Below are 144,179 nucleotides of genomic sequence, written 5' to 3'. Positions count from 1 at the left end.
CAATCCTCAGCTCACTGCAAGTGCTCCCACATTTGGAATGTGTTCATCATCCTTTTCTTGCTGCCTAAAAAAGTCTAATTAATATGTCATTTTTGTGTGCAGATTCACTCTTACAAAATGCCTATACTTCAATTCAATTCTGCATTACAAGGCACTAATAATTAATAATTGGATGATAGTGGTCATCAATATTTTCTCTACACTAATATTGGTTGCGATGCAATTAGTACGCAATTGAATATTTTTTTTTAGCAAATGACAACATGCAAATAAGTTTAATCTATTTATTTTAGTTAATATAAAATATAATGTGGTGGAAAAGCTAATTAATGTTTCCATTAATTACGGGTTTGGTCTCATTCAGTTCACAAGCACATAAGAATTTTTCAGGTGTTATTTATGTAGAGTTCGCACCTTGCTAACGCTAGTTATAAATAATATCACTTTTTGTACACCAAATAGCCAGTTCACAGGGATCATAAAAAAACAGTTTATACAGGTCTAGAAGTGGGAATCTGAAGGATACCTGGCAATCTCAAAGAACAAACTAGAGGAATCCACCAATGCCACGTCAAATTGTTGGGATGTCAAGATCCTTCAACCTATGCACAAAGACCTTAATATTGTAACTGTGTATCTTTGTGATGTCACTGCTTTTTACAACTGTACTGTGTATAAATTGTTCACCTCTGGCTTTGGAACCCAGAGTGTTCTGCTAGAAGCTTGTGTTGGTGCCAACAGGTGCAAGCATATGTATGCCAAACTTTGCCTTGTAATACTTTGCGAATAAAACCTTTTGTTCTTTGGAACCACAACGATAGCATCTGAGAATCTTTATTGCAAACGATAGTAACGGACATAACAGTTTGTTTTAAAACACACGTAAATCAGTTCTGCGTACACCTGAATTCAACAGGGAACGAATCTGAAGATATCATTCGCTGATGAATTTAGGTATAGGTCTGCTCTGCTCTACTACACAATACAATGCAGGATATGTCAAATACCTATGTGGATTATAAATTCACAAAAGAATGCACATAAAAATATATTGAATTAGTGTCACCTGTTAATAATATAGGCATTAATTATAAAACAGTAAAAAAAAATGTTTTTTTTTAATTTATATTTTACATGAAGTACATTTATTAGGCTGTCTACTGAACATAAAATAATTACAGTTGCTCCTGATTGCAAGCACATGTTATAGTATGCATACGAGACCGTCATCACTAGTACTCATAACTTAGACTAGCACTGTAGCCCAGAGATTGATTTAGATCATGGTTGTCCAACCCGCGACCCGAGGGCTGCATGCGGCCCAGCATGCCTGTAAATGTGGCCCAGCAGGAGTTTTGGTTGTGGCAAGGGGGCAGCGCTGAAAAAAAAAGAAAATACTTACCTTTCGGTCACGTCAGCTGGCGCTCCGGCTCCCTCCCTGGTCTCCTCCTCCGTGTGGCGCTCGCAGTGGATAACGGGAGTGACGTCATCACACCCGACATCCATTGCGTAGCGCAGCACAGAGGAGTCACCCGCGCGAACTATCAGCAGCAGTGAAAGATTATCCAGTATCTTATTGTTGTTACTCTGAATTTGGACTTTCTGAACCATGCAATTATGAACTAGCTGTGTTCTCTGTATGTATCTAATATAAATATTAAGAGATAAAATTGTATTTTTAATATTTTAAACCATTTTAAATGTGCAGTGCTGAGTAGGGTGAAAATATCACACACTGTTACCCTCATCGGAGGCTGCTCCATGAGCCATTTTTCCCGCCACCATATCTTTAAATCTCTGTAGATTTCTATTAGTCCTCCTGATGCTACCTATATCGGTGACCATTTCAAACTGGTCAATAAAAAAAATGATTAATGGGTGGAGAAAGAGAGGGAAAAAATTTTTTGCCCACTAAGGGGCAGATGCAAGTAAGTTAAATTTTAGCTGGTAATGGGACTACTGCTTTAATCATGATTCTGCAACAGGTTTCCTAACTCTTACTAACTTAATTTCCAAGTAAGTTTAATATGTTAACTATGTTTTCTATGTTTTTTTCGATGATCAGCTATCGTTAGTGTTAGTGTATTTTATGTGCGGCCCAAACCAACTCGTCGTCTTCCAATGTGGCCCAGGGAAGCTAAAAGGTTGGACACCCCTGATTTAGATGTAGCTGCATGCGCTTGAGTTTGGCATGCCCTTAAAGTAAACTGACTACAGCCAAATGCCCTTAGCCCGCCCCACTCACTTCCCAAAATTGTAAACTATACTAATTGTCCTTTGCATTCAAAGACGGAGCAGACATGGCTGTGTTTACTGGTGTATGGTCTGGTTCTGGGCAAATTCGTCAGATACGTGCCTTAATGAATTAGGCCCATAAAACATGTATACATGGTAAACACACTATAATCCAAGCAATATTAAGCACTGTTTGGATGAGAAGATTGGTCCAGCAGGCTAAACCCCTGTTTTCAAGGTCCTGAAACCCCTTATTTCTTCACAAGGAATAAACTATTTCCAATATGCAGAAGATCTTGACTGTGCAGAAGCAGAGACTGGTGAAAAAAACCTAGAAAAAGTCAACCAGACTCTGGAGAATGAGCATAATGAGCTAGCAAATGAGGTAAAGGCTTTTCTACGGGGCACAATGGCAGCTCTCGTGAAACAGTGTGGACTTCCCAATAAACTGCCACAAAAAATGTGATCTGATTATGAGTTGTCAGTTGGTGAGAGCCTCTAAAAAGAATCACTAATGAAACCTGTTACGAACCAGATCAAGTTGGAGATCCAGAAAGCACAGTGTGTATGAGTGTGATAGCGTGTATGATGACATGCAGAAGAAGGTGGCCAGTAAGAAAACTGACCAAGATTACTGTTTGGTGAAAAAGGGCCTGATTCATTAAGGAAAGTTAAGCATAAGTAAGGAAAAACCATGTTGCATTGGAGGGGGAGGTAAATTTAAAATATGATGGCAGATTTATATTTGGGGTAGGGCATGTCCTAGATCAACTTTAAATTTCAGTATACAAATAAGCTAACAAGTATTTGCATACTAGATGAAAAAACAGCCAGTATTTTCCTTATGTGCAAAATAATAAACAAATTTGCACCCCTTGCATTGCAACATGGTATTGTCCAGAAAACTTGAGTAAGAAAACTTACTCAATTTTTTGCTTAACTTTCCTTAATGATTCAGGCCCAAAGTGATTAATTTGTCTATGAAAGAGGACAATCTGTTTATCTCTGGTCAAGGGTGTTGCATACAGATTGCAGTTTATTTCTGTATGGTAATTGCAAAGAGGAAAGCAGAACGAATATGAGCAGAAACTGGCTGATGCAGAGTTGGTCGCAAAATGGGAATAAATTACTCTGAATAAAGACCACCGAAAAATTCCTCCCATATGCAGAGCCATACACATCTCAAGATGCTCCCACCTCTGATACACAGAGCGATTTCACACAAGATATGCTAAGCAAACTGGTGTACGTCCCACTCTCTGCATCAGCCCCAATGTCTGTACAAGTGAATTAAACAATAAGTTGTTACAAACTGATGGGGAAAACCATATATATATATATATATATATATATATATATATATATATATATATATATATATATATAAAAAAAAGAAGATAGGGCGCCTCATAGTGCAATATTATAGGGATCAAAAACCTATAAATATGGTGATAATATTGTGCGTACCAAATACTAACTTGCCAGTAGACGTATCAGATTATGAGTCCTCACATCTGTCGGGATGTTGTACACCCAGTGATACATATATATTTATGACCAATTAAACCTTGGTGAAAGAGGTCTACCAATCGTGTATATAGTTTGGGCACCAAAACAATAGAAAGCGTGGTGTCAAATGTCCGTGCTCATTTATCACCTAATGGTGTTAAGCGTACCAACAATCAGAATATGAATCGCTTATCTGTCAGCGATCCTGATGATACCTGTCCTCTGGACATGGATACAACTTCCTTATATATCCTGGCTGTTGTTCTCCATTTGTGATCTATATGAACAATAAAATAAAATATATAGTGTAGTATATATTAAAACAGATATTTATTGAGTATAGTGCAATCAATGCACTCACCAAGATAAAAGAGAAAAAGGTGCTTATCCGTTAGTCATTCCTATGGATGTAGTTGCAGTGTCCCACAGTGATAGGAATAAATGTCCACAGCTTACTATACCAACAACAGTTCCAAGGGGCTTCCATCAGACAGCGTCAGTAAAAACAAACTGATAGAACATCTCAATGCGTTTCGTCTTTCTAGTACAAAGACTTCATCGGGAGAATATATATGTGTATTTTTGGTGCTGCTTTTTATAATGCGCCTCGCCATTTTCGCGCATGCACACTAGCTAATTCCACACAGTGCGCACGCACGAGCACGTGATACAAATTTTTTTATTATTCCTGTACAAGACAATATCGAGAATGTAGCACAAAGTTACTCCCCATGTGCTAGGATGGTTAGTAAAAAAACAAATGTTTATATATAGCTAATTTTCATTAAAATACCTGTATGTAACAATGAATAGCAATGAATAGATATTATTGTGCAATCTCAATATTGTATAACTTTTAATGGGAAGATGTGTCCCATAGCGGCCATTTTTGTTACTGGCGGAATAAACAGTAATCTGCAAAAACCACAAATACAGCATACTATAAAATTATACAGTTATAAGAACAAAAGAATTTTATAAAAATGGAGCAATTTCATAACTTCCATTGAGACCTGATGGTGCTAAAGTGCCTAATTCGTAGATACAAAACATTTCATGTTGTGAAAACTTCTTTTGCAGATCACCACCTTTTACATTTAACTCAATATGTTCAATAGCTTTAAAGTTGATGAACTTTGGGTTGGCATTATGTTTTTCAAGTGTTTCGATACAGAATGGCTCTCACTTTTATTTTTTATGTTGCTGATATGTTCCTGTATGCGTAATAGCAATGGACGTTTTGTTTTTCCAATATATTTAAGACCACAGGAACATTCCAGAAAATAGATCATAGATGTGGTCAAACAATTCATCAATGTTTGATTTCAAATTTCCTGTTGTTGTCATGATTGTAAAAAATCTTTTTTAAGTGATTCATATATTTACATATATTGCAATAGTTACATTTCATTGACCCCTTTAGATCAACCATAGTAGAAGAAACTGTTTTTCCTCTCCTTTCAACATGCTAGAAGCTAAAATATCCTTTAAACTTTGGCTTTTTTAAAAAATAACTACACATTGCTCCTGGAGGATTTGAGTTAATATGGGGACCATTCTAAGAATGCCCCAATGCTTATTTATAGTGGATCTAATTTTGTTTTCCCCACTATTAAACTGGGTTATAAAGGATACATCATCTGTACGTGCCTTTTTATTAGAATAACTTAACAGATCCGTTCTATCTTCCATTTTTATTTTTTCAGTTGCTTCCTTTAATAGTTCCACCAGGTATCCCCTTTTCTTGAATCGATCGAGTAAATAGCTATTTGCTCCTCGAAGTCTACAGGATTGCTACAATTTTTTTTATCCTGTTAAACTGTGAGAAGGGGATATTTGTTTTCCACCTTTTCATGTGACCACTTTTAAAATGGATGTAGCTATTTGTATCCACAGACTTTATGTAATTTTTTGTTACCACTGAATGTTCGTTACCTATTAGAATTAGACCTAAATATTCCACTTGTGTTCTGTTGGAATTGGCCACAAACTTGAGATTGTATTCATTATTCTCAATGTATAGTAAAAAATCCTGTAGTTGTGTGGTATTACCATTCCATACTATTAAAATATCATCTATATATCTTTTATACAGTAGTATGTTGTTAGAAAAAAGGTTAGACTCATATATATTTCTCTTCCCAGCTGCCCATGTGGAGATTGGCAAAACTGGGCACCAAAAGAGTGCCCATGGCAGTCCCACATATTAGAAGATAAAAACGATTGAGAAACCTAACATAATTATAAGTAAGTATAAAATCTATAAGATCGCATATGAAAGTTTTATGTTTCTCTGTAATCGAGAAATCAGGATCAAAAAATTGTCAACCTGATTTCATACCACATTCATGTCGAATGGATGTATAAATTGACTGAACATCTATGGTCACCCACATATAGTTAGGATCCATTTAAACTCTCTAAAAATCTGTAGCACACTAGTAGTGTCTTTAGGATATGACTGAAAACTGAATATGTATTTCCTAAGAAATATATCTATATATTTAGATATATGAGATGTAAGAGAATCAATTCCTGCAATTATGGCTCTACCAGGATAATGAATCAAGCTTTTATGGATTTTTGGTAAAAAAAATAGAATATCGGTATATCTGGACTAGTTACCAATAAAAATTTAAATTCATCTTTTGTGATTAGATTATCATACAGACCTTTCGTTAATATATCTCTTAATAGTAAAACATAATTCTGTGTGGTATCACTATCCAAAGGTATATATGAGGATGTGTCCTTCAAAAGTCTAATTGCTTCATTTACATAATCTATTCTGTTGAGGATGACCACACCTCCTCCCTTGTCAGCTTGTTTAATAACAATGTCATTATTTTCTTTTAAACTGTTCAAAGCTAAAGTCTAATTCTTAGTCAGATTCTTCATAGATGTTGTTTTAAAGTCGGAATAACATAAATCCTGTACCACTAGATCTTGAAAAATGTCTAAGTGACTACTTTTAGATTGGATAGTATTTCAACACAGGTTTTAATCCTGATTTTGAATTTGATTCATAATTATTAGGAATAGCAAGATCTCTTCTAGCGAAATGTCTTTTCAGAATTAATTTTCTTATATATTTATTAGTATCAACATACAATTGAAATTTGTTGGTTTTTTTAGTGGGTGCAAAAGATAACCCCTTACTAAGTACTGAAATTTCAGATTTAGACGAACCATGTGTATATTAAAAGATCAAAGTTATAAGAAAGATGTATGAAGTGCCAAGATGGCGGGAATTAAGCCAGTGAAATGCCAAGAAAGAAGGCATAGCAGTCACAGATTGCACGCTTAAAAGACACAGGAACATGAAATATGACACCACCAGATAGGAGAAGAATAGGGATGTTATTGAAGGTGTGAAAAGACCCCCAACCAAGTAAGGAAAAGGGAGTGGCATAAGAGGCTTCATCCCAGAAACACTCACCAAAGAAGTTGTGAGCTGAGGATTTAGATGTATGGTGGCTGCAGACTAGGTGGGACTAGTTTGCAACCTGCTTATGTCCTGGAGCTTTGGATACCTGGTTAACATCACTGCTTAGTAGTCTTGGACATTTGTACTTACCATTTTTTGACCGTGGAGATATAAGTTTATACAAATACAGTGAGCCTGATTCATTAAGGAAAGTAAGGCAAAAAAATTGAGTATGTTTTCTCCTGGGCAAAACCATGTTGCAATTCAAGGGGTGCAAATTAGCTTATTTTTTTGCACATAAGTTAAATACTGGCTGTTTTTTTCATGTAGCACACAAATACTTCATAGTTTGATTTTTACACTGAAATTTAAAGTTGATCTAGGACATGCCTTATCCAACTAAAAATCTGTCCCCACATTTTAAATTTCCCCCTCCAAAGAAACATGGTTTTGTCAAGGTGAAAAGTTTGCCAAACATTGAGTAAATATATAATTTTACACATATAGCTAGGTATGTTTATTTATTTTTTATTCTTATTATATATTTAAATAGCACCAACATATTACGCACTGCTTTAGAGATAATGTATTAATCAGTGAAGTAAACACTGGGACAATATACAAAGTCCAAACAGATAGCACTCGGTCAGAATAGTACCCAATGTCCCAACACTAAGGGCTAGATTTACTAAGCTGTGGGTTTGAAAAAGTGGGGATGTTGCCTATAGCAACCAATCAGATTCTAGCTTGCATTTAGTTAGTACCTTCTACAAAATGACAGCTAGAATCTGATTGGTTGCTATAGGCAACATCCCCACTTTTTCAAACCCGCAGCTTAGTAAATCTAGCCCCAAGTGTCCACATTTCTAACCAGTTTGTCATATTAAAAGTTTATTTTCAAGCAATGTCTTTGCAATAGTTATTTGCAGCCATTGTAGTATTCATAAATATGCCAAACACTGGGTACATGCAACTCTCAGATATACCTGTCAATGTATGTAATCATATTTTTTTTTATCCTTTTTGGTGCCAGAATATTAAGATTAGATTATTAATGTATTTTTTTTACCATCATATCATTAGTTCACTGTAATTATGGACCCTATTACCTCCCCATATTGTTTCATTTAGTCATTCTATCACACACAGCCAAATGCCTACATGGTATCACTTGTACAATTAGGACTTGCAAATAAGTGATAGATTTATTAGCCGAACATAGACGTTTCGGTCCTCTATGGTACCTTTAAATCAAGACCTAACCAAGCACAGGTAAAACACAAGTTAAATACCCTGCAATAAGCTACTCCAGTTTGTAGTACACTTAGTTTTCTCACAAGTAGTTCATCTATTGCAAGAATGTTTTTTTCTTAAATTAAATTCCTTACAAAACATCACAGACCCTGTAGAGGGATTGGAAAGGTGTGCAGACCGAGCTGGAGTGAATTGTTAATGTGCATAAACTCTTACTTTTATAGATGAAGACACTAAGGCCCTGATTCATTAAGGATCTTAACTCAAGAAACTTCTTATTGCAGTCTCCTGGACAAAACCATGTTGCAATGCAAGGGGTGCAAATTAGTATTCTGTTTTGCACATAACTTAAATACTGACTGTTTTTTCATGTAGCACACAAATACTTGATAGCTTATTTGTACACTGAAATTTAAAGCTGATATTTGTGTGCTACATGAAAAAACAGTCAGTATTTTAACTTATGTGCAAAACAGAATACTAATTTGCACCCCTTGCATTGTAACATGGTTTTATCCAGGAGACTGAAATAAGAAGTTTCTTACGTTAAGATCCTTAATGAATCAGGCCCTGACTGTTTACTGTTAAGCTGTCTAAATCTTTGGGCGTTAAAAATATCACTACTATAGGGTGTATTAACCCAGAATTTGATAGGCAAAAGTAGTGACATATAGACATATCTCTTTGGCTCTTTTTTTTTTTAAGTCCATAAGGATTTCATGGACAAAGTCTGTTTTAATCTGACCTTTGTTTGTGGAATGGATCATGGACAATTGACTGTTGCATTATTCCTAGATTTTGTTAAAGTGTTTGACTCTATGAATCACGGTATACTGATAAGAAAGATAAATTTTAAAAAAAATCTGGAGAGCCAGTTTGTGCCAGTCTCTGCCTCCTATTCTAGTAATCTAGGTCATCAGGTCATTAAGGTTTTCTGCATTTAAAATAACATACCAACAGTCTGTCTTCTATCTGCTTTAATTGCTGTTACCTTACATTATGGAGTACAATCTGATTTCTGTCATGCAGAACATTGGATAATTTCAAAACAAACTTTTTTTTATAAACTGAAATAACTGTAAATATATTTTAAAACTTGTTATTTATTGGAGCATGCCAAGTTAGTATAATACGTGTATTGCACTAACAATAATAATTGTACAAAAAATAAACAAAACATGTACGTTGTGATATAACATAAAGAATAAAATAAAATATTTGTTTAGCAAATGATGTAAACAGAGCCAGGTAAGCAAATTTTATACCCAGGTGTGGTCAGTATTTACTAGTTACAGGTTTAACACATTTGGATATGAATATCTAAGCTACAGATCAACAAGTAAGGATTCTATATTAATTATATTTATAGACTAATTCTGTCTTCTCTCTTTCTAAATAATGTCTCATACCATATACTGTTTTTAAAACGGGTGTAGATTTGTGATTTTAAAGTGTATTGCATAGTAGCAACAAAACTTTTCCAAATTTATGTAAGGAAGTTTCTATCCAATTCATTCTAAAGGCATAAAATAATTTATTCTTAAACAGGGACATAGTTGGGGGAATATCTTGAATCTACATTTGCATGATACTTTTTCTAACTATTGTATAAGGGCCTACTGTGTCTCATCCGGCTTACTTGACACTGACACTAATCTTCCAACAACTGTTCTGTACACGCTGTTCTGTTCCGGCCTAGCAGTGCGGGGAAGAGGGAATGTCCGAGGTGATAGGCTGGAGTAAGGTAACTGCACCTCACCCCAGTTGCAAATACCTTGATTTTGTAATGGAACGGGGGACACTCACCATAGGGACACCTAAGAAAGGAGTGAGATGCAACAGCCCTACCACAGGTCTAACTATGCTTTGCATAGTATTTACCATTCAGTCTAGTGCTAGCTACAATACAACAATAGCAGTGCCCATGTCCTACCAACGGTATAAGTGGTGAACGTTATGCTATGCAACAATAACTTCTAGTACTAGGTGTAATATATTACCTTATCTATAACATTCACAATACAATATAGCCACACAAGGAGAATACTGACAACAACTATCACAGATAAGATACCAAAAACCTACCTTTAATGGAGGCCTGATTAATGGATCCTCTAAACAGGGGCACACTAAAGGGGAGGGCTGACTAAAGAGTGCTATAGTGAAGGGGCAGAATAGAAATTACATAAATAACCACTGTACATACTACTAATGTGTACAACAAAAATGGCAGAAAATGTATCTAGAGTGTACTCTCCAAAAAGAGGGACTGAGTGAACTTAACAAAATTTCCATGGTGGTCACCCGCAATGGAATGGGGACACCCGCAATATAGTGGGAAAAACTGGAACATAGACTCTAATTGTGCAGCCGGCCTAACGCCTGAATTTGAGCTCACTAGCCTAGTGTCTGAATAAGCGCCTCACAGGTTTAGGGCTAGATTTACTAAGATGCGGGATTGATAAAGTGGGGATGTTGCCTATAGCAACCAATCAGGTTCTAGCTTTCATTTATTTAGTGCTTTCTACAAAATGACAGCTAGAATCTGATTGGTTGCTATAGGCAACATCCCCACTTTTACAAACCCGCAGCTTAGTAAATCTAGCCCTTAGAGTCTGATTAAACTGATACCCATGTGCATAAAATTTTATTCAACTGATGCCCACGGTCCTAACGGCCGATTAAATGATGCCACGGACATAGCGTCCGATTCAACTGGTACCACAGGCTTAAAGCCTGAAGTGTAAGTGCTAGAAGGCCTTACCTGACTTACCTGCAGCTAGTGTTGGCAGCAGGGGGGAACCTTGACAGCTCTTTGGCGTCTCTTTGGTGTTTTTTCGTTAGATCTCTTCCAGCAGTGTTCTCCGCTTGAGCCCGACGTCTTCGGTCTTCTTGGCTTGATCCCAACATCTTCCTCTCTGTCTTTCATCCAAAATGATAATCCTAATCTTATATTGAAATGATCAAAACATGTGTGCAGTATTCTATAATGAGCAGCAGGGCCGGACTGGCCATCTGGCACTTCTGGCAAATGCTAGAAGGGCCAATGGTCAGATGGGCTGGTCCGCATGCCCGCCGAGCAGCAGCACTCTGCACGTTGCTCAGCCGACTGAAAGTCAGTGAAGTGCCGCCTATGTAATCACATGGGACGGCACCACGTGACAGGTGCCGTCCCATGTGATTACTTGCATAGGCGACACTTTACTGAGCAGCGCGCAGGAAGGAGGTGCTGATGCTCGGATGTAACAAGGTAAGTGTGGCTATAGTGTATCTGTGTGGCTATAGTGTATCTGTGTGGCTATAGTGTGTCTGTATGGCTTGTTATGTGCGTATTGTCGCTAACCAATAACGATTGTCGAACCGCGATTTGTGTTTCCAACGCACAAAGATTTATTCGCAAATAGTAGAATAATATGCTCAAGCGAAGTGGTAATAAATACAGCCGTTACTTATCGCAGGCGCTCTGGATCCAGTGTGCAGTCATTCAATCCTGAAGTCTGGGGACAAGATGTCTGCACACTAGATGTGAAGCTGCTGCTTATATACACACAGAAATACAGTAATACAATGAAGGTGGTATAGCTTGCATCTATTGGTCCAGGTCTCAGGAAGGTCCAAGGGGTTGTCAATCATTGGCTAGTTCATCCTAAGGAATCCAAAGGAGGGGGTCACCTCTCCAGGGGGTATGCTCGGCTCTTCCCGCCAAGATTCCTTAGTCTTAAGTAGTTCATAATTCCCTATCATTCATAACTTGTGTATGCACTCTGCGATTCCTTCGCAGAGTGAACCAAACAGTAGCAAATGGAAAGAGGTTTATTATGATACCACTCATGATATGATTCCTTCAACCTGTTCCGTATATTTCACTAATATGCATGTAACTTTAATATAACATATAAATACTACTATATTTCGACATAACTGACTATGTGTTGCAACTACCATTAATGTGTACTATTTTATAAGTATGCGTGTTTGTGCGAATGTATGGTAAAAGACCAATTACTGTTGCTGCCACGTGTAGTGGATGCGTACGCCCTTTCACGCCGTAGCGTGACCTTGTATGTCGTAGCGTACCGCACGCATCTTTTCAGACAAAGACAACCAAGTTAGCTCGACTTTAATTAAAATGACTTTATCCAATTTGCTGACTTCAACAGCTCCACCCTTTGATAGTGTAATAAACTATCACCCAATCACCGGTTCAAGTTTAGGATTATACAATACTTCTTCACAGACCATGATCTCGGTATCTGGTACCACCCTTTCAGTCTCTTTCTCACTGTTACTCCTATGAGACCATTTTCCACACTTCAACACAGTAGGAACACATTTGACAACTAAACCAATTGCTAAGATGACACCCAGTATAAGGAGAAGGAGCTTACCTACACTAGCAACCATTTCCTGTACCCACTCCCCCAGACCGGAGAACCATTTCACAGGGTTCAACCACGAGAACCAACCACCTTTTCCCGACCTCATATAACGAAGAATTATGGCTCTTTCGAAATTCCCATTTCAGCTGCAAAATTTCATCCATCTTCCGGTCTATAACCTCTTTAGGGTCATCCGTATTATTAGTGATGTACGTGCAACATTTGACACCGAACTGGGTGGCCAGTGTCACACAGTACCCACCAGTAATAGAGGTGAGATAATTTAGTACCAGTCTATGTTGCACCAACTCCTTCTTGTACGCTTGTAGCTCCCTTCCAGTATACCTGAAAGTGTCATCATACATCTCGGTGATATTATCTATTAATTTAGCTAGGTCTTGGATATATTTAAAGTTTAATGTTCCCCGAGCGGTCCTGGTGAGATCTAGAGCAACCATAACTTGGAAACCAGCAGTTTCACTAATCAATTTTGTAGCTATGGGTTCCTCAAAAGGAATCATATTTCTCTTGCCACGGTGTTCATACTGTGTGTGTATGTATGGTGGTGATGTAGTCTTGTGAATATCTACCATTTCTTCATGAGTAATAGTCATGATTTCAGGAACCAGTTTAGCTAAGAAACACATGCCCTTGGAACTCAGAGTCACCCAGGAGTAAGCTTTCCTTCCACAAACAAAATACACATCATCGGGGAGAACATAAGGAACAGTATGCCCATAAATTATATCGCACAGAGTTTTGATAAAACTACCCATGCCGGATTATGGACTCTCCTGCAGTGGGTGGAATGGACCCAAGTGTCTCTCTCTGCAACCTTCAGTGATGTAGTACTGGTCAGCAGCACTTGGTACAGGCCTTCCCAACGGTCTGTTAAACAACCTGAACGTAAGAAATTGCGGATCATAACATAGTCTCCAGGTTCAACATCATGACAGTTCGTTTCTGACATACCAGGTGACAGCATTTTTAGTTTTTGTTGTTGTTGCTTTAGCTGTCTACTCATTCTTATAAGATATTGTACAGTCACTTCATTATTACACTTCAAGTCGTCTTGTGGACTCACGATCAAATGAGGCTGTCGTCCGAACAGTATCTCAAAGGGGGACAAATTAAGAGGAGGTCTAGGAGTGGTCCGAATGCTATGGAGGACCAATGGCAAAGCCTCAGGCCATGCCAACCCAGTTTCAGCCATTATCTTACCAAGCTTGTTCTTTATAGTACCGTTTACTCTCTCCACCTTACCACTGGCTTGTGGTCGGTAAGGGGTGTGAAGTCTGCTACTGATTCCCATGAGTTTACACATATTTTGGAAGATATCACCAGTAAAATGGGTACCCCTATCACTTTCAATGATTCTAGGGATACACGCAAAGTCTTGTACAATTTTGTTTGCAGTGAACACAGCAGTATTAGTGGCTGCCGGATATGCTTCTACCCAACCGGAAAACACATCAATACAAACTAACACATACTTTAAATTCCTGCAAGGTGGTAATTGGATATAGTCAATTTGTATTACCTGAAAAGGTCCGTCTGTAGGAGGGATGTGGGATGGCTCAGTTGGAATAGTTTTCCCGATATTTTTCCTCAAACAAATAAGACATGACATTGCCTTCTTACCAGCCTGAGAGGAAAATCCAGGAGCACACCAGTATGCTCTCACCAGTTTGCACATACCTTCTTTACCCAGGTGAGTCAGGCCGTGTGCTGCTTCAGCCAGGCTTGGATAGTATGTTCGGGGAGCTACAGGCTTACCTTGTCCATCCCTCCAGAGTCCTGAGGACTCTTGACCACATCCCTTCGCCTTCCAGATCGCCTTTTCCTGCAGGGAACACAAATCTTGCATTTCAATTAATTTCTGCATGTCTAATGTCTGAAAAACCATCATAGTCTCGATCGATACAGTCATAGGTTGCCCTGCTGCCCATTTAGCAGCTTCGTCTGTCCTGTTGTTGCCCAATGACACTGGGTCTTCTTCAAAGATATGGGCTGGGTCTTCTTCAAAGATATGGGCTTTGCACTTTATGACGGCTACTGTTCTGGGTAACTGTATCGCTGTCAGAAGTCCTTTTATGTGTTGTGAGTGTGCCACTGGTGTACCTGCTGCTGTCGTAAAGTTTCTAAGACGCCAAAGGGCCCCAAAATCGTGCACTACCCCGAAGGCGTACCTAGAGTCAGTATATATATTGGCTGATTTACCCTCTGCCAATTCACACGCTCTCCTTAGTGCTACTAGTTTCGCCACCTGGGCTGAGTGAGGTGGGCCAAGGGGTTCAGCTTCTACCACATCCTGATCGTCTACAACAGCGTAACCAGTACATAGCTCTCCTGTCTCTGTCTGTCTATGACAACTTCCGTCTGTATAAAACGTAAAATCTACATTTTCTAAGGGGGTGTCACGTATGTCGGGCCTTGCAGTAAAGGTCTGATTCAGGTGTTCCATACAGTCATGCGTGTCAGTATTCTTGCCTAACTCATCATCAACCAGGGTCTCCTCACCTCCCACCCTTTGTGTCTCTAGAGACACATACGGAAGGCATGTAGCTGGATTTAAGGTGCTACATCGTTTGATGGTGATGTTTGAGGGTGCCATCAGGGCTAGTTCCCACTTTGTGAATCTCGCTGAAGAAACATGTCTGGTTTGGGCTGAATTTAACAGAGCTGATACAGCATGGGGTGTATAGACAGTTGAATTATGTCCTAATACTACGTCCTCGCTCTTACTTACCAGAAGAGCCGTTGCTGCTACACTTCTGAGACATGTTGGGAGTGATCTTGCCACATTGTCTAATTGTGCACTGTAGTATGCTACCGGTCTGCTAGCGTCACCATGTTTCTGTGCGAGGACACCTGCTGCACAACCATCAGCTTCTGTACAAAATAGCTCAAAAGGCTTTTCATAATCAGGTATTCCCAATGCAGGTGCTCTAGTCAGACTGTCTTTAAGATTAAAGAACGCTTGCTCTGACTCTTCTGTGTGTACAACACGTTCTGGTTTTGAGGAAGAGACTAGCTCCTGCAATGGTAATGCCAGAATAGAAAAACCTGGGATCCAGGATCTACAGTATCCACACATCCCCAGGAAAGTACGAATCTGCTTCTGGCTCTGCGGCAGAGTCATGTGTTGTATGGCCTCAATCCTGTCGGTTGTCAGGTGTCTTAGCCCCTTAGTGAGGCAGTGTCCTAAGTATTTGACCTTAGTCTGACATGGCTGTAATTTATCCTTTGCCACCTTGTGCCCTGTTTGTGAAAGATGAAGCAACAACAATTTAATATCATGTAAACATGACATAAAAGAATCAGAGCACAACAACAAATCGTCCACATATTGAATTAGAACAGACCCATTGTGTGGTTGAAAGGATTGCAAACAGTCATGTAACGCTTGGGAGAAAATACTGGGGCTGTAAATGAACCCCTGGGGTAGTCTGGTCCATGTGTATTGCACTCCCCTGTAGGAAAATGAAAAAAGGTATTGGCAGTCAGGGTGAAGAGGGACTGAGAAGAAAGCAGAACATAGATCAATGACAGTAAAATGACTGGCAGACGGTGGAATTTGCATGAGGATGACAGCTGGATTCAGCACTACGGGGAATTGGCTCTCAACAACTTTGTTAATTCCCCTTAAGTCCTGGAGTAATCTATAGCCCCTCAACCCACTCTTCTTCACAGGGAAAATGGGACTATTTGCTGTACTGGCTGTACGAATTAAAATCCCTTGTTGTAACAGCCTCTCAATAACAGGATATACCCCTAGTTCCACCTCCGGTTTTAATGGATACTGTGGGATTTTTGGAGCTATCCTACCACTTTTTAGATTGACCATGACAGGGGCTACGTTTGCCATCAGTCCAGTGTCCTGTCCATCTCTGGTCCATAGTGAACCTGGTATTTCCAGCAACATCCCCTTTACTTGAGATGGACTTTGTTCTATAACAGGAGAGTGTAACATTAACCTTTGAGGGTAGTCCAATATATCTTGTACCTCATGTGCGACCTTCTCTGGTATATCTAAGAACACACCATCAGAAGTACAGTGTATGACACATCCCATTTTACATAACAAGTCTCTCCCTAGCAAGTTAGTAGGAGCCGCCGCAGCCAAGAGAAACGAATGCTTGGTATGCAGGGGCCCGATAGTAACCTCAGCTGGTTTAGTTAGAGGATAATGTAACACTTTTCCCGTTACCCCCATAGCTGGAATAGTTTTACTGGACACCTATAGATTGAAAGGAGAGGTTATTACAGATCGGGCCGCCCCTGTATCTACAAGAAAGGTTGTTTCCTACTAGCTATGTCAACTATCATTGTTGGTTCTTCACTCTGACTCTCAGTTAACCTCACTGGCTGTAGACTACAGGTATGACCTGACCCCTAGCACTGACTATTGCTTTCCCGCGCAACATTTGCTGCTATAACATGCGCAGGTAACTGTGTGTTCTCTTGCCTATGTGTGTTTCTCCGTGGAGGATACCTATATGATTCCCTATCCATATGTCTATCCTGTCTCGCTTTTTTACAATTTCTTGCAAAATGGCCTTCTTCGTTACACCTAAAACATCTGATCACTTTAGGTTTCTGGTTGTATGGGTTGTATGCTGGTGGTCGTGTATGCATCCCCTCTAGAGACTGTATACTTACCGTCATTAACCTATCACTTTTTTCTTCCTTCCTCCTAAAAAGGTTTTTGTCATGCTCCACAGCAGACTCCCTGAGAGAATCTACTGTGATGCCTCTCCAATTGGGTAATGTGGTTTGTACCCTCGTCTTTAAATTTTCTCTAAGGCCATTCATTAACACTCCTACAGCTACCTCTCTGTGATGTGGGTCCTCACTTATGTTGGATATCCCAGTAAACCGTGTTATTGCTGCTATAGCTCTAGCAAAGTAATCTGAGGCTGTTTCACTATCCTTTTGTTTTATGGTGAAAATCTTACTCCAATTTACTACTACTGGAAAATAGATCGCTAAGTGTTTGACAATTTATTCTATATGTTTTTGGTTAATCTCATCAGTCAAGGTGTCATCTTCCTCCAACAAACAATCTTTAATAAATTTTTGTATGTCAGTATTAGGAGGAAGGCACGCCCTCAACACTACACGCCAATCCTTATTGGTTGGTTCCTGGGCATTTCCTAAGTCTTTAACAAATTTCTGACACTTTGCCAACTCTTTTCTAGGATCTGGGAATTCAGTCATAATGGAACGTAATTCTGATCTAGTCCAGGGACAATGCATTGTAACATTTCTTAAAGGAACTACACTATCCTTATCCGGTTTCCCATTGGGAACTGCTATTGTGCGGACTGGGTACGCACCCTCTGGTTCACTAACTTCAGGGGACACTACAGGATTTGCTGGTTCAAGATTTAGAACGCTTTCACTCCTAGTGATCACGCTACTCTCACCTATCTCAGCCATTTTCTCATACTTGCGCTGAGCCTCTAGTACACTAACAGCATGGGCAAGGGCCGAAATCACAGTGGGTTCATCTTCAGATACACTTGTTTTAAACTGGCTTAAAACAGGATACAACTTAGCAATTTTTCTTTTTTCAGTTTTAATAACGGCTGTACTTACCGCTCCCGTCACAGAAGGTGGCGGGGGCGCGCTTGCGCTGAGTCCGCCACGCTTCTCAACGGCTACTTCCGCCGTGCGCCCGTTTTTCGCCACGCCTTCTTCCGCTGTGCATTTGCTGCTCTGCCACGTGTTACCTTCCATTTTCCACAATTTTAAACAATCATTATGTCTATTTCTCACTTTTGTTGATTTAATCAACCACACTTTATCTTTTACATTATTTAGTACCTCTGAATAAAAACTTCCTATTGTTGGGAAAGGCCTATCACAATCTTTGGTCATCTTGACCCACGTGTCGCAATACGCAATTGCGTATGCACCATATTTCCTAAACATGAGAAATCTCGCTGAACCAATAGGACCTTCCTTAGGCAGTCCACTGACCATCTCTAACGTATGCTTAGCACCCATGTTGAACACCACTCTACACGGAACACAGACACACCGCAATGCTCTGTTCCTTCCGACCAACAATTTCAAACCTGTTGCTACAATCACCGCTAGAGATCTCTAATGCCCTTGTGAACGTATTTCCAATAGTCGCGTCCACTCGCTTTCTCTTGTTCCGAACAAGAATCCCTAACACAGAAATAGTTCCTCAATAGCCCGGCTATCTCAAATTCCTGTTGAGTTTATTATCGCTGGGAGCACAAGTTGATAAAATCAACCTGCCTTTCCAGTATAATTCCTCTTAGCTGCTTCACCAATTTGCACTAACGGTGCGGTTAGATCGCACTGCCTACCAATACTAATTATTAGCAAACCTTGCGATCTATTGGTAGCGCTTTGCGAAAACCCGGTTTTCGCATTCAGTATACCTGCCCTGTATACCGTCCTTCAGTTGGGCAATCCGCCTCGTCAGACAGCAACTGAGCACAATGAATAATAAACAGTGTATCTACGTTACAAAATCACACACTATACACCTTTTCTGCGCAGAAAATCAAAAGTTCCCAACAACAGTAATAATGTCTCAGAGGTTTTCACAAGTAATTATACTATATACATATAATACCTATCAAAACGATTGTTTAAACCTGTGGCAAATCTACCGGAAGTTCGCGTGCGCACAGCAGGAAATACACATATGCTAAGCAATGCAATACAGTTAAAACGCACAATGACAGTAAAAATAAACAGTTTTCTCTTTTGTCCCTAGGTTCTAGTTAGCGTGCCCTAGACAATGCAAAACGGACATTCGGTTTCACAACACAGAGTAAAATTCAGGTTTTGAACACATTGCGTTCTTACCCGTATATGTCGCGTCTCCACCCTTTGTTGCGGAACCGAAATCCGTTGGTCTTGCGTATCATCGGCAACGAAACCTCCAAAGCTCACGAGCCCCCAAATTGTTTTGTGCGTATTGTCGCTAACCAATAACGATTGTCGAACCTCGATTTGTGTTTCCAACGCACAAAGATTTATTCGCAAATAGTAGAATAATATGCTCAAGCGAAGTGATAATAAATACAGCCGTTACTTATTGCAGGCGCTCTGGATCCAGTGTGCAGTCATTCAATCCTGAAGTCTGGGGACAAGATGTCTGCACACTAGATGTGAAGCTGCTGCTTATATACACACAGAAATACAGTAATACAATGAAGGTGGTATAGCTTGCATCTATTGGTCCAGGTCTCAGGAAGGTCCAAGGGGTTGTCAATCATTGGCTAGTTCATCCTAAGGAATCCAAAGGAGGGGGTCACCTCTCCAGGGGGTATGCTCGGCTCTTCCCGCCAAGATTCCTTAGTCTTAAGTAGTTCATAATTCCCTATCATTCATAACTTGTGTATGCACTCTGCGATTCCTTCGCAGAGTGAACCAAACAGTAGCAAATGGAAAAAGTTTATTATGATACCACTCATGATATGATTCCTTCAACCTGTTCCGTATATTTCACTAATATGCATGTAACTTTAATATAACATATAAATACTACTATATTTCGACATAACTGACTATGTGTTGCAACTACCATTAATGTGTACTATTTTATAAGTATGCGTGTTTGTGCGAATGTATGGTAAAAGACCAATTACTGTTGCTGCCACGTGTAGTGGATGCGTACGCCCTTTCACGCCGTAGCGTGACCTTGTATGTCGTAGCGTACCGTACGCATCTTTTCAGACAAAGACAACCAAGTTAGCTCGACTTTAATTGAAATGACTTTATCCAATTTGCTGACTTCAAAAGGCTATAGTGTGGCTATTGTGTGACTGTGTGGCTATTGTGTGGCTATAGTGTGTCTGTGTGGCTATAGTGTGCATGTGTGGCCCCGTGTTGCTATAGTGTGCGTGTGTGGCCCCGTGTTGCTATAGTGTGCGTGTGTGGCCCTGTGTTGCTATAGTGTGCGTGTGTTTGTTTGGCCATGTTCATATAGTGTGTGTGTGTGTGTGTGCGTGCACGTGCAGTATTTTAATATAATATGTGAAGGGAGGATCTTAATATAGTGTGGGAGGTAGGCTATTTAATGGTGGAGTCTAGGTGGGGGCTAATTATTTAATGTGAGGTGAAGGAACCTTTAGTTTAATGCTGGGGTGGTTTAGGGCTATCAATTGAATATGGGGCTGATTTTGGGGAGGAGGGCTATTTATTAAATGTGAATATGAATTATTTATTGTGGAAAATGGCTATATTTATTAAACTTTAATGCTATTTAATTTATTGCTGGGACTGTTTTGAGGGAGGGAAATATGTTTTGAGCAAATGGGTATACTGTTAATTTAATGTTGGGGCTGGTTGGAGGGAAATAGCTACATATTATATGTGAATATTATTACTGTGGGGACTGGAGGGAGGCCTAATTATAAAACGTGAGTGTTATTGTTTTAACACCGGGGCTGGTTGGAGTGTTCTAAATCTCATGTACCCATTTTTTTTCAAAATATGGCATCCAATATTCCGGGATCAAGACAAGAAGGAACTGAGCTAAACAAACCAGCTGCTACAAGTGGTGAAAGTGACCAAAACAGATAGGAGTGAGCAGGACAGTCTGCCAAAGGTCCTGAATCTGGTGGGGCAATCCTGAATTTGGGTGACTGTCTTACTTAGTCTGGATTTGGTCCGACTGCAAGGACAGTTGGGAGGTATGTCCCGCTTTACAACGTACTGCTTGTGAAGGCAGAGCTGTGTGCTTCTAACAGTAGTGCCTGTGTATTTGGCTAAAATGATAACCATTTTACATAATAGGGGCCCTGCTGTCTTGAAATACCCTGGGCCCCCTGAGCCTTAATTCAGCTCTGGTTAGGGGAAGGGAACTAATAGCTGCTCCCAGGTCCCAGGACAGGACACAGACTGCAGAGTAAACTGAGGAACTCTAATTATCTCAAGATTTTGTAATCTCGTGAGACAAAGAGCTTCCCTGCTCACTCTACAGGAAGTTCCCACACTTATGGATGTCACAAGCACCAGAAGCATAGATAAGTACAGTGGGTTGGTGGTGTCATAATATGCCTGGTGGGGTGGCATGATGTGACTGGGAGGGCATGATAAATGTAATGTTTTATTATAATGTATGTATCAATGCCCAATGTTGACCACACCCACAACACAATGGGGTCACGCCCTTTTCGGCAACTCCGCTGCGTAGCGACACATGGTCTCTTTTCTGCTGGAACTGAGGTGGGCCTGTGTACTTTAAATGCCAGGTCTGATTTTTAGTCCCAGTCCGGCCATGAGGGGAACCTTCTACCTGCAAACACTACTACATGAGGACAACATTCCACAATCAGCCGTGAGCACTGATATCTTGTACCACCTGCATTTTCAACTGCCTGGACACTTCCTGCTGATCTGTTTCTCACACTTATTTTTGCCTGGTGCAGTTTTAATAGGACTTGTTAATTCCACATATGCTGCTTGTATTCCCATCTTTAAACCGAACTGTTGCTTCACTTAGCTTGAATTTTTAACAGGCTCCCTCTTGTCCTGTGGACTTACATAACCACCTCAGTGCACCTTGTATTATGCCTTATGTTATACAATTGCCTTCCAATCATGTCTAATGTCACTGTCTGATCTAACTGTTTTTCTAAACACACAAATCTGGTATCTCTACTGTCCTTACTGCTTCTTATTCCCTGGCTCATACTTTACATCCTTTCTTCCTTTTTTCTCTCCTTTTACCGCTGTACTCTCTCGCTTTACTCACCTTTCCTGTTTTCACCATTTCCTCACTTCACTTGTAAGCCCTTACCATCCTTGATTTCTGTATTACTTTCAACTGTCTATTTGCTCCTCTCTCACTTCTGTCCTCTCCCTCTATCCCCCTGCTTCCCCTGTCCAACCTTTCCATATTTTTCCTCCTCCTCACTCCCCTCTCTCCCTTCCCATCCCCCTCGCTGTTTGACTCCTCTTCTCTTCTGTGCCTCTGATCTGTCTTGCTGTCCCCTCCACAATCTTTCCCATTCTCCTCCTTTTTCCCACTCACACCTTTCCCTCTTGTCCACTTCGCTGCTCTTCTCTCAGCGTCAGTCTGTTCCTACCTACCACCTCCCTCTCTTTTTCCCCAGGAAATCTATTCCCTCACATCATTCTTTCCTTCTGCCTCTCCCATTTATAAACCCCCTTATCTGCCCCATCTCCACTCCTCCACCACCTCTTGCTCCCCTGCCTTTCATCTCCTAACTGCTGACAAGTCCCCTCTTATTCTGCTTCTCGTCCAATTTCCACGCTCTCTCCCTGTCATGCCCCACGCTCCCTTATCTGCCCCATCTCCACTCCTCCACCACCTCTTGCTCCCCTGTCTTTTATCTCCTGACTGCTGACAAGTCCCGTCTTATTTCTGCTTCTCGTCCAATTTTAACGCTCTCGCCCTGTCATGCCCCACGCTCCATATCATACTCACCCTTGCAGTAAAGCAACCCCAACAATCTCCTCCACATCTCTCCTCTTCCCTCTCTTCCTCTATTCTGTGTTCTATGGAATGCTAGGTCAGTCTGTAACAAATTGACCTTTATCTTTGATCTCTTTATCTCTAGATCCTTCAACCTACTTGCCATCACTAAGACCTGGCTATTCTCTCTTTCGGTTGCTTGTCCTTCTCCCACACACAGAGACCTGGGGACCGGCAAGGTGGAGGCGTCGGCATACTTCTTACCTCCTGCTGCTCTTTTCGGGTTCTTCCCCCTGAATCCTCCCTCTCTTTTTTCTCCATTGAGGTACACTCTATCCGCCTATTCAACTCAGTCCACCTCCGTGTTGCTGTTATCTACCATCTTCCTGGTCCTGCCTCACAATTCCTTGATCCCTTTGCCACCTGGCTCCCTCACTTTCTCTCCTCTGACCTTCCCTCCCTCATCTTGGGGGACTTTAATATCCCTATAGACAATCCATCAGACCCTGCTGCCTCCAAACTTATCTCCCTCTCCTTCTCCCTTGGTCTCTCTAAATGGACCTCCTCTCCCTCCCACCGCATTCACCACTCCTTTGTTGTTTTTTTCACACCTCGGTACTGTCTCTGACCTCATTAATTCACCTTTTCCTCTCTTGGACCACCATCTCCTCTTTTAGCATCTCTCCACCCTTCTCACCTTCCCTATCCTCCAAGGTTACTCTCACCAGGCGGAATCTTGACACAGTTGATCCTACCACATTCTCTTCCTCCCTGGGCTCGCTCCTCTCCCCTATCACCACTCTTTCTTCCTCCGATGAGGCTGTCTCCTTTTACAATCACACGCTTACCACTGCACTTGAATCTGTCGCCTCGGCGCTCCCCGCCTCAACCGTGGCACTCAAAACTTACTAGCTTTCTTCACAAATGATCCTGCAATACAGAACGACTCTGGAGAAAGTGACGCAGTCATGTTGACTTCCTCCACTTCAAGTTCATTCTTGCGTCTTACAGTTCGCTCCTATCGCTCTCTAAACAATCCTTCTTAAAGGCTCTCATTTCTTCCCAATCCTCCAACCCCCATCGGCTTTTTGCCACTTTCATCTCCCTCCTCTCCCACTCCCCCCCACGCTGTCTGCTGTCGACTTTGCTGCCCACTTCACCTCCAAGATTGAGTCAATACGTCACAACATCTCCCAGCAGTCCCCACCCTCTCATCCCTCCCTGCCCACTCTGTTCCCCTTCCCACCCTCCTCTGCAGCTATCTCCTTTCTCCCCTTAGCTCACCCTCCTTCTCTTCATTCACTCCGGTGTCTGCAGATGAAGTCCATACCCTTCTCTCTTCCTCACCCCCCTCCACTTGCCCACATGACCCTATCTCCTCCCACCTCCTCCACTCCCTCTCTCTTGAGGCCTGCTCACACCTTGCCCACCTTCTCAACCTATCCCTCTCCTCTGGAACCTTCCCCTCCTCTTTTAAACATGGTCTTGTCTCCCCCATACTCAAGAATCCATCCCTTGATCCCGCCTCTCTAATTACCGCCCTATTTCACTTCTTCCTTTTGCCTCCAAACTCCTTGAACAGGTTGTCTACAACCGTCTCGCCTCCTTTCTCTCTTCTTACTCACTCCTTCACTCGCTCCAATCCGGTTTTCAACCCCTCATCTCCACCGAAACTACTGTCACTAATGATCTTCACCTCGCTAAATCCAAAAGACACTACTCCCTTCTTATCCTTCTTGACCTCTCAGCTGCCTTCAATACCGTTGACCCCGCACTCCTTTTGCAAACTCTCAAATCTATAGGCCTCTGTAACCCTGTCCTCTCCTGGTTTTCCTCTTACCTCAACAACCGCTCCTTCTCAGTCTTTACACATGACTCTACATCCCCCCTCTTCCCTTACTTCTTGGCATTCCCCAAGCTTCCGTTCTTGGCCCCCTGCTTTTCTCCCTCTACACCTCCTCCCTTGGTGTCCTCATCCGCTCCTTTGGCCTCCAGTACCACCTCTATGCTGATGATACCCAAATTTATCTTTCATGCCCTGATCTCTCCCCTTCCTTTCTGTCTCGTGTCTCCTGCTGTCTCTCGGCCATCTTATCTTGGATGTCCCAACGCTTCCTTAAACTCAATATTTCCAAGACTGAACTTATTGTCTTCCCTCCTTCCAGGACTCTCCCACCTCCCCCCTTTATTTCTGTTAATAACACTACCTTCATTTCTGTCCCTCAAGGCCGATGCCTTGGGGTCATCCTTGATTCCTCCCTCTCCTTCAAACCTCACATTCTATCCCTCTCAAAATCCTGCTACTTCCACCTTCGGAATATATCCAAAATACACCCCTTTCTCACCACGGGAACCAGGAAAACCCTTGTTCACTCGCTTGTAATATCTCGCCTTGACTGCTGTAACCTCCTTCTCTCTGGCCTACCTGATTCTCACCTTGATCCTCTTAAGTCTATCCTCAATGCTGCTGCCCACCTAATTTTTCTCTCCCGCCGCTCTATCTCTGCTGTCTCCCTCCAACAGTCACTACATTGGCTTTCCATGGCCTACAGAATTAAATTTAGACTCCTCACCCTCACCTTTAAAGCTCTTAATCAATCCTCCCCTCCCTACATCTCCAATCTCATCTCTACCTACACTCCTAGCTGCCCCCTCCACTCTGCCTGTGACCTCCACTTCACTACTTCACTGATCACCTCTTCCCATTCCCGTCTGCTCCCTAGCTGTGGAACGATCTTCCACGTTCCATCAGGTTAGCAACTACTCTCAAAGGCTTCAAGTGTGCCCTTAAGACTCATTTTTTTATTCAATTCTATCAGTCCTCCTCCTAACTCCCTTGTCCCGGTTTCTCCCCCAGTTAGTACCACCCTATTTGTGTCTTCCCCTTTCCTTTAGGATGTAAGCTCTCAGGAGCTGGGCCCTCCTTCCTTGTGTGCTCCTTCTACTATTCCATCACCCTTTGTACCTCTTGGCCTGCTTCCCTAGCTCTGTTAAGCTTTGGCCTACTTCTCGCTGATTTCTACCATCACTTTCACTCATTGTCCCAGAAATAATTTGATTTGCATTACCATGTTACCTATGTGTATGTGTATATATTTAGATTTTTGTTCTTCATATTTTGTTCTTTATGTATCATGTTGTGTCATAGGTCACTGTTTTCTGTATATGTCATGTACGGAGATGCAGACCCTTTGTGGCACCTTATAAATTAAAGATAATAATAATAATATATAAATAACCTTGAAAAGCTCCCATTTCACTGGGTACGATTGTCTAATTTTGTTTCTCATTTATTTTCCAATTAATCAATTTATGTGAAAAGGTGATTTACCATCACTTACAGATTTATTATATCCATAGAATCCTTTAAAGGCAGGTACCAATGTTTAATCATGTACATGTTCATTTTGATGTTCTGCTCCAGTATGCACTGCTAATAATGGTGCTGTTTAAATTGTCTATGTTAGATTTGGAAACTAAGGGATATTGTCATTAATTGGAGGACAACTGTGTTGTGTTTGTTATGATTTTGTCACAGAGGCCTCTGAAGTCCTTAGAATGAATACATGTTCTTAAGTTTTCAAATATTTGTACTTATTTTATCATTTCTTTTGCCAATGAGTTGAAAAATAAGTGGGAAGAAAACAATAGACCACTGTGTTGCTGTCATTGCATTCTGCTTAGTCAGTGGTAGACTTTGGTATATGTCATGTAAGTAGCAACACAAAACAGTTTATCAATGTCGGCAGGGGGTGGTGCACATTTAGTGTACATAGGGGCCTATTTATGAAAATAAAAAGTGTCTTCAATCCCCGAAAACTGATGTATTCCGGGATTAACCCCAAAATTCTTATTTACTATCACTGCATCGCAGCTTTGCATATCTGTTCGTTTTACTAAGCAGTCCCCATAACAGTGTATGGGCACTTCTCAGTATCGCTATTTACTAAAGTTTGATAAAAAAAAATGTTATTATTTTTTTAGCATGTTAATGTATGCCAGCTGAAGTTTTCAATCCTTATCAATGCGATGAGGATTGAAAACTATTTTTCAATTTATGCGGTGGTTGATAAATGTGCCCCATAGTCTAAATAACGACTAATAAAGATGAAATTGCCAGCTTCTACATAGCTGCAACACTATCACTCACGTTTACTGGTAACAGGGCCGGACTGGCCATCTGGCAAAAGCCAGACGGGCCGATGGCTTAGATGAGCTGGTGCAGGGACCTAGCCTATGATTGGCCGGCCCCGACACTCACTGGCTTCCTGGTAGCTGGCCGGAGGATTGCTGCTCTGTTCCTCTCCTCCACTATCCTCGCCCGCCTCTGCCCTCTGTTAGTAAACTGGAACTGTGCCCTGCAACCTGTACACAGTTTCCAGTGCTGGACTGAAGACTTTTTTTTTCATAACGGTGGAGGCGAATGGGAACGTCAGGGATGCAGCTACCATAAAACAAAAGTAGTAGTGAAGGATGGGAATGCACAGAGGGGACAAGTGTTAAAAAAAATTAAAAAATCAAGCCTTCATTCTCCATTCACTTATATTTTCCATGCCCCCACTTCTAAATTTCCAATTCGACCACTGCCCTCTGTCCATGCACCCGACTGTCTGTGTGAGCTGACAGCTGTGATCCCGCTGCGCCCTGTAGGAGAACAGAACACAGGATGCTATAATCAGGTAAGTTCATATATTTTCTCATGTGCATCCTTTCTTGAACTGGGGGTACTACTATGTATGGCATAATGATTTAGGGCACTATTGTGACATAATATGATTTAGGGGCACTATTGTGGCATAATATGATTTGTGGGCAATGTTGTGGCATATGATTTAGAGGCACTATTGTGGCATAATATGATTTGTGGGCACTACTGTATGTCATAATATGATTTTAGGGGCACTATTGTGGTATAATATGATATGTGGGCACTACTGTATGGCATATGATTTGGGGGCACAACTATGACATAATATGATGTGGAGGCACTACTATGACATAGTATGATTTGAGGGCACTACTGTATAGCATAATATGATTTGGGGGCACTATTGTGGCATATGATTTCAGGGCACTACTGTATGGCATATGATTTGGGGGCACAACTATAACATAATATGATTTGGGGGCACTACTATGACATTGTATGATTTAGGGGCACTACTATATGACATAATATGATTTGGGGGTACTATTGTGGCATAATATGATTTCGGGGCAATACTGTATGGCATAATATGATTTGGGGGCACTATTGTTGCATAATAGGATCTGGGGGCACTATTGTATGGCATAATATGATTTGGAGGCACTATTGTGGCATAATATGATTTGTGGGCACTACTGTATGGCCTAATATGAATTGAGGGTAATACAATGTGACATAATATGACCTGGGGGCACTACGGTGTGGCATAATATGAACAGGGGGCATTACGGTGTGGCATAATATGAACTTATTCCAAATGCAAGTCTCTCATTGTTGACTATGACGGGGGCCCAAAGAACTTGCTGTACCAGGGCCCAAAATTCCTAGTCAGCCCTGTCTGTGAGTCAAGGGGGTAGATGTATCCAGGTAAATAATCTAAATGTTTCCTATCTGATCAAACTGATGGATCACATCTAATTAGCTCTCAACCACCTGCTCTATCCCCCTTAATTTATATAGTGTTATTTAAAATGACTAGAAAAGACGCATATCCAATTACTGTAGTAAAAAAAATATTTTCCTCTGACATTTCGCTGTAGATGAAAATACTTTTAATGCGGCAGTGTGGGTTCAGGTGATCATTTATCAGTTATATTTGTTAGAGTCTTGTTTCGTGTGGAATGATTCATGAAAATTCTGCCATTACTATTTAATTGAGGGAAAATGGTACCTGTTAATTATATGTGTGTAAGAACTCTATTGTTGCTATTTTGTGGGAGATTTGAAAAAAGCAGAACATTGGTTTCCTACAGTGGTGCCTGTATAATTGGTGGTATTGCTGTAGTATGGGGTGGCGTAGTGTTGGTAATGTTGTAGTGTGTTTGGGGGTTAGTATTGCTAATAAGTGGGAGAGGGTATTGCTGTAATGTGGAGGGTGATGCCGGTTGCAGTAATGTGGGGAGTGATGCTGGTTGCTGTAATGTGGGGAGTGATGCTGGTTGCTGTAATGTGGGGGAAGATGCAGGTTGCTGTAATGTGGGGGTGATGCTAGTTGCTGTAATGTGGGGATAGTGCTGGTTGCTGTAATGTGGGGGTGATGCTGGTTGCTGTAATGTGGGGATAGTGCTGGTTGCTGTAATGTGGGGGTGATGCTGGTTGCTGTAATGTGGGGTAATGCTGGTTGCTGTAATGTGGGGATAGTGCTGGTTGCTGTAATGTGGGTGGGTATTCATGTGTGTGTGGGGAGGAGTTATTTATTGCTATAATTTGGGTACTAATAATGTATTGCTGTGGTATTTATTGATGTAGTAGGGGTGCTAACAATGTAATGTTGAGGGTCTTTAGGAGAAATAAATACCCCCCCAACACACACACACTCATACTACATCATGTTGTACTGCAGCAGCTTCATCGTGCAACAACATAGTGCATGGAGCCCGCAGCAGGTGGTGGGCCTGTATGCTTTAAATGCCAAGGGCTAAATTTACTAATCTGCGGGTTTAAAAAAGTGGGGATGTTGCCTATAGCAACCAATCAGATTCTAGCTTTCATTTATTTAGTACCTTCTACAAAATGACAGCTAGAATCTGATTGGTTGCTATAGGCAACATCCCCACTTTTTCAAACCCGCAGTTTAGTAAATCTAGCCCCAAGGCTGATTTTTAGTCCCAGTCCGGCTCTGACTGGTATTGTGGTATATAGCTATGCTGGATACATAGCAAATACCACACTTCCACCAGATTATGTTTACTTATGTCAACAGCAAATATGTAAAAACAGATAGTGGATGGCATTTATTATATGTATTGTTTGGTGTATTTACTCGAGTGACGTGCTGTAGGTCATGAGATTCTATTTCTTTATAGATATGAGCCAGCACCCAGTACGCAATTAACTAATTATTTATTGCATAAACAACGCTGTTTTGACAACCAAATGAAAGACAGGGTAGTAGGGGACACCTATCTACCAGAATGGTTATATTTTCCGATATTCAATTGCTCTTTAAGTAAATATGAATAATTTGCTTTCAATGAACATAAAGCAATGCTACATGGAAAAGAATCGGCCGCAGTAGCTGCTTCCCCAGATGATTTGCTGTGCCAGTGACGCAGCAGCCTCCTTGCCTGCTCAGCACGACGCAAATATCGCGACTTCGATCGGCTAATGGCAGCAAACCGTTCCTATGGGTTAATAGATGCGGCCGACGGAGACGGTCCAGCACGGTTTTCCCAACCTGCACAGGAGGAGATATATGTATCGAAGTTAACTGCGGATTGATGGACTGCACCATCCTGTGGCAAGAGGGGTGGACATATCACCGCACAGAACCCTCCGCCTCGCTCAGCCTCCATTCCCAAAGCAGCAATACAGAACACACGCCATCTCCCCAGCAGTGCTGCCAATGCACAGACCGCATTGGGGCTTGTGAGTGGAGTAAGAGACGTGTAGTTGCCATTCCAGTGTCCTGCTTCCCTTTCTCCCGCTGTTGACCTGTCCCCGCCCTCTCTCTCCCATTACAAGCTGCTGCCCCTGCTGCAGGGCAGGCGAGCACTTCTGCTGTCCCCTTTCGTTGTTTGTTGTCCTTGTGTCGTGGGCAATCCGTGACAACGGGGGCAGAGATGGGGTGCAGCTGCTAACCGGTCACACGTGACCCTACTGGAGTGACCGAGAGGAGGATGAGCGACGAGCACTGAACACCCGCAGACCTGCCCGTAGAGACCGCTTCATTCATCCCGGGGCTCAGTCCTGCCTGCAGGTATATTGTATTCTGCTATATATTACATACTGTATTGTAAACACTTAAGTGCTCGGACATTGAATGTGGGCACAAGTCACAAGATTTTGCAGTCTATGGATGTAAGTTCTTTTGCCCTTGTATTTCTGTGTATACATATTTGATCATCAGAGGCATCTTTCTTTCAAGGGTCTGCAAACTGAAATTAGATCTTAAAATAGTACCATACAAATATTGTTTTAAGTTCACTTATTTTTTTTTTTCAATATCTGTGCTAATACATTTATGAACATTGTGTCTATCTGAAAGTGAAATCTCATTCCATATGCATTACCTTACATATCATCTATATCTGGTTCAGCCGGGATTCACACATTCCTATGTCATTTTTCAACAATTGAGTTTAATCCATTAAGGGCAGCTCTCTTATTACTGTATATGCTGGATGCTCTGCTCCAGTATGCCCTGCTAGTTGATCAATAGTTTAAATTCTCTATGTTGGATTTATAAATTAAGGGATATTGTTATTAGTTGGAGGTATAATGTGTTGTTTTTGTTATGATTTTGTCAGAGAGGCTTTATAAGTCCTTAGAATGAATACCTGTTCACTTTATAATAAAAAATATTTTTTATTTTACCTATGATCTCCTTTACCATGGAGTGAACTCAGAAGGCTAGACAACAGGTAATTTTCCTCACATGCTCCACACGTAGTGGATGCCAAAAGCTTTAATTGGCCCAAGATGGACCTTAAGAAAAATGTGACTGGTATTTGTGAATAATGGATCCCAATTTCGTTGAATAGATCAAACCGATATGGCTGCTTTATATGTCATGATTAAATGTGCCAATGTTAACAGCATGATTAAAATGGTGGATGCATGGTTGTTTATATTGTAGAGGTGCTATATGGTAATTTAAGTCACAACGGTAATGTAAGGCACCTTTTACTCTTATATTTAATTTTGCTACCAATACTGGAATCCACTTTTCTGCTTGTCTCTCATATGAACTGCAGGAGACCAACATATTTACTGTCAAAATATGTACAGGGGTTAGATTAGAGGAACCATAAAACTAGACTGCACTTTTCAAAATGGATTTATGCATTACTGTTATCTATGTTCACAAAGATATCTGACTTTGGCTATGAGTTGGGATTATGTAACTGCGTTAATTATTTGAATGTTAAAAGCATTACCGTAAAGTAATCAGAAGCTGTGATAAAGATTAATAATTAAGGACTGAACCGGTTGTCTCCAGAGTTCATTTGATAGTAATAAGCAATCAGCATTTGACACACACATAGCTGTATAACATCTACAGCACACACAAACCGGCATTTCACTTGCAAGGTGTGTGCCCTGCATATAAATAATGCTGTGTCATAGATTTGCACTGGTATCTGATTAAAGCAATCCGATCCTTTCTCTCACCCACCCCCACCTGCCCATTCTTCCTGGAAGAGGAGGGGTGAATTTCACTGGTATCCTGTCTCCTTGTGTCTTGTCACTGGATTCCACAGGATTTTGTGAGGGATGACAAGAGAAGACCTCTGTTTATAATACCTGCTTTTGTGAGAGAGGCCTGCTGTGATGTACAGCTGTAAATAACCATAATTATTTAATGCTTAATAATATTGAGGCTATGATTAAAAAGCAGGGAATTACAGTACAGGCCTGACATCCTTACATTAATTATTTGTTCCTAACTGTGAGACTAAATGCAAAATAGTATGAAATATCTTGCTGCTCTAACCTAAACCTGGTCGTATTGTACACTAGGTTCTGTTTTAATTTCAATATGTAAACTACTCATTTTAAATTCCTTTACTGAACAAGCATATTTAAATTTACTGTGAGGCAAGTACTGCATCATTCATTAGAATTCTTAAATGAATCCGTATTGGGAGGCGTGATCTTGGGAGAACAAGCAGTAATATGATTGTTTTGTTTCTTTTTCCACAAGAATAGCAGCAGTGCAATTGTCATACGGCAACTGTCCCTTTTGGCGTCACTAATTTCTGTTCAACTTGCATTTTAATCAGGAAAAACTTAGTACATGCTTTGGAGGTGTTTTCACTGCTGAAGGTGCAGATATTATTGACTAAAGTTTTGTCTGTTGATTACCATTTTTTGTTTCTGAAAATCCATCATTATTGTCTTGCGAATATGCCATGTAGTGCTTACTCTGTGGATTTGCTGTCTTTCTGGAAGATGCTATACAACGCTGAACAGCAATGAGTAAGCAGCGTTGCTATAAATTATTAATGCTCTACATATTGTATTGTAAGTTGTTGATGGTCACATTAACATGCCAAGACCAAATATAACCTAACATCTTATCTTTTAGTTTTTTTTGTTGCTGAAGGTATTGTGATTCTGCCATGCTCGCATCCCAAGTTCTGCGTACTGATTATCTTGCGAACTGATTTCCAGCAGTGCATGTTGTGAGTGGACTGCCTAAGAGGGGCAGAAATTGGACAGTGGTCATAATCAGCAGTGTGGGGTCAATGTGTGGTAGCCAGAGTCCGAATGTGCTCCTAGTGCACAGTGCTAATATAAGTGCATGTGGAAAGCAGCATGATCAGCTGATCTGCCTCTTGCAGTGTGAGTTTTCAGAGCTCTGTTCATGTGAATTTAGAGCAATTAAAATTTGTTTGAGCAGATAACTGGTGTGTGTGTGATTTTTATCTGTAATGACTGTGACACACATTTGTAGATAAAAATAATCATTCTAGACAGGTAATTCAAGTTCTGCAGGTCGGTCTACATAGTCTAGTTCTGCTAAATAGTAGCTTCTAAAAATAAAATCTTTTTTTGTTTTTTTTGTCTTCACCTGTCATATTTTTATTATTGTTGCGAACATGTTATTAAATGTAATGTTTCCTTTTTATCTTCATTCAGAAAAGACCATTGGAACTCCAGACAATTTGTACTTTTGAGATGAGATAACTGTTTAAACATTTACGTAATCAATTACTTTCACCTTGATGAAAACATTCCTTTGTAGATTCAACTGTTCAAATAAAGTTACATTTTAAAGGTGAAGGCAACATCCTGCATTTATTTGTTGTGGTTTTAAGTAATGGGACGCATTCAAATAACAATTTTTTGTTTATTTATTTTTGAAACCCAAATCTAATAATTTTTCTAATTTTTCTTACCCCAATCATATAGAAATGTACTCCCCACAGCCGGCTTTCCTTTTTGCAGATATCAAGGATGGAGTGTCATGATACATCCCAGATACAGCAATCTGAACAGCTGGCCGTGACTGGCATCCCCTCAGTCACTTAGCAATGAATACACCTTTTCTACCACCACAAAGGATTTATTATGGTGTCCTTACATTCACCAGAACCACTTATTAATGTTTCACACTTAAACACATACACATGTAGCAAGAGCCTCCCTGGGCTTTCTGAGTTTACAAAGAATCACAGAAAGTACACTAGATTAAATTTATTTAATCTGAAAAATGTTTCCAAGGCTTAATTACAAAAAATAATAACAAGACATACAATATGTTACACAAATGAGTTTCACAAAAAAAATGGGAAATAAAATCAAAGTACTGATTTTATTTCCTAGGTAGACTTGATGTGTGTGAGGGAGCACAATGGAAGAAGATGGGACATTTCAGTCTTGATAGACTCCCTCATGAAAATGCACAATGTAATGTCTAAAGCAGAAGATTTTAAACCCCTCTTACAGGCTCTTCACCCCCACCTTAGGAATTACACTTTTAATTAAGTCAGATTGATTACCAAAATGACGCAGAGCTTTCCGAAGTAAATTATCTATCACCAAGATATATGTTTGGGCACCTCAGAGAATCTCTCACCTCTGATCTGCTTTGAGTTGCTACATGGTTTTCAACTTTGGGGCTTCAAACCCCCCCAAGATCCTTATCTATCTGGCTACTTTCAAAAGACTCTTTGTTAATTGCACAGCTCGCCTAGGTCAGTCAGCAAAGCATACTTTGAGATATTACATAAAATATTCACATTGTCATACATGAATTCAACAGAAAATAACAATTAGTCATTGGATATACTACATAATCATCACCGCGAGTAATCTCCAGCTGCACTAGCTACTGACGCGTTTCGATTTTAAAAATCTTTATCAAAGCATATTGGACCTCCTCACATGAGAAACCATGTGTTGAAAATCTTTATCCAGTCATCCAGATGCAGATCCAGGTGGGGAGTACATTTATATATGCGTATATCGAATGTGATTGGGGTAAGAGTCCACGTTTTATCCGTGTGGATCAATCTCCATCTGGGGATCATTGTTATTTTTATAATTTTATCTTTTTAATAAACGTGTAAACGATAATGCATTATTAGTGGCATTTCTTTTTTCCTATACGTGGAGTGAGCTGATCTTAAAGGGATATTGCAGTTATTTGGCTATAATAAGAAGATGATACATCTTCGATATTACAATCAATACTCTGTGAGTGCATTCATAACAGGGGTGTTGAGTTGCTCACATGGTGGTATTGATAACTATTATTAATCACCTAAGAGAAGAAGATTAATTTTGGGAGCATATCTATGAGAATTATTATTCATTTTTTGCAGTATTACGCGTGTGTGTGTGTGTGTGTATATGTGTGTATGTGTATGTGTATATATATATATATATATATATATATATATATATATATATATATATATATATATATATATTATATACGTGGGTGAAAGATTTAGGAAAAATTGTTGTCACAGACACTTTGTTGAACTTTTTGATGAATTAGAAATTGGACTACACGAACCTTGGGACTGTTGTACATTTTGGATTTTGTACATTTGAAGTTTTGCTGTTTTTGTAGTTTTAAGTACTTTTTAGCATTTGATTTTGGATCACATTTATTACACTTTTTCACTTTTTTTAGTGTATATTCTTTTCGAGTATAAGATTGTTGATCAGCAGTGCCATCTTTGTTTTCGAATTTTCTGAACAGTAGGCTAGGTACACACTGGAGAATTTACAGACCAATCTGTTTATCTACAGCGATTGTACCTACAAATGAAGGTCCGACCGGTCGGTCGATTCATGCATGCACAGTACACACCTTCAGATCTATGCTCTTCATCTGGTCCTCTAGTCGCTTAGAGAATGACAGCACAATAGTCATTCATTCATTCCTGTCTCACTGATTAAAACCCCATTGTTATAGCTATACACATGTCCTAACCAATTTTGTTAGCTTCTGTGATTCTGAAACAAAATATTTAATCTCAGAACGAATAAACAAATTATTCCATCTACAGCACTCTGTACATTTAGTCACCGGTGCATTGCCGGCGTCTGCTGAAAAGACCATGACTCTGTAAACTCTATGGAGATTGTGAGTACATACACTCTACATGATCGGAAGGAGATTATTAAACAGTACGACCAACCAAATGAAATGTCAATCGGCACTTTGGAATGATTGTCGTTCATCGTGTGATAATGCACACTAGTACGATATGTATACGAGTGGTCGTTTATCTGGTGATTAGCCAGATAATCGGGTGAAAAACCTGCAGTGTGTACCAAGCCTTATACAGCTGTGCAAGGTCTCTCAGCGGGTACTAGAAATCAAACTGATGCCTGTACAGGCGTCCATTCTTTTGAAGCCATGGTACACCTCCGAGACTTGCTATGTTTGTTCCACTGGTATTGTTAAGAATAAAAGCATATCAGCACAACTAGAGGACAGTGTTTTGGTGGATTTTTCTGCCCTGAAACTGGCCTTCAGGCTGTTGTGCTTTAAGGTGGTGCTGACCTAGGGACATGCCTAGTAGTGCTTCAAGGCCTTGGAACAAGAGTGGTTAATTATAATTCATAAATTACATTCTAATATCCATTAGATCATATACACTTTGTATAATACTGCTATGAGCCCATATGCTGAGTAAAAAACTGTCAGTATTATCTCTGTATAATATGCTATACCTCACTATCCCAGTATGATACCCTATATCACATGTTCTCTTACATTATCCCAATGTAATACCATGTACCTCGTATATTACCTCAAACAGAAATGGAGGTAATGCATTACACATGCATCCATGATGCCTTGTAAAATCCTGGCCCTACTGTAGAGTCTCACTTGTTGTAATATGCATGTTACTGGTCATAGCATATAATGTCTATAAAAACCTGCAGAACATCTGTTGCTAGGGGCAGAAGCTGTTGCATTGCTAAGGATGCTGGCAGCGGCTCTGCCCCTTAAACAGAGCGTGGTGCCCAATTCTGCCTGCTCTAGTACAAAAGACACTTGGAGCTGCCCAGTGTCCAATTATGTTGAGTTGCCAATATTATGCTATACTCAATCTTTGGACAGGAAAAATGTTAAGTAGTTTTACTCCCCAGGGAAAAAAAATCTGGTGTGACCACTGTCTGGAACTCTTTTAGAACTCTTATTATAGCATTCAAGCCTGAGGCGAGGTAGCTTGATCTCATGAGTTGTGTACATGATTGCAGAGGAAAAGGGTGAGGTTGTGAATAAGTATGCTGAGAAGAGGAGTGCTCTAAGGCCTCTATGCTGACTACATCCTATGTCATGTGACTTGTGGTTGCCATGGTAGTTGCATTATACTTGTCAATCTGTAATTCAGTAATAGCAGCTTGAAGAAAAAAAAAAATAGAGAGAAAAGAACACCATTTTCTTTAAGTAACCCATAGTGATTTATGTTTTAAAAAAAAAAAAGGAAAACACTTTTTTCCCCCCATGTGATTGTAGCATTGGGTTGAGAGTGATTTTGTGTTTTTTGGTTTGACCCTCATTACAATGTGGTACTATCCAAGGGAGGATTGAAGTAAAATTCTTACACCCCTAAATGCAACACTGCACTAAACACTCTTCCCAAATTATCTTGTCGATTAAAGACAGTTTGGTCCATGTTGTCTGTCCAGTTTGCTTATTTCCAATGTATTCATATACTAGACCTGCATTTATTGCAAGCCTAGTGTAAAGCAATTATATTGTCCATCCCCAAGACTCTCCCTCAACAAATAAATTAATTAAAAATGATTAAAGCAAAAATAAATATATATATATATATATATATATATATATATATATATATATATATATATATATATATATATATACATACATAAGAGAAAGGGCGCCAAACATAGTGTAAAACCATAAAATTATGTAACATAAAGTAGTGTGCTTCATAAGCCGCGTACCAAATATATAAAATATATCAGGCTTATCTGGTTAATTAATCCAATTCCAGATCCTCCTCGAGAGATATCAGGTTCACAGATGCACTAGAACTCAAAGGATAATGACATAGTGTAATACGTCCATGTATCAATTTTAAAAGGTTTAATTGCCCATCTGGGTACAAAAGCAATTAAATGACCGTACATTAAAACATATAAAAAAACAGCTTATCTGAACAGATTCTCAGAAGCATGGAAGTCCCAAAGCTCTTTTCTCCAATGGGACCATAGATAGCAAAAAAGATGCCTCTTCAACTTTAACGCGTTTCGTCGGGAAGACTTTATCAAAAGGTAATGTCCGTTCATAATACAGGGTCTCCTTAAATAGTCAGCACATCCAGATAGCGCAGTTCCGCCAGAGCCGCTCTGACTTCCGACTACCGAGCCATGACGTCACTTCCGCCATCCGGCGATAGTAGTGGCTCGGTAGTCAGAAGTCAGAGCGGCTCCGGCGGAACTGCGCTATCTGGATGTGCTGACTATTTAAGGAGACCCTGTATTAAATAGGTGTCATTAAATAGAAAATTGGGACAGTCCATAACAATAAATGTTATTGACCTTAATGGGAAGATTATTAGGTAGTAGCTAAACCTATCTACATTGCATCATATCTATCCATCTTTCATATGCAAGTGTTGGAGATACACTAAAGGAAGATGTTACCATTTACATGTTTTTTGGGACTGGACTCTCATAAGGTGTTTCGGGGCAGCCATTCTTAATTTACTCGTCCAAATAATGGGCCACTGACTTCCAGCAGACTCTACTTACCATGTCCTGGACCTTAATTTCCCCCAATTGCCTAAACATGGAATTTGCTAACCGCACAGATACTGCTGGCAGCCATGTGCATGATAGACTGTTATTGGAAATTTGAGTGCCCTCCCATCTTTCAAGTAAGTAAATGTAATTTGGATTGTATGGGAATTGAGACAATCGCTGCCTAGCTAAATAACTCAATTTCTTAATTTGAAAGCATTTAGTTTAACTAATTTTATGCTCTAAAAGGAAGTGTGGGGTATATTTTGTGGTGTGAAAAAATTGCAGGTCACATGGGTATTATGGTCTTTTATAATTTATTTACCCTGATCAAACCAGTATATGCCCCTGAGTAAATTAGTTTGTGCCCCATGCTAGTCTTACAATACCCTACAATATACCAGTCTTTGCCACCACATATGCCAGCCAGTGTTTTCTCTCAAAAAATCCATCTATGGCATTGAGTAAATCAGTGTGTGCCAACTACTTCTAGAAGCCAGCTAGTGCCCCTCACAGTAAATCAAATGTGTTCTCCCCCCCCCCCCCCCCCTCCCCTCCTGGACACATGACCAATGCTCTGGAACACAACCTAGTTCATAGCCGCTGCCAGCACTTGAAAACTCGTTGTCTCCAGTGAGAGACTTGGAAAAGCTCAGCAAGATGTCTATTGCCCAGACATCACCATGTAACCAGCAGGTGTTGGGTACCTTTCTTTTTATTTTTTAATTTCCTTTCCTTTCCTATGGTTTTCACACGAGTCTGTCAAGTGCTACAGTCACCAGAATGCTTTCTTCAGCCTTTGCTCAGCCCTAGGCTATATTCTCATAGTTATTTATCAGCCCCAAAAAATGGCTGCATCAATTTAACATTGATGTAAGTTCTTGGCTTACTTTATGTAGCAGTGTAGTTCTGTCATATCTGTTATCTTCTGAATAGTATTTTTGGACAGTATTTTCATAGATTTGTTTGATAAGTTCTCTTACAGAGTCTTAAACATCTGTATCAGGACTGTAAGTTGTTGGAGGATTAAAGGCGAGAGATGCCTTTTTTTGTGTTGTGGTGACAAATGCACGTTTAGCAATGTACCGTCATGCAGTTTACAGGTGTTTCTGCAGGTCCCAAAATATTATCAAATTGCCAGTGTCGTGTTTCATGTAAAGAATAAAGGTCTATGTCTCATGGCATATAGGTGTGTCTGAATATGTGTTTGTAGCCTATGATGCTGCTTCTAGCTAGGAGTGGTCTTGTGAACACTTTATTTTGCCATTGTGTGTGTCACAAATTGCTTTTCATTTGCAGGCTTGCTTGTTAAAACTTGCCTTTAATGTTTTTTTATTTCTTCAGAGGATCAGACTATTAGCTGTCAGAGGCATCTACGTTTTGTAATCTATTTTCAAAGAATACAACCAGTCATCATCATTTATGTATATAGCGCCACTAATTCCGCAGCGCTGTACAGAGAACCCATTCACATCCGTCTCTGCGCCGCTGGAGCTTACAGTCTAAATTCCCTAATAAAGACACACACTCACACATAGACACAGACCGAGAGGGAGAGACTTTGGTCAATTTTGATAGCAGCCAATTAACCTACCAATATGTTTTTGGAGTGTGGGAGGAAACCGGAGGAAACCGGAGGAAACCCACGCAAACACGGGGAGAACATACAAACTCCACACAGATAAGGTCATGGTCGGGAATTGAACTCATGACCCCAGTGCTGTGAGGCAGAAGTGCTAACCACTACCAGTCTTGTACATTTAAACTGCAACGTTTTGTAAGCTTATATAATACAGCCAAGAAACAATGTGTGTATATATATATATGTGTGTGTATATATAGATATATATATATATATATATATATATATATATATATATATATATATATATATATATATATATTTATTCAATATTCTTTAAGGCCGGTAATGCAGAAGCCAATGTTTTTGAAAGAGTTTATAATATTGGAGAGAAACACCATCTGGTCTAGGACATTTCCTATTAGGTGTTTACTAAATAGCTTCACCCACCCCATTCCACCAACCCAAAAGGGATAGTAAGCTGTTTTGAAATCATCTATAAAGAAATGATCAATTCAGATCATGGGGTTTGTGTTTACCCACCCCCTCAAATACATCCAGGTTGTATAATTTAGCGTTGTACCATGCACTATTTTGCACTGCACATGGTCAATGTAAGTTCTCTGATTTAGTGTATCAGAACTCTTCTTCCTTCCCCAGTATTTCTTGCACTCTGCATCTGGTTCAATTATATTGCCTCTGATTGTGGCCTTGTGAGTTTCACTTATATGGATTGCAAGTTATTATCAAAATTATTTTCTGAAGAATATGAAATAACTTTACACATGGATTTCAAAATGGGCTAATATTTGGCACATTAAAGAAATATTAAGTTCCCCAACTAATTCTGGTCTAATAAAGTGGGAGGCAGAAGTAATACGATATATTGGTGCTTGAGAAGAAGATTTTACTTAGGTCTACTTAGGTTAATTCAGTACTGGTGTTTAAGGAGAACATAGTTGATAAGACTAGTGGATACAAGAGTAGAAGGCTATTCTTGTGTCAAGGGAGATCTACTCTCCAGCAGTGTTAGCTTAAGGTCTTTCAACACAAGCTTAAATCTTGGATTCTAATGTAAATTTAAAATCCACTCCAATAAATAAAGATATAATTTTGTTTTAAAATATCTAGATTCTTTTCAATCTATATATGTTCCTGGTGGAAATTATTCATATATAAATTCGCTGAAGTGAAGAGTGTCCTAGAAATTAGCATTAGGTTCCTGGTAGGATGAAGTATTTTTACAGGAATGTTTTTAGAGAATAAAATATCTCCTATTCTTTTATCTTCTATTAATAGTTGTAAAATCTTTTTCCATTTTGTAGGTTAGAGCCCATCAAGTGAGTTAGCTATAGAAAAGCTACCTTGATCTGGACTTTGTCCATAAGATGGAATATCTTGGAATGCTTTTCAGATAAGCAGAAACTCTGTGAGCATGATTCATCAGGGAACGCAAAGTTAATGCAATGTGCATTTTTGTTTTTTAAACTAACGGAAATTGCAAACACGTAATTCTTTGTTGAAGTACAAGTGGTTCTGAAAAAAACCTTTCCATTTGAATATGGGTATAAGTGCGCTTTGGCTATGTGGCATGATGACACACACAACACACTGCATATGTTCAATATAAAATCCCATCCGAACACACAGAAAAAAATAAAATATTAAATACATTACCACCTGTATATAATCATTAATAGAAGTACATTTTTTACATGACATATACCAGAATATTGTTAATGCCTGCTGTACATAAAATTAAGTTTTACAGTTTAAAAATTGTTCTGGCATGCATACGTGAACATCGCCACACTCACTCTGCGCTTACACCTGCCCTGTAGCTGGTGCAAGTGATATGGCTAAAAATCATGTATCTGAGAGATGCGCAGAGTTTGAGTCGAATTAATGTTTGTGCACTCGACTTTGGCACGTCCGTACTGTACATACGTTCCTTCCCTCTCCATTCTACCCTTCAAACCGTAGACTGTCTTAGGCTGTGTTCACTGGCGTATAGTCAGTTTGTGAGACTGTGCAGAGCAAGTCCTGTGCTGTGTTTTGCATTCCTTAATGAATCTGGCCCTGTAAGTCAAGATCCCAAGTTTTCTGCAGGGGTAAAAGAAAAGTGGCAACATTAGAGAAACACAGAAGAAAACACTGAAAGAAACAATATACCAACGAAACACCATCTCGGATGGTCAGTACATATTCACAAATGCTGCTTCTCTGAGTTTGGGGAGGGTTGACTTTCCAGAGGGGGAACGTACATACTCGTCACCGAACTAAGAAGACCGTCCCAATTTCTATGAATAAACACTGTCAAATAAGACAAAGTGGAAACTATATATACTCAAATAACGGGTACAGTATCAATTAGATCATCTTTGTTGTTACTAAACTAGTTTTGACGTTTGCCTTTTCTTTTGCACCAGAACACTTAATCGGAAACTCAAAGTTTTTGTGTCAGTGAGAGGTTTAAATAGGTAGCATTGTTGCAGCATTATCCAGGCCACATCAGAGTATACGGTGATGTGTAAAAGAAAGTACTCCCTCTTTCGTATCTGGACATAATTGGCAATAATGCAGTCCTCGCCAATTACGAATAATAGATCTATTTAATCTCCTGTGACAAATATAACTCATAACAGATTTGACTTTGCCATTATGTATTCAGCAAAAAATAAACCAACATGAAGAAGCCATCTGCAAAAAAGTAAGTATACCCAATGAATCAGCTTGTAAATTCACCTTTAAGCAGCCAAATGCCTTGTTTTCGTATATATATGTTCATCATCATCACCATTTATTTATATAGCGCCACTGATTCCGCAGCGCTGCACAGAGAACTCACTCACATCAGTACCTGCCCCATTGGAGCTTACAGTCTAAATTCCCTAATATACACACACAGACAGAAAGACTAAGGTCAATTTTGATAGCAGCCAATTAACCTACTAGTATGTTTTGGTTTTTTTTGAGTGTGGGAGGAAACCGGAGCACCCGGAGGAAACCCACGCAAACACGGGAAGAACATACAAACTCCCCACAGATAAGGCCATGGTCGGGAATTGAACTCACGACCCCAGCGCTGTGAGGCAGAAGGGCTAACCACTACGCCACCATGCTGCCCAATATGTTTATCAATCTCTCACATAATATTTGAGGAACACATTTCTCCTTGTCATTTTGTTAACACAAATCTGAATGCTCCATATCGAACCGAAGTTCTGCTTTTATACAGAGGTGGGAGCACTTCCTGATGATCAAATTGACCAATCAATCAAAAAGATCAACTAAGTGACAGCGCCTGGCTCAAATTGCCTCCTTTATGGACATTCAAGCAGTAAGGTTTACCTATACATAACTACTTCTTGTTTGGCTTATTTTGTGGAAGATATAATGAGAAAGTTAAATCTGTTATAGGTTATTCGTCAAATGAGATTAGTTAGCAAATTTTATGTCTGGTGAGGACTAGGTGATTGTTGGTTATGTACCTGTATGTAAAACTGTAGTAGCGCATCTCCACCAGCATGTGTTACTGTTGACGACTTGTGTGCCTTGGAGAATATTTCCTGTTTAACACAAAATTGTCCACACTCCAGATGACTTCTCACTCTCCAGCAGAAACAGTTAGGGTTGAAGGCCTAATAATATATTTTTTGGAAAGTGTGTATTTTAGAGAGAGGCATAAGTCAGTATCAGGGATGCCTTGTTATCCTGATGTTGTTTCTCCTTCCCCTGTTATCTATGTCATCCAGATTAAGTTGCAATTTGTGAATCAAGTGATCGTGTCGTCGTGCAGTGCTGTATAGTACCACGATTTCTTGCATCTATGCTGTCTGCACCTCCTCCGTGTTCATTATCCTGTCAATTAGGGGTGTATAATCTTCTTTATGGCTGTTGTTTAAAATCTGTGATCTATAACAATGTAATGTGATGTAATAACATAAACTTTGATCTGTATAATATTATCCTTTTATTTATAAAGCACTTACCCTCAAAATACAGCACTACATAATATGTATCATGACACAAATTTCATATAATGACAAGAAACAGCAGGTAAAGGTGGACCTGCCCAAATGAGCTTCAATCTAGGAGATGGAGAATGCTTTTGTAAGGTATAAAGAATTAACAATTGTAGCTGCTTGTGGGGAAAGTGATTATTGTAAGTCAGGAACACTATCAGCCGCCAATAATAAAGCATTTCTATCTGTCCATCTTATGCTCATGCTACTGGTAAATTATTACACAGGACAGTGCAACATTTTCATGTGCATTCAATAATTTTTCTATGAAATGAGATCATGGTTCAACACATGATAGCGGTAGAGGCACGGCTGTCCCAAGCTGTTTGTGTGCCCAGGTAGATATCTTCTGCTGGGATCACAGAATAGAAAGAACCAAATTAAAACATGTGCTGACATTATAGAATGGGAGGAGTCTGTCATCCCAGAAGGCCCAGGTCATAACTTAGCTGGCAGTGGGTGCAGTGAGGTGCTGTACTCTGATAGTGTATTACAGAGGGATTGAGAGGTGTACTGATATCATGTATTATAATAAAAGGGAGGTACTGTGTGTTGATGCAATGTATTATAGCAAATTAGGTATAATAATAGTGTGCAAGGATATCGTTTATTGCAGAGAAAGGAGGAGGCTATGTGATCAGTGCCACAAATGATTGAAAACCAGCTTTGATGACAAGGATCTTGTGATTATTTTTAGTAAACTGGTCTGTATATGAGCATCCTTTGCCATCTTGGCTTTTATCATGGTGGGAAAGAGATTTTTTTCCTGGAGAAAAGCATTTTGAAAGATCTGTAGAGCTCTTTGAATGTTTCTGTCACTGAGGTGTGTCCGCAGCAGGGGTTTACCTATACATGACTGTATGTGAGACATCTGATTGTATTGGACGTGGATGGAGCTCATAGCACAGACCTCCATGTGGTGCCAACTCCAAGCCCCACCCTCCACAATCACAAATATCCTCGATTTGGCTACACTCCCAATATATTTTCATGTATGTTGAATGCTCTTGAAAATATATTTAGTTTTTATAATATATACATTTTCTGTTAAATAACTTTCAGTAATAGTGCATATTACCGTTATTACTAATATATTGTCAGGACATTATAAAGTACATTAATGGTGTTTATCAGTTTTGAAAGTATTTTCCATGTATAGAAGATCTTTTATTAAATAAGGTCCGTGAGGGAAGTTTTTTGTTTGTTTATTTTTCAAATTTTCTTGCAGCAAAAGAGAAATAAAATAAATCATATTAAGTTCCGTAGAAACTGAGGACTACCTTTTTGTTTTATAATCTTTTTAAATGTGCCCATATTAGAAAGTACATGAGCTAAAGTTGCATTGAAATTTGACTTGAAAGAGTACTTTTCTTTTACACGCCCTGTTTGTGGCAACTCCTGTTTAGAGCTTTTGTAGGGCCTGTTTAGTTAAGGTTTTTTAAATGACATTGATAATTCCTTTAATGTTGAAAGAACCGCATTACTCCCTACAGAATAATGATACTTTGCTCATACATGCAATAGTTAAAGGCAATTTAAAATAATTTGACACTGACTCTTGTTTATGCAAGCAAAATTTGCAAAGCTAAAACAAACATCAGTGTTGAAGACCTATGGTTTATTTGTAGAATGTATTCATAGAGTAATTTATTTCCTAAGCTAATTGTTAATTTGCGTAATAAGTTCAAGCATTAGTAGTCACAGCAAGCAGAAGTTTTTCAATCACTTTTTTTCACTTTTATTTAATGCAGAACATTCTAAGTTTTACATAGTAAAAAGTGATTGACATATGTGACAAGATAGACCGCCTATGCCACCCTGTCTGTTGTTGCTGGGGATCGGCTGGGCTTACTTTGCCACCATCCCCTTACGTTATTCCGAATACACCCCTCCTGCCGCAGTGGGAGGAGCCTGCTGCCACCACTGAGCTCCTTTTATGGCGCTAAGAACCACGTTCCTTCTGGGTAACTCACTGTTAGTGTACTCCTGTGCTGGTACTTCGGACCTCTTTCTATAGATCAGGGTTGCTGTGGATGGATCCCCCCTGGCCTATCACACTGACCAGGGCTGCAGGGTAGCAGGCAGAGTGGTGGTACTGGAGAGCTGGGTCCAACCTCAGAAACAGCCGGAGAACGGATTAGATTTGGGGTCTAATCTGCAGGTCACAGCAATATTGAAGATGTTATCAAGCAGGTCTTTGAAGCAAGTGATGTTTATTTGCCCTGACACTGGTTTAAGGTACCAGGTGATCAGGTCAGATTGAGCACCAGAATGATGCATTTCAGTGTACAGGACAGTGCTTTTTATACAGATTTGGACACAGGCTATTTTTAGAATCGGGATGTAACCTGTTTACCAAAACATAGATTTATATGCATGGCAAAGCTAACAATAGTTACTTATCTGTGAAATTCTAGAAACTCTGTGATGTCCTGCATCTTGTTTTTAGATGCAAGAAATTTAGCAGCACATCTTTAATTAAACCTTCCTGTCTTCAAGTGAACCCTCCCACATCAAACGATCCAATCAACATATATCCTTTCTTTAGACAGTTGCAGAATACACATTCCTAAAGACAGGTACAACACCAAACAAAGCATTTCCTTACACCAAGATATGCAAAAGGCTTTCAAAGCAAAGGCTTATTGTATCAGATATAAACATTAGAAATAAGGCATTTCCTCTAGAAAGGTTAAAACAGAAAAACTAATTTTCTACCCTGGTCTCAGAAATAACTATTTCCTATCTTAAAACATACACATTATCAAAAATAAGTGCATCTGCAATTATATAAATAAGCGCCCTGCGCTATTTCCTTTTTAAATAAATTTATACCAGAAGATATTTATCAGTGATCCAGTCACAACATATAAATACACATTGGAAAAACAGAGGTAGTGTGTGGGACAATGAAGGAAGCAGAAGTGCATGTATGGTGTCAGGATTTCTAGAACTCTGGGTCAGCCTGTTCATAAAAATTGAGAGGGGATAGGGATAATGATGTTTGCTTTCCATCACGCACTCATTAAATGCATATAGGGTTCACATATCCTGCACTGCAGCAGGAGTCCTCAATCTGTGATCTTGGAGCTGAAGAGCTTATCAACCTTTTGACAACTTTTAACGTAATGGATTGTGCATGCCATACCACAACTTTTTTCCTAAATACAATGGTATATCTGTCTAGATTCCCTATATGTCCTGTGCGGGGGTCAAAATGTATCCACAGAGCTTATATATATATATATATATATATATATATAATATATATATATATATATATATATATATATATATATATATATATAAATTTATTTTTTTTTTTTTTTTTAATCGCTGGCCACACACTGGGCAGAGCAATAGGACTTGCTCTTCCCAGTATGTGACTTTTTTTTAATTTGATGACTTGTACGGTGGCTGTTTCAGAATTCAATATTAGGTGCAGTGTCACTTTGAGGTCTGGTAGTGTTGTGGTAAGCTTATAGCACACACAGGCACGCTTAATAATTCTCCAGTTTTCCATTTATCATTTGCATTCATCGGGTTTATTTTGTGGCCACACACAGTGATATTTTCTGATGTGGTGTTAGGGCAATATAAATGAACAGGCCTGCCTGAATGACACAGAAGAAAGCCAAACAAATAAAAGGAAATTTTTTTAGCAAAAATTGCAAAAGGGCGCACGGTGGATATAAAATGTTTATATTCCTAAAAAAAAAATATTTTTTATTGGAATCTCAATAAGTGGGGGAAAAAAGCAAATTATATAGATGTGCACACCACTAAACTAATACTTTGTGTAAGCACCTTTGCTTTTATTATAGCAGTGGGTAATTATGAATAAGGCTCTATCAAATGGACTTTGCAATTCTATCCCACTCTTCCCTGTCTCATAGTTAAAAGTCCATCAAATTGCAAGTGGCTCTCCTGTGCAAATTCCTCTTTAAGTAATTCCACAGGTTTTCAATGGGTTTGAGGTCTGGGCCAGTACTTTGTTTCAGTACTTTGATTTTTCCTTTTCGGAAGCCATTCATTGGTTAACTTGGGTGTGTGCTTTGGATTGTTAGATTGTTGAAAGCTAGGAAACCATCAACATCAAAAGCCTATTATAGAGCATGGATCCCCTTTTAAAAAAGAAAAGAAAAAGTACAAGTATTTAATCCCTCCCATAAGATGCATGTTATATTTTCTTCAAGAGGGGTTAGAAAAGGGGCTAATGCCTCTAATGTCTCTAATGCCTGTGAGCAGGTATCTAGTAAAGTTGTATCCTGATAGTGGCTGTTGATATAAAGTACTACCCTTTCTGAAGACTACCTCAGTACCGTTAATGTAATAATAACCGGATCCTATTCTCCTAAGCTTATATACACTATCAGCCTGAGTCATAGTATAATTAAAGATATAACAGCAAGCTCAGCGTAATGCTGACGCGCGTTTCACTTCTGAGCTTTTACAAGGCAAAAAGGTTGCCTTGTTAAAGCTCAGAAGCGAAACGCGCGTTAGAGACAGGGACTAGCGGTTTATCCCCTATGTTAGATTGTACCTTATTACCAGACCAATACTTGCCTATTTAGGAACTACATACAATGCGTATATTATAACTCTTAGGATATTGAATGGTTATGTACTAATTATACCCTTTAATATATAGACAACATTCCATAAAAATACTTACCTCAGCCCATTTTGAATCCAAAAATATATTATACGGACTTCTCCCTGTCCCCCATGATAACAATACCTACTAGGGAGAAAGTACAGGATCTCCTACATATCGATCAGTATTTCCTGAAATTATACTATATGTAATTCATTCTATCAGTAGAATTAGACATTTATTACAAACAGCAAGCCAGCATGGTAGAGTTCTACCTTTTAGCTGATTAATTATTAGGTCAAACATTTCAATTAATATTTTGCTTTAGTATTTTAAACAGTTTCTCAATAAAGTTTAGGATTTTATTATTCATTGCAAGAATATAACAATCGAGTATTTGTATAAAAGAGTGCCCTTCAAATACTAATTTCTCTTTCTCTTCCCCTAATGATTATTTATGAACTATCCATAATCTCAATCACATTGCTATTTGCAAAGATTTAGAGACTACTTGTGTGTCTCTGCATTTGACTTTGTGCTAAATTTGCACATACATTTCCATAGGAATTGTCTTTGGGTAATGCAAAACATTTTTCTTTCTGAGTGTTTTATTCTAGCTTTGTTTTTAATTTTGTTTTATCTTAGACTTGGCAGTTTTACACCTGTGCTCTCTGCTTTCACTGTGGTTGCTTGATATTTGAAAAGGAAAGGACTGTGCTTTATGCAAATTGCAAGCTTCAGTATATACAAAGCTGTGCTTTTCATAGAAATGAGTAGACCGGATACTATGGCCCTTTATTGCAAATAGCAGAAGACAATCTAGTGTACCTTGTTACAGAGCAATCTCTGTGGGATGGGATGAACCAAAGTCCTTTTGTAAGCATGCTTCCAGACTGTTACCTGAGACTCGAAAGATCACCATTTAACACAAACTTTGAGACTTGCTCCTTTTATTTAATAATTAATTCTTAGTGCAATGAAGCATCTTTATTTTCAGGCCATAAACATATAACACACTTTCATCGGTTTCTGTAGTAACATCCACTTTCTTGGCAGCAATTACTGTGTGTTTGTTTGCTTATTTAAACATGTTTATTATGTATCCATGTTAAATTATTATCTTCCAAATATCTTGATTTGTGAGCACATGGATTCGTGCAAGTAAGTGTTGCTTTAAAAAAACTAAACCCTCTCTCTGGCAGCTTGTGGACATGGAGAAAATACACCCCCCACTGCCACTAGCTACAATGTTAAAGGTGTTAACCCCTCCAGGCTGATTCACGTCATGCTAGCTGCTTGAATCCACCTGGATTGGTTAAAGCAGCAGGAGGCTGCATTACCTCCTGCCAGGTTATGTGTTCAAAACTGTATAAAAAGAGCTGTTTTGTCTTTGTTAAAATATATGCCATCTATACTTCTGGCGGATCACGTACCTTTTTAATGGTCCTTACAAGCACCCTTTAAGAGCTATACTCCATGACTTCATGATTTTGCCTGACACCTATTGCCTGCTGTATTCTGTGACCAACAGATAAATAATCTGTTCCCCAGGTGTGTTTAAACCCAGTGTCTCTGTGTCCACAATCTGCCCGTTACACAGCAGTCCTGATTCATATTAAGCAGTCAGGAGGAACCAGCCAGCCCACAGCAAAGAGGTGCTGCAGCTGCTGTACCAACAACCCCAGAAGTAAGCTGTGCTGGTAAAGAAGCATGGTGGTGGCAGAACTCTCCTCCTACAACTAGTGTGCAGTTGGCAAGTGGCAAGTAACACAAGTAGAAGTGGTCAGTCAGTCAGCCAGCCATTTACAGATGGTAAGGAGGAGTCCTAGATAAACTGTGTAATATCCCCTTTCCAAAGTCTAACACCTGTTGGCAAAGTAAGCCCATCGGGTCACAGCACCTTTTAGATGTAGTTTGAAATAATTAGATAATCATGCAGGTTATTCTCCTTCCCTGTGGAACTGAACTCCCCTGTGGCGAGTAGCAGGTGCCTGCAATAAAAAAAAAAATCACTAATTTGAACAAGCTTGAATAGAGAAAATGACTTCTCTTGTTTTGGGTCAATGTCTGTACTGTAATGAGCATGGAAAACATAAAGAAAGTCAGACAAGGTCAGACAAAAGATTGTAGCCAATCATGGAGAATCTCAAGACTATAAATCCACCTCCAGAAACCCTGATGTACCAGTTGCCACCATATGTAATGTTATTAGGAAGTTTAAGACCCATGGCACTGTAGCCAACCTCCCTGGAAAGCGGAAACTTTATCGAGGTTGCAGCATAGGATTGTTCAAATTGTGGAGAAAACGCCTTGCTCATACAGATTCAAGCTGACCTTCCAACACAAGGTACAATAGTTAAAACTCTCACCATCCGTTGCCAACTTGGTGTAAGGGGGCTGTACAGTAGGAGGCCAAGTAGGACCCCACTGCAGTGGGAGAAAGCTCAACTGGAGTTTGTCAAAGTAAACCTCAATATGCCAAATTTCTTCTGGAACGCCAACAGTCAAATATGGAGGAGGTTTGGTGATGTTTTGAGGTTGCTGTACTGCATCTGGCACTGTTTGCCTTGAACTTGTGAAGGGCATCATGAACTCTTGAGATTACTAGGCCATTTTGGAGCACAATGTTGAATCCAGTGGGGTTCAACATTGTGCTCCACACCTCTATCAACTGGCCAGCAGGTTCAAGCTGACTTTCTGACACAAGGTATAACAGTTTCAACTCGCACCATTTGTCGCCAACTCAATAAAAGGGTTTATATGGCAAGAGGCCCAGGAGGGCTCCACTGCCTTGGAAAGCCTGACGTTTGCCAAAACACATCTGAACAAGCCAAATTCTTTTTTGGACAGAGGAGGCCAAATTGGAGCATTTTGGTAAAGCAAAAAATAAAAACCACCTATCCTACAGTCAAACATGGAGGAGGTTAGGTGATTTAGGTTTGCTGTGGTACACCTGGCACTAGATGTCTTGAATGTGCGCATGGCATCAAGAAATTTGTAGATTACCAGACTGACCATTTTGGAACCCAGTGTTGAACCCAGCGTCATAAAGCTGGGCCTCCTTCGAAAGTCATGGGTCTTCCAGCAGGCAAATTACTCCAAATACACTTCCAAAAGCATCAGGAAATGTTTCAAGACAACACGCTTGACTGTTCTGAAGTAGCCATTCTTCCACCATATTAGTGAACACTGTTTTGAATTTTCTTTGCTTTTATTTGGATTTGGGTCATTCCATGGTCTTGCCATTGTTTTGCAAGTTTACTCTATTTCCTTTAGTAATTATATCTTCATTACATTTCTAGTCAGATATTTGGGATCCTCTGACTCTTCTTGCTAATCTTTCCTCTCATCTGATCTGTTTTTATTGGTTAACTTTGTAGGCATTTATTTCATTTTGACTCATCACTTGCACCACTTTAAGGTGTTACGTTTAAAAAAAATAATACAATCTGAACAGCTAAGATGCTGGACTGTTTTTTGAAGTGGAGAGCAATGAATCCAGATCCAAATCTCATAGAGCATCTGTGGAGAGATCAGAAAGCGGAAAGCACCCTTCAAATCTGGAATAACTGGAGCTTTTTGCACAAAAATAATGGACCAAACAGCTTGTAAAGAGGTGCAGAAAGCCCATCCATGGCTGTAGGAAGCAGTTAATAGCAATTTTTTTGACCAAAGTCTGTGCTACCAAATTTTAAGTCTAGGGTGTCAATAATTTTCTGATTTTAAAAGGATGTGCAGGATTCAATTCAGAATCAATAACAAAGGTATTGTATACTAACAGAGAGATGATTGTGGAGACCAAATAATGTTGTTTAATTTAACCTCTTTTCAAATAACGCACCATTAGTTCTAAACCAAGTGCAATGGTGCCAATATTTTTGTAGCTTATAACATTTGTTTAAAATGCCCGCTGATATGTTATTACCAATAGGTGTCTTTGAATAAATGTATTGTTTTAACTTATTACTGAGATTAAGGGTAATGTACAACCCTTTTATAAAGGTTAAAGAGCTCCCCGTGTGGCCCCTGAAGTGTATTTGAATGCTCATCACTGCACTGCCTTACAGAATGCTTTGCACATTATATAGACAGTATTTCTTGAGACACTGGTGAAATGAAAAATCTGTCCTCTGATTTAGACAGTGGGATCCACATCCTGACACTTCCAAGATTCTGGAGACATACACAATTTTTTTGGCACAAATCTATTGGCAAGTTGTGTGTGTACAGATGATTACAGTAATTTGTCAGAAAAGTTTGTTGCCCTTTCCGCACAAACTACAAAGCTCTCTCACCTTGACTGATAAATAATGGTTCAGTAGATGAGTTTTGAAATACTCAGTCACCCTGCTTCTATTTCTCTGTAGATTAAAATGATTTATCCAGCTTCTACTGTCGTACATTTATCAAAACTATTCCCGGTTGTGTTTTCAGAACTTCAAATCAATTTTGCAAAGGAGTCTGATTTTGATATTGTTTTAAAACTGCAATAAGGTGAAAAATTTGTTCTGTATGTATGTTTTGGTTGAAAAGAAAATTACTTAAGTATGTCCCCTTTACCTACAATGTTTTAGTTATGTGATTTTAGGCTTTGTTTATACTTAAAACATAGTTAATTTCAGGTGTTCAATTATTTTCCTACCTTTTTAATATATTTACACCAGGCTTTCAGGAGCTTCACCAGAGCAGATTAAGGCTTGTGATCGGTTCTCATGCTCGCACCCCCAATGGTTTTTGGCCACGACTGTGGGAGAACAGTGGACCCCATCTTGAGATTTGTAAGATCACTAGACCTACATATTAATAAATAGTTACATTCATAGGTTGATAACAATAGTTTGCACTGTGTTCACGAATAAGGGAATGAGCACGTCAGCAAAGGTAGTGGTTACTTTTTTTTTTTTTCAATTATCCTGTGTACAGTAGTCGCACAATGCGTAGGATTTAACCCTACATTATATTTTTTGTATTGTGCTTCAATTTGAAATAAATTATGACAGGTGGTCTCAGTGTTCTCCAGCAAAGGAACCTGTATAGTTCTGGTAAATGGTTTGCTTCACCAAACCTAATCACAGCATGGGAAGTCATGTGAGCAAACATTATAGGAGAAAATATATTTAAACAATGAGGCAGCTTTTGTCTAGGTCTTGCTTACATAACTATGTGTACACAAGCATTAATGTTTGTTCTTCTACGTTCCCTTTTAAAAATGACAACTTCACCTAAAGTTTGTTTTTCCAAAATAGATCAAAGAAAATATCACAAATATATATGTAAACATTCCAGATCTAGACAATTGCAGTAAAACTTCAATTACAGGCAAATACTTTTTTTTTCTATTTGTACGTCAGATTTTTTTGTCGGAAAGTCTGACCGTAAATGTGACTTACACAGTGCTATTGATTGCCACACACAAGCTGATTCTGCTCTTAGCCCACACATAGGTGACATAATAACTTCCATCATAAAGAGGAGCTTGTTGGTGTGGTTTTGAAGATAATAGTACACACAGGCCCGTAAGGGTCCTTTTCCAACACAATTTCCAATGTGCCCGATAATTCAATTTTTTAAAAAAAATTTTTTAATGCTGCTTGCTCCATTTCAAGGTACTCAAAGCATGTCGCTGCACTTTTTAAAAGTAAATTTATCTCTCAGGGAGCGCATTGTGTAGTTAAAAGCTAGGCATTGACTGGTATTGTGATAGTCCCCCCATTCATTTTAATGGGACTGTGCACTGCACGTGGAAACTCATTGAAATGAATGAATATCCTCGGCAGCATTAATTGTTTTCTCCTTACATCTACACAGATGTAAGTAGTCTTTAATTCATATGCAATCAAAGCAGGGAGTCTCCGGGACACCATTGAATCAGTTAGCGTGGGAAACCTCCTGTGATTGGCCAGCGACAGATCTGGTGAATTCATTCTTATTTATTTTTTTGAAGATTTCACTGGATTACTAGTAAAAAAACGTTTTTTTTTTTTAAAAAATAAAAAATATTTACATGTTTATTTAAAACTGTTTATGTACAGAGTTTTTCCATTTTATTTAAATGTGGTTTCTACATGTAGAAAATGCGGGAAACTCCATTGAAATGATTGGCCTATTGAAATAAATCATGAGATTTGCACTTACATTTTATAAAGTGTCTTAGTTATATATCCTAACTCCTGTCATGGATACATTTCAAATGCATTTGTGAATCATACAAGATATTTATTTTCAACTTGTGTTTCATGTTTAATAAAGTTTTTAAATGGTTAGCATTTTTATGCAATCCATAGTATGATGTAAGGTATACACATACCTCCCAACATTTAGGCAGGTGGCATCGGGAAACGGGACCACGTAACGATGAGAGTGTGAACACACACACCCTGGGAGCGTGCTGCTCCGTTTTATCCTCTCCTCTCGAAACACATTCAGTGTTGTGCGCACTGTTACCCGTTCACTATTGCTCTGCCATGATGAGCAGCAATGAACAGAGAATACTTTCCAACTTTCCCACATACGGTACAAAGCTGTCCTAATCGGGATGATGGGACTGAGCCCTCAAGTCAGGACTGTCTCGCCTAAATCGAGGCGGTTGGGAGGTATGTGTATGTGCATAATAGTTATGGTGCTGATGAGCATGAAAAATGGACAATGTGTTTTAAATTAGCATTATCCTGAAACAGCATCTATACAACATGTATTTACCAAATATCATAGGTTATCTGACATAAAGGACAATTTGGTTTGTTGCCTAGCAGCATACTATGGGAAATTAATGCTTATCTTAAACAGTGGGGAAATCTTTTTAAGTTTTCATTCTTCAGTTTTTGTGTATCCTATTTTATTGTGACAGTTTTTATAATGTAGATGTGCAGTGCAACGCTTTTTAATTGGATGTATTTTTGTGAATTCTATAATATATTTATTTTATTTGTTAAATGGGATTGCCATAGAGTATGTAGGTAACTTGGTGTAAACAGAGTTAAGCTTGGTACACACTACCACTTATTATTCAACTCTTGATTAAACAACTGTTAGGTCTGACATTGCATTAGTGTGTACGCTCCCACGATCATGTTTTATTGTACCACAACCATGTCTGGCAAATGTGGAAGTGTGTATGCCCTCACGACCAGCGGTATAGGTAAATCTCTATAGAGTGTGCAGGGTCACAATCTTTTCAGCAGATGGTTATGGTTATGACAGATGAAGAGCACAGATCTGAAGGTAATTGGTGTAGGTCGTTGTTAAAATCGTTACAGAAATCGTATCTGCAGTATCTTTCTGTAGTGGGTACCTAGCTTTACTCTGAATATGACTGCTATCCTCCTGTGTTTTCATTCACTTCCAACCACACTACTAGACACCATAGTGGTCTAGCTGCATCCAAATCCAAGCATCCAAATATTTGACCAAGCTGCAAAACTAATCCAATGAGGCGCTTGGGCAAAGTGGCAGGATCAGACTGTGTTTGTTTGGCTCCATTCTGGTGCATGCTGCACTTGCTCCATTAGCGTACAAATATAATGAAGTCTAATGCAGCAGCTAATGGACATGTTTCCATAATAGATTTCTTATCTTTTCTTTTTGTAGGTGAGTTTCTGACAGACTGTAGATGCCAATATATATACTTTTTTTTGTTTTTTTTGTTTAATGTAGCTTTAATTTTAACTTGCGCACTTTTATTCTCTGGAATGATGTTGACTTGCTATAGTACCAACACTTGTTTTATGTTTGGATTTTAGTCTCACATGTTTGCACAAAAGAACTCTGTCTTATAGTAAGTATTCCTGACATGATGTATTATTTAATTAGCATCAGGTTTCCACTGTACAGAACAGCCGACCCTGTAAAATCCATGTGAAAGAAAGTATTGCTTGTTGAACTTTGTCAACTCTGCAGTGTCTGAGAAAAAAGTATTGCAAATTCATAGAGGATTGAATTTTGAACTGAATATCTTCATGAGAATCAAGTGTTTACTGCAAAGACATAATATTAGGAAGTAGATACAGTTATCATGTATTTTTAGTGGTAAAAAGGTCCAGAAATGTACATGGTTAGTAAGGTTGAAAAAAAACAAAAAAAAAAACGAGCCCCATCCATAAAGTACAACTTTTAATGAATTCTAATTGTGTTGATCCAGATGAAAGTGGCAATTCCCCAGTGTGACAATGGCCAATTTTTCTTCAAAGGGGAAAGAAAGAATATATTTCTTGACCCCAAAATGGAAATTGCATACATTTCTTGGATCAATTCCCTATAATGCCCTCTTTTTTTACAAGAAGACATCACTTTTGTAATGGACAATGCTACCAGAACTATTATGTAGGTAGATTCTGACACACTGCAGTTCAAGTGCCAGTTGTCTATTCTACATCTCTGTTCCCTTTCCTAGTATAGCAAAGAACTTTACACATTCATATTTCAATCCTCTCATATTCACAAAGCAAAACAAAAAAAACAAACTTTGTGGTGTTATTAATCTTTCAGTTTTCAAAATGTATTCCTTACAGAGACACCTTTTGTTGTACCTGTTCTTCTCAGTTGTGAGAATCTATAAATCTGTTTTCTTACAGGTGAGAAGGTATTGTGCTTTGACCAAGGATGCCACTTGTTAAGAGAAACATCGATCCCAGGCACCTGTGCCACACTGCCTTGCCAAGGGGGATCAAGAATGAACTGGAATGTGTGACAAATATTTCTTTGGCAAATATTATTAGACAGCTGAGTAGCCTGAGTAAGTACATACATGTGTGTGCATATATATATTATTTTGTTGCTAACTCTTTGGTTATGTTCTCTGAATTTTTAATCTGTACATTAGCAGGGTTTAAAATATGAGGAATGAAGGTACCTACTCCTTTGTGTCCACATCAAATCGCTACCTGTTCTGCTAAAAATCAGCCATTGTCAAAATGCCCCAATTAATCTCAAGCTAAGTGTTTTAAAACACTGTACTGAGTGCATGTTCCCTGTGTTGGTCAGAGCATTGTGTTACCTGTTGCTGTGTTCACGCATTAAATTAGTGTTCACAAGCTATATGTAACATTATTAGTTAATTGTAACTGCAACAGTTTTATCATTGAGTATGAACAATAAATTGGAATTGGGAATAGTAGTTGAATCTTACCAGGTTTGTTTGTTAATAAACAAGTTATATTTTTTTATTATAATGTATGGTGGATATCAATTGATGGTACAGTGTCGCCACAAAATTGGCATGTCAGATCGGTCATTTAACCCCATCGCTGTTGAGCCTTTTTTTTTTTTCGTCCCCATGCCAAGCTTGTTCTGTCAGATTTTTTTTTAGTTTGTTTTTGTTTTGGGTTTGTTTTCTTTTTCTTTTTCTTGTGTTTTTTTTTTTTTTGCAAGAAAATGAAATGCAAATTTGTAGAACTGTGTTTACAGGTTTGGTACCAATTTACTTTTCCAAAGTGGTGAAATTAGGATGATACACAAGTTTTCCTAATAGAATCAGTATTTGACAATGATTCAGCACATTTTTATTTATTTTGCTAGTTGGCACTCTCTCTTGCATATAATGCTTAAAATATGTAGGAATCATATGGGCTGGACAGCCAGGCACACCATTTTAAAAAAAACTAGGCATTTATCAAATTAGATGGCATGTTAGCTTGCCGGAAACAGGATGGACCAGTAGTTGAGTTCTCTGCAGCAGCTTGGCTACCTAAATTAACCCACAAAAGGCTGACCAGTTTAGCTCTGATCTTTTTATGAGATTGAACAGGTTGTGAAGAGCCAACAGGCGATTAAGGCTATATATCCATCTAATATATATATATATATATATATATATATATATTATCTCTATCCAGTTTCATTGCTCAGCAATGACATTGAATTATACGCTAAAATCCTTTCCCTTAGACTCAAGTATGTACTTCTCTTCCTGGTTCACAATGACCAAGTGGGTTTTGTTCCTTGCAGGAAAGCATGGGGTAATACAAGGATAACATTGACCTTATCCATATTCTAAATACCAGAAAAACTTTCTCAATTGTTGCTTTCAACAGGATTTCCTGGACTTTTAGACCTTCGCTCTCATAGACCTTAATGCACTTTGACTTTTCCAGAAATTGGTTGACTGGTATCAAAGTTCTATACTTTCAGCCTTCGACAAGGATTATGGTCAAAGGTTCTCCTTCGGATACGATCTGTATTAGAAATGGCATATGCCTCTTGCAGTTACCATCAAGGCCTTCCCCGGATATATAAGGGTTAGACAGGGGGAGCTGGAAAGCAAGTACTTACTGTTTGCAGTCTGTCTTGCTAAGTTCAGCAACCTAGTATTTCCCTTCCCAACTATAGCAACCTATCGGGTCATAAAATGAATGTTACAAAATATGAAGCCGTGCTACTCGATATTCCAGCCCTCCCATTGAAGGTCAAAAGGATATTTCCCAATTAAATGGCAAAAAAAAAAGGATACAATCCTTAGGAGTCTACATCACCAGCTTCTGAGTCTATCTACCATAAGAATTACCCAGGTCTGTTTGCCAGAATCGAGTCAGATCTATCCATCCGGCGCGCTCAGATCAACTTGTCTTCCCCATGCTCATTTATCTTTTTCAAGACCTTCCCGTTACAGTAAGGGGGGGGGGGGGGGGGGATAGGGTTAGAGAGCTTCTTGATTTAAAAGCCCCTTTTCTCGGGCGGGGTTAGACTTGGAAATTAGGTTCGCCAGCAAAGTTGGCTTCTCATATTCGCTGCAGACTAATTGCCAAAACCTTGAAACGGAATGATCACCCCTACATCTTTACAGTAACATGTACCTCTATAACCCAAAACTGCAATGCCAGCGTGTGACCACCAGCATGGAAACACAAGAATAAATACAATTCAATTGGTGGTAATGCATAAGCAAAATAGTGATATCTAAATGGTGCAAATTTTGTATTTTCTGGTGCAAGGAGCTTGGTTGTTTAGTTCTCGCTGTGTGGCGGCTATGCATGTATGCAGTTGGTTATGTACCTACATGCATAAATGTGTATGTTATAGTTCACTACAGTGCTTTGCAAATGTACTTGACCATCTTATTTGTTATGGTTTCACAGCTGCCCATACATATTTTTTGTATTATTATTATTATTATTATTATTATTATTATTATTTTATTATTATTATTATTATTATGTTTTACCTTTTAGACTTTGTACACCTAGCTGCCTTAATTTCAATACTAAAAAATAAAAGCTCTCAGTACTTACATCTGTCTGACAGACCATGAAGGAATGCCATGTGAGTAACAGCAGAGCGCAGAAATAGGGCAGCCATTTTAGACCTGTCCATGGTCCGCAAGCAAAATTATGGATTTGACTAGAACCAAATATTAACTTTTGTGTTAAATACACATATGAATACATCTACATAGACATACACACACTATTAAGAAAAATATTATGGAATAGTCACCTAATAATGAATAATGTAATTTAACAGTAGAACTTATATAATTGCATGTGCTTACAATTGATGCAGCTGAAGTATTTCCATTTTTTTGTTGTCTTGCATTTTCACATTGTTAGCATTTGGACATTCACACACAGCAGCTATTTAGGATGTTCCTGCGAAGAACATGGCCTACTTTTGCTTCTTTCACTGTGAATACATTTTTAGATTATGCATTTAAAATATGCCTTTTATGAAGATTGGAAATGGTACAATGCAATGTAGCGCTTGTGCTACAAAACATTAAATGGCTATCAACGGTCAAAAAAGGAAAGCTGCATAATACTACAGTCAGCAGGTAACAAATCTAAGAGCTATGCAAAAAATAATTAATCCTGCAATTGGCCAAAGTGTTGATTGTTATACAGATCTTGTCAAGGTGCAGCCCATACATTTTGCTGTAAAATTAATGCATCTCACGCAAGCTGAAGTAAAAGTTTTGCAATATTTGCATAAGGTGTAGCCATTTTTCATTCTGGCAATATCTCAAAATGTTATAATGGCAAAATAATATAAAATATCTGATATCTGGAAAGTGTGTGTGTGTATATATATATATATGTATATGTATGTGTGTGTGTGTGTGTATATATATATATATATATATATATATATATATATATATATATATATATTCACAATTTTATATATTAATCACAATTTTGCTCTTCTATGTAAGTAACTTTTGCATTATCTTGTAGCAGGTAATAGGAGAATATATCCTGCAAAATGGGATGAGAGAGCTCTTAAAATAAGCTCCAGTGATTATTGAAATGTATTGCAAAAAATAAAAGCATGTGAACTGTATGCATACCATTTATGCTGATGGAAAACCTGAACCACTAACTTATTTGGCTTAGTTGGTCTTAGGAAGCTCATATAGCATGCATTGGTTGAGTGTATTGCTTTCGCTGTATGTAGTACTAGGAAAATCAGTTGTCGCACCAGAGATGAGATTCAATCTCATCATACACAGTTCTGTGTCCTCACAACATGCTAGGCAAATATCATTTGAAGGTGAAAATCCTCTGTGACTAGACTTTTAAAGCATTTAAACTGTGCATGTTAATTTTGCCATGGGATTCAGGCTATAATAAATATATATATATATATATATATATATAATCATTTTGAAGGACAGCAAAAGATCAACACTATTTTTGAAGCTATATTAAATTATAAAGAATTACATTTTAATGCCAAACTTAATCAAATAGGAATGATTTAATTAACCATATTTAGAGATATGCTATTTAACTATATATAAATATAATGAGCAAGGCACACACTTTTTGTGTCTGTGTATACAAGGGTCATGTTGCCAGTTCCTTGAAGAAAAGAGTTTGTTCGAGGAACTGTTGAGCCAGTGTGTGAAGAGCTACTCTTCACAGCTTAACTTTAGTTCTGAGATTATTATTTCACTAGACTGTATTTAGAGTATGTAAGTTTAAAAAGGTAGTGGAATGATATACATGATGGGAAAAACAAGTAAATGTGTGATTGGTCACACAGTAAATATAGAAATGGTTAGCCAATTGGCCAATTTTGACCATCCTGGATTTTGCAACTAACTTTTTATTTTGGTGTTCAGACTCCTCATGCACTTAGATTATTATAATTAGTGGACATAAATGGCAAACTTTTAAAGCGCAAATAAAGCCACTATTTGACATTTAAATGATATATTCACTCAGATGGCTTAACAATATAATTATTTTTCCGTTAATCATTATATTTGGTACCACAACCAACAAACTCAAACATAGCTGTTGTTTCCATTTGGCAGATATGATAAGCTGATACTCATTGGCAACATCTATAACCATGGAAATAAAGCTGTGGCCTGCAATAAGCAAATAGTCTTTTTCAGCAACTATTTAATGTATATGAAATTAACGTATTTTGGGGGGAAATCAATTTTCAATGGCTGTGAGACACCTTGCGTGGATTGATTTTTTTTTTTTTTTTTTTTTTTTTTTTACAGAAGTAAGGGGTCTTGAGTTTGACATGCCTGCCTTAGAGATGTTATGATGTTCCTAGATAATATTGTTATTTACTTGCACCTTTTCCACATTTTCCTTATGCTAGCTATACAATATCAATGAATTACTTGCAGACAATTGCTCCTAGTTTACAACTGTTCCTTTTTTATGTATAATGTACTGACATGTTTGATATATTTTTGTGCTGATCTTTTATAGAGTGTTATTCTCTTATGTTACTTTCTTTGAGTTCATTTTCCTCTTTGCTTCCTCTTTTTTTTTTTTTTTTTCTTTTTCCTGTAATGTATACTGTTTTTCCTAGTGCCTTTTCCTAGTTTAGTTTCTGTTTGTGAGAAGATGGGCTTACGTTGCCTGTGGGGGGTGGAAGGTATGTATGTATGTGTGTGTGGTGGTGGTGGGGGGGGGGGGGTGGTGGCGCGCTTACAGATTGTCTTGAAGTTTTGCATATGGTCAGTAACCTGTTATCACTGACTTTTCCTACTAGTGCTGCTTAGCTGACTAAAGTGTCAACTGCACACCTCCATGGTATCCATAGTTGAAGGAACATCATGACTGCCACCACCAGACTCAATTACTGCCACTTGGACCCATTTGCTTATAGCTGGCTTGATCCTCTTGACAGCTTTCTGTGGATAAGGGCTGCTGGGTAGTGTACATAGTGTTGACTCAGGGCACTGGGTTCAATACAGGATAGCTGGCAGATGGATGAGAGTTTTAACTTACACAATTTAAGGTAGTTTAGTTCTAACCAAACATACAAACATGTGCTCCTTATATAGAGTCAAAAGTGGTTTCCACCCCTGCCATTAATTTAAATAGGCACAAAAGTACTGGAACTCTTTTATATGTGATGTGAGCAGGATTGCCAATCTGGGATGAGGAGGGTTGATTAGTGTTTACTCTCCCATGATCATGCTTTATTGTACCAAAGCACATTGTATTGTTTGACTTTCTAAACTTCCTAAAAATCACTATCAATGATGGAATGATGTCTGGCAAATGTGGAAGTGTGTATCCACGCATGACCAGCAGTATAGGCAGAGATCTGTAGAGTGTGTAGATGGTTATGACAGATGAAGAGGCACAGATCTGAAGGTAAATTGTGTAGGTGTGTACACTTAAATATGCATGCTCATTGGGGATTTCAGTCATTGATAAACTTGTTACAGAATTCGTATCTGCAGTAATTTTCTGTAGTGTGTATCCAGATTAATTTGCACGTTTATCTATTGAAAGAAGTGTGGGCTTATCATTTTTTCTTCACCAGTCCAATTTAGGTGTCTACAATTGGAAAATAAGGGGAAATCAGGAGAAAACCATTGTTTCACAGGTGAAGGGACTTGTTAGGAGGTATGGTTACATAATTTTGTATAGGGTAAATAACAACCCCTGGAGACATAGATTACAATAAAGCACAAGTCATATATGTTAACAGTACAATATTTCCTTGCAAATAGTGGAAAGCTAAAATGTCATACTACTGTAAAGTAATAATCTGTGTTTCCTGTATTTTTAAGGTAAATATGCAGAAGATATATTTGGGGAACTCTTTAATGAGGCGCACAGTTTCTCCTTCAGAGTGAACTCCTTACAAGAACGTGTGGATCGGTTATCTGTCAGTGTAACACAGCTTGATCCGAAAGAGGAGGAACGTAAGTTTCATAACTACATCATGTTTGCAGTTTGGGGGCTTTTCTTTTTCACTTGTCTTAACAAATGCAAATCGTGGCATCATATTGCTAATTTTAGTGCAGAACATTAATATACCTTTTGAGCCTACACTGGTGCACAGAGAATTCTCTTGACAATCCAACACAGCTGGACAATTGCTCGCTGCCATTGTCTAAAGTTAGCACATGAATTAGGTCATCTGGAGCTCCACATTCCACTGCAGTTAATTAAATAATGGAGAAAAATATTAAAGTGGCATTCCGTGCCTATTGTGTAAAAATGCTTGTCCTGAATATCTAAATGCAGTATTTCTTGTACTCTTACAATACTCTGAAGCACTTACTAACATCAACAGTACTGTAAATAGCCCTCTGCCAAAGGATTTATATGCCTGTTGGGATATTCATTGTAATCAAGAAATATTTTTTTTTGTTGCTGTCCTTGATTTATTTTTTTTTTTTTATTTTTTTTTATGTGATTCAGTAATTTCAGAATATTACACAGTAAAACTGTAAATCACATTTTCATAACATTGGCTTTTCCTCTAATAGTAGTACTTTGTTTGGACCCTCACCATTTCCTGTATTTAACAGGGTGCTTTCCTATACTGTAGCTGGGATCTCCAACAACTACCTCTGATCTATCCGTAGCTCGATAGGTCTGACAAGCTGCTCTGATTGAAAGCCTTACATCTGCGGTGTTTCTCTCCTCATAAAGAAAATTAATTAACCACCTATTTAATTGCAAAGGTCCCATTAACATGTGAGGGCTGGGACCCTGATAAATACAGTGAAGGATGCAGATCCCCACTAGAATATTATTAGTGTTAATTTAAGTTATTTAGTAAAAAATATTCTTCAATGTTTGCGTTATTTGGCAAGATATAAAAAGATTGTAAATCAGACATTTTTCTCTTTTGTATCACACTTTCATAAATGTTTCTTTAACTATCATATTAAAAATTACCATTTCATAGTCAAAATCGTAAACACTATTTACTACTTTTTGTGTATTTGAAAAGGGACACTGGATTTAAACTAAAATACTTTACCATTATTTATATGGAGCAAATATTTTAAAGACTGCTCTATATTTTTTGGTGTCAAATCAGTTCGTCCTAATTTAATGAGAACATCAATTTGACTGTATCAGTCTTAAAAATGTGTTTGGGGGATCAGAGGTTAGTAACTATGCATACATTTTAGCATTCCACTGAGTATCCCTTTAGAACATGGCAAAAAACTGTTGCATACAAACACCCCAATAGAATTAATTGTCTCTCTGCCCTCCTGGAATAGTTAAGTAACTCAACATGATCTTAATGACTTTTAACATAAATTTCAGTTCTCTAAATTGTTAATTTACTATACATGGGCCCCTAACTAAATTGACCATGATGTGTTTTTTCTTTTACTTTTATGTATCTTTCTTAGCATACATCAAGCTCCTATATGAAATTAAGATTTCTTTAAATTGGTGGAAGGCAGTATCAAATAAATGTGTTCCATCTGCCTTACCATTATTTGTTTTTGCATATTTCGGGCATAAATAGATAGTTGCCCATACTCTAGAAACCTCTAAAATGATGCTTAGCTTTGAGTCTACTTGTCCATACTAGAAGGCAGTTAAGGGAGGGAATTCAATTCCACAGAGACACATCACAATGGAGTTTTTACTAAAGTCTCCGCTCATATTGCCTCATGTTCCATAGAGGTGAGTTCTGTATTGGCTGGCGATGTGCACAGACAGACATCAAGGCCTTAATAACACATTAGAGTGCAATTCAGGTCTTCTAAATTGTGTTCAGTAATTTTATGAAGGGTTTCTCATTGAGCTAGGGGGCACCTAACTTTTCTCCACAATAACATTTGAATCAGTTATATTGACTTATTTACAATCTAGTGTATAACTGCAAATAATGCCAGTCTGACATTTTTCTTAAACATTTTAACTGTTTTGAGGGGATGACAGATACTCCTGCCTTGGAAGGAGATGCACTAATTTTGGTTACTACGGTGATATTAGCATGTAAATTCTTGATACATTGGGGCAGTTCTAATTTTGTAAAATTTTCACTTGTTTTATTAATTATGTGTGTCAAGCAAATAACTTTTATGTGGATGCCAGTTAAGCAGCTATCATACTGTTGGCCATTGGTCTAAATATATTTCTTCCATTTCATTGGATTCTTCTGCAAGTGTCATTTGGATTTATACTGAAATGTGATCTTGGGTCACTCTTAATTTTGACTTTCAGGACTTAACATTCTTAATTGCAAGAGCACTGTCAGGTGTAAGTGTGTGCTACAGTGATGCAACACTGAAAACAGAAAAGATATAAAAAATACAGCCATTCATAAGGGGAGAATGATATCAAAATAACAGTGCTTTAAATACACAGATCGGTAGTTGCACAAACCTTTCCATTCAGATAGAAAACTAGAGAATGTCCCATTGGTCTCCCTCCACCCTAGGGCTTGCATAATTCTGCACTAAAAGCCCAGAACATGCCACTTACACTGTGATACCACTACAGACAGAGTTAAATTTACACATTCTGTATAGCAGAATGGGTCTGTCTGTAGTAAGAGCACAGTACAGGGTGTTTCAAAAAGATGGACCCAATATCAAAGCAATATATTTCACGATGGCAACATGTTACAATTACACAAAGATTACAAACTGTATAAGGAGTTAGCAAATTTTACTAACCATCTTATAAATGCTCTATGCACCCTCCACCTGTTGTATTGAAATCGTCCCAAACGCCTCCCAGTGTCGTCTTGAACTGCATTTTCCACTGCTGTGATTTTATTTTTGAGGTCATTAAGGCTAGTCGCTAATGGTGTCACAAAAGCACAGTTTTTTTGACATATTCATACAAGAAAAAGTTGCAGGGTGCAGTGTCTGGGGATCTTGGGGGCCAACAGTGTAGTGCCAAGTCTTGGGGCCCTGTGTGACCTATCCAATGTTGAGGCAGTGTGTCATTTAGAAAACGTCAAACCTGCAGGTCCATTTTGCTGAAAAATTAAGCCATCGGAATCTTCATTAAGTTGTGGAAAAAGACAGTTCTGCAGCATTTTTAGAGATGATTTAACGTCTTTCTAACACACGCAAGACGGTCGTATGACGAATCGTAAGTTCTTGGCTAGCACGATGAGTGAGCTACGCAGAAAACTCTTTTGAATTCTTCTCACTTTTTCCTCTGAGGTACGTGGTCGCCCTGCGCTGTTACATAAACAGCGTGTTTCCTCATGCCGTTGAAACGCATGCTGCACCGCAATTATGGCTTCAGTCTTGCTGAACTGCAGAACACACAACGTCTTTTGTTGCGGGGTCGCAATCTTGCGAACGACCCAGGCTAGGGGCTGTTGGTTTGCTGGGAGACGCCTCTAGCGATAGTCATTTGAAACTGTGCCCCGCCCTTTCAAGTTGTAAGCGTTTCATTCATGCTCAGTTTGTGATTGCAGAGATATAGCAATTTAAAATCGGGCCCACCTTTTTGAAATGCCCTATATTAGTAGACACTGACTAGGGTCTCTAAGTGCCAGGAACCATCCCAGGCATTATGGATGAGGCACAGGCTGATATACTGTATAATAGTTTGCTGAGGGCTTACGCTGGTATTTATGGTTAGGCTATTAATATATAGATAATAAATAAAAAATATATAGATAATAAATAAAAAATATATAGATAATAAATAAAAAATACCATAAGTATGACTTTTATGAGTGACTTATTTTTATGATGCTGTTTGTTGTCTGAGCAAATTAAAGGTCTTGGTCTGTAGATGTGCAGAAATATATTGGCATTGTAATTGGTGGCCTCGCTTCGGAGTTATGTCGCAAAATGTCCACCCGCCGTTTACAACAATGTATTACCATTGTTCCATTGAAAATTTTTCAATGCACCTGTGCACCTGCTGGTTGGTCTGGAACTGACAGTTCGTGAACTCTCCCTGTGCACCTGCTGGGTGACATAGTAGATGTGACCTGCTGGGTGGTCTAGAAACTGTGACCGTTTTTTGCAGATATGTTTATCAGTGCGTCTTGCCAGAACCATGGCCAGCAATGTAACTTCGATAGAAGACGTTATACATATATTGTAGGTGTATAAAGACATTCTTTAGTCCCTTTTAATAGTGATTGATAAAAATAGGTATTTATTCATTATACTCCATTGTTAAAATTTCTACATGTAGTGTTTAAAAAAAGTTATTGAATTCTGTCAATAAAGGTATTTAGTCATTAAATTAATTTTAGACCATTACCGCTGAGTTTCTCTAGTTGTTGTTGGTATTATTCAAAGAGTACCAGTGGCATTAGCAAGACCTTCCTGTGGCTGAACTACTGGTAGCTAGAAATTAGAAAACCTTTCAAACCTCCATATATCACTTTGCACTTTGGAAAGGGATCTTTTTGATTAAAGCACAAGGAAAAATTGTGTGCTGCAGGAATAAAAATAGCAAATGGCATGAAGAAGCAACCCTGCCGTCTCAGAAGTTTGCTGTAGCACAAATCTCTTACTGCTCTGTAGGAAGCAATGTTTCCTTCCTGCCACAAAGAGCACATCAAATTCAGTTTGGTTGCCTTTGTTTGACTTCACTAGAAGACATAATCATTTCATTGTGCTACAAGTAATGGTGTCTTCGTAGTCATTATTAGCTATGTAATGTGATAAGAATGCAAGAACAGTTTCATCACCATCAAAATAATCCTGAGTTAATAACATTTTTGGAAAACAGCAGCTGCTGAATTTGAGGAACAACTGCTGGGAAAGCTATTGAGAAGCAGCTGTTTTAGGTTAACACTAAAATGCTTAATCTGCGATTAGTTTCCCTGATCATACACACCAGTGAGATGCAAAGCACAGATGCTGATATCGTATGTGTAGATGGATAGTGCAGGATCTATCTGTAGTTAAAAATAAATATTTGATTACATTGTACTTTTTCAGCTACTGTTTTTGACTAGCCATTCTTTGATTACAATGAGAAGGATGATCTTTAAATTTGGTGAACAATAGCAACCTGTGCCCAATATCCACTGCTGTACTGGTTTTGTAACCCAGTACAAGTATATTGAAAAACACTTTAGAGGTTTTTCTTTTATTTAACCATGTTTCAGAGCTGCCGTGTTTAAAATAAAGCACAATAGTGTGTACCCTGCCACGAGGAACGATTATCATTCCAAAGCACATCATATAGCTGAACAAGACTTTTAAACTGAAATAATATCGTACAACGATGGGACAATGTTGTTCAAGTTCTGCAGTGTGTATGGGACTCTCTCTCTGTGCAGCAATGTGACGATACACTTGCATCATTCAACATGCTGTCATCTCCCTATGTGTGTGGGTATTGCTGCCATCCAGCCAATTAGCCTCTTCCTCTTCTGGTGCTGTGATGACTTATACAGCCATATTCACCGGAGACTTGAGGACAGATTGTTACCAGAGACCAGACAATAGATGGTGGCCAGACTGGGGCAGATAGGACAGCGTTGTCTGGGGGCAGCAGGTACAGAACACTGGGTGGAATCTGCCAGTCTCTTACTGAGTCACCTGTCTGTATCAGTGGGATGGGTGATGCTGGATGTGTCCCTGATCCCAGGCTCATGTCACTCTGACACCTGAGACAATTACCCTTTATCCTGGTACTATAGGGTATTTCCTGATGGCCTTGCAGCTATATCTTCCCTTCCTATTGATCTTCTCATCCCTCCTTTCACGCCCTTAAAGACTTTTTGCTTTTATAGCTTCTGCTTCTGTATTTCTCTTTATAAGTAAGTAGGTTGGGATCATTAACTGCACAGATTGTTTTCCAAGAAAAGTCATTGTTTTTGCAAAGCCAACATTTGAAGTCTGATTGACTACTTTATTTAAAATGTTAGTTTCTGTGACTTTCAATCATATTTATTTAGTCCATTTTCTAAAATTTGTGCTAACGTCAGAAAATGTGTAATGCAAGAAGTTTGAAGGCTGTGATATGTCAAAGACTTTCATTCTTGCATTACAATAGTAAAATGTAATTTTTTTATTTTTTTTGTAATGCACAATAAATTAAATTGAGATTATTAAAGCTGGTTGAAGTGGGTCAGTATATGGTGCTAATCCTTAATTTTGTCTCTAAAAAATATGTGAATCATTCGAAAATCTCTAATTACAAATGGTACGCTGATTTGGGTGTTTGTCATCATAATCGTCCACTACCTACACCTGCCCCTGACCACCCACAAATAGAACCCTTTTTTTCAGCTGTATCCTTTGACTACGTTCCAGTTTGTATCAATATGCAGTTGCTCAAAAACTGCCTTAATGTACATCGCCTATGTTATAATTTTACAGATTATCAAAAAGTATTCCTATCGACAAAATATTGTACGTATAAATGAACCTCTCTGTATCACCAATGATTGTCCATGTATTATTAAACAGATGGATATCTATAAGGGGGTACTCTCCCAGAGCTAGACAGTATGCCATGTGAGAAGACTACAAAGAGAGAGAAAAGTCTGTTGTGGAGCCACTCTAATTAGGTCCACATTAATCTATTAAAAATGTTATACTTTATTGCCATTTTTATTAAAATGAATCCAAACTTCATGTACTTTGCAAATTTTTTATTTAAAACAAGAGAATAGAAAGTGAATATAGAAATGTGAATTGAAAGATTGAAAACAGGTGGTCTGTTACTCAACAGTCAGTGTATTATATTTCAGTCTATACTATAACAGGTAATATTATACCTGTTTTCCTTTATGTAATAATCTTTACTCCTTATTGTTATGTTATGGAGTTTATTGCCTACCTTTTAGCTAAAAATAAACTTATTCTCATATACAGCACTTTTTCACGTTCAAGTACCCCTTCCAGTCGCACCTTTTTAGGTGTGAGGAGTTGTGTGTGTCAAAAAGTTGCAGTTCTGAATAGTCGCAGTAGCTTATGTTCCCTTTCTTAACATGTGCAGCGTGAAAAACGCAAAGATACCTACACAAATGGGTATGCGTCCCATTCTGCATTCGGCCCATTATGTGAAAAGAGTTTAGAACAGTGATGGACCATATGTTTTACAGTGGCCACACAAGTGCCGTTGGGCAGCCCCCAAGCCCCTAGCTGTTTACCTATATTTTCCATGCCGCCACTTCGTCCACTATCTACACAAAAGAGGATTTTTAGTTATAAACCAAAGTGAAATACAGTAAATCGTTCAGTGCTAACCTGACATACCACTGTGGCTCTGTTAAAAAGTAAAGCTTTTCCTCCCAGCTCAATTTTATTTATATTACACAGCTAAGTAATACACAACCTTTGAGATACAGATATATATAATTTTATAGGAGTTTACTTGCTTTTTGAAAGGTGAAAACATCAGCTGAGTGATCGAGGAACAAACTAACAGATGCAAGATATTTGCAGTGTTTCTGGGCATTGATAATTCAATTACAAGTGAGCTTCAAAATGTCATTGTACTACATGCTTTCCTTGAGTGACTCCCATTGTTAAGTTAGCACATATCTGTCACGAAAAAGCATAATTGTAACAAAATATTTGTCCGGTGAAATACCATTTCCCACAGTGCTAGAACATAAACATAGCACACATAGATTTGTGTTTTGTTTAAAACCTTTTCAATTTTATACTATGGGTTCAGTCTGCTTTTGTAATAACCAACATACTTGTCATTTTACATCTGACTGTTATGTGTGTTTTTGTGTATATGTACACTCAGTGGCCACTTTGTTAGGTACACCTTTTGAATACTGTGTAGGACCCTTTGCCCCCAAAAGAGCCTGAATTTTTTTTGTGACATGGATTCAAGAAGGTGCTGGAAACATTTCTTAGAGATTCTGGTCCATGTTGATATGATGGCATCATGCAGTTGCTATGAATTTGTCAGTTGCACATTCATGCTGCAAATCTTACTTTCACCACATCCCAAAGCTGCTCTATTGGTTTGGGATCTGGTGATTGTTGAGGCCAATTGAATACACATTGAACTCATTGTCATGTTTGGAACCAGCTTGAGATGATTTGTGACATGGAATCTTATCTGGCTCGAAGTAGTCATTAGAAGTTTGATAAACTATGGCCATTAAGGGATGCACATGGTCAGCAAAAATACTCTGGGTATGGCATTTAAACAATGCTCAGTTGGTATTAAGGGGCTTAATGTGTGCCATTTAAAACATTGTACCAATAAAATATTCCGTACAACATTTCACCTCCAACCTGCGCCATTGACACAAGGCAGGATGGATTTATGTTGTTTACCCCAAATTCTGACCCTACCATCTGCATGTTGAAGCAGGAATCAAGATTCATCAAACTAGTTGTGGAATGATTATTGATGTTTTAGCCCTATATAAGGGCTTAAATTCCATCTAGTCTTGGCTTGTGTCTGGGTAGGGTTAAATAGTCTCACCTCTCCACTGAAGCAGCCAATATACCCTGAACTCTGGCTGGCTGTTCTTGTGTCTTGCTGTAATGTGCTATGGATAATCACTGGAAAACTACTGTTTGACCCCGACTCCAGACTTGGCTGGTGGCTTGATGTTAACCCACTGCATGTATATATAAATGAAAATGTAATTATTCTTTCAATAGAATCGGACAGAAAATCAATTATTGTTATACTTGCTAGATTCTGTACAGTTTTTTCATACACCTAAATATATTGAACCGTTTCATACATTTTTTTGGTAATTAAACTTAGATATATGTTACTGTAGTTCTCAATACTTGCTTACTGTATGTTTTCAATTTAGGTCAGGTGGTGCTGAATATTCATGATGTAGCTGGTTTCCTCAGCAGTCAGATTCTCACTTCCAGTGCTTTATTAAACAAACCAGTTGAATAGTTCCTAAAAGGGGGTTCTGAGCTATTCAAAGGATTTGGTTCATTCAAATTTGTAACTGAAGAAATACATTCACAATGTAAATGTGCTCTTTCCTTTTTCAATAAAGGGAGTAATTCAGTTAAATACATTAGCCCTTTCAGCTGTCTTTCTTTGCCAATTTACCATCTGCCAGTTTAATCTCAGAATATCCATCTTGTTCTAAAGCTAGGAAGTAGAGCCAAAACTTGTAGTTGTTGCAGTGAAAATTTACAGTACACGAACTATAAAAAAATATAGATTTGTTTATACTGTATGTGTATAGTGTAAAAAAAACAACAACTTTCTAGTACCTGTGAAGGGCTAATAGCGAGGTAAGTACATTAATGACAATTTAATAACAAATCTCATTAATTAACCACTCACAAACATAGTTTTGAGTTTACCAAAAAGACTGTTCCCTTTCTGCTCTAAAGAACTCTGTGTTAGATGTGTGTATCAAGCTGATGTCAAACGACTGGTGCAGTTGTACAAATGTGAGAAATTTTGCCTGTTGCTGGCAAAACATGGTGGATTGCCAGGTATCTGGAAACAATAGTAGTAGCAATTTGTGTTTCCATATACCTAGCAATCCATAATTTTTTGCCAGTAACAGGCAAAATTTCTCACATTCGTACAACTGCACCAGTGATGTGACATCAACTTGGCAGGTATCACTCACACTTCCCATGCAACCCCTCAGGCCATTATGGGGCAGATTCAGTAAGTAAAAAAAAAAAAAAAAATAATCACTGCATAGTGTCACGGAACAGCCATGAGACAATACTTTGTGTTCTTTAGTAAAAGTAACGCTTTCTTTTGCTTGTGCCCATAGAGAAGCGAGCAAAAGTAAGCATTACTTTTTACCATATATACCGTAATAAAGTGCTCAGGAACATCGCGGTCAATCGAAAATGCCCCTGTAAGTCCATGTGTGTGTTTCTTTAGACTAGTAAGAAGAGAATCCTTCTTGGGTATACATAACAGAGAACGTTTCCATGTTATCAGTGGTATTAAATGGCACTGCTGTACAGTTTAGGTTGCCAATCTCCTCAGCTTTTGTAATAAATCATTTTGACCCAAGAAACTTCTAGCAAGTAAAGAGGGACATTGTAATGAATGTTGCAGTAGCTGGAGCAACAGTGAGAGCTTTTCTTAAATACCAGGACATACAATATACTGTAGTTATGTTTCAGTGACTGCACTGTTATCAGACAAAATAGTAATGAAAATGTCACATACCTAACAACCTTGTTTTTGCTTTGGCAACATGTATCATAGGTTATCTAAATACATTTTTGGTTCTGGATTGGTCTGACTTTCAGACTTGATTGAGGCATTACCATTTTAGTGGGACTTAATAACGTGTAAAGTTGTCAAATGTTATACAGTTGGTGTTAATTTATAACAGTTTTTATTTAACATTTATAGTTTATTTTTTAGAAGTATATTTCCATGTTTTTTTGTTTTTAATTTTTTAACTCCAGTACAGTATGACATTTCTGTTCCTTAACTATAACTACTTTTTTTGCTTCAGTTTCACTACAGGACATCACAATGAGGAAAGCATTTAGAAGTTCCACAATTCAGGATCAGCAGTTGTTTGACCGCAAAACTTTGCCAATTCCTCTTCATGAAACTTATGATTTGTGTGAACATCCTCCACCTCTTAATATATTAACACCCTACAGGTATGTAAGGGTTTGCAATAGTTACTCAATGTCTGTGGCCAGTTGACAAGGTAAGAAAATAATAATCAGTCTGCTTTGTGGTTACTCTGGCCTATTAATAATAATATAAATAAAATCTGTTCCAGCAAGAGGCTGACTAAACCAGGTGCTCCATTTTTTTATGCATTCTGTTCCCATATTGCCGAATCTGTTTTACGACCCATGCTTCAGTGGGGGGAATTCAATTGGTCGTATTACTCTTGAAAGTAACGTGCCTGCACACTATTGCCCATAGTACAGTAATTTTAACGTGAATTTCTGCTTGCAGGTCTCAGAGCTGTGTGCAAAAATCAGCGTTGAAATTACTGTATTAACGGTAATAGTGCGCGGGCCACGTTGCTTTCACGAGTAACGCGGCAATTTGAATTCCCGCCAGTTTTTCGGTAGTAATTTTTTACTTATTTTTAATATTTTTACTGTTGTCTATATTTTTAAAGGGCTAATCAATCTATATTTGAACCCTTCCATTACAAATCTGTCACACCTGCCCTGTTTCTTTGCTAAGAAGCACCGCTGAAAAAAACTCAGTTTCTTCATGGTATCAGTGAGTCCAACTTAAGCTGTTTTAAATTGAGAGACTTCTTACATAGCTTATAGTGTCAAATGCCTGGGTGTCTTCTGGTTTGTAAACCAGAGGGAGGCAGCACCAACCAGAACCGCAATGCTGCAGACTTCTGTTTATGAAGTCCTGCTGCTTTGATGTGCAGGGGCAATCATTTTTCAGTTGAGTGATCATTTCAATATATTATTGTAAAATAATACAATCATTAGGAAGTTGAGGACTTGTTCAAAATTATTATAAATTAATATGATACATAATCACTTCCAAATGTATATAAAGTTCTTAATTCATATTCATCTATTTCGACATATAAAATAAATTATTTCAGATCTGAAGCCCTTCATGTCCATATCCCAGATAAAGATAAATATCTTCTATAACAAAGCTACAAATTCAATTGGTGAACAAAAGGGTAAAATATCTGGGAATTTATAGCACTACCTCCTATTCCTCGCAATATAAGGAGAACTTTCCCATTCTCTTTTCTGATATTCAAAGATCTCCATGCATGAGAAAGGTGTTTCACCTCCTGGTTTGGTTGCATTTCTGCGGTAAACCCTGTGTCCCTCCCCCCAGATTTTATATTAGTTTCAGACTATTCCTGTTCAAATTCAGTGCACTGCCTTTCAATGAGTGGGCAAACAAACATACTACATTGTGGTTCTCTACCCTCATTAGATCACCTAATGAAGGGGTCTCCTAGATATATCGAAGTATTATTTTACACCTTATTTGTGCCAAATACTCACCTGGTTTTCCCCTCAATACTAATCCAGATGACTTCACATTGAGATCTCTACTACCCCTATAATTTCTAGATGAGTTATTGCTCTTGGAGATCATATTATTAACTGTTCTAGGGCTATTTGGTTATATTCCATTAAGAAATCTAGACTAACTACAATGTCCTCTCCAACAACCTCCATTTGGGACAACCCTGACTTTCCACCAGGTTTCCCCTCCACAATAGTCATTTGTGGAGGAGGTTCGCTGGAGGTCCCAAGTTGATTTATGACTTCATGGATAAAATTACTTGGAGAACCTTGGACTTGTCAGAAAAATATGGTATACCACAGTCCACTGTTTTTGAATTTTCACAAATCCATTCTTATTTACAATCCTTACCTAGATCACAGTTGTTCAGGGACCTTTCTCAATTTCACATGCCTAAGAGGAAGAATATAGTGTCTATCCTTTATTACTTATTCCGTTTTGCTGCTGCAGAATCTCAGTTGGGACATGACATGGGAGAGTGACCTGGGACATCTGATTGAAGAGGACATGTGGAATAGAATCAGGGATAAGGTTTCCAGTGCTTCTATCTCCACTTTGATTAAAGAAAATTCATGCACAATTTATACAAGATGGTACCTTGTACGTACGAGACTGCATAGAATTTTTAGAGCTAATTCTCCCTTTTGCAGGAGAGGCTGTGGACAAAGAGGTTATTTTAGCCATATCTGGCAGCATTGTCCCAAAATTGAAATATTTTAGAGGTAAATTGATACAATGCTTTAGCAGATATCTTTCCCCCTAGTCTGCTCTCTTGTGTCTCTGTGGTCCTAAACGAGGAACAGAATCTAGTAAACCCATTTCTCATATTTTAAATGCAGATAAATGTATATCTATGTACTGGAAAGACCTATGCTCGTCTCCCCTTCAGCAGGTTTAAAATAAAATATGGTTCATTACCTCTATTTAAAAGAATACTTTTTAATTGCAAGGAAAAGCAGATGAATTTGATCTCATATGTGTGCTCTGGTTTACCTTTACCTCTCAACTCCTGTTACTTCATAATTGCTGAATACTGTGATTTCTGCTGACCCTACACATTATAATACTTGTTTATTTTATTGTCCCATTATAATGGCTCTATGGGCTGTTTGCCTTTTTGCATCATTTTAGTTGGCTGCTCTGTCTTTTCTCCCTACCTTAACCCTTTAATCCATGTTTTGAAATTAACATTACATTCTATTAATGTTATTTTCTTTTTGATTGTACTTGTTCTTTTACTGTTATAGTAATACCAAATGTACAGTAATTCTTTATTCTGTTTTTACAAATTGTCTTTTCAAAATAAAAGTAATAAAAAACATGTGATTTCTGTATAGTAGAACACAATAGATTGCAGGGAAATGTTTAGTGGGGACCCATTGTGAAAGATTTGGCAAACTATGTTCTAGATACTTTCCCATAAATTGGGTTACACCTGGACTAAACTATACCCAGCTATTCTTGTTTCCAGAAAACAATGCTTTGACAATGTGTGACCCAAATGTATAAACTTGGGTTTATCTTAAGGACACTGAAGGGAAATAACGGACAGATCTTTTACGTGGGAGACTAATCAGTCACTCCTAGAGCTGCTCTTTTGGCACAATTATCCTCCTTCTCTAAGCTAGAAGACTACACAGTCAAAGCTTCTGCTAGCATACACCGCGTTCCCAATTTAACAAAATATGTAAATGGGGATGATTTATTACTATGGCACATAAGTGCCATAACCCATAGTGAAAAATCAGGCATTTGCTTTCATTACTTTAATTTTTATTGGACTGATTGCAGATTGGTTTATGTGCGTTACTGCATTTTTGCACTATTATTATATCCCCTTCTATGTGCATATATTAAACAAGTTAACCCGTGCATGATACTCATGCATTCTAGTCAAATCAAGCTACTTAAGGTCTTAAAAAGGTTCTTGTCATGCATTTGGGCCTAGCCCAGGCCTCCTCAGGGGAAGAGCGTTACTTCCCGACGCAAGCGCCCTTTTTAATGTGTGTTCATGAGGTAAAATTACCTCCCGAAAATGAGTTTGACCAATCAACTCGTAAATTTAGCCTTTACTACCCTTCCCACGGGGGGAAGGGGGGATGATGGAAGTTAACTGACTTCACTATTCTAATTTTTTTGTCAAATAATGTCAGTATACCAAATTTAAGGTCAATTGGATGAGCCCTTTCTGAGAAAATAGTTTTTTCCACACACACCCTTACACACGCCGCTAGGCTTTTACTTTTATATATTAGATAATGCTAAGAATTTAGTAGGTCAGTGTATAACTCTGCCCAGCAGGTGGCACTGCAGCTTTTTTGGGTTTTTTTCCACACACAGACTAACACACGCCGCTAGGCTTTTATATTATAGACTATTGTGAATGAGCTGCTTTCCTCAAATTGTCTTAAAAGCACTAGGCATCTGGATAAGTATTAGCTCTAAACATAAACTTGTGAGCGAAGAGACAGATCATAATATTTAAATCATTTTAAACAAATTATTTTTAATTAAGTCCGCTACCTTAGGCCAGTGAACAGTAATGAGCCCTGTATTTTGAGATACAAAGGAAAATCTGTACACAGTGTACAACCTGAAAATAAAGAATGCAGTCAAGTATATGGGAAGCAATATAAAAAGTTGGCCTCATTTAGTGTTGATGGTGTACATTTGCACCTAGACAAGCCATGTTATGATGATTTGCGTTTAGCATACCAATACTGGGCAGCTTTATTTACCACTGCAGTTTACAGTAGTGAAGTTTTATAAAGCTTTTGTACATTTTTACGTTAATTAGATGTCACAGAAATGTACGTGATTTTTCAGATTAGACTTGGTTGTTCAGATGCATTTTTACTTATTTTCTCTTTATTTTTAAACAATGATTAGATCCTCAAACCTCCAAAGTTTCATGTTCTGTTTTTACCCCTGCATGGTTAGAATAATAAACTAAGGGGCATATTCAATTCTCGCCGTTTTCCGCAGCGTTAAAACTATTACCGTTATTACGGTAATGGTAAGCTGGATTTCAGCTCGCGACTCAAATCCAGCGAGAAAACTACCGTAATAACGGTACTTACGCGCACTATTACCGTAATAATGGTAATAGTTGGCTTTAACGCCAAGAATTGAACATTCCCTTAAAAATTAGCTCAAGTGTGAAGTTAAACTGCTGACCTAGGAACTCTCTTCTCATTCTCGTTTAATTCAAAGATTGATGCCAGGGGGTAAATGTATCAAGCTGCGAGTTTCCAGCAGGTTTGAAAAGTAAAGATGTTGCCTATATCAACCAATCAGATTGTAGCTGTCATTTATTTAGTACATTCTAGAAAATGACAGCTGGAATTTGACTGGTTGCTATAGGCAGCAACTTCATTTTTCAATGGAGACTTGTAATTAAGCTTCCAACAAGCCTTATAATGACAGACTGTAATATTTTTTAAAAAATGTTTTGTAAAGCTCATTTAGAATATAACGAAGGTAATGTCTGAAAGATTTTTTTTCTTTTCTTTAAAATGATTGTTTGGTTAACACAAGTCATATTTGGCGACTTTTCTGAGTCTGCCATAAACACTGTTCCATTGCAGATCAAATTGATTTTTATTTTAGCTGATCAATTAGCTTCATCTCCTACTAAGAAATGCAGATGTGCAGAATAATCATGCTTGTCATTTCTTTTAATTTTTTTTTTTAAAGTTTGATATTATCCCTTTCTGAGCTCAGCAGAAGAACGCCAGCAAGGTGATTTGTACTAATACTTGCTGTTTCTTGCCATGAGTTACCATACACTGGTAGGAATTGGCTGATGGTGTGTTCCTGGGCCCATCTTCATTTGGAGTTTTAGGGTGCAGTTTGGAGGATGGTTTGGGAATAAGCTTGAGAGAACTCAACTATTCTCAGTCTGCCATAATCATACACGTTGGTAGATTATGGAGGATTATAGAAGAGGATCATTGATGTCTAATGCATATTGTATTTGAGTAAGTAAAATAAGGGCACATTGATATTGTATTTCCTTCTGTTATCCAATGGATTCTCCTTTTGATTTTTTTTACACCACTTTTTTGGGGGACTTCAAGCATCAGTGTGTGATTGTTTTGCTAACCCAAAAGAGGTGATTCCAAATAAAATGTATTGGATATCTATCCAACAGCCAAAAAACCCTGGAACCCTACAAGGGTCCTGACCCACAAATTGCATACCTCCATATTTTTATATAGATATATAATTTTTTTCCAAGATGTAATTTTTCTTGTTTAATTTTCATACAGTAATTTACGGTTTTTGTTTGACATCTCAATTTTGTATTTTTATGGCCATTTACTTTCTTCATGTTGTACATTTATCATAATATCTGTTTTGTTTTGACAGAGATGATGGAAAGGAAGGCTTAAAGTTTTACACCAATCCATCCTACTTCTTTGACTTATGGAAAGAGAAGATGTTACAGGACACAGAGGACAAACGGAAAGAAAAGCGAAAGCAGAAGGTATGAATTTGCAGCTTGCAGCAAAACAATTCCTATCACTTGATGCATTATGCTAACACCTCTCTGATTTACTGTACTTAATATATATTTTTTTTAAGTGAGACAGTGCAGCTGACACTCTGTAACTTGTACTTCTGCCTGTGATATCCGGTTGCTAGTGCTGATGCTGTTTTACAGCTGTCCATATGTACAGATAAATAATAGTAGCCGTGACACTTTTCACAGCAAAATTATACTTTAGTGATGGTTCCCATCTAGCTGGTATTCTTTGTATTTTTTTATATATAAACAATACAATTTGTCTAGTATATACAGTTTGATAACACATCTAATGTTGGCAGTGCGTTTTTGTTATCACTTTATAAAATGCAGATATTTCCTTTGTGATAAAAGTACATTAGCTAATTCTCAGTAGCAAGATCTCTTTTTTTGTTTTAACCGTATTTAGTTTACATTTTCTCCAATATCTTACCATTCTCTACACACTACAAACCTGTTATCTACACACTGCTGTCTGATGCAAAACTGTATAGCTGCATTCATCTTTAACCTTTTAATATGATAAGTATTGTGGTAGGATCTGTATATATGTGTTCCTCCTAAACCCACGCAAACTCATACTTTAGTGTGGTAATATTATTACTGTGCCGCTGAGCTTGCAAGTTTTATGTACACAAAGCGGTGAAAATCACTGCCTGGACACCAAGCTACATTTTTGTCAGTGTCTGACCTTTGGCTATATAAAAGTTATTTATATTGAAAACCGCAGTGCTAATTTCCTTTTGGGGGTCGCTTATGCCTACTATTGCACATGTGTGCTTTGTTTTTCTGGGAAGTACATGGACTCCAGGCCAAGACTGCAGAATTTGCAAGAGCGCAGAAATTTGCACCTGTAAGTGGGAGCAGCGTGCTTCTATTGCACTTCGGCGGGAACTGCATGTCTAGGCACTCTGACCCATGGAATAATAATCTTCGAATACACACTGTGGCACATGTAATAACAAAAGTCACCCCACAGTCATGATGTAAGCCGGCGGTTCCCAAAGTGTGCGCCGCGGCTCCCAGGGGTGCCGCGGCGCTGTCACTGGGGTGCCGCGGGCCAGCCATAAAAAAAAGAAAGAACAAAGAAACTTACCAATCTGCGCGGCACAGGGACCTAGTATCCACCGCTCTCCCGCAGCTGTCACTGAATATCGACGTCCGTGACAGCTGCAGGAGAGAGGTGGATGCTGGGTCCCGGTGCCGCGCGGATTGGTAAGTTTCTGTGTTCTTTCTTTTCTCTATGGCTGGAGGGGGACAGCGTGGCGCTGGAGGGGGACAGCGTGGCAGAGGGCAGAGGAGGGGGACAGCGTGAGGGAGGGCAGAGGAGGGGGACAGCGTGAGAGAGGGCAGAGGAGGGGGACAGCGTGACAGAGGGCAGTGTGCCTGGATGCAGAGGGGGCAGAGTGTCTGGGGGCAGAGGGGCATTTTTGCATACAACTAAATAAGTATTTCTGTCGTGATCTAAATACTTATTATAATTTTTGGACCCAACTACTTCTAAAACAGGACTGCTCAGTAATTCTTTCGGAGGGGTGCCGTGAAAAAATTTGGAGACTCTAAGGGTGCCGCGAACTGCAAAAGTTTGGGAACCACTGATGTAAGCCATAAATGAGGCTAAGCTGAACAGTATATAAGGAGAAAATAGAAAAGTTTAAATGCATAAACGGCAGTGGTGGAACTGATGTTAATCGTTAATACAATTACCACTATTCCAACACCCACTTCACCTACAAAATAAATCCAAAGTTTTTAAAAAGTGATGTTAATATTTATAGACTTACCTTTAAAGCGACTCTGCACATGTGGCCTGAGCTGAGAATATATAAGTAAGGGGGAGCAGAAATGTGTTTTAATAGTACAATCACCACAAATTTGGCACTGATGGCTCTGTTGTCCCTTTGTGTGTTAGATATTCAATAACTAAGGAAATAATTTACATCTAAGCACACTCAAAACTCTCCCTGTCTCATGCACAAATTTAATACACACTGACACACACTTCTTCTCTTATACACACACACGGACACGCAAACTCCATTACACTTGCCTCTCCCTGCTGTTCTGCCTCTTGTCTTCCTCAATGGATTTGGTGTAGGCAGGGGGTGTGTCCAAGCTTTGCTTGGTTGAGTGACTGTGCCAATCGGAGCACAGTAGTCTGCAGAGGAGTTACTGTCTGAGCAGGAAACGCCTCTGTATTAAAGCTATCTAAGGAGGGGGGGAATTCAGTGCCGGTACCGAGTGCGTGTATTGGCCCCGAGAAAGGGCTGGGTCATATTAGACCTAATAGCTCTTCTACGTGGGTATAAAGAATGCAGAAGTACCATATCCTCTAAACGCTACACAGTGTTCTATTGAACACTGTTCAGAAATAATTGGGATGTCAGGAACTGTCCATAATGACTGCTACTCTCTCTAGTTGTTAACAGTTTTCCCAGTCTGGGATAATGAGCGCTTGCAAGGTGTGAGAAAATAGGCGAGGCTTAAATATGGCATTTCCAGCTGCACTTCCTTAGGAATCCAGTTGTATGACAGCAACACCGCCAAACTGATGAAATAAGTAATGTGTATTTGATTGGAAGACACTAGAATAGTAATGCACATAAATTAACTGCAGTTCTTTTGCAAACTAGAGTAAAGTAAATTGCACCAACACCGACTGAGTAGTAAAACGAATAAGGCAGTTGCAGTCACAATCAGAATAGAGCTTGAACCATGTTTACCAGCGTTTGTCTTACTACTGGAGTGACAGTCTAGTTCCAGGTGTGCGGCTACCATCCCTATGTGGTGTAAGAACACAGCACTTAAGTTTTAAGACACACTTTTGCCTGCTGTTAAAAAGTTGTGAAGATGTTGATTTTTTGCTCATTCCTATGTCCTTATCTTTGAAATGGGTCGGGAAAGAACACCCTATTGCCAGTTAGAACATCACAATAGCACAGGATATTTCAAGAGATGAGTGTGCCAATCTTGTGCGACAACATAAACTATCCAATAGTGAGATTGTATAAATGAGGGCAGGGCTTCATTGTGCTGGGACAGAGTTATTATGTGAGGAGGGGAATGGAGACTAGCAGGAAGCCCAAAGACTGGGTTTGAAAATACAAGAGCAGGGTGTTCAGGCTTAATTCACCTGTGGATTGTGGGAAATGTGGCCTTATAGTTCCTGGCAATTGGGTGAAGAGGGGATGAGGGCAGTCTCTGTTCTGCCCTCGTTATATCTGGCAACAGTCACAATTTTCTAATGCTAAAAGGGGTGTGGCATCACAATAATGGGGCAGGACATCACCAGAGGTAGGTGGGATTTGCACAGATCATGGAGCATAACAATCTAGTTGTTGGCAGGTATGACTCGAGACTGTTTATTTTTTCATTGGTCGCAAGCACAATTTATTTTTTTTTTTTTGTTTGTATAGCACCCGCAACTATGTTTCATATGTCTAGCCATCTTAAATATTTGGCAATCACTATACTTCTACATAAACAGAATACTATTTCATGTAATATTTATTATTGTTGTTGTTCTTTTTTATTCTGAACCTGGGCCTATACCATCAGGTGGTTTACTACAATAGCAAAGAGTATTAAATAAATACACATTTTGCTTTTAGTAACATGACTGTATAAATCACCTTATCTTGTTGGATCCTCTAAATTAAATCAATTTTGTGCTGCAGAAAAACTATAAAAATAGCACAAAATAAGAAATGATTGTCACCCTTTATCACAGATTAGGATATCAATCTGTACCATTGTAATATTCTAAAATAATTGTTGGCATCATCTTCACTGCAATTGTTTTGCATAACCTAAAATAATCATGCAGCAAGCTGTATTTGTGATAGCTACCTGTCCAATATGAATGCATGAACATAGGAAGATGTTGTTTAAGGCTTGATGAAACGTGATTATGAAATTCTCAAATAATGTTGCTTATTCCAGTTTTTCTTATTTCCACTTTTATAATGTTTTCCAATTTGTTTGTCGGACTGAACGGCTCTATAACACACATTATGTTATAAAATGCTGTAATTTGCTTTATTTGGGACTCAATATTTGTTTTCCTACTTTGCAGCAAAAGAATATTGATCGTCCACATGAACCAGAAAAAGTGCCTCGAGCTCCACATGATCGACGTCGTGGGTGGCAGAAGTTAGCTCTGGGTCAGGAACTGGCTGAAGATGATATAGATTTACACAATCATATGGAGATTGCTAATGGGCCTTCCTCACATTTTGAAACCAGGTGGATTTTTCATTAATTTCTCCTAAATATTATCACCATCACTGCTATCTAGTTAGTCTATATTTCATATTTTTGGGATATCACAATGCTGTAAATTTCTTGTTTAATACTTGATGTGTAGGAAAAAAATTATTTTCAAAAATTATTATTGCCGTACCGTGTTAGCCAGAAAACTCTATGTGATGGTAAATACTTTTGTGTCAAAAAAGACAAAAGTATTATAGGAGTGATACCTTTTATTAGCTAACCAAAAATATTATTAGTTTCTCTTTCCTACCATTGGGGGACACTGCGAGACATTGGGGTATAGTAGTGGGTGTAGGAGTCTAGGCACTTATGAACTTCTTTGATCTTCACTCTCCTCCCCTACTATGCCCCTCCTCTCCTGTGGATACCTCTGTTTAATTTAAGTGCCTAAGAGAGAGGTCACTTCTGTATAGGCTCCTGCCTGTACTTGTATTAGTTGTTGTTTTTTTTCATGTTTTTATTTTACCTTCCTTCATAGGTGCAGCGAACTCAAGACCCAGAGAAGTGTATAAGACTTCAGCTCTGTTCACTCTCTGTCCCAGCATAGGTAACCAGCAGCCTGGTCTCTGTTACCTGGCACCTCTGCCGGCAGCCTGTCCATCCCCTAGACTAACAAGCAACAGGAGGACATAATGTAAGACTGCCATAGAGGCAGCAGTTAGTTACACACGTAGTGAGGACACACGCTGTAAGTTGCTAATTGGGCGGGAGTGAAGCTGTATCAGCCTTTCCTCCCCTCTGACGGACCTGCCGGTATGCGCCCTCCCCCTAGAGAACAAGCAGCGGGGGCACAGCGCACGCGATCGCGCTCATTAATAGGTGATCCGCTCGCTTACTGCACACGCAGCCTGGACTCATTTAAATTCTGTGCTGGTGCGTAGAAAGCCGACAGCCATATAACAGATGCGCTGTTCGGCGGTTCATGTAGGCGGCCATATTACCGGAGGCACTCGGCCCCTCCTGAGCTTCCTGGGGCGAACGGCACCATTCTGAATACTGAGATTACACGCTGTTGCCAGAACAAAGAAACCACTATTACAGGAGAGCAGCCATTTCGATTGGTAGTCAGACTTTAGCTCTCAGACTTTACTAAACGTTAATATACAGTTTTCTACGGTATATTGTTTTTATTCTGTGTATCTTTTAAAAATGTCTGACAAGGGGGCATCCAAAAACAAGGGTTCATATGCTGTGTCTGCACTGCATTATACCTGTGCCTTATGTAATGCTAAATTATCTGTTGGACAGCCTTAAAATCAAAAAGATCACCTGGCGCTAACCCAATCATATTCACACTTAAATGGAATCAACAAACGCAGCTGTATAGGGATAGTGTCATATCCCAAAGTAAGAATTTCTAAATAAGGAAGATATATATAGCGCTGAAAGGAGATTGCAAGTAGTGTATATCAAACGATAGAAAAGTATCTGGTTGATGAATAATATAAATATCCAAGGCAATATTGAAACAATTTAATAGGTACTTCCTTAACAATAAAATAACCACACATAAATAAAACCAAATATTGTCTCTCAAAATCAATATACTATAATATTACTGCAGTAATAATAATAAATGTCCATGAATAAAACATTATCCATACGTCTAAAATATATAGCAACACTGTGGGAATGAGTGTATAGTTTTTGTGCAAGATTTTGATTGCACAATTATCAGCGGAATGAAATTGTACTCGCCGGAAGTTTTTGGCGGAATTGATTTTGAGACAATATTTGGTTTTATGTATGTGTGGACAGTCTAACCAGGATGCTCGTTGCACGGCAAGCGAGGCTGAAACCAAAGAACGACCCGCCCCAGTGCAGGGGCCGGCAGTCGTGGAAGAACCGGCCTGGGCTAAGTCACTGACAACAGCTATGGCGGAGCTCACCCGGGCGATGATGCGATCCGCAGAGGTACGTGAAGTTTCTGTTTCACACACATCCACTAGCAGACGCAGGCCCATCACACAAGGCCAAAACAATCATTACTAATGCATCTCAGGGCTGCGGGCAAGATTATGACTATTCCTCAGAAGAGGAGGATGATGTGGACCTTGATCAGCAGGAGGATGACTTACTCAGTTCTCCAGATTCTTCCCACACCCAAAATGTAGATAACCTTATTTTGCATGGGCTTCTCCTTATATCGAAACTTCTTGTCCAATATTAGAGAAATTTGATGACTTCCTCAAAGTAATGAAACAAATCTTTGATCCGAACTGGAAAGATACTGCTGAAAAAACATTATTGAAATTACGTCAGGGGAGACGCTCGGTTGTGGAATATACTATAGACACTGCTTGGAATTCTGAGGCGCAGCTGCCTGTCTACCATAGGGGACTTTCTGAGACCATTAAAGATGAATTAGCCCGTGCAGAGGCACCAACTGAACTTGAGCCTTTCATTAACCAATGCATTCAAATTGATGCTTGACTGATTTAGAGACGACAAGAAAGGAAGGCCTTAACCTGGACATACCCCAGTTATTGAGAACCCACAACTTCAAACTATTATGGGAATTCTGAAGTAAAATCCACTAAGAAACTTGAGTCTGAACCCATGCAAGTAGACACACTTCATAAACAAAGCTCCAATGAGAGAAGGGAGCAACGACGTCAAGAGAACTTGTGCCTTTATTGTGGCAAACCAGGACATTATATCTCAAATTGTCCTAGAAGACGTCAGAAGACAGTGGTTAGCTTAGCAGATGCAGACTTTTCAGATCAGGAGTCTGTGATTTCCGACATTCTTCAACATGTGAATGCAATTATTCCATGTCTCTCTCCTCTTTAGCATCAACTGAGAAGAATAAGGGAAATAATAACTCTCATTTAATCACCGGAATGGAGCAAGGAGAGTTTCTAGCCTCCATAGACATCAGGGATGCCTACCTGCACGTCCCTATATGGAGAGGACACCATTGCCTCCTCTGCTTTGCGGTAGGAAGATACCATTTTCAGTTCAGGGCCCTTCCTTTCGGCCTAGCGACGGCTCCACGAGTGTTCACCAAGATCATGGCCGGGCTCCTGCGGCAGAAGGGAGTCACAATAGTTCCTTATCTAGACAATCTCCTTCTGAAAGCACTGTCGGCGTCTTTCTTAACTCGTCACATCCAGATCACTATGCAGTTCCTGGAAGCTCATGGGTGGGATCCTCAATTTACCCAAATCATCTCTCATTCCGGATCAGCGCATGCGCTTCCTAGGTCTCGTATTCGACACAGTGACTCAGAGTCTATTTACCGGAAAGCAAGGTCCTCGCTCTCTTGCGCAGAACCAGGACCTTACTTGTGTGGAAGGAGGTGTCCATCCTCAGCTGCATGAAACTCTTGGGAACGATGGCTTCAGTGTTCAAGGCCGACCTTAGTTACAACAGATGCTAGTTTGCTAGGTTGGGGAGGGGTTACAGGATCCCTGAGATTTCCGGGCCTTTGGTCTCCCCAGGAGTCCACACACTCTATCAATGTCCTAGAACTCTGAGCGGTATACAGGACGTTGACGCAAGCTCAGAGGTTCACCAAGGGGGAACTCGCAGTGTAGGGGCCATGTGGGAGACAGCCAAGATCATGGTATGGGCGGAACGCCACATACCCCAGATATCGGACATTTACATTCTAGACATGGAAAATTGGGAGGCCGACTTCTTCAGCAGGCGGAGGGTTCACCCGGGCGAATGGTCTCTCAACAAACGGGTCTTCGTCCTTCTAGCGGAACGTTGGGGTATGCCAGAGATCGATCTCATGGCATCCAGACTAAACCATCAAGTTTCTCTGTGCTGCTCAAAGTCTTGAGACCCTCAGGCCTTTTCCACAGATGTCATGACCGTTCCATGGCATTTCCGCCTAGTGTACCTTTTTCCCCCGATACCCATGCTCTCGCGGGTACTAAAAAAGCTAAAAAGAGAGCGGGTCCCTGCCATTCTGGTAGCTCCCCATTGGCCACGCAGAGCGTGGTTCTCAGACATCCTGAAATTGGCAGCGGATCCTCCCTTTCACCTGCCAATGCATCCGGACCTTCTCGTTCAAGGTTCTCTTCTCTGCCACGATATAAATCGGCTAACTTTAACGGCGTGGCTATTGAGACCTTAATTTTCAAGGCCAGGGACTTCACACCAGAGGTTATTGGTACTCTTTATCAGGGCCAGAAAATCGACCACCTCGGCCATATATTATCGAGTCTGCAATACATACATTACTTGGTGTGAGGCCCAAGGTTTCCAATCATCCAAGTTTTATCTATCTAGACTGCTGGCCTTCCTGCAGGCAGGTCTAGATAAGGGGCTTCGTCTGGGGTCCCTTAACGTTCATGTCTTGGCGCTCTCCATTTATTTCCAGCGAAAGCTGGAGGTCTTCAGGGATGTTCAGACCTTCCTGCAGGGGGTCCTTCATGTGCAACCCCCCCTTTTGTTCATGCGGTAGAACCTTGGGACCTCAACTTGGTGCTCAATGCACTAATGCATACGCCATTTGAGCCTCTAGATTCAGTGGATTTATGCCATCGCACTTGGAAGATGGTATTCCTGTTAGATTTCGTCAGCTCATAGTGTCTGAATTAACTCTCCATTCCTGATTTTCCACGAGGATAGGGTAGTCCTTCGCACTAAACCCTCGTTTTTTCCGAAGGTTGTGTCCAGATTCCATTTAAATCAAGAGATTGTGGTCCTGGTCTACCATCCGCCGTCTCCCCTTCTTTAGATCCCTCTTCCTCAGGGGGCGATTTTAATGTTGCTGGATGTGGTTCGTACTCTTCGGTGTTATGTAGACCGCACAGCCTTGGTCCGTAGGACCAATGATCTCAAACAATCGATGGATCACTTCCACCATTAGACTGGCTTATGCTCGAGCATCTTTGCCTGTTGCGGTATCGTTAAAGGCTCACTCGACCAGAGCTGTGTCCTCCAATGGAGTAAGAGAAATCAATTTTACAGTGAGTAAAAATCTTCTTATTTTTGCTAGCTTTCAGAGCACAGAGGCCCCTTCATCAGGCAACCCTGATGAAGGGGCCTCTGTGCTCTGAAAGCTAGCAAATATTGGCTAACCCAAAAAATTATTATTACAAAGGTATCACTCCTATAATACTTTTTGTCTTTTTTGACACAAAAGTATTTAACATCACATTGTTTAATACATAACTGTGTTTGAATTAAAATGCCTTGGAGACTCTCTATCAGTTATGAATATAACTATTATGATGTGATTTGAGACCATTCTATTACATATAAACTTGGTTCATCATGGAACCTAAGTGTGAACTTTATATAAATTAATTTTACACTATATTTTATGAAATGGAGCTTTCGGTCTTGCTATGCATTTCTTTATTGATATTTATTGATCTGTATTAGGCAAATCTATACGGAACTTTGTGTTTTTAACTTGTTCAAAAAGTTCAACCTTGATCTTATCAGACAATAAGACATTTTATAACATAGTTTGGGCTGATTCAATGTAATCTTTTAAATTATTTAGATGGGCTTAAACGTTATATTTTTGTGAGGCATGGCTTCCGTCTTACCTCCCGATCGCTAGCCGAGACGTGAAGAATACAGGAGAATGTTGTCCCATACAAGGGAGTGACCAATTCCTGCCAGAAAAATGCCTGCAGCTCCTTTAATGCTGCCGTAGCCTCCCTGTTGAGGTTTCTACTTGTCCTGTCATCTTGACAATGTCCTTGTTGTGGCATATTTGCTCCACGTATTGATGAAAGTCTTCACAGTGTGAAATTCTTTTATACTTCTTACCTTTCAATAATGAGATCCTGTAGATCAGAGGTGTCCAAACTCCGTCCTCGAGGGCTATCAACAGTTCATGTTTTCAGGATTTCTTTACTCAATACTTAATCTATTCGACTGGGTCAGAAATTATCACTCCTGTTTGTACAAAAATAACTCCAGAAAATATGACCTGTTGGTAGCCTTTAGGATTGAGTTTGGACATCCCTGCTGTGTAGATATTTTGAAACCACCTTGCAAGACCATGGTTATCCCAGTATAATGCAACCAGGAAAACTGCAAGGAAATCCTACAGGAACAACTAATATTTATTTGGGTTAATCACAATCCCTTCTATTGCTGGCAGGTGTATACTACTTACCTTTTGAACATGATTTTGAATGCGATTGGTTATATCTGAATACAGCTACCACCCCATTATGAAAGTGTGTGCACACTTATACAACCAGGGTGTTTACAGGATTTTTTCCTTTTTTAAGACTTTTTTTTCATTATTTGTCGATTTTGAAATTTGCAAGGTCTCCTCAAAAGTGAAAAAATGTCAAGCTTTACATCGCAAACACCTGTAATTTAAAAGCGGGTGTGTACACTTTTCATGTAATAATTTAAATATAATATTTAGTTCTATTTAAAATAAATTCCCTCTCTTGTTAGCTCTTTCCAGAGAATAGTAAACTAAACAAAGCATTTCAGTGCCTAGCAATCCAAACCATGATTGTTTCCTGCTGAGAGAGCAGGTGCTGTCAGCCTGGCAATGTAGAAATGGGAATGCTAACGATAATTGTCAGATAGCATGGTTTAATTAGTTATATATTCACTATTTGTATGTCTCATATTAGCTGCGTTCTATAGATGTTCATCATTGTCACACTGCATATATTACATGTTATAAAAATATTATTGTACATTCAGTTGAATCAATACATGAAAATATTTATACTTTGACTTTATTTAGGAAATGGCAAAATTGGAAATACATTCTTACCAGGTTTTGCCTAGTACATGAACTGCATTATCACTATGATTACTGATTTTCCCCATTTCTGTCATTAGACCACAAGCTTATGGCGAGAATGCAGATGGGCCCTTCTCACTTGCAGCACTACCTTATAGTCAGATGAATGATCTCCTTAACAGGGTTGAAGATAGAGTTCTGGTGAGACCCCACGAACCACCACCTCCTCCACCAATGCAAGTGGCTGGACATGGAAAAGCAATGCCTGCTGTCAGGTACTGAATGTTTGGATCATATTGTTGGTAGCTTGCCATCTAAAGAACAGATTCCATTGCAACTCTTATTTGTTCAGAATCTGTGGTAGCTTGGTGAGAATGTGGATTAATTCATGTTACTAGTCATGTTATCATTTATGATCTGATAGTGGTTGTATCACTTATGAAACACCTTAGGCTCTGTTTTGACAAGAAAAAAATTCCCCACTGCTGCAGAGCTAAAGTTTTAAAGAAAAAAAACAGGCAGATGGCTTGTTTCAAGAAAGCTTTAACAGTTTTGTAATGACAAGCATTACAGTAAAGGCTGTGTGTGAAGTTGAGGAAGATGTTCTTTTCTAAAAAGGCAATAATAATATGCTACATTTTTCTGGGTTTTTTTAGTATTATATTTGCAACTGTTTTTTATTACAAGGACTTTTTCTTACCTTTTCTAGTGCCACACCAGGATTGTCTGAAAACCGGCCCCAGTCTCCAGCCTTGGGTAGAACACCAGTGTTTGTGAGCCCCTCTCCTCCACCTCCACCACCTCTCCCCCCACCCCCTCCACCTCTCCCATCTGCTCTTTCTGCTTCCTCACTACGATCATCAATATCTTACACTCCTCCTCCTCCTATTCCTCCACCACCACCACCACCTTCTGCTAACTTGCAGACTACTGTTGTGCCGCCAGCACCAGCTCCGCTTCAGATAGCACCTGGTGTACTCCACCCAGCTGCACCTCCTATAGCACCTCCCCTTGTACAGCCCTCCCCTCCAGTATCACGGTCTGCTCAAGTATGTGAAACTGTGCCAGTTCACCCACTTCCACAATCTGAAGCACAGGGGCTTCCCCCACCACCTCCTCCACCACCTTTACCTCCACCTGGAATGCGACCATCTTCACCTGTTGCAGTCCCACCCCTCTCACATGCCCCTGCAGGTCTACATCCTCTTGCTTCCATTGTGCCCGGTTCTCATGCTCCTCTTCTGCCCCCATCCCCACCATCTCAATTTGCTCTGGAGCCTAAGAGACACCCATCAACTCTCCCGGTTATCAGTGATGCTAGAAGTGTTCTGCTGGAAGCAATACGAAAAGGTAGTGCTATGTTTGTATGACCATGACTGTTCATTTTAAAAATTCGGAGTATAGTGGGCAATTCTATTAGCTGCAAAGTGTTTCACGGACCTTCCGGAGACACTTTTGCGGCAGAGATTTAAAACTAAAAAACGAATTTTCATAGAAAAATCATTTTTACTTGCACCCCGTAGTGGTGTGAGAAAAAATGAGTGGATATATTTAACCGTAATTGCCGGCAATGTGCCTGGCACGATGTTCACGCACCACATCATGTTTGTTTTCTGAGGTTGTTTTTATTATAACAATGCATACCTTGTGAGTAAATTTAAATGAAACATTATAAATAAAACTAGTCATCAGCAAACTACAGATGTTATATAAGAGAGTACATGGACTGTTACGTAGGATACTTATTCTAGTAGGCAGTGGTCTAAATTAGCATTGGCTCTAATACTTAGCCGATTTTAGTGCCATCTTCAATTTAAAACATAGTTATTCAAGGTTGCCTAACATACATGTTTCTAAGTGTCTGATAGTATACAACTGTTACATTTGTAAATATAGTTGCATTGTGCGTACTATATTTTTAAAGAAAAATCTAAAATTATTCGGCAAACCAAAGCTTTTCTGTTTTCATTGAAAAACTAAACTTTATTTTTTTTGCTGTGGAATGTTGTGGGTTCAAACACACAGAAAGACTAAGGACTTGTACTCATTCGCCACTTTGTTTCATCTTAGATTGCACTGCATTTACTTATAGGTGAGCACAGGGAGGGTTGACCTAAATATGGACCCTGAATTCTGCTTGCTTTACTTTTATGAAGTGTTTGCAAAAAGTACTAAGTACACTGTTTACCTTCCAGAATAAGTAACATGTCAGGACCAAAGTAAACCTGAGAGTACAAGCATTATTAACAGTTCTCATTAGCTAATTTCTGTCCTTTGCTAACATGACTTCTCATTTTGAAAGGATTGATCTCTCCCATAAATGAAAATAAACTCAATATGTGCTAAAGTGCTGCATAAGGTTCTTATAAACGTATAGGCTTTATTTTTAGGTTATTTAAACTGTCGTTATAAAGCTTTTGCCACTATTTCAGGTATTCAGCTTCGTAAGGTGGAAGAACAACGCGAGCAAGAAGCCAAGCATGAGCGGATTGAGAATGATGTGGCCACCATCTTGTCCCGGCGTATTGCTGTGGAGTATAGCGACTCAGAAGATGATTCTGAGTTTGATGAGGTGGAGTGGGAGTGAAACATGTTACATACTACAAACTGGAATGCTGATGTCAATTGTGGTGCTTGTTCTTTGAAAAAGTTTAGTAATTTCTAGTGTTTTGTACCTATATTTACGTCTCCAGAATAAACCATTTTTTTTCCTATTTTTAGTTTACAGTAAAATTAGCAACTTTGACATTTTACAGTGACTTTTTACTATTCTTTTACTGGGAGACTGTAACTATGTTTCAATAGACCACTAAGTATTAAGTCTGGGCAGCTGTCAATTTGTAGAGTAGAAAACTGATTTTTCTTTTTAATGTATAATATTTGTGCACTTTGTGAATTTTAAGTTAATGAAGGTGACCGGAAATTGAAATTCCAAGGGCAGCTGTATCTAATGTAGGACTTATTTTATTTGGTAATGTTTTCATAACTTTAAGCCGAGCTTAACAAATTCTACTTCTTGAAGTTAGGTATATACACTGAGATAAATCGTTTAAAGTGCACCTATTGTCTTCACATAGTGGAAGGAGCCATTTTGTGCCTCAGTGATATCACTGGGTACTCGTTAATATTTACCCACAATATGGTTGCCTCTACTGTGTGTAAATGACTGGTCCACTTTGTGGTTTAGGAAACTGACATATGAATACTATTTGTTGGAGGTTTTTTCTTTTCCTTTTTTTTTTTTTTTTTTTTTTTTATAATGGCCTTATTTGAATGCTGAGGCATTTTTTATGTACATGTTGTTCGGTACTATTTTGCCTGTATTCTAAAGTAAAGAAAATACATGTGAAAATTGACTTTAAACATTCGGTGTAACTTATGTAACTGTTAAGAAAAAAACAGATTTGATTTAATAAATTCTTCATTTGAAGTGGGATTTTACCTCGTGTTTTATTCAATGAATTCTATGTAAAGCATTTTGTCTATGCCGGCGGTTCCCAAACTGTGCGCCGCGGCTCCCAGGGGTGCCGCGGCGCTGTCACTGAGGTGCCGCGGGCCAAGCATTGAAAAAAAGAAAGAACACAGAAACTTACCAATCTGTCGGGCGCCGGGACCCAGCAGACTCCTCTCTCCCGCAGCTGTCACTGAATATCGACGTCAGTAACAAGCTGCTGCGGGAGAGAGGAGTCTGCTGGGTCCCGGCGCCCGGCAGATTGGTAAGTTTCTGTGTTCTTTCTTTTTATTCTATGGCTGGCGCGCGGCAGAGGAGTGAGAGGGAGCGTGACAGCGGGACACAACAGGACAGAAGAGGGTGACAGCCGGACAGAGGAGGGTGGCAGCGGGGCACAACAGGACAGAGGAGGGTGGCAGCGGGGCACAACAGGACAGAGGAGGGTGGCAGCGGGGCACAACAGGACAGAGGAGTGTAACAGGGGACAGAAGAGGGTGACAGCGGGGCACAACAGGACAGAGGAGTGTAACAGGGGACAGAAGAGGGTGACAGCGGGGCACAACAGGACAGAGGAGTGTAACAGGGGACAGAAGAGGGTGACAGCGGGGCACAACAGGACAGAGGAGTGTAACAGGGGACAGAAGAGGGTGACAGCGGGGCACAACAGGACAGAGGAGTGTAACGGGACAGAAGAGGGTGACAGTGGGGCACAGCTGGGCAGAGGAGTGCGACAGCTGGGCAGAGGAGGGGCACAGCGTGAGAGGGACAGTAGAGGGGGACACAGCGTGAGAGGGGCAGTGGAGGGGGACACAGCGTGAGAGGGGCAGTGGAGGGGGACACAGCGTGAGAGGGGCAGTGGAGGGGGACACAGCATAGGAGGGGACAGCGTGAGTGAGGGCAGAGGAGGGGGACAGCGTGAGTGAGGGCAGAGGAGCGGGACAGCGTGAGTGAGGGCAGAGGAGGGGGACAGCGTGAGTGAGGGCAGAGGAGGGGGACAGCGTGAGTGAGGGCAGAGGAGGGGGACAGCGTGAGTGAGGGCAGAGCAGGGGGGACATCGTGAGAGAGGGCAGAGCAGGGGGGACATCGTGAGAGAGGGCAGAGCAGGGGGGACATCGTGAGAGAGGGCAGAGCAGGGGGGGCATCGTGAGAGAGGGCAGTGGAGGGGGGGGGCATCGTGAGAGGGGGCGGAGGAGGGGGACAGCGTGACAGAGGGCAGTGTGTCTGGATGCAGAGGGGGCAGAGTGTCTGGATGCAGAGGGGGCATTTTTGCATACAACTAAATAAGTATTTCTGTCCTGACCTAAATACTTATTACAATTTTTTGCCCCAACTACTTCTAAAACAGGACTGCTCAATAATTATTTTGGAGGGGTGCCTTGAAAAAATTTGGAGACTCTAAGGGTGCCGCGAACTGCAAAAGTTTGGGAACCACTGGTCTATGCTAAAGTGGCTACACCTAGTGGCCAATTTATGTACTTCATATACTTCCTACTATATTGGATCACCGATAAATATTATGTGAGGGTTTTATTTGTTTTTAATTTTTCTTTGTTTTAAATGTGAAATTGTCACAATGAAACATTTTCTAATTAGGCCATCAGGACGCTTGCTGCTAATCTCATTTTAAAATGCTTCCTTAGCTTTTAAAACGGTCTCCTCCATTTCATATGCGCCTGTATACAAATGATAGGTGACAGATTCAGCAGGCATTTATTTTTTTGTAGTATAAACACAAACCCAATACCAATAGTCTTTTTAATTATGCATATATTTAATAATTAAATTTACAATATTTGTAAGAAGAAAAAAGCAATATGAATTTTACATATACAAAGACAAACAGAAATACATTGATATAAGTTAGGAAGAAAGGTAAATATACACACACACGTGGGCCCCAACCTTAACAACCACCTGTTTTCGCATTAAGTCCCCCTCGTGCTGCCAAACCAGCTCAGACCCGTAGAGGCAGGGCCTCCAACAAGACTACTGAAGGTGTCTTGTATCTGGCACCAAGACAGTTTTTGCAGTGTGGCAGGGAGCATTATCCTGATGAAACAGGCTTGCCTTCTTCCTATAGTGCACCTTATTGCAATCTCTTCCCCAGGTGAACGATGCATACGCACCTGGCCATCACATGATGTAAAAGAAAACTTGATTCATCAAACCAGGGTACCTTCCATTGCTCCATGGTCCACTTCTTGCGCTTACGTGCCCATTATAGGTGCTTTTGGCAGTGTTCATGGGTCAGCATGGGCGTTTTGACTGGTCTGTGGCTACACAGCCCCATACGCCACAAACTGTGATGCACTGTGTGTTCTGACACCTTTGTTGCATAACCAGCATTAACTTTTTCAGAAATTTGTGCTACTTCTGTGGGATTGGATCAGACAGGCTAGCCTTCTCTCCTCACACGCATCTATGAGCCTTCTTTTGGTATATACTAACCACTGCATACCGGAAACACCAAAGACCTGCCGTTTTGGAGATGCTCTGACCCAGTCATCTAGCTATCACAATTTGGCACTTGTCAATGTCGATCAGGTCCTTTCACCTGCCCATTTTTCTTGCTTACAACACATCAACTTCAAGAACTGACTGCTCACTTGCTGCCTAATACATCCCACCCCTTGACAGGTGCCATTGTAACGTGATAATCTATGCTATTCAGTTCACTTGTCAGTAGTTTTTATGTGGCAATGTCTTGAGTGATTTAGACATAATCATCTACATCAATAATATGCTGTGCAACATGATTCTATATAGCTTTGTCAGGGTCTGTTGCTTAGAAAACAGGAATAAAGAGTAAAAGCAGAATATTGGGTAATAAGAAGATCTACCTATTATTATTATTATTATTATTATTATTATTATTATTTATTGTCATTGTTATCCTTTATAAAGCACTGACATATTGCGCAACTCTGTACATTAAGAGGATCATGACACAGATTGCATACAATGACATGTAACAGATGGTGAAAATTGCCCTGCCCAACTGAGCTTTCAATCTAAGAGGTATCAAGTGTTCTCCATACATTAGAGAGCAGAAAAACAATTGTATTTGCTGGTGTGAAAAATGCGGGTGTCTATTGCAAGGCAGCAGCCGGCAATAATAAATCAGCCACAGTGGTGTAGTACGGTTGGAATGGAGTTGAGACCGTGGGAGATGAAGACATGAAACAACTAGTCAAACTAGAAATCTCAGCTGCTGGTAACCATAACTAGAGAAGGCTGTTGCTTTTTGTGCTGAATGGACATTCTTGTGGTTGTTTGCCGACTTGGTGAAGCTGTGTACTGTAACTTAATGTTTTTCTTTCAGCTATATGCTTGTTACTGGAAACAGGACACTTATTTCTCATGCTTGGCAACCACTTCTGCCATGAAAAAGACCATGGAGATCACAAAAGGAGCAACAGTGATAGCAACAGCAATTACAACTGAACTCACTGGGCCTCAGTCATTAAGCAACGTATCTGCTGATTTTGTGTGTATTGTCCGTAAATCACAACGTGCATGCTCAGAACTGGACGATGAGCAACAGAATGCAGCTACGTCCAGCTCAACTTCTAGCGCAAATGACACTAAAGCCTATGATTTCAGGGGGAAGGAGCAGGGGGGGTTGGCAAGTAGGCAATATACAATAAGGTTATTCTCGTGCAGCCACATCCAAGTCCAACTCGGGCGCAGAAATAAGCTGGTTTTCTGCTGTATCTCTTACTCCAGCTAGAGGTCTAGTTTAGGTGCTAATTGCTAGTGTTGACGGCTAAAGCTGGGTACACACTACACTGTTTTCGTCCAATAATCGGCTCAATCAGCCGACATACGACCGCTCGTTCAAAAGTCGGGTCAGTGTGTGCAGTGACACAATGGTCGAAAGTCTGCCCAAATGGACGATTATCGCCTCATTTGGTTGGTCGTACCGTTTAATATTTTCGTTCCAATCTCGTTTCCGCTGTGTAGTGTATAAACTTCCGACCGATCCACAACAGTGAGTACAAAATTACAGTCATTGCTCACCACAACATGGCTGTAAAAAGTCGCTAAATGGACGTCCGCTCTTTCCCTTTATCGTCCTAAACAAGGCTAGTGTGTATGCAGTCCATGGAAGTCGGAACATCGATCGCATGTAAAATCGCTCGGCATAAAAAGTTGGTCAAAATTTCTGTAGTGTGTACCCAGCTTGAGTATGAATGTTCAAAACGTGTTTGGAAACAGGAACAACTGTAAAAATGTCTTCTGTACAGTAGACATTAAGAACACCCTAATGAATGTTTTTCAAGGAAAGGGGGGGACATTTTTTTATTTTTTTGAAAATTCCATGTATAATTATAAATGACCATAATATTAACATTAATTGAATATAATATTTTACTGGACGTTTTTTTTTTTAGATTCTATATTCCGTATCGTATGTATCCTGTAGTGTCTGGTCTAGTAGAGCAGAATAAATCTACACTCATAGTCCTCACCACACGTATCTTGAGATCCATTTTTTGTTGACTTTGGTAGTACGCAGAACCCGATTTACGTGCGGTTTAAAAGAAACGATGTGCTGAGAATGCGTGCCTTAATTACTTGGGCCCACTGGGTCCAACAGTTGAACTGAAATGATATTCAGTAAATCTTCTAAACATCCTTGTCCTTGGTTTAGTCATGCACTAGGGGAGGGAGCATGGCAGCATTGTGTGTGTGTGTGAGGGGAGGGAGCATGGCAGCATTATGTTGTGTGTGTGTGGGGAGGGACCATGGCAGCATTATGTGTGTGTGTGTGTGTGTGTGTGTGTGAGGGGGGGGGGGAAGCATGGCAGCATTATGTGTGTGTGGGGGGGGAGCATGGAAGCATTTTGTGTGTGTGGAGGGGGAGCATGGCAGCATTATGTGTGTGTGGGGTGGGGAGCATGGCAGCATTATGTGTGTGTGGGGTGGGGAGCATGGCAGCATTATGTGTGTGGGGGGGAGCATGGCAGCATTATGTGTGTGTGGGGGGGGGCATGGCAGCATAGTGTGTGTGTGTGGGGGGAGCTTGTCAGCATAGTTTGCGTGAGAGGGAAACATGTCAGCATAATGTGTTTGTGGAGGGGGGGAGAAGTATGTTAATATAATGTGTGAAGGAAGGGGGGGTCTTAATATAGTGTCGGAGGTTGGCTATTTAATGGTGAGGATTAATTATTTAATGGGTTCTATTTTATTTGTGGGGGTGGAGGTGGGGCTATTTAATAGTGGGGCCTGTGCATTTAATGTGAGGTGATAGGACCTTTAATTTAATGCTGGGGTGGTTTGGGCTATTATTTGAATATGGGGCTAAGTTTGGTGAGGAAGGCTATTTATTGAAGGTGAATATGAATTATTTAATGCCGGGGAAGGTTGTGGGAAATGGTTATATTTATTACACATAGATGCTATTTAATTTAATGTTGGGGCTAATTGGAGGGAAATAGGTCTATTTATTAAATGTTTGTTATTAATTTAATGTCAATGTTGTTTTGAAGGAAATTGATCTATTTAGCAAATGTGAATATTATTATTTTAATGTTGAGGCTTGTTGGAGTTTTCTAAATTTTATGTACCCATTTTTTTTTTCCAAGTAGGGCCTCCAACATTCCAGGATCCAGACAAGCAGCAAATGAGCTACAGAAATCAGCAGTCACAAGTGGTGACCGTGACAAGTACAGTTAGGAGAGAGGACAGTCTGCCAACTGTCATGAGTATGGTGGGAAAGTCCTGAATTTGGGTGACTATCATGCTTAGTCAGGATTTGCTCTGACTGCAAGGACAGTTGGGAGGTATGTCTCGGCTCACAGTGTACTGTTCGTGAAGGCAGAACTGTATGCACCTAACAGTAGTGCACAAAGTATTACCTGTGTATTTGTCTAAAATAGTAACCATGTTACATCATAACGCCCCCCCCCCCCCCACCCCTGTTTAAAGTGCCCCAAGCCTTAATCCAGCTCTGAGGAAGGGTGTCAGATATACACCTAGTGCTCTGCTCCTCCTCCCAGTACAACACCTAATTTTATGTGGCTTAGGTTAACCCTAAAACAATTAATAATTAATAGTTAATTATTAATAATTAATAGGTTAAGTTAAAAATAATTAATAATAAAACAATAGCTTTTGCTGGCAAAACAACCAGGTTTTTAAAGCAAACAGGCTTTTAGCATTTTGATAAAAGTGCTGTAGGGAGAAGGAACATATAAATTGAAATATAAAGTGAGGTTTGTTTTTAGTTTTATTTAAGATTTATCATTTATACTTCTAAAGTATCGCTGGATTAAGCAACACTAAAATAGGCTCTATTTATATTGATAAATATATATTGTACCGAAAGCCACCCTTTAAGGATGGGCCAGTGCTGTGTGATTTTCCCCTGGGCTAATGTCTGCCAGGCAGCCCCTTGACACCGAGCTGATCTAAAGCGCGACCATCTATAACTGCCGTCTGAATGCCATATACCAATGACCTGAGAATACAAATGATATAGATAGGCATACCATTTTCAAGCAGAATCTGATGCACAATGCATATAAGCTCTACACTGTAAAACTGCATTATTTCCTACACTCTTTCCTTCACTTCTAATAATAATATTATTTCTTCTCAAGTTATGTATTTTAAGAGTCACATTTTGATAGCATTAAGCCAAAGACACATACTTAATCATAATAACCCTTTATAGTTATTATTTTAGCTATTCTGTTCTTATGGTGGCCATGCTCTCAATTGCTAAATGGGAAACTCAGCTCACATGCAGGAAGGGGCTCTTGATCTCAAGGACATTGCAGCTGTTATTTTTGCATCAAGGAAAAAAAAGAGTGAAACTTTTAGTGTTGAAAATACGTAATTTACATATGTTATAATAAAAGCAAAAAGATGCTACCATCTTGGAACACAGGCCCAAAATGTTGAGCTTGCAAGGATGGTGAACAAATATATTAAGAGGGTTGGAAATACCAGCAAACTCTGTTTTAATATATTAATTTTCAGTATTGTATTGTAGGACAGCATAATGGTACATTTGCTTAGCATTACTGCCTCACAGCGCAGCGGTCATGAGTTTGATTCCAACTCAGGCAATATCTGTGTGAAGTTTGTATGTGTTCTCTCCAAGCTTGCGTGGGTTTCCTTTGGGTGCTCTGATTTCCTCCCCAATTCCAAAAACATACCACCGCCACTGTGCGGCGACACACGAAAAGGGCGTGACCACATTGTGTTGTGGGAGTGGCCAACATGGGGCAATGATACATACTTTAAAATAAAACATTACATTTATCACGCCATCCCCCGAGGCACATTATGACAGCCCCAGCTCACTGTACTTATCTATGCTTCTGGTGCTGCTGACATCCATCAGGGTGGGAACTTCCTATAGAATGAGCAGGGAAGCTCTTAGGGTTAGATTTACTAAGCTGCGGGTTTGAAAAAGTGGGGATGTTGCCTATAGCAACCAATCAGATTCTAGCTTTCATTTATTTACTACTTTCTACAAAATGACAGCTAGAATCTGATTGGTTGCTATAGGCAACATCCCCACTTTTTCAAACCCGCAGTTTAGTAAATCTAGCCCTTAGTCTCACGAGGTTACCAAATCTTGTGAAATTCAGAGCTCCTCGGCTTGCTCTGCAGCCTGTGTCCTTTCCGCTCCCTCCTGCTAACCAGAGCTGGATTACCGCGCCGGGGGTCGGGGTATTTAAGACAGGGAGCCCCGATTATGTAACATGGTTATCATTTTAGACAAATGTTAGAGAAATACACAGGCAATACTATGTGCACTACTGTTAGTTGCACGCAGCTCTGCCTTCACAAGCAGTACAGTGTGAAGCGGGACATACCTCCCAACTGTTCTTGTAGTCGGACCAAATCTCACTAAAGGAGACAGTCACCAAAATTCGGGACTTCCCCCACCAGATTCAGGGCAGTTGGCAGACTGTCCTGCTCTCTCCTACCTTGTGACTTTCAACACCTGTGGCTGCTGGTGTCTTTAGTTCAGTTGCTGCTTGTCTGAATACTGGAATGTTGGAGGCCCTATTTGGAAAAAAAAATGGGTACATGTAATTTAGAAAACTCCAACTAGCCCTGGTGTTTAATCAATACAACACATGTTTTATAATTAGGCCTCCCTCCAGCCCCAACATAAAAATACTAGTATTCACATTTAATATAAATAGCTGTTGCTGCTGATAAATAAACCCATTTCCCTCCCTTCAAACAACCCCAGCAATAAATTAAATAGCATTTACGTTTAGTAAATATACCTATTTCCCGCAGCCACCACTGCCATTAAAAAAATTCATATTCACATTTAATAAATAGTCATTTTTCCCCAAACAGCCCCACTTTCAATTAATAGCCCCAATATTAAATTAAATTGACCCCCATCGCCCCACAAATAAAATAGCACCCATGAAATAATTAGCCCCACCTAAACTCCAGAATTAAATTATTAGCCTACATCCCAAATTATATTAACATTCTTCTCCTTCCCTCATGCCCTCAATTGATATTATGCCACAATAGTGCTCCCAAACCATATTATGCCACACAGTAGTACCCCAAAATCATATTATGCCACACATTAGTGCCCCAAATTTTACTATCCCACAATAGTGCCTCCAGTTTATATTATGCTACAATAGTGCCCGCAAATCATATTATGCCACACAGTAGTGGCCCAAATCAATATAATCCTTCCCCCTCGTTTTCTTTGTGGCACCCCCTCCCCCCCCATTTTGTGTACGTGAATGTGCTGCGTGCGGCATATTTAGTCATGTGGCTGGTTCCTGGGAAGGAGCCAGCCACCAGGAAGTGTCAGTGTCACTGGACCGTGCACCAACTGCTCGTGACTGACCCATCTGACCATCGGCTTTTCTGGCATTTGCCAGATGGCCAGTCTGGCCCTGTTCAGGGATACACGAAGATAAACATGGTCAGAGAACTCTGGCTCCAGAGCTAATGCCAATAAAGTTTTGAGCTTTAGACCTCCAGCTACCTCTGTAATAAGTGAGACCCGTGTGGTCTGGAAAATGTTGAACGTGTACATTAGGGTGATTCTAACAAACCTTTGTTTGAAAATGACAACCGCCAACCCACCAAAATGTGCCATTATGAGAATGAAAAAATTACAGTAATTTTTCATTTTGAAATCATATTATATTTAGAACTCGCACAACTCAACCAAAGTTTATAATATGTGAGGATTTCATTGCGATAATGCAGAACAGTAATTTGTTTCATAATATATTAAATATTAATGTTTTTACTTAAAATATTTTAAACAATCACCAAGTTTACATAAGTCACTTTGATAATGATCTCTTGATGGCAACAGTAAGTTCTGCACGCCAACAAAAACTGTTGCCATCAAGAGATCATTATCCACGACCTGCAAAAGGAACTGCTTCTGTACCTCGTTTTGTGTTGTCGAAGCATTGAATTCTTGGATTAGTGCCACACCTCTCTCAGCAAAATCATTTACTACCTTCACTGACTCTACAATCTTCTGACTTTTGTTATGATTCAAGGTTTTGCCATTCCGCCAGGTCATACTCCGAGAATTCCTCAGACAGACCAAGAATTTTGAACAACTCCAGCTATCTGCTTGGTGTTAGACAGCAGTTTTTATTGTAGTTTTCAAGTTGGCCACTAGGGAGCAGCATTCCTTCACACTGAGAAAAGGGCCAACAGAGAGCTGTATTTTGCTGAAGTTAACCCCTTGATGTCTGGGGCCCTTTTGTTTCCAGGCTCTAGCGCAGTTTAGGAGAAGGATATCCCAACTTTTCCTGGGAATTCCAGATATTACAACAGGAGTAGATCTAATTCTCGTCTGCTGAAGATGGCTGGCAAGCCACGCCCTGTTGCACTCTTCTTTTATTTATCCCCAACCGGTGTCCGAGCAGGAAGGACTAGCGCCCAAGCCCGAAGTAACGGGCTGGGAGAAGGGGCGAGGCCAAGACCAGTATCAGATAGAATGGGTCTCCAATTATACTGCACACCTGAGGTTCAATGCAGGGGGTGCATACATCTAGTTAGAAAATTTTGTTGATCTTCTATATAGGTGACAGAAAGAGATACATTGGCAGCAGGGCCGGACTGGGACTAAAAATCAGCCCTGGAATTTAAAGTACACAGGCCCACCTGAGTTCCAGCAAGAAAGAAACAATCGTGGTGGGGCCGAAAAGGGCGTGACCACATTGTGTTGTGGGTGTGGCCAACATGGGGCATTGATACATACATTATAATAAAACATTACATTTATCACGCCCTCCCAGCCACATCATGCCATCCCCCCAGGCATATTGTGACACCCCCAGCCCACTGTACTTAACTATGCTTCTGGTGCTGCTGACATCCATAAGGGTGGGAACTTCCTGTAGAGTGAGCAGGGAAGCTCTTGGTCTCATGAGATTACAAAATCTTGTGATAATTAGAGCTCCTCAGCTTACTCTGCAGTCTGTGTCCTGTCCGGGAACAGTTCCCTTCCCCTAACCAGAGATGGATTAAGGCTCAGGGGGCCCAGGTTATTTAAGACAGCAGGGCCCCTATTATGTAACATGGGTATCATTTTAGAAAAATACACAGGCACTACTGTTAGAAGCACACATCTTTGCCTTCACAAGCAGTACGTTGTGAAGTAGGACATACCTCCCAACTGTCCTTGCAGTCAGACCAAATCCTGACTAAGTGAGACGGTCACCCAAATTCAAGACTGCCCCACCAGATTCAGGACAGTTGGCAGTCTGTCCTGCTCTCTCCTACCTGTCTTGGTCACTTTCACCACTTGTAGCAGCTAGTTTCTTTAGCTCACTTCCTTCTTGTCTTGATCCTGGAATATTGGATGCCCTATTGTGAAAAAAAAATGGGTACATGAGATTTAAAAAACTCCAACCAGCCCCAGTGTTAAAACAATAGCACTCACGTTTTATAATTAGGCCTCCCTCCAGTCCCCACAATAATAATATTCACATTTAATAAGTAGACCTATTTCCCTCCAACTAGCCCCAACTTTAAGCAGTATACCCATTTACTCAAAACATATTTCCCTCCCTCCAAACAGTCCCAGTAATAAATTAAATAGCATTAAAGTTTAATAAATATAGCCATTTTCCACAACCATCCCCGGCAATAAATAATTCATATTCACATTTAATAAATGGCCCTCCTCCCCAAAATCAGCCCCATATTCAATTGATAGCCCTAAACCACCCCAGCATTAAACTAAAGGTTCCTTCAACTCACCTTAAATAATTAGCCCCCACCTACACTCCACCATTAAATAGCCTGCCTCCCACACTATATTAAGATCCTCCCTTCCCTCACATATTATATTAAAATACTGCATGCACACACACACGCATTCTATATTAAAATACTGCACGCACACACACACACACACGCACACTATATTAAAATACTGTGTGCGTGCACACACACTATATTTAAAATATTGCAGACACACGCACACTATATGAACATGGCCATACACATACGCTATATTAACATGGGGCCATACACACACACACTACATTAACATGTTGGAACACACACACACACTACATTATCATGTGGGGGGACGGACGGACATACACACACTTACCTTATTAAATCTGATCCAGCCATCTGCATGCTCGTTCGAGCAGCAGCATCTCTTTCCTGCGCGTTGCTCGGCGAACTGAGACTCCGTGACGTGTCGCCTATGCAAGTAATCACATGGCACCACATGATAGGTGCCGTCCCATGTAATTACTTGCATAGGCGACACGTCACTGAGTCTCCGTCCGCCGAGCAACGCTCAGGACGGAGGTGCTGCTGCTCGGGCGGGCATGCGGACCGGCCCATCTAGCCATCGACCCTTCTGGCATTTGCCAGAAGTGCCAGATGGCCAGTCTGGCCCTGATTGGCAGAGTATATGGCACCTTGCCAGACAGTCCCGATGTAATAGGACTGTAGTTTGATAGAAAAGAGCTCCGATGACCAGGGCAATAATATCATGTGTAATCAGCTAATAATCTGTTCTGCAAAGCCGTAGCCCAATAAGGAAGCCGTAGGAGCCTATGCGCCAGACGGGGTGATGTTGCCACTGACCTGGTGGTAAATGTAGGGCTCCAGAGGTAGTGCCTGGCCTGCAGTTGTTGAGGCAACCGACCAGACGTCCGTGCAGTAGGAAGAGGCCTGCAAGCAGAATCCAAGCACCTCCGAGCGGATCCTGGGCCATGCTCCCAGAAGATGCCCTATGTCTTAATTGAACAGTTGACTCATATTTTTAAGGAATTGTATTGTGCCTGTTTTCCCTGAATATACCAGAATATAACCTTGCATATAACATTCAATATATTAAACAACTCATTCACCATGTTTGCGTGGGTTTCCTCCGGGTACTCTGGTTTCCTCCCACACTCTAAAAACATACTGGTAGGTTAATTGGCTGCTATCAAAAATTGACACTAGTCTCTCCCTCTCTGTCTGTCTCCCTCTCTGTCTGTGTGAATGTGTGTCTATATTAGGGAATTTAGACTGTAAGCTCCAGTGGGGCAGGGACTGATGTGAATGGGTTCTCTGTACAGCGCTGCGGAATTAGTGGCGCTATATAAATAAATGATGATGATGATGATGATGATTCACCATGCCTGACATATACTTACAACAGAGTTCACAAAAAAAGCGCTCACCACTAGAGGTCACCAGATAATCATTATTGGTTGAGACGACAAGCTATTCTTTCCAATTGAATGCATTTCTTGTATGTTTAGCTTGCCATTGTAATTTTTGTCCTTAAAGTTGTAATATTTAGAAAATATCCTAACATAACTAACACAGGCTGTCCTGAAATATACCTTGGACTGAAGTGTGGCATCACTGATGACCCTTACAGACTTTTTATGGTGGTACACCACATTTCCTAGTGTTACGGTGATCATACATGCTGCATTTCCAGTGGCACCTTTTGAAACATATATATATATATATATATACACATACAAATATGTGGCTAAGTGGTTAGCACTTCTGCCTCACAGCGCTGTGGTCATGAGTTCAATTCCCGACCATAGACTTATCTGTGTGGAGTTTGTATGTTCTCCCTGTGTTTGTGTGGGTTTCCTCCGGCTGCTCCGGTTTCCTCCCATATTACAAAAACATACTAGTAGGTTAATTGGCTGCTATCAAAATTGACCCTGGTCTCTCTCTCTCTCTCTCTCTCTCTCTCTCTCTGTGTATATGTTAGGGAATTTAGACTGTAAACTTCAATGGGGCAGGGACTGATGTGAATGAGTTCTCTGTACAGCGCTGTGGAATCAGTGGCACTATATAAATAAATGATGATATACACATACTCGTATATACATATATATAATTTTATAAGATGCCACAGATTCCGTAGCTTGGAAAAGTTTGAAAATATGGGAAATTGTTCCAAGTTGTTTAAAAGAGAGTTCTCCTGGAGGTTTTTTTTTACCAAGTTGTAAGCAGCACATGTGTTTTTTCAGTGAGCTTTCTTCTGATATGCTACTCCATTGTTTGGAGATGGATAGAAGACTAGGAGCTGATGCTGTTAACGTGTGACACCGGCACCCTCAGGTAATTCATGCACAGACAACTTCTTGCTTGAAATAAACTGTACTTTTATTGTTCCATCACAATAAACAGCATATACTTCGTCAGGAAGACACCAGGCAACCCAACACTGACCAGACCCAGTTTTCCTCTCTGGTCACCAGCCACTAGCTGCGTCGGTTGCAATGCACAAATGCACAGTACATGTTTTTATAGTTGAGACTCCTCCCACAGCCTTAGATTGATGGACAGGTGATACTCCCTGGGACATCAAAACATCAGCAATAAGAGATTTATTTAGCAATAGCAAACAGAGACAGAAATCGCTACACTGTTATACAGCAGTGTCAGATCATTTAGAGAAACAACTGCCTCAATTGATAGATATATTATCAACACAAGTTGTAGTACTTGTAACATGGATATATATAATTATAAAGAGAAACAAAAATAAAGCAGAGGCTGACACATTAGACATACAAAAGCAGAATTATGTATGAGAAGAAGACTGCAATTCTCTAAGTAATAGCAGACATCCAAGTAACAAAGTTGCAATGTCTGATTATTGACAAGGCAGAAGCTGTCACAGAGATTGCACAGCAGCTCTTCAAGATAATAGCTGATACTACAACCCAGATTACTTACAATTACCGTTTGGAATTATTACAGATTTGTAGATAATTTCTCTTCACTGGAAAAAGTATATACATGCTTGATCTGGAAATCTTTGCTGAACTATAGACAACAGTGACAATTTTTAGCACTGCAGTATGTAATAATTTTTTAATAGAGTGAGACTATTTTGAACACATAACACCAGTTAGTAACACTGCCTACCACTGATTATAATAGGTGATAAAAGAACCAATATTAGATTAATTGTGACATTACTTGACTCAAATAAATTTGGGTATAAATTAGCCCATCATACTTTCTGCCAACTAACACTGGGGGGTAAATGTATCAAGGTCCGATTTTGCCAGCATGTTAAAATCGCGGCAAATTGCGGGTGTTATCCCGCGATTTTAGTCCCAAACTCATCAAATGTATCAAGCTGCGATTTTTACCCTGATTTTCAAAATCGCTGGTCATCTCCAGCGATTTGCTGCGATTTCAAACACTCCTGTGTTTGGCAAAATCTACTGTGTTGTAGCAGCGAGTTGTATACACATCACTGTTACACTGCCCTGTCATTCAGCTGCCGGAGGTCTGGCAGCTGTAAAAAGTGTAAAGAATGGATAAAAGTAAAAAGAAAAAAGCGTGGGGTCCCCCATCTATTCATGCTTAACCCTAGTGCTGCCTGACTACTGCTGGTTACGTGAAAATCGTGTAAAAAGTTTGCGTGGGGTCCCCTCGATTTTCATGGAACCAGCACTAGGCAAACTAGCCCGGGTTGGAGGCACTATAGCAGGGGAACACTCGGCAGGGGTCCCCCTGCCATAATGACTAACCAAGCAGGGGCGAATGCAGGATTTAGAAGGGGGGGGTTTCCGCCCCCCGGAAAAAAATAAATATTGTGCAGCAGCTCCATTTCGGCGAGTCTGAATTCTACAGCAGCCGCGGCGCTGTCAAGGTAGGAGGTGTTTGCGGCGATCCTGGCTTTTTTTTATTTTTCTGTAATCAAGGCAAAGATTTGTGGATGTTACAAATATGGGCCCCCCTGGGCAAAGAACAGAAGTGTTCAAGCAACAATGGGCCCCCCCTGGGCAGAAGAAGTGAAGAGATTTCAAGCAGGACTTTTGGAAGTACAAATATGTTTGGGACAGGGGCAAGCCGGATTGTTGGAATTACAAATTTATTTGGGACATTAGTGACAGCCATTTTTGGATTGAAAGCTGCTGACAAAAAGAGAAAACTTCATTGGCGAGTATCAGGGAATTTATTATTTTTAATACAAATAAATGGTGTAAATGAGGGTGTTTACTGTCTTTATTGTGGGTTTATTATTTTTATTAAAGGTATGTAGTTTTAACAAGGGTATGCTGGTGCTTGTATTTATACAAGTAGCAGCATGCCAACACTATTTAGGGCAACCTGGCTGGCTGGGCCTTGTAATTCCACAAAACAAAATGGCGTCTGTTTGTTTTTTTCACTATTCTTTCATCGTTATTACCCTACACCCACCGCCCAGGGGCGTAGGAAGAGCCCTAGTGCTATCAGCACTGGGCTGGGTGTCCCTAGGGTGGGGCACTCCCTAGGGAATCCAGCCCAGCGCTGAACAGTCTGGGGTTGGTTAGTCATTATGGCAGGGGGACCCCTGCCGAGTGGTCCCCTGCTATAGTGCTTCCAACCCCGGCTGGTTTGCCTAGTGCTGGTTCCACGAAAATCGGGGGGACCCCACGCCAAATTTTTACACGATTTTCACGTAACCAGCAGTAGTCAGGCAGCACTAGGGTTAAGCATGAATAGAGGGGGGACCTCACACTTTTTTTTATTTTTTACTTTTATCTATTCTTTACACTTTTTACAGCTGCCGGAGGTCCGGCAGTATGACAGGACAGTGTAACAGTGATGGGTTTATACAACACGCTGCAAGCAAGCAGCGTGTTGTATCTGGTGTATTTGAAAGCAAACTCTCCTGCGTTTGCTTAATCGCAGCTTCATACATTTGAGACTTGTATAGCTGCAGTGGCAAACAGTCGGGAGTTTGATCTCTAGCGATTTTGCAAATAGCGATTTTGACAGAAGCACAACTCTGGCGATTTTACATGAAATCTCAGCTTCATACATCTGCGAGTTTCAACTCTCCTGAGAAAATCGCTGGATGTGCAAAATCGGACCTTGATACATTTACCCCTGGGTCACAATCTGACTGGGCGTACCTGCCGGCCTTTGCACAACTCCAGTAGGAGGTGCGGAGTCTAAAGTGCCTCCGGTCTTCTCAAGGGACCCCTGAAAGGAGGTATGGTTTTCACTGCGAGAGACACTCCGGTCGCGGTTCTATTCACTGAGCTGCCAGCAACCACAGAAGACAGAAGGGGGTAGAAAAGTCTAGCAGTCCGGGTCAGCAGCGTGCAGGTGGTGGAGGTACAGAGTGGAATCCAGAAGAATGGTCAAGTGCTCCCCGGGTGCAGGAAAAGTGGGTACACAAGAAAAATCCAGGAGAGTAGTCAGGAACAAGCAGAGTTGTGACACTCACCAGACTGTGAGTGCTTCTTCCCGTATGTTTAGGAACCGTGGCCGTCCACCATCCTGAGGGTCTGCGCATGTGCAGCCCTTTCAAACCTTCAGTACATGTTCCTTTTAGTTAATTGGCTGATCAGGCAACACTCCCTATTTAAAGCACCTGCTGTCCATACCTCGTTGCCTGATCTTGGAGTCTCATTCACCATGAGCCTCTGAAGGTGTTCCTGTGTTTTCTCGTGTATTCAGCCCAGCTGATTCCTGTGGTTTCCAGACCACTTCAACTCTCCTGTGGTTTCCAGACCACTTCAACTCTCCTGTGGTTTCCAGACCACTTCAACTCTCATGTGGTTTCCAGACCACTTCAACTCTCCTGTGTTTCATCGTGACTTCTCCAGCTGATTCCTATCCGCTGCCTCCGTGCACTACAGTTATCAGCTCACTTCAACTCTCCTGTGTTTGATCGTGACTTCTCCAGCTGATTCCTATCCGCTGTCCCCGTGTACTACAGTTACCAGCTTACTTCAACTCTCCCGTGTTTCATCGTGACTGCACCTGCTGATTCCTATCCGCTACCTACGTGTATCTGCAGTGTCCTGATTATCGCTACCCTCCAGTACTCCTCGTGTCTGCAGCCAGCTGATCCGCTCTCCGTGCTTCTACAGTGTTCCTGCCTGTGTCAACTTGCCTGTCTGCATTGGATCAACGCTCCGCTGCTGTCTTCTCTGCCATACCACTTCTACTCTTCAGTGATCTCCAGGTGACCAGTCCTATATACTACTGCTTCCTGAGTATTGTTTCCTTCGTTGCTGGTCTACCTACCTGTGCGCTGCACCTACTTGGATACCGCTTCCATTTCCCTGGGACTTCGCATCCTGCCGGCCTCCTGCCGCTCAGGTATCCCTGCACTCCTTTCTGACAGCCTGCTCTTCTGAACCACGGTATGCATACTTATCATTGACTGTGCTCGTGTATTGCATACCTTACTGGACTGAGTTGTTCTTCTCTGGAGTTGCCTATCCACTGAGACTATTGCCATCATTTGACTGTGTTACCTTGTAGTCTGGATAGTTCCTGGGACTTTGTATATTTGTGCAGTGCTGCTCAGTTATTAATACTTTGTGCATATCCTCGTGGGATCAAGTTCAGTGTGCCCGTGTATACTCTGCATTACATTTATCTCCCCGTGCTCCTCCTCACATATATATTTCAGTGGTACAACTTGCTAGAGGCAGACCACTGATTCCTGTTTCCTGTGTCACCTGTTTCCAGTATCCTACCACATAGCAGTGGTACAACTTGCTAACGCAGACCACTGACTTCCCGGATACCTCCACCTGGATTCCGTTCCCTCACCTAGACAGCGGTACAACTTGCTAACGCAGACCGCTGACTTTCATCACCTCCTCGTTACTTCTGGACATTCCTCCTCACTATAGCAGTGGTACAACTTGCTATCCGCAGACCACTGACTACCCTCACGTTTCCTTTGTCCATTCAGTTCCTCGTGTACTATTACCTATATATTACCAGTGCTGCTAGTCATAGACTTTCCACGAGCATTCTCTACCATCTGCTGTCTCCTGTTCCGTGATCACCCCGCTACCAGAGTACCATATTACCACCTATACTGCTCTGGTAAGTCCATCACCTGGTGATCCCTGGGTAAAGACTCCTAGTGCCCGTGACAAGTTGAATCCAATGTCAAAGTGAAGGAGAGACAAGAGAATGGCCAAGGCTAGCCGAGGTCAAACACAGGAAACAACAGGAACGCTGAAGTAGGTGAACCCAATACTCTGGCATTAGCGTGGTGTCAGATGCTGCTTTAAATAGTGCTGTGGCCCAATCAATAGCGTCGGCAGGCTGATGTAAGTGGCGCCGCCTGAGCTTCCAGTAACTTAGCCATGGGATGCACATGAGCAGTGCAGCCGGCAGGAGAAGCTGGAAGTATTGCATCTGGTTGCCTGGCAACCAGGCGCAGGGGAACTCAGACAGGTGGCCGTCCTGAAGGAAGCGAGGGACAGCGCCTGACACACTGGTTGAAGAATATGATATACTGAATACCAATTCAAATTAATCTTAGATACAAACAGCCCATGACATTCACTGGCAAATAACAAGAAGAAGATGCTGCTGCACTGAATTCTGACATTGCAGTGGGTAATCAAAGTATAGTATAACAGAAATATTTTGGGTATATAATACAAGGGAGATATATCACATACTGATGTTTATAGTGGTTGGTAGATAAACCAGGTTTATTGTGAAATACCAGATAGTAAAAAAACAAAAACATTTATTTTGTTCACAAAGGATAAAAACAAATTTGAGAGAGGTTAAAAACTCTGAACTATAGAAGCCCTATCTGAGTTTTATTAGAAACAGTACTGGGTATAAATGGTTTGTCTCATTATTAAAAACTCTGCTTGAAGACAATACTGCAGTGAGTTCTGTTGTTATTGAAAAGTAAAAACAACACAACAGGTGGTAGTGGCAATATATGGTAATGTGGAACATTGTTGGATAAGAAGAGACAATGGAGTTTATAATATGATTTAAAATGCAGTTCCTTCCCACCCATTAATTGTAAAAGGGATAGTAGTGATACACAATCCCATTAATAATAGAAAGGAACAGTAGGGAAGGATCTACAATAAAAAAAATGTGTTACAAGTACCTGTTACAAGCAGAAGAAGGAGTAGTAGAAGGATACATAATATGCTGATTCTGCATAGTAACAGATCCCTAGAGGTTGTTTTTAGCACCTTTTGTAATTCACTTTCTGATTTTATAATATCACTATCTTAATAAATGTATCCGGACCTAATTAGAGTGCTTACACAACAGAGATTTTTCTTTTTTTTGTTTCTTCTGTGATATGACTTATGCCTGACTCAGGGAGAGCACCACCTCATACAAATAACATTGAAATAGATATAAAATTGGAATACAGAGAAGAATAAAATCTAAAATGTTTATTTAAATACAATTTACTGTAAACTGGGACTTTCAAATCTACATGTTTGATCATTGGAACACGTTCTTTATTATATCTAACACACACAGGATAAGAGTCCCCCCAATTTGGAAAGCAATGCAGTGGTCAAGGTCACACCAGTCCCCTACCTAACTGAGGCCAGAGGCAAATTTATAACTGATTTCCTGTATGTTACACAAATAAACTCTTTCAAATAATGCATTTACAATAATGTACCAGGTGTGCTGCACTGATAATAGAAATAACTTCATACAATAAATTATCTCTTCCCATATTTGTGTGTTGGAAGGTGAAGCCATTCATGGTTACCAATGATCACTCTAATTAGAGATAACAGAACATGGGAAATGGTAACAACATGTTTGTGTTATTTGTACAAATGATCCTTTTAGAGTGTTTACTGTAAAACCTAACATGACCGAACAATATATTGTTCTGAAACAAAATCAAAGCCAATTAATGGATAATATCTAATGTACATTTTCAGTAACATTTTCTGGGAAAGCAACTGGTATGCTTCATTTTTATTCTTAGGTCTAATAACTTTGGTAAGTAACCTAAATTAATTCTAGCTAGTGTTCATGGAGATGAATGAAGGGTTTTCATCACACACAGATAACATTAATTTCAAGACAATTTGTATATGCTGATACTATAAGTGGTAACGTTAAGTATAGAAGTGTGTAATCCAATGTCCTGTTGCTTTTCTTTGTACACGATACACTCAGAGAAGAAGTCACATTTTATTTCAGCTATACAATTATCTTCAATATAATATTAGCCTGCTCTACATCACATTTCTTATCAGCACTACTTATGTATTATGCATTTTGGTATCTACATAAAAGTAAGTAGTTACTATCAGTGTCAGGCTGGGGAATGTAGGGCCCATTGGGGGACTGCAATGGAAGGGGTCCATGAAACAGTTTGTGCTTTGCAGCGTTACACCGCTGAAGGGACGGGCCCAGTCCGCAGAGAACATAGTATGGCATTAGGAAGTCTCAGATTCTCAGACACAACTCTGCTGTGAAAGATACACTGGTGCCTGTATACAGGCAATAGTAAGAGAGAGTGCGACAAACCAACTAAACACCTAAATCCCGAATGAGCTGTTGTCAAGGGGAAATGTCCCAATTTCCAATTCACAATACACCATTGAATCCTAAAGTGCTCAATGCAGGAACTATTGTGTGGCATGATAGACAGATGTAAAAGATTCAAACATACATGTTTAAATAATCTCAACATCCCAATAGGTAGTCCATATACATGAGTGTTCCACCTGGATAAATAGTTGATTATCTTCATAAAAGTTCATCAATGGATGTACACGAAAGGAATCAAACTAGGATCCGTATGAAGTAAAATCACCAGAGATAAAGTGTAGGTCACTTACAAATGGATCTGCTGCATAACGTGTCCATTCTGATGTAGCTAAAGCCCTGCTTCCTCCTCAGTCCCAACAATGTGCCTCAGTGTGTAGGAATTGTACTGATTTGCATGTTTCCAACACTCAGGATGAACAATTTAAAGGAAAATTTCTGGAGAACATTATGATTCTAGTTTGGTGGGTAAAGCCTTTGAAGACAATAGAAATGTAGATTGGATGAGTTTACTTCAATATAAACCCAAACAGAATAATGAACAAGACAGCAAGTGGGACAAGGAACTACTATTTATTACAGAATACTCTGAATCAGCCTCCCAATTAAATAAAATATTAAATCTACATTGGCATGTACTTTTTAAGGATGATATATTACAGGGCATTTATTAACTTTTGGAATTATGCAATAGAACTACTGATGCCAAGAAGGAAGCGTCTGCGTTATAACATTGATCAGCATCACACTTCACCTATGTGTAAGTGATACTATTGTTTGTGTGCAATAAAGTTTTGTTTATTTTACTTGACCCACCTTCCCCTCCCGTTTCCTTATTGGGACATTGTGGCTACTTCAGAGAAGAGGAACTCTTGAAAGGATAGCATTGATATGGCTTTTGGCACAGCAATGAATGGATGAAGGATTGTGGTTTATACATAAGAACCCTTTCATTATCATTACACACTGAGGCACATTGTTGTGATTGAGGAGCAATCAGATCCTAGGGCTTTAGCTGCATCAGAATGGACACGTTATGCAGCAGATCCATTTGTAAGTGACCTACACTTTATCTCTGGTGATTTTACTTCATACTGATCCTAGTTTTATTCCTTTCATGTACATCCATTGATGAACTTTTATGAAGATAATCAACTATTTATCCAGGTGGAACACTCATGTATATGGACTACCTGTTGGGATATTGAGATTATTTTAGCATATATGTTTGAATCTTTTACATCTGTCTATCATGCAACACAATAGTTCCTGAATTGAGCGCTTCAGGATTCAATGGTTTACTGGTGTCTGTATATTCAAGACCCAAGCACCACAAAACACAACATACACAAGCCAAGATAAACACACATTACAAACAGTAGGTTAACTTTTGTTTGGTTAGTCGATGGTGAAAATATATTACCACTGTGACACTAGTAAGAGGCTATCGAACATGGGCTTGGTCTGTGTAGAGCTTGTATGTTCTTCACATGTTTGTGTGGGATTCCTCTGGGTGCTCTGATTTCCTCCTACAGTCCAAAAACATATTAGTAGATTAATTTGCTTCTAATGAATTTAATCCTTGTGTGTGTGTGTGTTCATGTGATAATATGTTCAGGGAACATATTATTATTATTATCCTAGATTTGTAAGGCGCCGCAGTGCTGTACAGCAGGGAAACGTACATACATAAAACAGTGACATATAAGGCACACAAAATAACTACAGACATGTAAACAAAGGGTATGATGGACCCTGCTCACCAGAGAGCTTGCATTCTAAATGGACGAGGGCACAGCTGAAACAAGAGGAGCAAATGTGGCTCAGAGTGGAGATTGGGTCAGTTGTGAGAGTGCATGTGAATAGTGTTATCAAGGATAAGGTCACTTCTAAAAAAGAGATTGGTTTCCAAAGAGCATCTAAAGATTTGAAGGCTGTGGGAAAGCCTGATTGAGCGTGGTAGGGAATTCAATAAGTAGGGAGCAGCACGGGAGAAGTCTTGTAGGCAGGAATGAGAGGTGGTTACCAGAGATGAGACAAGGTGAAGGTCATTGGTAGATCTAAGTGGGCGGGAGGGAAAGTATTTTGATATGAGATTTGAGATGTATGCAGGGGTAGTGTTGTCAAGACGGAAGATAATAAGCTCTATGTCACCGAGCCTGAGTTTGGAATAGATCTTGAAGCCCCGCTCTAGATAGACTTACCCCCAGAGAGGTGCGGAGTCTAATGGTAGAGAGGTATTTACCAGGGATCCCCGCAAGGGAATATGGACTTAGCTGCTCTCTAGCCGCAGGTCGTGGTCGTCTAAGGGGGGTTAGAGCAGGGTGAGATGGAACCGTGGAGTGGAGCAGGCCTGATGGAAGATAAATGCAGAGGTTCAGGTGAATGGCAGTGAACCGAACTGTTGAGGTCTTTAGAAAGTGTCGAAGTCAGCAAATTGGATAAAGTCATTTCAATTAAAGTCGAGCAAACTTGGTTGTCTTTGTCTGAAAAGATGTGTACGGTACGCTACGACGTGAAAGGGCGTACGCATCCACTACACGTGGCAGCAACAGTAATTGGTCTTTTACCATACATTCGCACAAACATGCATACTTATAAAATAGTACACATTAATGGTAGTTGCAACACATAGTCAGTTATGTCGAAATATAGTAGTATTTATATGTTATATTAAAGTTACATGCATATTAGTGAAATATACGGAACAGGTTGAAGGAATCATATCATGAGTGGTATCATAATAAACCTCTTAACATTTCCTACTGTTTGGTTCACTCTGCGAAGGAATCGCAGAGTGCATACACAAGTTATAAATGATAGGGAATTATGAACTACTTAAGACTAAGGAATCTTGGCGGGAAGAGCCGAGCATACCCCCTGGAGAGGTGACCCCCTCCTTTGGATTCCTTAGGATGAACTAGCCAATGATTGACAACCCCTTGGACCTTCCTGAGACCTGGACCAATAGATGCAAGCTATACCATCTTCATTGTATTACTGTATTTCTGTGTGTATAAAAGCAGCAGCTTCACATCTAGTGTTCAGACATCTTGTCCCCAGACTTCAGGATTGAATGACTGCACACTGGATCCAGAGTGCCTGCGATAAGTAACGGCTGTATTTATTATCACTTCGCTTGAGCATATTATTCTACTATTTGCGAATAAATCTTTGTGCGTTGGAAACACAAATCCAGGTTCGACAATCGTTATTGGTTAGCGACAATACGCACATAACAATTTGGGGGCTCGTGAGCTTTGGAGGTTTCGTTGCCGATGATACGCAAGACCAACGGATTTCGGTTCCTCAACAAAGGGTGGAGACGCGTCATAAACGGGTAAGAATGCAATGTGTTCAAAACCTGAATTCTACTCTTTGTTGTGAAACCGAATGTCCGTTTTGCATTGTCTAGGGCACGCTAACTAGAACCTAGGGACAAAAGAGAAAACTGTTTCTTTTTACTGTCATTGTGCGTTTTAACTGTATTGCATTGCTTAGCGTATGTGTATTTCCTGCTGTGCGTACGCGAACTTCCGGTAGATTTTCCACGTGGTTAAACAATCGTTTTGATAGTTATTATATGTATATATTATAATTACTTGTGAAAACCTCTGAGACATTATTACTGTTGTTGGGAACTTTTGATTTTCTGCGCAGAAAAGGTGTATAGTGTGTGATTTTGTAACGTAGATACACTGTTTATTATTCATTGTGCTCAGTTGCTGTCTGACGAGGCGGATTGCCCAACTGAAGGACGGTATACAGGGCAAGTATACCGAATGCGAAAACCGGGTTTTCGCAAAAGCGCTACCAATAGATCGCAAGGTTTGCTAATAATTAGTATTGGTATGCAGTGCGATCTAACCGCACCGTTAGTGCAAATTGGTGAAGCAGCTAAGAGGAATTATACTGGAAAGGCAGGTTGATTTTATCAACTTGTGCTCCCAGCGATAATAAACTCAACAGGAATTTGAGATAGCCGGGCTATCGAGGAACTATTTCTGTGTTAGGGATTCTTGTTCGGAACAAGAGAAAGCGAGTGGACGTGACTATTTGAAATACGTTCACAAGAGCATTAGAGATCTCTAGCGGTGATTGTAGCAACAGGTTTGAAATTGTTGGCCGGAAGGAACAGAGCATTGCGGTGTGTCTGTGTTCCGTGTAGAGTGGGTTCAACATGGGTGCTAAGCATACGCTAGAGAAGGTCAGTGTACTGCCTAAGGAAGGTCCTATTGGTTCAGCGAGATTTCTCATGTGTAACAAATATGGTGCATACGCAACTGCGTATTGCGACACGTGGGTCAAGATGACCAAAGATTGTGATAGGCCCTTCCCAACAATAGGAAGTTTTAATGCAGAGGTACTAAATACTGTAAAAGATAAAGTATGGTTGATTAAGTCAACGAAAAGGAGAAATAAAAAATAATGATTGTTTAAAATTGTGGCAAATGGAAGGTAACACGTGGCAGAGCAGTGAATGCACAGCGGAAGCAGGCGTGGCGAAAAGCGCGCGCACAGCGGAAGTAGCCGTTGAGAAGCGTGGTGGACTCAGTGCAAGCGCGCCCCCGCCACCTTCTGTGGCGGGAGCGGTAAGTACAGCCGTTGTTAAAACTGAAAAAAGAAAAATTGCTAAGTTGTATCCTGTTTTAAGCCAGTTTAAATCAAGTGTATCTGAAGATGAAGATGAACCCAATGTGATTTCGGCCATTGCCCATGCTGTTAGTGTACTAGAGGCTCAGCGCACGTATGAGAAAATGGCTGAGATAGGTGAGAGTAGCGTGATCACTAGGAGTGAAAGCGTTCTAAATCTTGAACCAGCAAATCCTGTAGTGTCCCCTGAAGTCAGTGAACCAGAGGGTGCGTACCCAGTCCGCACAATATCAGTTCCCAATGGGAAACCGGATAAGGATGGTGTAGTTCCTTTAAGAAATGTTACAATGCATTGTCCCTGGACTAGATCAGAATTACGTTCCATTATGACTGAATTCCCAGATCCTAGAAAGGAGTTGGCTAAATGTCAGAAATTTGTTAAAGACTTAGGAAATGCCCACGAACCAACCAATAAGGATTGGCGTGTAGTGTTGAGGGCGTGTCTTCTTCCCAATACTAACATACAAAAATTTATTGAAGATTGTTTGTTGGAGGAAGATGACACCTTGACTGATGAGATTAACCAAAAAAATGTAAAAAAAATTGTCAAACACTTAGCCATCTATTTTCCAGTAGTAGTAAATTGGAGTAAGATTTTCACCATTAAACAAAAGGATAGTGAAACAGCCTCAGATTACTTTGCTAGAGCTATAGCAGCGATAACACGGTTTACTGGGATATCCAACATAGGTGAGGACCCACATCACAGAGAGGTAGCTGTATGAGTGGTAATGGATGGCCTTAGAGAAAGTTTAAAGACGAGGGTACAAACCACATTACCCAATTGGAGAGGCATCACAGTAGATTCTCTCAGGGAGTCTGTTGTGGAGCATGACAAAAACCTTTTTAGGAGGAAGGAAGAAAAAAGTGATAGGTTAATGACGGTAAGTATACAGGCTCTAGAGGGGATGCATACACGACCACCAGCATACAACCCATACAACCAGAAACCTAAAGTGATCAGATGTTTTAGGTGTAATGAAAAAGGCCATTTTGCAAGAAATTGTAAAAAAGCGAGACAGGATACACATATGGATAGGGAATCATATAGGTATCCTCCACGGAGAAACACACATAGGCAAGAGAACACACAGTTACCTGCGCATGTTATAGCAGCAAATGTTGCACGGGAAAGCAATAGTCAGCGCTAGGGGTCAGGTCATACCTGTAGTCTACAGCCAGTGAGGTTAACTGAGAGTCAGAGAGAAGAACCAACAATTATAGTTGACATAGCTGGTAGGAAACAAACCTTTCTTGTAGATACAGGGGCGGCCCGATCTGTAATGACCTCTCCTTTCAATCTACAGGTGTCCAGTGAAACTATTCCAGCTATGGGGGTAACGGGAAAAGTGTTACATTATCCTCTAACTAAACCAGCTGAGGTTACTATCGGGCCCCTGCATACCAAGCATTCGTTTCTCTTGGCTGCGGGGGCTCCTACTAACTTGCTAGAGAGAGACTTGTTATGTAAAATGGGATGTGTCATATACTGTACTTCTGATGGTGTGTTCTTAGATATACCGGAGAAGGTCGCACATGAGGTACTGGATATATTGGACACCCCTCAAAGGTTAATGTTACACTCTCCTGTTATAGAACAAAGTCCATCTCAAGTAAAGGGGATGTTGCTTGAAATACCAGGTTCACTATGGACCAGAGATGGACAGGACACTGGACTGATGGCAAACGTAGCCCCTGTCATGGTCAATCTAAAAAGTGGTAGGATAGCTCCAAAAATCCCACAGTATCCATTAAAACCGGAGGTGGAACTAGGGGTATATCCTGTTATTCAGAGGCTGTTACAACAAGGGATTTTAATTCGTACAGCCAGTACAGCAAATAGTCCCATTTTCCCTGAGAAGAAGAATGGGGGGAGGGGCTATAGATTAGTCCAGGACTTAAGGGGAATTAATAAAGTTGTTGAGAGCCAATTCCCCGTAGTGCCGAATCCAGCTGTCATCCTCATGCAGATTCCACCGTCTGCCAGTCATTTTACTGTCATTGATCTATGTTCTGCTTTCTTCTCAGTCCCTCTTCACCCTGACTGCCAATACCTTTTTGCATTCTCCTACAGGGGAGTGCAATACACATGGACCAGACTACCCCAGGGGTTCATTGAAAGCCACAGTATTTTCTCCCAAGCCTTACATGACTGTTTGCAATCCTTTCAACCCCACAATGGGTCTGTTCTAATTCAATATGTGGACGATTTGTTGCTGTGCTCTGATTCTTTTATGTCACGTTTACATGATACTAAATTGTTGTTGCTTCATCTTTCAGAAACAGGGCACAAGGTGGCAAAGGATAAATTACAGCCACCTGACAACCGACAGGATTGAGGCCATACAACACATGACTCTGCCGCAGAGCCAGAAGCAGATTCGTACTTTCCTGGGGATATGTGGATACTGTAGATCCTGGATCCCAGGTTTTTCTATTCTGGCATTACCATTGCAGGAGCTAGTCTCTTCCTCAAAACCAGAACGTGTTGTACACACAGAAGAGTCAGAGAAAGCGTTCTTTAATCTTAAAGATAGTCTGACTAAAGCACCTGCATTGGGAATACCTGATTATGAAAAGCCTTTTGAGCTATTTTGTACAGAAGCTGATGGTTGCGCAGCAGGTGTCCTCGCACAGAAACATGGTGACGCTAGCAGACCGGTAGCATACTACAGTGCACAATTAGACAATGTGGCAAGATCACTCCCAACATGTCTCAGAAGTGTAGCAGCAACGGCTCTTCTGGTAAGTAAGAGCGAGGACGTAGTATTAGGACATAATTCAACTATCTATACACCCCATGCTGTATCAGCTCTGTTAAATTCAGCCCAAACCAGACATGTCTCTTCAGCTAGATTCACAAAGTGGGAACTAGCCCTGATGGCACCCTCAAACATCACCATCAAACGATGTAGCACCTTAAATCCAGCTACATACCTTCCGTATGTGTCTCTAGAGACACAAAGGGTGGGAGGTGAGGAGACCCTGGTTGATGATGAGTTAGGCAAGAATACTGACACGCATGACTGTATGGAACACCTGAATCAGACCTTTACTGCAAGGCCCGAGATACGTGACACCCCCTTAGAAAATGTAGATTTTACGTTTTATACAGACGGAAGTTGTCATAGACAGACAGAGACGGGAGAGCTATGTACTGGTTACGCTGTTGTAGATGATCAGGATGTGGTAGAAGCTGAACCCCTTGGCCCACCTCACTCAGCCCAGGTGGCGGAACTAGTAGCACTAAGGAGAGCGTGTGAATTGGCAGAGGGCAAATCGGCCAATATATATACTGACTCTAGGTACGCCTTCGGGGTAGTGCACGATTTTGGGGCCCTTTGGCGTCTTAGAAACTTTACGACAGCAGCAGGTACACCAGTGGCACACTCACAACACATAAAAGGACTTCTGACAGCGATACAGTTACCCAGAACAGTAGCCGTCATAAAGTGCAAAGCCCATACCTTTGAAGAAGACCCAGTGTCATTGGGCAACAACAGGGCAGACGAAGCTGCTAAATGGGCAGCAGGGCAACCTATGACTGTATCGACCGAGACTATGATGGTTTTTCAGACATTAGACATGCAGAAATTAATTGAAATGCAAGATTTGTGTTCCCTGCAGGAAAAGGCGGTCTGGAAGGCGAAGGGATGTGGTCAAGAGTCCTCAGGACTCTGGAGGGATGGACAAGGTAAGCCTGTAGCTCCCCGAACGTACTATCCAAGCCTGGGTGAAGCAGCACACGGCCTTCCTCACCTGGGTAAAGAAGGTATGTGCAAACTGGTGAGAGCATACTGGTGTGCTCCTGGATTTTCCTCTCAGGCTGGTAAGAAGGCAATGTCATGTCTTACTTGTTTGAGGAAAAATATCGGGAAAACTATTCCAACTGAACCATCCCACATCCCTCCTACAGACGGACCTTTTCAGGTAATACAAATTGACTATATCCAATTACCACCGTGCAGGAATCTAAAGTATGTGTTAGTGTTTATTGATGTGTTTTCCGGTTGGGTAAAAGCATATCCGGCAGCCACTAATACTGCTGTGTTCACTGCAAAGAAAATTGTACAAGACTTTGTGTGTAGGTTCGGTATCCCTAGAATCATTGAAAGTGATAGGGGTACCCATTTTACTGGTGATATCTTCCAAAATATGTGTAAACTCATGGGAATCAGTAGCAGACTTTACACCCCTTACCGACCACAAGCCAGTGGTAAGGTGGAGAGAGTAAATGGTACTATAAAGAACAAGCTTGGTAAGATAATGGCTGAAACTGGGTTGGCATGGCCAGAGGCTTTGCCATTGGTCCTCCATAGCATTCGGACCACTCCTAGACCTCCTCTTAATCTGTCCCCCTTTGAGATACTGTTCGAACGACAGCCTCATTTGATCGTGAGTCCACAAGATCACTTGAAGTGTAATAATGAAGTGACTGTACAATATCTTTTAAGAATGAGTAGACAGCTAAAGCAACAACAACAAAAACTAAAAAATGCTGTCACCTGGTATGCCAGAAACGAACTGTCATGATGTTGAACCTGGAGACTATGTTATGATCCGCAATTTCTTACGTTCAGGTTGTTTAACAGACCGTTGGGAAGGCTCGTACCAAGTGCTGCTGACCAGTACTACATCACTGAAGGTTGCAGAGAGAGACACTTGGGTCCATTCCACCCACTGCAGGTGAGTCTGTTCCGGGAGACCTAAAGCCTGCAGACGAGACACCTGAACCAGAGACGTTGCATCAGAACTATCTTTCCAGCGATGGAGTGGCGGTTTTTGTTTTTCTTTTATTCCCGGATTTTCCTTGTTTTTACTCCTTCTAGGACATTCTATTTTTGTGAAGGAGGATGGAGGACGGAGGAGAGTTCTGGTAGTGATACGGATGAGATGGAGGCAGAGGAAAAGTTATTAGGATACTCAGAGCAACCCATTATCAGACTTGGTCCGGGGGTTATGAAAAGGTCTGCTAGCTCAGGAACTCGGAGGCAGTGTGAGGGGCTATTGTCTGATGAGTATTGTATCTGCAAGTTCTGCGACTCCCTAGTTGAAGAGAGATGCATCCAACGATGCCAGTCCCCCAGTACTCTGAATATAGGCGGGCATCCTTTGGAGGATTATCACTCCCTGGTGGGTAAGGTGCTAAACCAGACCGAGTGCTGGGTGTGCTCTCACGTGCCACAAGGGCAGCATAATATAGGACTAGTGCCATTCCCTCTAAACATATCCGAAGTACTCGAATTGAGGGGTGGGAGGCCCATAGACGGGAGGTACAATAACACTAGGTCCACTAGTCTGATGCTTCGACAATACTCAATAGGCAGATCTTTGCTGTGCCTAAATATATCTCATGCAAAGCGCCTGGAGAATTAAGAGGCTGACCTATCAGATCAGACAATGGCTCGCCACACTCATTTTAGAGGGAGACTCACAAGGTCACTACTAGGCAGGAATGTTGATGGAAGTCACAAATTAGGGCGTATAACCAAACATAAGAAGGTATCCATTGGAAAAGTCTCTACAGATAAATGTAAAAATGTCATTAATGCCGACACGTGTCTAGAACAAATGGAGACACTAGGCATGGGTAGTTTTATCAAAACTCTGTGTGATATAATTCATGGGCATACTGTTCCTTATGTTCTCACTGATGATGTGTATTTTGTTTGTGGAAGAAAAGCTTATTCCTGGGTGACTCCGAGTTCCAAGGGCTTGTGTTTCTTAGCTAAACTGGTTCCTGAAATCATGACTATTACTCATGAAGAAATGGTTGGTATTCACAAGACTACATCACCACCATACATACACACACAGTATGAACACCGTGGCAAGAGAAATATGATTCCTGGTGAGGAAGCCATAGCTACAAAATTGATTAGTGAAACTGCTGGTTTCCAAGTTATGATTGCTCTAGATCTCACCAGGACCGCTCGGGGAACATTAAACTTTAAATATATCCAAGACCTAGCTAAATTAATAGATAATATCACCGAGATGTATGATGACACTTTCAGGTATACTGGAAGGGAGCTACAAGCGTACAAGGAGTTGGTGCAACATAGACTGGTACTAAATTATCTCACCTCTATTACTGGTGGGTACTGTGTGACACTGGCCACCCAGTTCGGTGTCAAATGTTGCACGTACATCACTAATAATACGGATGACCCTAAAGAGGTTATAGACCGGAAGATGGATGAAATTTTGCAGCTGAAATGGGAATTTCAAAAGAGTCACAATTCTTCATTATATGAGGTCAGGGAGAAGGTGGCGGGTTGGTTTTCGTGGTTGAACCCTGTGAAATGGTTCTCCGGTCTGGGGGAGTGGGTACAGGAAATGGTTGCTAGTGTAGGTAAGCTCCTTCTCCTTATAGTGGGTGTCATTTTAGCAATTGGTTTAGTTGTCAAATGTGTTCCTACTGTGTTGAAGTGTGGAAAACGGTCTCATAGGAGTAACACTGAGAAAGAGACTGAAAGGGTGGTACCAGATACTGAGATCATGGTCTGTGAAGAAGTATTGTATAATCCTGAACTTGAAACGGTGATTGGGTGATAGTTTATTACACTATCAAAGGGTGGAGCTGTCGAAGTCAGCAGATTGGATAAAGTCATTTCAATTAAAGTCGAGCAAACTTGGTTGTCTTTGTCTGAAAAGATGCGTACGGTACGCTATGACGTACAAGGGCACGCTACGGCGTGAAAGGGCGTACGCATCCACTACACGTGGCAGCAACAGTAATTGGTCTTTTACCATACATTCGCACAAACATGCATACTTATAAAATAGTACACATTAATGGTAGTTGCAACACATAGTCAGTTATGTCGAAATATAGTAGTATTTATATGTTATATTAAAGTTACATGCATATTAGTGAAATATACGGAACAGGTTGAAGGAATCATATCATGAGTGGTATCATAATAAACCTCTTAACATTTCCTACTGTTTGGTTCACTCTGCGAAGGAATTGCATACACAAGTTATGAATGATAGGGAATTATGAGCTATTTAAGACTAAGGAATCTTGGCGGGAAGAGCCGAGCATACCCCCTGGAGAGGTGACCCCCTCCTTTGGATTCCTTAGGATGAACTAGCCAATGATTGACAACCCCTTGGACCTTCCTGAGACCTGGACCAATAGATGCAAGCTATACCATCTTCATTGTATTACTGTATTTCTGTATGTATAAAAGCAGCAGCTTCACATCTAGTGTTCAGACATCTTGTCCCCAGACTTCAGGATTGAATGACTGCACACTGGATCCAGAGTGCCTGCGATAAGTAACGGCTGTATTTATTATCACTTCGCTTGAGCATATTATTCTACTATTTGCGAATAAATCTTTGTGCGTTGGAAACACAAATCGAGGTTCGACAATCGTTATTGGTTAGCGACAATATGCACATAACAAAAGCGAATGGCTGAGGACAGGACTGATTATGAGGCATGAGGTTTCTGCAACAATACCGCAGTCTTGATTGTGGATCAGGTAACACAAGATACCGATGCGCAGACAGGAACCAGGGAGAGGAGCGTCTTTACAGGTAAGGAGACCTGAAGATTTGGCAACTTGTTGAAAAGCAGGTGCTTTAAATAGAGCTGACAGGTAATTAGCTAATCAAGAGAATGCAGGAACTTTTGAAAAAAAAAAAAACAGGTGTGCGCATGCCCAGTTCAGACCAGAAAGTGAATGCAGGAAGTGAGAACCAAGGGAAACAGGTAAGAACATTGACCAAAATGCAGGTTAGCTGGTGCGACACTCTGTTTTTGACATGTTGAGCTTTAGGTAGTGTTATTGTCTTTCTGCTACATGTGGAGATAGCAAAAAGACAGTAAGACAGTTGGTTACACAAGATAGTACAGAAGGAAAGAGGTCAGGGGAAAAGATATAGATTTGGGTGTCATCAGCGTAGAGGTGGTATTGGAGGCCAAATGAGCGAAATAGTGCCTCAAAAGAATAGGTGTAGAATGAAAAAACTAAAGGGCCAAGAACAGAGCCTTGAAGGAACCCAACAGATAGTGGGAGTAGAGGGGAGGATGAGCCGGAGGTAGAAACACTAAAGGAGTGGTTTGATAGATAGGTATTAAACCAGGAATGAACTGTGTCACGAAGGCCAATGGAGTGAAGGCTATGTAGGAGAAGAGGGTGATCAACAGTATCAAAAGCAGCAGAGAGTTCCAGCAGTATGAGTATGGAGAAATTGCCCTTAGATTTTGCAGTAAGTAAATCATTGGTCACTTTTGTGAGAGCAGTTTCAGTGGAATGTTGGGGGCAGAAGCCTGATTGCAGAGAGTCAAGAATGGAATGAGAGGAGAGAAGTGAGACAGGCGTTTGTACACTAACCGCTCAAGTACCTTGGAGATAATGGGGAGGAGAGAAATAGGGCAGTAGTTGGAGACAAAGGCTGGATCGAAAGGTGGTTTCTTTAGAATAGGTGAGATGAGCGCATGTTTAAAGGAGGATGGAAATGTGCCAGTGGAGAGAGACAGGTTGAAGAGATGAGTTAGAGTTGGGCATGGAGTGAAGGAGAGGGAGTAAAGAAGTTGGGTAGGAATAGGGTCAAATGGGCAGTTTGTAGGGTGAGATGATAAAATGAGTGCAGAGACTTCGTCTTCAGTTACTGGAGAGACTGAATTAAGAGTGGATTCGGGAGTGTAGGTAAATTTGGGTAGAGTGAGTGGAATTTGGCATGAAATATCTCGTCAAATGGTGTCAATTTTGTCTTTGAAATAGGTGGCAAAATCCTGGGCAGTGAGGCACGAGGAGGAGGTGCAGGTGGGCAGATAAGTGAGTTGAAGGTGGCAAAGAGGCAACATGGCTTAGAAGACTGGGTGGATATTAGAGATTTGAAGAATGTTTATTTGGTAATTGAAAGGGCAGTGCTGTAAGATAAAAGGATGAATTTATAGTGGAGGACATTGGGATAGGAACGAAATATCCTCCAGTGATGCTCTGCAGTGCGGGATTGCTTGTGCAGGTAGTGGGTCTGTTTGTTGTGCCATGACTTGGGTTTGGATCGTTGGAGACTATATGTAGTAGCTGAAGCTGCATTGTCTAGGGCTGAAGTGAGTGTTTTGTTATAGAAAGAAGAAGCCTGATTAGAACAGGACAATGCAGTTATTGGAGAAAATCGTTGTTTTAGTGAAAATGAGAATGGATTGGGTTATGATTATTTAGGTTTCATTGTGTACATGTGTATTTGGATGCAGGGGAAAGGGAATGAGGTAAGGTGAGACTGATGGAAAGGAGGTTGTGGTTGGAGAGTGGGAAGAAACTAGAGATGGAGCAATAGCGGGAGAAGACAAGGTCAAGGGAGTGCCAATGACAGTGGGTGGGAGATGAGGTCCATTGAGGGAGACCGAAGGAGGAAGTAAGTAAAAGAAGTTTAGTGGCAGAAGAGAAAGTAGGATTATCAATGGGAATGTTGAAATCTTGTATTGTGAGTGTAGGCAGGTCAAAGGATAAGAAATAAGTGAGCCGGGCCGCAAAATTGTCAAGGAATTGGGAAACTGGACCTGGGGTCGATAAATGACAGCAACACGAAGGTGGAGAGGATAAAATAAACGGATAGTGTGGACTTCAAAGGAAGAGAATGAGAGGAAGGGTTCAGAGGGTATGACTTGGAAGGTGCACCTTGGAGAGAGTAGAATGTCTACTCCACCACATTGTCTGTTTCCAGGTCTGGGAGGATGGCTGAGGGAGAGTCCCCCATAGGAGAGAGCTGCAGGGGATATAGTGTCAGAGGAGGTGAGCCAAGTTTCTGTAATGGCAAGGAGGTTGAGGGATTTAGAAATTAATAGATCATGGATGGATGTAAGTTTGTTTCAAACAGATCTGGCATTCCATAGAGCACAGGAGAAGAGAAGAGAGGGTAGTGGAGATATGTGGATAACGTTTGTGGAATTGGAAGTACAGGATGGATGGAAAGGTTTTGGGCGGAGTGAGCAGATAATGGGGATTGTACAGGGCCCAGGGTTATCCCAGATATCACCAGCAGCCATGAGCAAGAGCAGGGTGAGAAAGAGGACATGCAAGGAGAATTTGTGGGTGTGAGATTTATTTCTGTTTATGTTGGCTGGTGAGTGTGGTGGGTGTAGGACACAAAACAAATCATGTGTACAGACTAGCGAGGAGGGAAGTAGTGAAGGGGAAATCATAATCTGGGAGGAAGGAATAGGATGATGGAGAAAGAAAAAGAGTTTGGAGAGAAGTAAGGTGACAGTAAATAGGAGAGACTATAAATTGAGTACGTGCATGATGGAGAGGTGTGAATGAATGTGTATTAGCTAGGGTAGGTAATGAGAGAGTGGAAAGGAACAATTCACCCATAATTGTGTAGGGCAATGGAAGAAGTGAAGGAAACTTTACCGCCCTCTGGCTGGGGTTAATGGAATAGGCAGTTTCTGCTGCCCTGACACGACGAGATCCAGGAGGATGCTGACAGTTGGGTGACGTGGGTCTAACGGCCAAACAGAGATGGTAACACAATTGAGCTCTATGAGTAGCTGAAAAGATGTTGAAACAGCAAAGACAGTTGAGCTCTGTGGGTCCCACAGCTGAACAGAGATGGTAGATCCTAAAACATCCTTGTTTTTGGTAAGAAGCCGATCCTCAGCGCAGGGGCGGATCTAGAAAATGGTTGTACCCCGGGCGATTTAGGGGGGGGGGGGGGGGGGGGGGGATTTAGGCCACGCCCCCTTTCTGACTTCTGAGGCTGCCGGCGGCTGCACATTATGTGCAGGTCCGCTGGGCAGTGACAGGCAGGGACAATGTGCTGCCCGGCTGCTCTAATTGTGTTTAAAACACAATCAGAGCAGCCGGGCAGCACACTGTCTCTGCCTGTCACTGCCGAACGGACCTGCACATAGTGTGCAGCCATTGGCAGCAAGCCCCTGACACGAGAGGACGGCTGCAATTCTATTGTGAATTTCCTGTCATGATACATATTTTGTTGTGATTTATAGCTACACACTGTGGAAGTTTCAAAGCTATATATGTGAGTTTATCATCAAAATGTATTTTTATATACGTTTACTCTCTAGATCTTTTATTGTGAATATTACTATATGCAACTCAATGTATTTTATATATATATATTTTATTATGTTATTACTTCATGATGTTGTATTATATTACAAATATGTATGTATATCACCTCTGTCTATCTCTCATCTATATAGTGCCTCCATATATAGATTATTAACTATTAATCCCATAGTTCTGACATTAAGAATTGATAGCCATACATCGATATGTTTCCGTAGGGGGAATTTAATGGAGAACAGTGAGCGCGATCCTTGCGCCATGTTGCAGTTCCCATGGTGATATGGACACTCTACTAGCGGGAGGATGGAAGTGAGGTGGAACTATAGCCACGCGAGATGCCTGACATGTATAGTATATTCCTCTCGTGTCAGGCACTATCTACAAGAAGGGAGGTACATGCGCAGTCTCGTAACAGAGGTCTGACGTAAAGAACAGGAAGCGCGATAGCGCTACTAAGTAATCTCCCCGGAAACACTGTTGGAACGCATATGCGTTCCACTCCTGTTAGATGGAACAAAACCGGAAGTGAGGGTTGGAACGCAAACTGCGTCCACCCCACGAGAGTCTAGCGATTTGGATATTTATTTGATTGGCGATAAACAAACAAAGGAGGACTACAGAAATAGATATGGACAGAGGGGGATAGATTAATAAGAATTTACTATTATGAAAATAGGATATCGAGGTTTATCACTTTTCTGCCAAATCCATTTATTTTTTGTCAAACCCACATATTCTTCTATTTTAATATATGACAATATTTGGGAGATTCAGATTGGTTAGGATTCCTTCCAACAAGGTGATGTTATTTAAATGAAAATGATGCTGTTTAAATGAAAATGCTGCTGTTTTGATAAAATGTGGATGTTAAAATGTATGTAACCTTTGAACTATGACTATGACAGTTTCCTGTATAAAAGGGAGCTCATTTGAATTAGCCCTATACTTGAGAAAGACCTAATTTGAGAGGTTGAAACGCGTTGGAAATAGGGCTACTGGATCTGGAATACATGAGGACCCCATCTTTACCAACTAACCACCAGTGAAGTGGACCCCGGGGACACTTATTACAAGCTGTTTTTCCACCTTCATCTGGTAGTGACCCTCATGATATTATGGTCAAGTTTTTATGCAATGTTTTTTAATTTTTATATGTGTCTATGTAATAAACATCTTTAGTACAAACGGTATCACGCTAGATCCGTTTTTTTTGCCTTTTATATACCCTATGGAATATGCCTATGTGAGAGAGAATCCTGATGATTTATATGGGAGGTCCCTAAAGAAATTTGAACCCAGGCCTGTTGTTTCCCTCCATCTTGTAAGTGCACTCACATAAGAGATTGGGTGAAGACACCACATGATATCTACTTTTAATTAAAGCACACTTATATCTTTTATCTGGTGAGTGGATCCATATAAGAAGAAAGGATTGAAGTCTTTCCACACATTCACTACACAACTTCAGCTTTTGTGACTGTATTACACTATGTTGTGTTTTTGTATTTTTTTATGTTATGCCATCATATATTGGAGGAAAATTCTGAATGAAAAGATCTTCACATCTTCAAATTTAAGTATATTTTTTTATTCACCTATGAATATTTGTACCACTTGTATTGCTGTAGGGAATGTCATTTTCTCCTATGTGATCACTACCACAGTGCTGTAACATTCCTATTTTGATTTACTTGAAGCATTTGCTATCTTTGGGAAGTGCCTAAACAAATTGCTTAATTAATCCTAATTTTATATGAAGTGGTGGTAATAAAACCTTCTCAGGGGGGTACCAATGTATCTCTGAGAACATTCTTTTCACCAACAACTAGACTTCTTGGTGGCCAAGTTTTTTGCTTCCAGTGATTTTGTCGGTCTCTACTGTCCCATAACCATAGAAAACAAGGGTATTTGGTGTACCCAGCCTGTTGTCCCAGCAGCATACACAATACTTTTAAATCCCCACATACCAACCAGTTTTGGTTTTGATAACCCACTTTCTTGAGTACCAACTCCCAAGTTCTCATAAGTCACCTTCAAGTACACAGAGCAACAGGAATGGACGTATAACGGCCACCATTGTGAAGTAAAACTGCTTTTAAGCTTCTTTTGGAAGAGTCAATGAAAAGCCTCCATTCAGAAGAATCATATTGAATGTGGAACTGAGCCATGAACCCCTCTAAATCATCATCAGGACCAATCTGATCACCATCAGGACCAATAAACATGTATTTTCATGTTTTTGGGAGCACTGGCAGTGAAAATAAATTTGTTTTTCCATGTTCAGTTTTTTTCCCCCAAGTATGATGAATTTGAAATTTAGCCATTTCCAGCTTCCTGTTTGACCAAGGCACATTTCGATTGCGAAAAAACCTGATGTCCCAGGAAAAAACAGGTCATTTTCAAATTCCGCGTACCAAAAAACATAAGAATCAGATAAAATTATGAAAACAGCTTTTTGGCTGCAGACCTGTGTTACAGAAAAAAATGTCATGTTTAGTATAATTTTAATCCCCTATGTGTCCGCAGTTGTCCGGTTCATTCACCGAAGGGATCGCACATTGCATTACTCTAGTTAGGGAATAAATGTTTAAAATGTTACTAACTGTGTATTGTAAATAGACTAGCTTAAACTGGTTTCTGGGTGGGAGAATCATCTGGAGAGCAGACCCCCCACCCTTGGACGGGGGTTGTTTGAACTGGCCTATGACCTGCATTACACTGGACCCTCCTGAAGCCTGGACCTATAGAAGCAAGCCACATCAACTGTATTGTTTTCTCTGTAACACTGAGTGTATATAATACAGCTTTGCTGGGACCAGCTGCAGTTATCTCTGACCAGTCTTCTAGGCTGAAGTACTGTAGCTGGTACCAGCGGAGCGCAGCGGGTGCGGCGGTATGTATGTATTTGGTATCGGCTGTACTGTATTATATTTATGTATTGAACTGCTAAAACTTTTGCTTCTGCTAAATAAATTGTTTGTGCGTTGGAAACACAAGAAATCGCTTAGACAATGTTTATTGGAAAACGTTAGAATTACTTTAATACGTCCATGGCAGTTAAAGCAGCTGCTACAGGGGCTGGGGCTTTCAGATGGTGGGCCCACTGGGGATTTACCCAGTACTCCAGTCTGACCCTGGTTACTAGGAACATTTTGTCTCCCTAGTAAGAGGAGATTGTTTTCACAGATGTCTACATGACTGCAGTGCTCATCTGCTAACTGTACCAAGCTTTTTGTAGGATACGCTAGTATTAGTACTATCTGGAACTGCAAACTCCACCTACATACATCTAGGGACTTTTCTAGGAAGCCAATTGTCTTTTGTTCCACTCTGTCTTCCTCTGCAAATGAGAAAATTAGGTACATGCCAATAGCATACCATGTGACTGTCAGGACTTTATTGTACTTTAAATAAGCTCTGCAGTATCTCTGTTCTATCAGAGGTGCTGCTGTTTTGAACTTTGGACAATTGCACCTTACTTGTAAGAGTTACACTGTTTCCCTTGATCATCTGCACCTGCTCCCCTGACCATTGTGACACGGGTACCCTTAGGTGATGCGCATACGGACATCAGTCACAGACAACTTCTTGATGAAAACAGGACTTTTATTGTTCCTTCACAATGAACAACATACTTTCATCAGGATGATACCAGTAAACAACATCAAGTTGCATGCACCATGCTTCATGTGACCCTAATGCTAATTAACACAGGCCAGCTCCCTAGCTACTGGCCGACTTGTTCAGCATCAGCCACCCCGCCCACAACACAAAGCAGCTATTTATGCATTTATGCTTCTTCCCAAGCACGACCTGAATCCTTAACTGAACACATGTAGGTGCTCCACCTATGTTCCTGTGCTCTGTGTGCGGAAGAGTGTGAAAACCTAAGTCTGAGCCTGCAGATTCCCAAGGAAGCTCTTAGCCTTTCCTTTAATCGTCTGTGGAAAACTGTCCTTTTTACCAAACCATATACTCCCAACCACACTCTGTACCTGGCTGGTCATTAATTGTTTCCTCATGAACAGGGTTCTGGTATGTTCTTTCTATTCTGACCAAATGTTCCTGTGCCTTGCACATCCTGCAAACCAGTTTTCTGTTCCTTTGTATCCTCGGTCCTGGATGTTTACTTTTATTTCAAGCTCAGTTTGTCTACATCATTCAGCATTATGTTCTCATCATTCACCTGTGTCTACATATTCCCTGCATTGTAAGTGTTCAGATTCTCCGATAATTTGGGGTGCTGTTCAGTCTGTCTTTCAGATACAGTGATTTCATATATATCCTGCCGTACCATGATTGTGTTTTTGTAGCCTGTTTTCTAAGACTTTATCCTGCATTTGACAATGGTTTTGTTTATGCCGTGCTCCATTCTTCAGCCTCAGGGCTTCAATCTTTCCTTGCTGCATGTTTGTACAGAAATAAACTTAATACTCTTTTACCTAAGCCTGACTCCTCAGAAAGCTATACAAGTTTATCATAACAGTGACACTGGGGAAACAGGGTCTTATATGTGATGTTAACTTGTATTATCACCAAAAAGCAAGTCTTATTTTAAACCACTTTAAAAAATGTTCAAAACTTTATGTGACTGGTACTGACTCTTGACCACCAAGTTATAGGTTTAAAAACTCTGCATTCAGACTCTGATTTACTACCTGCATCTCCTACACTTAGCGAAGTTCCCCAATGTCCCTATTAGTAGTTCCATGGTGACCATTCGACCAGTGTAACTTTCACGAATTGGAAGGGATCCTATTAGGTTCCCTCCCTCATGTGTTCAATATGGTTTAACAGCAGAATTGTTTAATGTGTTCCCCCCCCCCCCCCCCACTATGTACCCCTTCAATCCTTCCCCTTTTTATTTTGTGTCCTTTCCTTACCCCCCCATCCCTTTTCTTCTTTCTGTACCCCATAATTTTTGAAAAATTAATAATAAAAATACTATTGAAGTTAAAGAAAAACTCTGCATTCGAATTTTCTTACATATTTGCTATTTTGCTACTGTTGTAGCTGTTTTCAAAGAAGGATTTAGAGGATTTAAGAATAAAAAAAATCAAGTTGATTCAAGCTTGTGTGAATACAGACCGTCTAGACTACATAGGTATTACCCTTACGCAGAGGTGCATTTACATTTACACTGTTTAGCTAACTATTAATTATGTACACCTCTGCTCGAAGAATTTGCCTCCTCAAGCACAATGTGTTAAAATTAGAGGCCTTGTTTCTGAGAATTTTTAGACACTGAATCTCTTTTTAATGTTTCTAAATAATCACTAGAACAAAACAGTACAGTCTTGGGGAAGGTACAAGCATGAAATTCATAAGCATTTCTTAGTTCTATTAAAGCTATAGCATATAGTTACAATAATGACTGTTAGACTCCTTTTTGTAATCCAGACTGAATATTCAAACAATTCTACATCAATCTTCTCTCTGATACCTTTGGTATCATCTAAATTGCCTGATGTACTATGTCACCTCCTTCAAAATTCTCATAAAATGCTGTATATTCAAGCATATTTCTTTCTCGCCTGGATTTTAATCTTTCCCTTTCCTTGCTTGCATAATACACTATGTAGTATAGGAAAGCATCTTATAACTATATAAATGATCATTAGAAACACAAAACCCATTACTATATATTGTACTATACCTGACATTGTCCTCCTCTCTCTGCTAACAACACATCAAGTGCTTCTTTGTTCTGTAATGACACTTTCCTTATTTGAGCCAATTCTTCATTTGAATGATGGAAAGTGATTCATTAGTTTCATTTAGCACCTTATCTAAAATTCCTGAATACTGTTGCAGTCTATCTGACTTTACCCCAACCCTTACATAAGGAAAAAATGAATACCTGTTCATTTTTTTTTTTTGTATGCTACCCTTCTTTTCTGGACCTTAAGTACTTCTAGTAAACTATAGCTTATCACTATTGCAGGGATAAATCATCCAAGGAAACAAGTTCCATTGACCCCAGTCGGTAAGCATGAGTAAGCCTTTTTTTCACACACAATATATCCAAAAGAGACCCTGTAACTCATGGCCTGGGCTGCTTTGGACCATTTAAAATATTCCATTGTATAGGAGTAATTAGGTTCAGGGCATGTCATATTGTCATATTAATATTAAATATTATATCTTCCTTTTGATAAAATTACTAAAACATCAGCATAGCTACAATCAGAAAATCCTACATCTTTATTTTTTAAAGTGAAATTAAATGACTTTTTTTCTGAGTCCGTGAAAGAATTTTCTTACTCACTAGGCTCTGAACTGACATACAGTTATCAGGCTTACCAAACAAACATGACAATCTCAAATACTTGTCTTGTTTAACTAAAGAATTTTAAACTGAAGGCAGGTTTAGTTTCTAGTAGAGAGGGGCGGGTCCGGTTCCCCGAGAACCGAACCCACCCGAACTTTGGGTATCCGAGTACCGAGCTCAGTAGCTCGGTACTCTCCCGCCCGCTCCGAATCCAAATCAAGGCCGAACGTCATTGTGACGTCGTCTGATCTCGTGGCTCCGTTCTCGCGATACTTCAAGATTATAAATACCTGCCTCCACAGCAATCCATCGCCATTTGACAGAGGAAGAGAGCAGGGTGTAGTCACAGGCTGATTAGAGCAGGGACAGAGAATACAATATTTTTATTCCAATTGCTGTAACAAAAATCGCTAGAGAGGAGGATAGAGGTTTATTTTATTTTTGTAATATTTGGCACTCCCCAGTGCTTTTGGGGGTGTCCCCCATAATTGTGCATAAATATTTCTGACTGTCAAGTCATATCTGTCAGCAGTATCTTACCAAATAATTTTTAGCACTACAAGTGCTTGGCACTCAGAATGGATTCAAAGCAGTCCACATATGATCAGAATGAGCAACCAGGTTCTGTCACCAGTCCTGATGTTAGTGTTCCCAGTACGTCATCTGGGCAAGGCGATGTCAAACTACAGAGTGTTTTGAAATCAGTCCAAAAAACAAAATAATTTTTTTTTTTTTTTTACTGTGTTGAAGCGAAAAAGTGTTACTGAGCAAAAGTTAAGTGCCGATAAAAAAAAAAAATTGCCAACATGCCATTCTACACACGCAGTGGCAAAGAGAGAATGAGGCCTTCACCTTTGGCTATTAGTGGCAGATCCCAAAAAGTTACCGAGCCTACAATTGGTGCACAACTACTGTTACGCGTCAAAGCCGAGCTGCAAGATAACAGTTAGGCATTAGAGGATAATGTTTGCTCTGATTCACAAATGACACCAATCCCTGTGGAGAGTCCATCCAACAGTGGTATGTCTAATCGTGAGCATTCTGTTAATGTACCCATAAAGAAGGGCCCTTTCAGCAGTTCTGCTGATGTGTACCTGAACAGCCCGAGTGTAGCCGGTGATACACAAATTGAGGATGCCACTTTGGAAATAGAAGAGGATAAGGGGGAGATTTATGGAGGTGACGAGGGCGCTAATGAGGATGTTGATGATTATGATGCAGACAGATACCAAATTGCCTTTCTCAATTTCTATTTATATTTTAGATTATATAACGGCTGAATAGTTTTCTATTTTACTCCTAGTGGAGAGGGGATCTGATGCAGACAGATACCAAACTGCCTTTATCCATTTCTTTGTATATTCAAATTTCTAGTTCTACAGTCTATGCAGGCTGCTTTTTTTATATTCAACTACAAGTGTAGGGTGTAATATACACCCAAAGACGATGGCTACATTGCCAATAATCAAAGATGGAGTAGGTAGACAACCAGGTTTGACTGTATAATTTGCAGACAAGTGTTCGCATTAAGGACGGCCTACCAGGGATTAAACTGTTTTTTTCATAATTTATTAGCTTTAGAATTACCTCACTTATCTAAGAAACTGGTGGAGCACTAAATTAGGTTATTTTAGACCCAAAAAATGGTATATTTTTTTCAAAAATAGCAAACCAAAACCAAAACACGAAGGTAATCCAGATCCAAAACCAAAACACGGGGGTCAGTGACCATCTCTAGTTTCTAGTATCCCACTGCTCAGTTACCTCAGACCAAGAGACTGGTACTGCATACAAAGGTGTCTTTCCTTCTGTGGGAGGAATATGTGAACATACCAACAATTTGTTTCATTGATTACCTGTGCAGTAATTGTGTGTGTGTGTGTAGCAACAAGTTTTCTCCCCAGGCTCTTTTTCTCACTTTTAAAATTGGGTCTGTCAAATTACTTATTTTTAGAGATGCTCACTGACCCCCGTGAAGTGGTTTTGGTTTTGGATCTGGATTGGCTTTGTGTTTTGATTTTGGTTTTGGCAAAACCACCCTCGTGTGTTTGGATTTTGGATCTGTATTTTTTTTAGAAAAATTGCTAAAATATGTTAAAATCACATAATTTTGCTCTTTTTTTTTTTTGATCCTACATTATTATTATTATTATTAACCTCAATAACACTAATTTCAAGTCATTTGCAGTCAATTTTGACCACCTTACAGATCACATTATTATTTTCATACACTTTTGGACAAATACTGCAGCGACCTGGCTGGATGGTAAGCGACAGAGCAATGACTCACACACACGCAGTTCCTAGCACATCTAGGACACATTGGCACATAGCAGTGGTAGAAAAGAAAAGTGGTGCAAGATGGAATTGTCCTTGGGCCCTCCCACCCACCCTTATGTTGGACCTTAAAAAGGACATGCACACGTTAACAAACCAAGCACTTCAGTCACAAAACAAGGTAACAATGGCCTTAAGTCAACTAAGGTAACAGTGGTGATAATAAACTCTACTGTGGAAAGATGTTGTTGTCATCATCCTCAGCCTCATCCTCACCCTCATCAGTGTGTACATCATCCTCACACATTATTAATTCCTCACCGCTGGAATCCACCATTACAGAAGTCTCACTATTATGATGTAATTGGCGGGAAAGGCCTTCCTTGTGGAACTTGAAGTTCATTTTTATGAACATCATCTTTTCCACATTTTGAGGAAGTAGCCTTCTACGCCGATCGCTGACAAGGTTCCCGGATGTGCTGAAAAATGTTTCCGAGTACACACTGGAGGGTCGGCAGCTTAGGCAGTGCAAAGCTAATTGGTACATGGGTCTCCAAATTCCCTTTTTTTTCCTCCCAGTATGTAAAGGGACTGTCTGATGTGTCTATTTCTATACCGTCGTGAAAATAATCCTCCACCATCCTTTGGATGTTGGTAGTAGGATCAGGTGGACTTACAGCAGAGGTTTCACGCTTTTTGGTCAATTCTTTTAGACCAGACCAGATGTCAAAGTTTCGTGCAGAGTCATCTGCATCATCCCTGGGTCTCTTGAATTTTAGATCTCGCACTCATAGAGAAATGCGAAGGCCTCATTCTTTTTTTGCCACTGCGTGTGTAGATTGGCATTTTTTCCCGGCAGATAACTTTTCATGGATTGCAGCTCTTTTTTTCTTCACCATGGTAAAAGGTGTTTTTTTGGATGTTTTTTTCCCTGACGTAAAAAGACTATGTACTTTTACATAGGCTTTACAAGATGACGTACAGGGATTACTATCAACAGGACTGGGGGCAGCAGCTGCTCCTGCTCTTCTGTGTACTGCTGTAAATCCATATGGATAACACCCTACACTTTTTGGTGCAAATTCAGAAGAAAAGCCTGCAAGGACTAGTATATTTGTATTTCAGCAATGACAATTAGCAATGGAGCTTTCTTTAACACTGCTACCACCCTCCTCTTTCACTTCTCTAAGTTTGCCTGCCCAACTGCTCTACACTCCTACCCCTTCTGTATCCCTCTCTCAAATGGCGCTAGATGGCCGTGAAGGGCGGTATTTATAGATTCCAAAACTCGTGAGATCCAAGATCTGGCGACGTCATAATGACGTTTTGCCTAGTTTTGGAATTCAAAAAAACGTGAAAGTACTGAGCCGAGTCGGCTCGGTACTCGGATCCCCTAAGTTCGGGTGTGTTCGATTTCTGAGGAACCGAGCCTGATCATCTCTACTTTGTTTTGCACGAGTCAGGAAACAGACAATATGCATCCAGAATAAAGATGATTCCCCAAGAAAATGGCTACATCTGCTATGAATATCCAAAGTCCGTTATCTGGATTGGGTCCTAACGGATTCATTGTCAGATTCCTTGTCTCACCTTTTCTTCACTTCAGGGACCTTTTTGGTTCCCCCAGATCTACCTGATGCTGACTGATGCAACTCCAGACTGGAGTTTTTTGTTTCCATCTAAACTGGTGAACCTGGAGTTGTTGTCACAAAAAGACTAGGGGAAGTGTCCAGTAATGTAGGGAAAGAAGTTACCTTCTTGCAGTGTGAGAAATGTGTTCATGTTGACTTCTCTCCCACCTTGATCAAAGTTGAAGATGTCACTAGAACTTGAAAAGGACCTTCCCACCAATCAGACAGTTGTTGTTTTCTTGCAAACACCTTTATCATCACACGGTCTCCTGGATTTAGATCATGACATTTATCAATATCAGGCAGATGAGTAGAAAGCAGTGCATCATGGATCTGCCTTATTTTTCAGCTTATTTGAACCAAGTATTAAAAAGTCAAGTAATTTCCTGTAAATAAGTATGATAAAGGGCTCATTGCAACATTAGGGAGTTTCCCAAAAAGAATTTCATAAAGCAAAATATGCAAGGGTCCTCTGGGTGTGATCCTCATGCTGTTTAACACAATAAGTAATGCTTCAGACCCAGCAAGATCAGTTTCCTTTTAATCTTATTTAATTTAGTCTTCATTGTCTGATTATACCTTTCAGCCTTTCCACTGGCCTGTGGATGGTATAGGCTTTGTAACTGTTGCTTGATACCCATCAAATCACACATTACTCTAAGCACCCTTTCTGTGAAATGCGTACCTTGGTCTGAGGATATCACTTATGGTAATCCATACCTGCATGCTAATTCCTTAACTATCATTTTTCAGATATGTTTGCTGTGGCTGTGACCATGGAGCATACCTCCACCCAACCTGAAAGTAAGTCTATGCAAACCAAAACATATTGCAACCTTCTGATCATTGGGAGTATAAAATTAATCTGGATTACCTCTGTAGCTGTGAGGTGTGCTGGTTCTGTTGGGACAGTGTATCCAGGATTTGCATGTAAACAGGTTAAATAGCTAGCACAGTATTCAAATTTTTGCTGGCACAACTACACTTTGTCTTAAGAAATCTTACATCCTTGCTCAGCCAAGAAACAGAGGTATGCCACTGTATCGTGTTGAGAAATTTCTAAGCTTTGGAAGCACAGCAAATGGTCATCACATATTATGAAAAATTGTAGGGCTGTCAATGAACTCCATGTAAAGGAATACTGTAGAAAGCAGAACATAAATCAATCACAGAAAAATTAGTGCTATTTTCTGGTATCTGCATCAAAATTTTAGCTGGATTGAGTACGAAAGAAAAATGAGGTTGTACCACAGCGTTAATAGCCTTAGATCTTGAATCAGCCTGTAGCCACGCCCACCACCCTTTTTAACGGGAAAAATTTAACTGTTGGCACTACTGCTTGTTTTAATAATCAGCTGCAGATTTGATGGGGGTCATAATTTTTGCCCAGTCTGTGACAGGGGGATAGAGCACCTTGACTAACAATGCTTTCATAGCCCTTTTGTAATCATCCCTAATTTTCATATCATCTGGTTTTAAATCAACTTCTCTTACCATAGTGTCGGTAACACTTTCTCCAAATATCAAATTTAACAACTGTAATATATCTGGAAAAGTAGGATTATGTACAGTATATAATCAGATTCAAATATTTCAGCGTACTCCTTGGATACTTCTTGGGTTTGGGCATCTAGTTATTATTTCTCTTAAGTCACTAGGTGACCAGGGAACATGCAGAGTCCACTCTACTGCAGGGGGAGGTGGTTGCTGATTCTGTAGATTGGGTGCGGGTACCGTCACTAAGTAGTACAACAAATGTCCTTAAGGCTAAAGACTGTCATCAGTGATATTGGAACCAGATAAAATTCCATGTCTCTGGGTTACATCACAAGATACAGGGGCAACCTGGCCTCTTGGGGTTCAGGTTAAAGGGTGGCCCCCTGCTATATCACTATGCAAAGTTACATGTATAGCAATTTTGGGGACCCTGGATGTACACGTCCCAGTTTCCTTTCATGGAGTCATAGGCTCTCTGCTGTAGATAATGCAGACAACTGTGAAATGCTTGTCTCTGACTTTTGCTCTATTCCCCCCTTCCGCCCTCCCTCACTGCAGCTTCTTCTTCAGCACTTTGCTGTGCTGAAGGAGCTGAAGCTGCAGAGTGCATCTGTGTAGCTACTGCTAAGATACGATGTATCTTCATCACTTTCTCTAACTATTTCACCCATATACATTT

The 144,179-nt window shown here is 40.1% G+C and overlaps 1 protein-coding gene across 4 annotated transcripts; it reads left to right on the top strand.

Moving 5' to 3' along the window:
• The first annotated feature begins 30,313 nt into the window (after nt 1-30,313).
• WASF1 (WASP family member 1) lies at nt 30,314-95,324 on the top strand. Of its 4 annotated transcripts, XM_075202907.1 has the most exons (10): nt 30,314-31,143; nt 57,903-58,063; nt 64,066-64,128; nt 64,316-64,450; nt 74,881-75,034; nt 80,781-80,898; nt 85,013-85,182; nt 91,993-92,169; nt 92,604-93,244; nt 94,327-95,324. In XM_075202907.1, exons 2-10 carry the CDS (start codon nt 57,931-57,933, stop codon nt 94,479-94,481), a joined length of 1,746 nt encoding a protein of 581 aa, XP_075059008.1. In that variant the 5' UTR covers nt 30,314-31,143; nt 57,903-57,930; the 3' UTR covers nt 94,482-95,324. The 4 variants fall into 4 exon arrangements, with proteins under 4 accessions (XP_075059008.1, XP_075059009.1, XP_075059012.1 ...); XM_075202908.1 differs by lacking the exon at nt 64,066-64,128 and having other exon boundaries at nt 30,322-31,143; XM_075202911.1 differs by lacking the exons at nt 30,314-31,143; nt 64,066-64,128 and having other exon boundaries at nt 57,978-58,063; nt 64,377-64,450.
• Nucleotides 95,325-144,179: the final 48,855 nt, after the last annotated feature.

The sequence above is a fragment of the Mixophyes fleayi genome, chromosome 3, assembly GCF_038048845.1.
Source record: "Mixophyes fleayi isolate aMixFle1 chromosome 3, aMixFle1.hap1, whole genome shotgun sequence".
NCBI classification, from domain to species: domain Eukaryota; kingdom Metazoa; phylum Chordata; class Amphibia; order Anura; family Limnodynastidae; genus Mixophyes; species Mixophyes fleayi.
The sequence above is the reverse complement of the archived record's forward strand: the minus strand, read 5'-3'. Positions and strand labels throughout refer to the sequence as shown.

Coding starts and splice junctions, on each gene's coding strand:
- WASF1 (XM_075202907.1), top strand. CDS start 57,931: ATGCCACTTGTTAAGAGAAACATCGATCCCAGGCACCTGTGCCACACT. Junction 92,170..92,603: donor AAAGCAATGCCTGCTGTCAG/GTACTGAATGTT, acceptor TACCTTTTCTAG/TGCCACACCAGGATTGTCTG. Junction 93,245..94,326: donor GCTGGAAGCAATACGAAAAG/GTAGTGCTATGT, acceptor CCACTATTTCAG/GTATTCAGCTTCGTAAGGTG.